At 29.9% G+C, this 142,782-nt stretch overlaps 9 protein-coding genes and 8 long non-coding RNA genes across 21 annotated transcripts; 10 read left to right on the plus strand and 7 right to left on the minus strand.

Moving 5' to 3' along the window:
- Positions 1-8,837: 8,837 nt before the first annotated feature.
- LOC135121486 (uncharacterized) lies at positions 8,838-21,922 on the minus strand. Its single transcript, XM_064045798.1, has 52 exons — positions 21,872-21,922; positions 21,618-21,753; positions 21,101-21,300; positions 20,932-21,015; positions 20,381-20,696; positions 20,233-20,323; positions 19,984-20,182; positions 19,766-19,933; positions 18,881-19,012; positions 18,557-18,823; positions 18,376-18,498; positions 18,136-18,321; positions 17,919-18,080; positions 17,674-17,855; positions 17,486-17,609; positions 17,307-17,426; positions 17,126-17,257; positions 16,955-17,074; positions 16,811-16,897; positions 16,630-16,758; positions 16,394-16,573; positions 16,257-16,326; positions 16,137-16,202; positions 15,774-15,844; positions 15,583-15,713; positions 15,399-15,525; positions 15,247-15,346; positions 15,113-15,188; positions 14,849-14,903; positions 14,660-14,784; positions 14,426-14,543; positions 14,272-14,367; positions 14,125-14,213; positions 13,965-14,055; positions 13,812-13,904; positions 13,661-13,759; positions 13,493-13,607; positions 13,166-13,440; positions 12,943-13,098; positions 12,775-12,870; positions 12,428-12,703; positions 12,174-12,310; positions 11,925-12,114; positions 11,696-11,863; positions 11,486-11,639; positions 11,177-11,427; positions 10,981-11,103; positions 10,615-10,886; positions 10,071-10,561; positions 9,735-9,856; positions 9,548-9,682; positions 8,838-9,229 (listed from the first exon to the last, which is right to left on the minus strand). The coding sequence occupies exons 1-52, from the start codon at positions 21,894-21,896 to the stop codon at positions 8,856-8,858; spliced, it is 7,905 nt and encodes a 2,634-aa protein (XP_063901868.1). The 5' UTR covers positions 21,897-21,922; the 3' UTR covers positions 8,838-8,855.
- A 1,164-nt stretch (positions 21,923-23,086) lies between these two features.
- On the plus strand, positions 23,087-23,547 carry LOC135121501 (uncharacterized). Its single transcript, XR_010279008.1, has 2 exons — positions 23,087-23,137; positions 23,365-23,547. It is a non-coding gene; the product is annotated as an uncharacterized LOC135121501 (long non-coding RNA).
- A 1,775-nt stretch (positions 23,548-25,322) lies between these two features.
- LOC135121496 (uncharacterized) lies at positions 25,323-29,392 on the plus strand. 3 transcript variants are annotated; one of them, XR_010279002.1, is made up of 6 exons: positions 25,323-25,621; positions 25,673-25,986; positions 26,045-26,099; positions 26,996-27,114; positions 28,877-29,012; positions 29,201-29,392. It is a non-coding gene; the product is annotated as an uncharacterized LOC135121496 (long non-coding RNA). The 3 variants fall into 3 exon arrangements; XR_010279000.1 differs by having other exon boundaries at positions 25,323-25,986; XR_010279001.1 differs by having other exon boundaries at positions 25,323-25,817; positions 26,027-26,099.
- A 4,441-nt stretch (positions 29,393-33,833) lies between these two features.
- Positions 33,834-40,593, minus strand: LOC135121487 (uncharacterized). Its single transcript, XM_064045799.1, has 26 exons — positions 40,256-40,593; positions 40,085-40,203; positions 39,927-40,021; positions 39,778-39,877; positions 39,428-39,724; positions 39,332-39,372; positions 39,003-39,266; positions 38,799-38,941; positions 38,456-38,622; positions 38,281-38,399; positions 38,099-38,232; positions 37,823-38,049; positions 37,461-37,770; positions 37,157-37,294; positions 36,859-37,014; positions 36,456-36,766; positions 36,317-36,372; positions 35,819-36,046; positions 35,700-35,766; positions 35,485-35,639; positions 35,326-35,430; positions 34,880-34,963; positions 34,485-34,578; positions 34,122-34,224; positions 34,000-34,056; positions 33,834-33,952 (listed from the first exon to the last, which is right to left on the minus strand). The coding sequence occupies exons 1-26, from the start codon at positions 40,545-40,547 to the stop codon at positions 33,864-33,866; spliced, it is 3,951 nt and encodes a 1,316-aa protein (XP_063901869.1). The 5' UTR covers positions 40,548-40,593; the 3' UTR covers positions 33,834-33,863.
- Positions 40,594-44,342: 3,749 nt separating this feature from the next.
- LOC135121493 (glucose-induced degradation protein 8 homolog) lies at positions 44,343-47,229 on the plus strand. The gene is made up of 10 exons (XM_064045806.1): positions 44,343-44,391; positions 44,445-44,493; positions 44,582-44,681; positions 44,763-44,809; positions 44,859-44,928; positions 46,211-46,272; positions 46,372-46,445; positions 46,497-46,579; positions 46,647-46,708; positions 47,067-47,229. The coding sequence occupies exons 1-10, from the start codon at positions 44,345-44,347 to the stop codon at positions 47,148-47,150; spliced, it is 678 nt and encodes a 225-aa protein (XP_063901876.1). The 5' UTR covers positions 44,343-44,344; the 3' UTR covers positions 47,151-47,229.
- On the minus strand, positions 47,172-54,953 carry LOC135121488 (uncharacterized). Its single transcript, XM_064045800.1, has 15 exons — positions 54,887-54,953; positions 54,711-54,839; positions 54,456-54,649; positions 53,700-53,787; positions 52,594-52,654; positions 52,108-52,194; positions 50,747-50,813; positions 50,440-50,501; positions 48,929-49,065; positions 48,765-48,875; positions 48,669-48,710; positions 48,540-48,612; positions 48,397-48,472; positions 48,277-48,334; positions 47,172-47,283 (listed from the first exon to the last, which is right to left on the minus strand). Exons 1-15 carry the CDS (start codon positions 54,951-54,953, stop codon positions 47,213-47,215), a joined length of 1,323 nt encoding a protein of 440 aa, XP_063901870.1. The 3' UTR covers positions 47,172-47,212.
- Positions 54,954-55,107: 154 nt separating this feature from the next.
- LOC135121495 (uncharacterized) lies at positions 55,108-59,490 on the plus strand. Of its 2 annotated transcripts, XM_064045807.1 has the most exons (8): positions 55,108-55,754; positions 55,801-56,073; positions 56,682-56,765; positions 56,822-56,889; positions 56,944-57,014; positions 58,542-58,675; positions 59,156-59,313; positions 59,440-59,490. In XM_064045807.1, exons 2-7 carry the CDS (start codon positions 55,968-55,970, stop codon positions 59,305-59,307), a joined length of 615 nt encoding a protein of 204 aa, XP_063901877.1. In that variant the 5' UTR covers positions 55,108-55,754; positions 55,801-55,967; the 3' UTR covers positions 59,308-59,313; positions 59,440-59,490. The 2 variants fall into 2 exon arrangements, 1 of the variants encoding a protein (XP_063901877.1); XR_010278999.1 differs by lacking the exon at positions 59,440-59,490 and having other exon boundaries at positions 55,108-56,073; positions 56,957-57,014; positions 59,156-59,286.
- Positions 59,491-73,838: 14,348 nt separating this feature from the next.
- Positions 73,839-77,265, minus strand: LOC135121479 (uncharacterized). The gene is made up of 3 exons (XM_064045793.1): positions 77,143-77,265; positions 75,925-76,100; positions 73,839-74,017 (listed from the first exon to the last, which is right to left on the minus strand). Exons 1-3 carry the CDS (start codon positions 77,225-77,227, stop codon positions 73,841-73,843), a joined length of 438 nt encoding a protein of 145 aa, XP_063901863.1. The 5' UTR covers positions 77,228-77,265; the 3' UTR covers positions 73,839-73,840.
- Positions 77,266-77,985: 720 nt separating this feature from the next.
- Positions 77,986-78,532, plus strand: LOC135121472 (uncharacterized). The gene is made up of 4 exons (XR_010278990.1): positions 77,986-78,063; positions 78,115-78,252; positions 78,320-78,366; positions 78,419-78,532. It is a non-coding gene; the product is annotated as an uncharacterized LOC135121472 (long non-coding RNA).
- Positions 78,533-81,755: 3,223 nt separating this feature from the next.
- LOC135121481 (uncharacterized) lies at positions 81,756-83,099 on the plus strand. Its single transcript, XR_010278996.1, has 6 exons — positions 81,756-81,879; positions 82,376-82,515; positions 82,583-82,635; positions 82,696-82,830; positions 82,885-82,952; positions 83,016-83,099. It is a non-coding gene; the product is annotated as an uncharacterized LOC135121481 (long non-coding RNA).
- Positions 83,100-83,101: 2 nt separating this feature from the next.
- LOC135121489 (uncharacterized) lies at positions 83,102-85,698 on the minus strand. Its single transcript, XM_064045802.1, has 12 exons — positions 85,594-85,698; positions 85,118-85,543; positions 84,816-84,942; positions 84,663-84,724; positions 84,541-84,595; positions 84,365-84,412; positions 84,096-84,194; positions 83,896-84,032; positions 83,765-83,846; positions 83,641-83,697; positions 83,291-83,574; positions 83,102-83,221 (listed from the first exon to the last, which is right to left on the minus strand). The coding sequence occupies exons 1-12, from the start codon at positions 85,636-85,638 to the stop codon at positions 83,102-83,104; spliced, it is 1,542 nt and encodes a 513-aa protein (XP_063901872.1). The 5' UTR covers positions 85,639-85,698.
- Positions 85,699-85,849: 151 nt separating this feature from the next.
- Positions 85,850-87,165, plus strand: LOC135121490 (very-long-chain 3-oxoacyl-CoA reductase-A-like). The gene is made up of 6 exons (XM_064045803.1): positions 85,850-85,988; positions 86,053-86,262; positions 86,322-86,468; positions 86,553-86,684; positions 86,753-86,887; positions 86,966-87,165. Exons 1-6 carry the CDS (start codon positions 85,850-85,852, stop codon positions 87,127-87,129), a joined length of 927 nt encoding a protein of 308 aa, XP_063901873.1. The 3' UTR covers positions 87,130-87,165.
- A 5,518-nt stretch (positions 87,166-92,683) lies between these two features.
- On the plus strand, positions 92,684-96,582 carry LOC135121474 (DNA replication licensing factor MCM6-like). The gene is made up of 19 exons (XM_064045782.1): positions 92,684-92,905; positions 92,965-93,077; positions 93,159-93,335; positions 93,424-93,546; positions 93,604-93,686; positions 93,741-93,855; positions 93,922-94,052; positions 94,102-94,748; positions 94,808-94,915; positions 94,970-95,050; positions 95,107-95,310; positions 95,367-95,430; positions 95,486-95,586; positions 95,646-95,744; positions 95,801-95,867; positions 95,922-96,054; positions 96,113-96,251; positions 96,313-96,480; positions 96,531-96,582. Exons 2-18 carry the CDS (start codon positions 92,980-92,982, stop codon positions 96,439-96,441), a joined length of 2,499 nt encoding a protein of 832 aa, XP_063901852.1. The 5' UTR covers positions 92,684-92,905; positions 92,965-92,979; the 3' UTR covers positions 96,442-96,480; positions 96,531-96,582.
- On the minus strand, positions 96,567-97,669 carry LOC135121475 (uncharacterized). The gene is made up of 4 exons (XR_010278992.1): positions 97,631-97,669; positions 97,382-97,562; positions 97,102-97,328; positions 96,567-96,648 (listed from the first exon to the last, which is right to left on the minus strand). It is a non-coding gene; the product is annotated as an uncharacterized LOC135121475 (long non-coding RNA).
- Positions 97,670-128,734: 31,065 nt separating this feature from the next.
- LOC135121494 (uncharacterized) lies at positions 128,735-129,245 on the plus strand. The gene is made up of 3 exons (XR_010278998.1): positions 128,735-128,783; positions 128,879-129,011; positions 129,066-129,245. It is a non-coding gene; the product is annotated as an uncharacterized LOC135121494 (long non-coding RNA).
- Positions 129,246-137,624: 8,379 nt separating this feature from the next.
- Positions 137,625-138,310, minus strand: LOC135121470 (uncharacterized). The gene is made up of 3 exons (XR_010278987.1): positions 137,871-138,310; positions 137,738-137,800; positions 137,625-137,685 (listed from the first exon to the last, which is right to left on the minus strand). It is a non-coding gene; the product is annotated as an uncharacterized LOC135121470 (long non-coding RNA).
- Positions 138,311-138,761: 451 nt separating this feature from the next.
- Positions 138,762-139,771, plus strand: LOC135121502 (uncharacterized). 2 transcript variants are annotated; one of them, XR_010279010.1, is made up of 4 exons: positions 138,762-138,852; positions 139,024-139,173; positions 139,432-139,588; positions 139,684-139,771. It is a non-coding gene; the product is annotated as an uncharacterized LOC135121502 (long non-coding RNA). The 2 variants fall into 2 exon arrangements; XR_010279009.1 differs by having other exon boundaries at positions 139,701-139,761.
- Positions 139,772-142,782: the final 3,011 nt, after the last annotated feature.

The following is a 142,782-nucleotide window of genomic DNA, read 5'->3' on the forward strand; positions in this document are numbered from 1 at the left end:
GTTATAATTGAGCGTAATGATAAATTCCACGGTAGTAAGTTTCGCGGTAGGTATCAGCCCATGAAGAATCCGAATAGTACCTTATGCTAAAGGGTTGCCGTTATTATCTCCTTATTTATATATTAGGGGGTATTCCTTTGTATTGCGCAGGTAGATAAGTACATGTCGAGCTGATTTGGGATGTGATACGTCGTAATTATGTGGAAATCTGCCTAATTGCTAAGCTTAAAAAGATATATCCGGACTGGTGTAATCTGCTATGTATCGTATGCTCCCAATAAGGCTAGCATATTCTTTGTGCAGTTTGTTGATAGAGATTCCAGTGTAATGGAATTTTGCAGGGTTGTCTTTAATTCCTTATCAGCTTTGACTCCGTAGGTTTGGCAAAAATTTTAAGATTAAGTCTTCTTGATTGGTAGAGATACTTCCATTTTTTGATCAATTCAACGCCTGTTATCCTTTCAATGCAATTAGTAGTTACTACTTCATAGTCTTTTCTTAGCTTATTCATGATATGTCTTTCGTTGCCAATGATATAACAGTCATCCACAAAAATTCCCAAAATTGTGTCCCTTTTCAGAGTAGAAAACACAGTTGTCTATAAGAGACTGTTTGTGTCATATTTAATAAGTTTGAGATTATATGGTGGTAAAATAGTCTTGCTGACTCTTTAAGCCCGTAAATTGCAACATTTACCCGTACCACGCAGTTTTCTTTCTTTGTATAATTTTCGTTGAGCAGACTTCTTTGTTGCGGATCCAAGTTTTCTCTTATTAGCTGAATGCCTTGGGTAACTTGAATGTATATAGGTTGGTTACTCCAGTTTCACGTGGAGGAAGGCAGTGGTAATATCAGCTGTGTGTACACCTAAGTTTTTTAGTTGGGTCAAAGTTTTTAAGGTTCGGAGAGTATTCTTGTCGAGAACAGGAAAATAAGTCTCGTAATAGTCCATGCCCTTTCTTGCATTTATTTCCTCGCATTAAGTCTTCTTTTATATCTCTTGCCTGTTTTATGTGTAATTTCCATGTAATTGATAGTATGTTGGCGCCTTCGGGTAGTTCACACTGCCTTATAATTGTAAACCCTCCTGTTTAATAATTGAATTAAGTTCAGAAATGGCCGCCTGTTTGTAGACTTCTGGGCCAGGCTCCTTCATGGCTTCACTGTATGTTAACAGAGAGGTAGTTTCTACTACCATCTCGAGTTCATCATCACCTTTGATAGGTTCTTCGACTCTAATTCGTTTCTTGCCTCTTGAACTCCAATTAGGTTAACATATTCGATAGGGAATGTTTGATTTTCTTGTTTGTGAAGGTTCATGTTGGAGTCTTGTATGTTTTGATTTTTTTTGTTGAGTGCGCTGGTGAGTAATTCTGCTTTAGTTCTCTTTGTGAGTGTCTAAGTCCTCGTTGTGACTTATATCTTCGATAGCTAATAACTGCTCTTCTTGCTTAGGTCGTATATTGTTTTGTGGACTGTATTAACTGGAAGTATTTTTGGTGTTTTCTTGTTCAATGACAGTTGGCTTTTCGTACTTTAAGTTGTTTGCCTTAGTTGATGTTGCAAGGTCTAAATTAGTGTTATTTCTGTGTACTTGTTTAATGTCATGTTTTAAGTGTACTTGGTTTGTCTGGATATCAACCGTTTTCGAGTTTGTTATTATAGATTTTCTTTATTTGTAAGTCCATGGCGATGGTATAAACTTTCTGGATGCTTAGGCTTTTAGTTCTCGTTTCGCTCTTATCCTTTTAGGTGTCCTGCGATAAAGTAGTGAAGTGGTTGACTAGTGGTAGTTTGCTCTTGATTTTTGAGAATGGGTTAAAAAGGTTGTCTGCTGCGACTGATGCCTTAAATATGCCGTATATTCTTTTCTTCCGCCTCATCATTTTTGCACTTTATTTGGGGTCATAGTATCTGTTGTTTGATTTATGTTCTTTTTTTATGCTTTTCTCGTTGTTTTCCGCCTCATAGCTGCCTTCTTTTTCGTGTTTTGTTTGCTGCATTACTGGTCGTATAATAGGGTCGATAACGATGGGGCAGGCTGATTTAATTAATAAACACATGCGCCATTGTGTTTCTAGTTTTGGTTCCTGTTTTTTCAGTAGTATCGTCTTTGCTGTATTTTAGGGGATATGTTCAAAGCTTACTAGGTTACTTGATTTAATGACCTTTGCCGTCTTTAGGTTAAGGATCCTATATTCTCTGCTGTGCTATAGTACAAATTCATAAAGGGGAATAGTACTCGGTACAATGAGAATAAATAAAATCCCAAGGCGCCGAACTGGAGCAAATGTATCCTGAGAATCTCTAATTTTCCTGACGTCGAAGAGCAAACATGTTATTAGGAATTCAAAACATACTTTAGTCGTTATACATTAATATATTTCCAGTATAAAAACTGACCACACTTTAGCACTTCTGAGTTGGCTAATTTTCCAGCAGCCTGCAAAGTACAGGAACCAATAAGAGCACTTATTTCTAAATTATCGTAGGTCCAACATACCTACAGTTTTCATTATAATTTTTTCGTCTTAAAACACCTCCTCTATTAGTATAAAACGCAAAAACAGTAATTTTTGAGTCAACAATTAGCGATTTAACCATCCAATCTAGTCATAAAATTCCGCGCGGCTCCTCGTGTTCTAGGGATTGAAAATATAATAGATCTCTGGGGAATACGAGAGTGAGAGGGTGCTTCTTTTGACTGCAGATGTCCGCTTTTTTCCTATGAAGAGTAAAGTACCGAAAGAAATTAAAGGTGGACCATCCACGGTTTCCTCATCAGAAGTAAATGTTTTGTTATTAGATTCAGAATGCACAGGGACATACTCTTCGTAATCAGATGTAGATATTTCATTTTCAAGGTCAGAATGCTCGAAAACAATCATTGTAACCCCTATGAACCCCGTTATAATCGTAATCATAATTTTTCTTCTTCTTTTAACCAGTCTCGCAAAACTTGACTTACATAGAATAACGTCGAGAATAAAAAATAAGTATAAAATCTCAAACCTTTTCAAAATCAGGATCTATTGGACTCACTGACCTTCCTATGCGTTTGAGAGACCAAAGGTCATCAATTGAGGATTTCTATCCATTTAAACATTAAAAAAGTTAACAGTATAGAGTAAAACTTACTAAATTTTTTTTTAAGTTCAAACTTATTTTTCCGCCGACACTAACATGGGGCCAAAAGCATTAACGGCTAATTACATTGAGCGACCAATAAAACTGTTATTGTGGAACAAAACCACAACATTAAAGTCTATAGATGGCAGTTTAATGCGAAAAAAAATACGTGGCAATCTTAAAAAGCGCCTGGGGTTTCGCGTAACTTCGGTTTAGGGGTAAGTGTACAAGGCTTCACAACTGATGTAGAATGAGTATATTACAGTTTCCATGTTACTGGCGACTTACGATATTGAGAATATGTTAGTTGGCTTTTTAAGTGGTCTATTCAACGAATTCTACAACGTCATTTATGTCATACACTTAGAAATAGGGCGTTGGTAAGGCCATCTTTAATAAAGTTTTTATAATGACTTATAAGATTGACTATTAAAGTAAGGATGCTTGCCGCCGGCATAAGACACAGAAAGAGAGAAAAATAATGAGATAAGGACATGTCCTAGAAATTTGCCAAGTATGTGAATATTGTTAAAGGTAAAGCCGTGAACTTTCATGCCCAAGATCATATAAATCTCTTGTTATATTCTTATGGAATTGCATAAAAAAATATACGTATTATTACTTTCATTCTTTAAAAAATTCTTTTTCTAATAAAAAAATTAAATAAGTAGTAGCGAATCTAGTTTAAAACACCGATTGACGTTGATAGGGTGCAAGCCTCAACTTACCTAATGACCATACGCTCTTTTAAAAACTTTACTTTCTGGCGGAAATCGATTCTGATTGCCAATGAATAACTTAAAACTGGCAAACATAAAGAAGACCAAGGTAAACATATCACGACGCACACTTCCGCAAAATGGCATTGGAACCACCATAACGCGACAAAGATGTGAACACTCAGTATAATTAATACTCACTAAAGTTAGCAACTTTACTGGTTATGTACATGCGGTTTTTTGAACTTCGGCCTCGTACCTTGAGCATGTTTTAGAGCGTTTCCTAAAAACATGCACAAAAATTTTACGGCCAAAATTAAAAACATCTTGGACTTAATTGAGAGTTCTGAACCTCTAACGCAGGAAGCCATATTTTTCTATTAATTAAATAAATTATGGATTTTACACACTGCACAACCTTCTCACTAAATTTAAATGATGATTACATAACGATTTTCATTACTAAAATTGAATATTAACTCAAAATTACCTAATTTTTTATTAATTTAACATTATCCTCTTATGTATATATACCATTTAGGTATTTAACTTTGTCATATAAATACGAGCTGCTCCTCTAAAATTACCGCCGGCCAACTTCCCAACTGTTAAAGGAACAGAAGTAGAATGCAAGCTCAATAACTTAAATACCTATTAAGAGTTAAGAAAAGATATCATATCCTAGTCAACCATTAAAGTTTTATGTTACAAAGGCGAGTTCTAGAAAAAAAAACCATTGTAGGAACTACCTATACTTTGGTTAAGAAAATACATAAAGTGCCGATTAAAATGAAAATGATGTATAGATACTATTGAATACAAATAATAGTAGTAAGTTAGCAAGAATAATTAAAACAACACTCAGATTAGTAGTAGTATAAAAGTCACATTTGCTAATGAAAGGTCTTTAAAAAGTTTATCTACATCAACGGCAACCACCTTAACACGGGCCCCCGGAAGCCTACAAAAATATAATTTGAACTCAAAGAGTCTGGATAGCATGATCGAATCTCTTCATCCATACAAACTTAGCACGACTCCTCAAGGAAAGAGTTCAATTTTTCTTATGTCTAAAAAAAACCTAAGTCTACTTTGTAAACTTGCACAAAATATTAATGCTGAGCTTTTGAGATTTAAAGACAGAAATAAATAGGTTTAATTAGTCTTATCAAACTAAACGATAACTGCATCAATACAAGTAAAAAGGAATCGATGTAGGGTTAAGCTTACATTTTATTTTTTAATACACGAGTCGATTGCTCTCTCCAAGTTTTAAAGGTAACAGAGGCCTTGCGTTCTGTCGTAACTGATGTTTGCGGTTTCTGATACCAATATTCGTTTTTTCTTTAAACTTTACTTGGTAAGTAAGTTGTAGGGATACAAAATGAGATAAAAAACTAAAATAAAATGTTAAAATCTTTTATTTGGATTTAAACTCGTTTCATATAAAATTTATCCTCTGTATGTTCTCATAAGACTACCGAAAAACAAATGCTCAAGATGTTTGTAACATCTGTTTTAATTTAAAAGTATACACGTCAAACATCTTTCTGCGAGGCTCCGCAAGCAGTTTTTGTGTGTGCGTCTAGTCTTATGTAAGGGTAGCGTATAGTAGTTGATTTAGGTATCTAGCGAGCAACGTAATTAATAGTTAATAAATAATTATTAACTTTTGCTACCGCTACCTTTCAGTGGGCACTATAGTACGCGAGAAGAGTAACATATCTTATCCAACACATCCGAAAAAGAAACAAAATAACTGGAGGTAGTAGCTGTCACTAACAATCAATAAAGAACAGTTGCTGTTAAATGTCCTTCTACTTCTTTGGCCTCATTAGGCCTTTATTAAGATTATTCTTGGAAACAAATGTAACACTGTTAGTTAAAAATCCCTCGCCAGCAGCATAGATAGCTTTGTAAAGCTTTCTTTTTTTTTAATGAATTAAAACTGTTCTCTACACTCTTTCCGTAATTTTTATATTATTATTCTACAAATGAAATATAATCATTTTATTACTAATGTAGTACCAACCTAAGCGCATTGGGAGATTACGTTAATTGTTCTACGTAACAATAAAAACCATGTGGTGTGACCTGCTTCGCCAAAAGAAGAAAACAACACTACCATTGCTTCGATTACGGGATAGCGCACTTCAACCAAATTTTAGAGGACAAAAATATAGCGAAATTGACGTAAAGCAAACCAATTTAAAATAGTACAGTATGTTTAAAAAACGTTCATTTTTTTAAGCAAAAATAATGTGTTATAAATTGTCTTCAACTAGTTTTTTTAAGAAAAACTAGAGGATTTCAATCATTCAATACTAATCATATTGCCTTCAGAGCTTTTATATTCACCATTATTTAGCGAGTCCAGCAAAGTTATACATAAGTAAATTTAAAGAAGTTACTGAAATTTAGGTTTATGGATCTTTTACGGAAACTTTATTACAAGTATTTTTTCCCGTTCTTATTAGAGTTTCAAATTTATTTAAATTTGTTATTAATTTAATTGATTTTATGTTTATCTTTTTATTAGCGATCAAATTACTTTTAAAAAGTAAATTTTGACCTCCTCTTAGCTTTAAATCTTACGCCCTTGAGGTTTAAAACTTAGCACAACTCCTTTGAACCTAATTTCAACGTGTCAAAGTTTGGCTAGAACCGACTTTAACCCTGCTGGTGTTACTAATAAAATAAATTAGTTTTATTAGTGCTTCTTTGGCTAAAAGTTGTTTTAAACCAAATTCGGAGCCCAAAGCGTATTACCGAATTAAAAAAAAAAATCTCCGCATTTTCTCCAACTTCAGCTAGTAAAATTCCTAACCTAAACCTTGAAAGGCCAACGAATTAAAGTAAATGTTTCCATTCAGAGGGGTGGGTATTTTTAAGAACGCAATAGGAATGGATCTTGAGGGGCACCTTGAACTACAACACACATGCTCTTGCTCATAAGGGAGCCCCATTACTATAGTATCCGCAATATCTCAGAAAATCAAGCTTCAACCTTGTAGCTCTATAAAAGAGGGGATAAAAAACTTTTAAGGTAGATAGATTTTATTAAAGTAAAAAAAGAAAGGCTGTTAAGAAGGGGAGCTTCTAGTTCCAAAACACAAGTTTGAAAGAAGAATACAGGCCACCTGTCGAGTTTTAATAAAATTTGTTAAAAAACTATAAAACACGAAAGATCATAACTTTGAGCTCTTCAGAAGACACTGTAAAGTAGTTAGTTAGTAGTGCCACCTTTTTACCTACTTTTAACTCTTTGCAATTTTGTTCAAACGACTGCAAGAAGGCAGCAATTAAATTTGCAATCACAATAAGTGTAGTCTCAATTTAAGTTAAATAAGTTAAATCCTTTTTATTGACAAATTTTTATATATTTACTTACAGATAACTGCCCCAATATAATATATAAAGAGACTCGAGTAATCTACTCCTTAAATATTAAAAATATAAAGTACTATAGTAGTTTAATGGAAAGCACTACGCGAAGTGGGGCAAAAACGTATAACACTACAAAATATTGCCAGAGTAGAAGACCAAAAATCAGTTCGCTTTTCATAAAAAGTCTCCAGCGTTTAGTAACGTTTCAAAGAAGTCTCCCTCCTCTACATTTTACGCGCCTGCTGATATTGTTTAGGTAATCCTAGAGTTAGCAATCTTTTTTAAGACGGTCTTCCTTCAGCGAACCCTATTTAGTTTCGTTTGATCACTTTGCTCTCTTGTTTTGGAAAGATTTATAAATTTGTTGTACTAAGTTAGCTAGCAAGATTTGTATGAATCGACTGATGGATATATTGATTCGAAAACCTATAGGTTAATTAACCTTGCGGAAGTAAAATCTTCGCGTTGAGTACTAGCACTGCCCTTAGAAGTGATCCTTTGTGTTTTGCCTATAGAGATCTGGTTGAACTAACACATTCACTATTAAATCGTTAACAAAATCAGCTAAGTCATGCAGGAAACTATTGTTTAGTAGCAAATAGGTGCTACCGAAAGCGTTTACAAGAAGCCCTCATTATGAGTAATGCTTACCTAGTACTACTGCTCCATTCCTGGGCTGCTAGTGGCAGTTGGATTCTGTCTGGCTGCCTCTGGTGCTTAACTGCACTGTTAGATAAGTGCTGTTATTATATAGCCCTAGGTACTAGACTATATATACTATGCGAGCAGCCCCTATGAAAGTAACAAGCCTGTACGCTATTAAAAATATTAATAAGTGCCGGGTAAACGTGGTTTCTGTATAGATCTTTGGGTGAAATAAAATTTTTATAATAGTTGCAAGCTCAATATTTATTGTGTAGAAGACTTAAAAAAGGTATTTTTGTTTACACTATTTATAAAAATCTAAAGGTTAAGAGGTCAAATATAGATATCCAATTTAACTTTTTTCTCGGTATAAAAGAGCTCGCTGGTTATGTAGGACATATTGTAGTATTAACGGGTAGAAGGGGAAGGAAAACCATGGATAAGTATATATTATATACTAGCCTCCTAAATTATCTTCAATGTGACTTTTGTTATAGGAATCACGTCCGTTTTCAATTTATAATCAGCTCTCTGTAATTTCATTAATTTTTATAAGCTAAAGATCTTTCTCAACTATTTTTTTACAATTTTATTTTTTAAGTAGCATTTCACTACAATTAGGGTCCTTGTCAAAATTTTAGTCCAGAAAAACCAGGCTAGTGTTTTTTCTTACTTGGAGCCTACAATTTACTTTTTACTTTATAGCTACTTATATTAAAACCGTGGGCTCCTGTTTATCTCTTCAGTTAAGCAAATTATTTTAGTCGAAATTATTAAAATCAGTTTGAAAAATTAGTGACTAGGTTAGCTTTATAACCTCTGCAGTATGCTCCCGTAAAATCTATAATTTTACGTTTAAATTTAAATTAGCTTAAATATATGTTTTTTGCTCTCCACAAATAATAAATAATGCTTTATTAACTTTCCTTCATATAAGGCTAAGTCTAAAACAAATATCCTTCTTTTATAAATTAGTTATTTTATGGGAACATTGCAATCCGAACTTATTTTAGTTAATTTTTTAGAAGCTTGCTTAGTATTGGTGTTTAAAAAATTAAGTACGTAGTTTGTTCGCTCATATAATTCTTCTGAATTTTGCAAAGTTAAACTTTTACAACTTAAAATTTCGGACAAATTCTGCGATAGATTGTCAACTGTGGTCCTAGCTTCCTCTAAGCTAAATTCAAAGTTGCCTTCTTTTAAAGTTGATATTAAATTTTGAAACTTCTTTATCAAACTCTCCATTTTTTTTATAACACGGCAAACCGTCTGGATATATTCTTTAACCCCTTCAGTTTTTCTGCTGATAATTTTTTTCTCCTTTAGTAACTCGCACTCAGTTCTCCTTCCTGTAAAAAATTAAATTTTCTTTGAGCATAATTCCAAGAAAAATAAAAGTTTATGGCCACGATAAGTTACTAAACGCCTTTTGGCTTTGAAAAATGGTAAGTCTATAGCTTTAAATACTTAAAGCTCTTGCTTTTTACTTTGTAAATCATGGAGGACAGAGTTACCTAAAAGTTATTTCACTGCAGCTTAAGTACTAACCAATGCGTAAGTTAAAGGAATTTATTTCGCCGTAATAGCATATATCATTTTACAGTTTAACGTTTAAATTTTAGTAAATAATAGATTGGTTATTTAAACTTATAATAAAAGTTTAGTACTTGAAAGCTGCAGCCGAGAAAGTTGGGTCATTCGATATTTCGCTGCGTAATACTTGACTTTTAGAAAGAGAACAGTGAAAACCATATTTTCTATAGTTTTAACTGTATTTAACTTAGTAACTTCCTCCATAGACTCTAAAAATATAAAATTAATCAATAACTGTGACGCTGCAAAGTACATACTAACTATTCACAAAGCTTTCACTAAAATTCTTAAGATATTCTTTCTTGAGCGTCAACGCAGGATATTCTCCCATTTCAATATAATAATAGGCCTTTCTAAAACTTTTTTCTTCTGTCATGGGTCTTCTGTTGATGTTAATAGTTATTAAAGTATCGCCCGCAGTCTTCAGATATGAAAAAAATTTATCCTCTATTGTTTCTATATTTAAGTCCTCTAAAATATATAAAAATGAACGGTCTTCTTTAAATTCACTTTGAAAAATTTCACTATATGTTGCAAATCTTTTTATATGAAATTCAGTTAAATGAAAAAAAAAATTCAAAGTTAGAGTTTTCTTACCTGAGTTTTTGCAACCATTTATCAGCAAAATATTTGTTACTGTTAACTTCCTTTATGTTAATTAAAATACAAATATACAAATTTATCATCTTTTTAATTACTGACGACACATTTTTTTTGTTTGTCTTATCACTAAAAAGACTTGTCATTCTTACCCAACGCTGAACTTTAGCTTCTCCATTAGTATATGGCAAGCTTAGTCTTTCCAAAGAGAGACAAAGAAGCTCGAGAACTTTTATTAAATGTTCACCTAAAATAGGCTCCAATTTTTCTTGCTTTTTTAAATTAAAGGCAACGTTTCCTCTTTCTATGTCATAACGCATCACGCTTGCCTTCCATTCGTATGAATTTCTATACCCGGTGTACGCATAGACACTTTCGATGTTCCCTGCGTCGTTTTTATAATCAAGTTCTTGTGTTTTATAAACAACAGCATTTACTTTAGACATAAATCTTATCACATCCGTGAACCGTTTATTTTTACGGCAAATCTTGAAATTATTATTTAGAACGTATTAATGAAGTAAAAATATAAGAATCCTACCCAATCTGAAGCCAGAGAATAAGTTAACAGTAAATTACGAACGCGTGTGTATTGAATGAGTAAGAAAACGCAATGTTTCTCCAAAAGCTTAATAAAAATGTGTGGTGAAACAAACTTCGTAGAGTGGTTGTCAACTCGAGTAAGCGTCATTAATAGTAAATTTTTAAGTACGTAAAAACTCTCCTGGTAATGATAATTTAAGCGGTCTAGAGGAAAGCTCCGCCTCACTAAAAATATTTCACGTATCTTAAACATTAGCTCCTCCGTTTTATCTATAAACAAATTGAAAACAGTTAATTTATATTAGTGTTTATATATATGGTTGCTGTAAAAAATGATAAGAATGTAAGTAAGCTGTGAAAGTACAAATGTTTCTTAGCCTGTCCCCTATTATAAACAACTGTTTCCTTAGAAATGTTTCATCGAACAACTCGGCTTGAAGCAGCCATGTGAGGAGAGTGTTTTCGTTAAAGTTGGATTTACTTAGATCTATAATTATAAAGTAACGTTGTCAGTCAGCCTCTCATTAACCACAATAACTAATATATATAAGAAACATTACAGTTGGTAATATAATATTCAAGTGGTGCCCGCATCTTTTCGTTTTGCCTTAATTCTACTACAAGGGCGGCGTTATCAAGACCCGAGGGGAAAAATCTTGGAAACAAAAAATTTTTAAGTTCAAGACAGTATTTTTTTTTCATGCCTTCCAGTTCACAGAGCTTCTCTTTTGAAATTAAAGGTTCTACTTTCATTAATTCCTCAAATAAGATTTGGAGCATGTCAGTAAGTTCGTGGAAACTATATTTTTGGCTTTATTAAGAGGATAGAGAAATTTTTTTGCAAGTTTTTTTTTTCAAATAAAAATTACCATTCTTTATTATCTTCCAGATTATTGTTTATGCATTCAATTACTTTATAGGAAACATCGAGGCTTAACTGCCTTAATAACCCCTCGGCCACCTCACAAAAGGTGTAATAATCAAAATATTTGATGAGACCAGAGGACAGTTTATCGCATGTCCCTAAAGGGTACAGAATTTTTAATATATGCTAACGATAGTTAGCTATATTTACCAACCCACAGAGTTTACTTTCTGGAATTGTTTTGACAAGGATGAGTCCATATCAGCAGAGATGGTAATGCAGGTGGAGATTACAGAATTCGATAATTGCATTCCAAAGTATTCTACTACATCCCTAAAAATTTCCAGGTTTCTGTTATCCAATGCCTGTGCCGACCGTTTTTCTTAAGTGACATAGGACGTCATGAAGAGAGGGAATATATGAAAAGCGACATAGAAGCTTACTTGGAACACAGCTTTGAATAAACTTCGATATGACCATCTGTAACTCGGTGTTATAACAGCTTAATTTCTTCCAGTTGTCACGACAACAATTAATAGCGTGCTGGGCTACATAAAGCTTTAAATACCAGGCACCAACTTCATTTTTAACCTCCTTGTATATATCATCGAGAAGACTTTGTTCTATATGTAACTAAAAATGTTAATATAGAATAACTAATCTTTATATGACACGGTATTTTCTAGAGATACCAAGGAATTATAAAACTTTAACTCTTTTAGTAAACATTGGCACTGGAAGTTTTTCTCCACTTTGACAGTTCTATTGGCTTTCTCTAAAGTCTCTATAGTATTACCATCGAACCTAATCACTTTGTTTTCCGCAATAACTATTATTATATAAAGAAGGCGATATAAGAAAGCTTATAAATTAACGGTAAGAATTACGTTTCCCAAGAAGTATTTTTAGTAAACCAAATTTTAAGTGTCTAGTTATTACAGCATACAAGGGCAAATTTGGCTCCTAAGTAGTCTGACGTGGCAACTCAGTGCCTCTTGATAGTTGTTTGCTTTAAGGTAGCATGCGGCTGCCTCTTCATAGGCAAACAACTTCAAGTAGGTCTCGGCCGACTCGGAATCATTGTCATTTTCTTTCTCTAATAGCAGTAATTCTTTAGGATAAGATTTTGATAGAAACTTTTTCATTTGCTCCAAATTTGGGAACAGACGAACAAAATACATCATAGAATCTTTATTATTTCTGTTCCGGTGATACACCGCCCCTGATTCAGATTGTAGTAGAAATGTAGATAATACCGCGGCAAAATTTGGTGTAGAAAGTCTTAAACACAACCTTTTTGAATACTTTCATTTTTAGCTTCTATGAGTTTAGTACAATAGAGGCTTTTATCTTTATTTTTTTGGATTGCTTCTTCAAGGAAAGTAACACCTTGATTGTAGCAATGTTATGTTATTATGCCTTATAAAGTTAGATACGTTATGTGTATTACAAAGTGGTTACCAAACTCAAACGAGGCTCCCTTTACTAAGCACTGTATTGCGCGTTGCACTTCTTCAGCTTTTATGTACAACTCGAAAGCGGAGTTAAAGTTTTTCATATGTTCGAGGCATTCGGCGGCCTCAGCCCATTTTTGACATACCTCATAGAAATTCGCAGCTAGCATTATAAGACGTGACAGGATATCGTACGAAGCTTAAAGGTAGGTACTGCAAACTCGCACAACCTTTCTGGTAACATCGGCCTTTTGAATAACACCTGGCTGCATCTTCATAATATTTGTTTTTTAAAGAAGAAAACAAGGAACCCGCGTCCATATAACACTTCTTCTCTTCATAGAGACTTAAATCTGACGTATCTGCTCTGAACTCTAAGCTCATGGCATTACAACGTGTAGCTAACTCCTTATTATTTGCCTTCGTAAAACAAATAAATGCGTTAGAGAACTGCTTTTTCTCTAAGAACAATTCTCCTTTTTTGGTCCATGTCTCGTTTGACGAACTTGTGTTAAGTAAAATGGAATATATTATTTACGACTTCAAAGATGTAATACCTTTTTATAAATAAAGACACAATATTGCTACTAAATCTTTGCGTACTTACGAGCTTTTCATGTTGTAAAAGCGCTATCATGGGCTGTCTAGCCTCCTCTCTTTCTTCAAAAATTACTAATTACAAATAAAATATTACCTGCCACCAACTTAAAAAGTTGCCCGATAACCTAATTTTTCTTTAGCGCGGGTAACCAGAACATAGAACATGGATAGTTCTCTAAACAATGAGGCGTGGCTATCCATATAGAACTTTGGAGGTCTCACTCCTAGAAAAAACAGAGGTAACGGCATTCAGTTACTATAAACTAAGTAACACACCGAGATCTCTAAAGTTATAAATCTGTCGCCATAATCCTTTTTCTTGGCAACTGGATAAAAAGTTGTAGACAAGACAATCATCAAATTCTAAGCCTGTATGTGTTATATATATTTCAATGCTTATGAACTACTACGAAAGGTGCCGGTTTGTACCTTTAGCCTCGCTTACGGTTAATACTAAAACCTCCTCATTACTTATGGCTCTTACCTTTTCTTTCATGGCCTCATCTCTTACCAAGATTGCCTGTTAGTTATACATTGTCGTTTTGGACGTCTGATAGGCTATTAGTGCACCAACTTGAGTATGTAAAACCTGTTCTGAGCCAAAGCTCACTAAAGATTCTTTACTAAAAAGTTCCTCAAGGATATCAGTTTTGTCCAGTAAAAAAACAGGCTGGGGACCTCATTTAGTAAAAAGTTTATTTTAAAACTTACGAAATAGCATCAATAATAATTATACCGCAACGCTCAAAATTTTCTTTTTCTTTGTCTCCAATAAAGTTTGGAAAAAACCGTACCATCATATCTATTAATATTGAAGAAACATTTCCGATACCTTTTATTAATAAAAAATCCTTAGGGGCCTTTTTAGACATATTTTTGAAAGTGTTTACCTCTATGCGTGCGAAAGTTTTGCAGAAGGGACAGTTGTTCAAAGTTTTTCTTGAACCCGAATTCATTATAAAATAAATCTTTGAGCTTCTCGAAACGGAATGAGCACCCGTGACAAACCTATATATAAAATAATTATAATACAAATTTGTATTTAACTAGAAGTGAAGTTCTCAAAGTTTTTACAAGAAAATAAGTAATACAAAATTTACAATTAGAACATTTATAAGGTATACAGTTTGAGCGGTGTCCCCAGCAAATATAAATTGAGTTGAGTTAGTTGAAATATAGCGTAATAGATAGAGCTGTGCGGGGCTTAAATCCTGCACCTCATCGACGTATATGAAATCCACTTGTCGGCCTTATTAAAGATACGAGCGCTGCGTAACTAAATTTAACCCAAATCCAGGTGAACCAAGAGCAACCTTTATAAATGCCACTTTCAACTTCCCTTTTTACTGCTTTGTATATAATAAAAACCTAACATAATATTTTATAATAAAAAGTACTGCTATTCTAAAGAATAATATCGGTTAAATATTGTTTAAAGGTTATGAGCAATCCTTCTTCCTATTAAAAACTTATGTTAGTTCACTGCAACATGTACTGAACTTTAATATTATGATGAACTATCTCCACACACCAAATTTGCATGTATGGATACGAAATATATACGTATACGCGTTTACTCTGTCGGCTGTGTCTTCAAAATTTTTAGTATTTTTCCAAAACTGATACTTTCTAAACTCCTTGTATATACACAACCTCCAGTGTTCATTTTAAGTCATTAAAACAATTATAATACCAAAACATTAACTGTAACCTTTTAGAAACATCGAATATAGAAGAACGTTGATTAGCAATTTTGAGGTAATCCTCTACTTTTATATAGCCATTGTCTGACATGATAGATTGCACGCTCCCTGTTGCATGATTGGGTTGTATCAGCAATACAGCGAAATGTAGTTAACGAACCTTTAATGAAGGCCATTATTTCTGTGTATAGCAACGCACATGAAATGTTCAAAGATGTATCCACACGAGGGAAAAAGCCAAATTGAAATATATTGTAGTCAACTTTAACTAAAGGATTCTTCGGAAACTTGAACATTATAATTTATATATCTCTTTTTCTCTATTATTAGTGAAAGAAACTTACAGGAAAAGAAAGGCTTTGATTAATTAAATTTAGAAAATTGTCGTAAGTTGTTATAACTGGGAAAGCGTCGTCTTCACAGCTAATGAAATCACGCAATTCCAATTTACTTTCAGATGGATTAGGTAACTGGACTATTTAAATTAGTCAAATAGATAATTGGTAATATAAGTTCTATTTAGAGTCTTGGAAACTTTGTTCAATATTCATCATAGTTTTCAGTAGCGCTGAGTATTCTTCTTTAACGGACTTACATAACATAGGGCTAAGATAAGTACAATTAGCTACACGAATAACATTTAAAAAGAGTTTGTTTATAAAAGTTTCGTTACCTAGAGATTTACAGTTAACCAAATATATATTTACAAAAGGAAAAAGGAATATTTTAAAAGAAGGAAAGTATAACATAGTATAACTAGAAATAATAACACAGTTTTAATAAAATAATTTATATCTGGGTACTACTACACTTAATGAAGTAAGTATAATAATAGCTTTCTTAAAATAAAAGTATATTTATTTTACCAACTTAATGTAGTAGTGATTGTTAAACTTACTTTACTGTTATTAAAAGCTGATGGCCCTTTTTTTCTTCAAACTTATCTTCGTACTCGTTAAGTTTGCTTTAGTTGAAGAGACTTTTATAGTTATATACTGTACATAAACAAAGTTAAAACCTCAATACTGTTTGGCTCCAGATCTCGTAATATAGCAACCGATAGAGCATGGCAGTAGTTTTTCCTGTACCTATAAGGTTATTCGAATATTGATAAAATCCAATTTACTTAATAAATTTAATTATGTTATAGCAAACCGCTTCTTCCCATTATCAGTAAATTATGTTTACATTCCACAATTTTTTTTTCGTCATTGCTAAGGGAAAGAGGAAGAGCTTGGGACGCAAAACCTTTGTGGTCCCTCCATAAAAAGTTGACAAGCTTGTCGTCTAGGTCGTACAACTTGGGCAAGAGAACTTCTGTTCCCTCGAGCATCACTTATACGTAAGATTAGAAAGTTGAGTCTGTACGCCATCTTTTCAACATCGGTTACCATTTTCTTCTTTCTTTTTAAACCAAACAAAACTCTCATCTTTTGCCCATTCCAATGGACAAGTCATGCCACCTGCATCATCTCTTTCTTTACATCTCTTAATATACTCATCAGTATAAAGCAATAAATCTATAAAAAAAAGAACAAATCTATATTCGTAAAAGTAATATAATTAAAGTACTATTTTCAACGTTTTTTATTGCTCTTTCAAAATCATTGTTTTCTACCAGGTCCCAGGTAATTAATATTTGTTTACAACGGCTGGAACCTGCAAGCAAACATCACTATTAATATAGTACAGCTATTTGTTTAGTAAGCAAAACACCTCGATGCACATCAACAGTTATTATTAGAAAAGCGTTTAGGATTTTAGAGATAACGAATACCCCTTCAAACATCAAACCTATCCGTTCTGTCATTTTTAAGGGATGGCGCGGCCATTTTCCTTAATAGATAGAAATAAACTGTGAAGCCTAAAATTTATATAAACAACAACCTTGAGAAAATCTTATTAATTGTCCTAATAAAAACTTTAAACTTTTTTTTATGTGAATTTTTTCGATTTTTTTTTTAAAAACATGAGAAAATTTTACTTCCCATATTTTCCCCATTGACAATTTTTCTATATCTAATAGCAAAGTTTTACAACGTACCCATGAAAAGGAATCTAATTAAACCTTCAACTTTCTTTGTCTCTATCAATTCGTTGATCAACAATTTCTCCAAAGACACTTCATCTCCTTTATTGTAGATAGCTCCATGTTCTAATACGTACCCTAAAAAACTTTTCCAAAGTTCTATAGGCATTAGTGTATAAGATAGAAAGAACTTTAAACTAATGAAAGTTAAGTTTCACCATTATTCGAGAGAGTTCTCTGATTACACACAACTACCATCATATATTTACTTCTTGTTATAGCCACATTGAGCCTTCGGGCGTCATCTAGAAAGCCTATTGATCCACTGGTGTTAGAACGAACCTTTTCATTAAGTAGCAGGTAAAGTTCGGCCTAGAAACCTACGAGTATTAGATAATCAACTTACTGTACTGAGAATCACAAGGTCAAACTCCTGGCCTTGAAACCCGTCTACTGTGCTAACTTGGACTAATGGATAAGCATTGGACACGCTTGGAGAGATGCACCTCTTAACATTATCTAGGTCTAGCATCCGCTTAACCTGCTCTTTGTAAGGCGAAATCACACCAATCGATTGTAGGTCGCGTCCTTCTCATTGAAATTGAAATTAATGTTATATAAATCTAATTCTTTCGCAGAAAAATATTTTACTCTCTCGCTTAAACTTGGATATTAGTTCCCTAATTATAAGTTCTTCGCCTTCATTATAATAACCACGTTCAGTTTTTTTTTCATGATTACTTAGTGGAACATCATAAATAGTTAGTACATCTGATATTTTACAATACATCCCCGACTGAACGTTGTCTCCATCTGTTTTGTGACCTTCATATTATAAAGAAACGCATGTTACCTTTATAAATCTTACTTATGAGTAACCCCTCATAAAACGTTTTGGCTGGCCACATGCTTATTAGTGGATGCATTCGATATTGTACATCCAATAGTAGGTAAGGATATTCGAGCTTAAGTAACCTCTGAAACAGACTGTTATTGTATCCTAATTTAAGTAGCCTCCGTGATAAGACGACAGGTGGAAGTTGCTTTTCATCACCTATTGTTTATAGCTTCGTTATTAAACTAATCCATATTTATTTTAAAGACGGACCTACTAAAACAAGACATTTTAATTTGTTAAAGGCAAACACTAAAGCCATATCTGCTTCTTGTACTTGACTCGCTTCGTCAATAATAGCTATAGTAAACACCTGGCTCTTGAAACTCTTGCGTCCTTAATTTTGACCCACGGCTATATTATTAATAATCAAGTTAATATATTACAAGTCTACCTGCCACGGCAAGAGTTAAAAAAACAATATTTGCCTCGTTTAGCACTTCATTACTAGTAACAAAGCCTTTTTTAACTTCAATTTTTCGCAAAATGTTATTCAACAAAAGAAGCTGATTTCCGTAAAAAATTTTTTTTTTTGAAAAGTCAAGTTTTATAGTAGTAAAAAATTCTATTGTTTTCTCTATATAGTCAATTGACACATCTTTATTTTTAAAAGTAGACGTAAAAGAGTGTTGAGGCAGTTCGTTGAAAATAGTTTGCAGCGCTTGAAAAGCAACGGTCAATTCGATGTAGAATTAAAAGAAGTATTATAAGGATTAACCTTCTATTAAAGTCACGAAAAATACTCTAAGACAGCTCTCCCAGTATGTTTTAAAAGAATCAAAGCTCTTTGAGTTAAAAGTTCTTATCAGAAAACTTAAAGCTAAAGGCGGTATGTTTGCCGTACTATCACCTGTAACACAAATTTTAATACTTAGTTATATGATGCTACACCAAAAAAACATGCTTAAAAGTATTTATTTAACGCGCAACAATTAAAATAACTATTTTACTTAAGCCATTCACTTCCACAGTTTTGGGAAACGCCCAATTATTAAAAAAAAAAAAAAAAAGTTATACAACCTCAAAGGGGTACTTCTAAATTCTATAAAATAAAGCAGGAACATGCCCGTAAATATTTTTGGTACCTGTTAAACCTTACATCTTATAGTCACTAAGCATCTTGAGAGTATAATTTTCAAAAAAATAACACAAAGTTAAAAGATTTCTAATTTTTTGCAGTAAGTCTCATAGTTCTCTCGTAATTTTACTTAATAATTAATTTAGAATATAATACTAGATAAAGACCTTTTTAAAAACATTAAAAAAAAAATAGTTTTTATAATGCTCTTCTTGTAGGATGAAATTAACTCTAGCACCCAATACCGGCTCCTTCCCTCAAAAAATTTGAAAGGAGAATTCCAGTTTACCATTTACCTCTACCCCCTGCCAATTATTGGTATAACACCTTTTGCAATACTATAACCGCTACCGGCGTTGACCTAAACTTACTTTCGATACCACCATGTGTTATATTTTACTCAGCTAGGGAAGAGGAATATAGTGAAATACGTGTTTAATATATACGAGGTATTAAAAGTCAAAATTACAGGGGCTAATAATAAACAATAACAATAACTATAAGTCACCTCAGGTGAATACTAACCTTGGATATCATCATCACTATTCTCACTTAAATCTTTTAATAAGTAGTAAATTTTCTTTAACCTTTCTCTGTTTACAACTTCCGGGCCTAACTCAACTGCCTCCCTAATATTTAGTAATGCCTTATTTAATCGTTCAAGTCTTTCCTTAATGTACACACGTTCAATCCCTAAAATAACATTAAAAATTTGTGTCATTCTGAAATAATTATTATACTACAAGGCATAGTGTCAAGTCTTTTTTCGTTTCCAACTATTAAAATATTTGATATCCGAAACCAACGCTCAGAGCAGTCGTCGAAAGTCAACAAAGTTTTCTTAACCAGCTCAGTTACGGCATACAAACTTGGTGCCGCGACTAAAATCCTTTCCGACTTTAAGTATAATAAACACTTCAGCAATGTAGAAATGGTAGCCGTCTAAACAACATGCTCGCTAGATTAGAGTATTTAATAGTAGCTAAGCGTACTTTTCCTGTCCCCGGAGGTCCTTTGACAAGTTGTACTTGTAATTTATTAGCTTTACCTTGTACCAACTCCAATACATTCAGTATCAAATTCCTAATTTGTAATTTAAATTTTTTATTAGTGTATAAATCCAAAAAAATAATGCTTTACCTTTGAGAAGGATTTAGGTGGTTATAATATGGTATACAATCTGTTGTCCGAATGTCAGTTAAGTCCTTTGCAGTATGGTAAATTCTTTCTCCTTTAAGCAATGCATTTATAAATTTTAAAGGCATGGCGCTTTCCATGGACCGAAAAATTCTTAATGACACCATAATAGAGATTTCGAAATATATAAACTTTAAAAATGTATTTTCTAAAGGATTAAAATTTTTGTAAATATCTGGGTCAACGGTTATTGAAGTTAATATATTTTCTTGTTCTTCAAAAATTTCATTTATGTAACCAAAAATATGATCTGGTCTTCCTATTAAATTTTATTGCAAGGTTAATCAGCTTGTTTTAAAATTAAGTTAGAAAAAAAGGTTTGTCACGGTAATAAAAAGAACAAGAATTTGGCGGTATTTAACTTTGCAAGACCAATAATTATTAAATATTAGCCCTTACGGTAGACTGAGTCTCTGGTTTTAACCTTAAACCCATCTAGTCGCTTTAAACATCACTAACGAAACTGTAAGTAAACTATTGTAAATTTATCGTACCAGAATCACAAGAAAGGTCTTTGTTATCTATTTTTTTAATGACCACTATACTGTTTTTTAGTAGCTCAAACCGAAGAGTGGGATCTGTTTAATTGAAAATTGTGAGAGTGCAGTTTTGATAGCCTCAGAAAAATTAATTTAAAAAAAAATAAAAAAATCTGATGAGTACCTTTCCTATTGATTGATACTGATATTGTCGACTTATTAGCTACTTTCTTTTTTTCACGCTGAAAGTTGTTGGTAATTAAAGAATAGCACATCTCCTCTTTATAGTTCCAACACATGCTTAATTGCGTTCTCAACTCTTCAAAAAGGTACAGGCGCAATAATTCCTTCCAACTTCTGTAGGACTCAAATCGAAGTGGAAAGCTTCGTAAAAAGTGTAAAATATAGTTAACAAAAAAAAATCATGACATTAATTAAATGCTAGGAGCCCTAACCCTTAACCCTAACCCTATCCATGAGTCAGACACCAAACATTATTGCTATAATAATTAAGTCAGATTTAAATTAATCTTTGAGGCTCTTTAGACTTCCCTCCCCCCTTCTGCTTTTTTGCTCTCTTATAATGCAGTGATTACATAATATGCAAGTTTTTATATAATAAAGCAAAAGTGAAGACGGAAGCATGTTAACCTTGGCCCTTTGGCTTCTTACTTTTATTAAATAGTACAAAATGGAAGTACCTTTTCAAGTCTTTCAAAAAATAGTCCTGGTTTAAAACTTTACATAGGTTTAGCGTCAAAATATAGGCTTTTAAGTGCTTCGCCCAAGACAAAAATTCTGATGATTGCTTTCCTTGTATACTTAATGATTTTAAATCTAATAAAAAACATCGGAAATAATTAAGTAAAATCAACATTTCAAGTAGTATATTATAGGAAGATTGGACTTTATAAACGTGAAAGAGTTGATCTGTTGAATGACAAAAAAATAGTACCGGTAGACGACTCGAAACTCGACATCCCTTAACAGATTAAGCCAAAGCCACTAACAGCGAAGGGTAAAGAAGGTTGCAACCTTTTATAACACCATTAAATTTAAGATTCGGTAAATTTTCTTTTTAGATGTAAGATATTACACCATTCTTTACAAAATTTATTGGTAGATAATAAAATGCTAAATTGTTTTGTGTAATACAATGTCTTCTCCTTTACTTTATTCGTTTGTTGCAGACCTAAAGATGTAACACAGTTAGTTGAAGAATATTGAATCTAGGGATTTAATCTTTAAAATCTACGGTATAACCAGTTAAAAGTGTTTAAATAAAAATTGGTATTTTAGTCTTTTTAATTTAAAGTTATTTGTTAGATTTTTTTTAAAAATATGTTTTAAGGCTAAAACGTTTTACAATTATTTAACGTTTGCTCTTAAAAACACTAAGTAGTTAAAGGGCAAGTAGAATTTGTAAACTGTTTTCACAAAACATAGTTAGATACTTAAATCAATTTTTTTCTAACTTTCTGATAATATGGCGACTTAACAAGCTATATTACAGTGCACTAATGATTTAAAGGGTATTATTAGTATACAAGTATTTTATAATTAGCCCCATATATTATAGTTTTTTTTATTGGTATATACTGCTCGGAGCCTAAAAAGTAATTTCAATATTTACGCTACTCTATTTAACAGTATAGTAACCAATAATAAACGAATGGCTCGCTAAGGTACTGAAATATTAACGAAGTTTCTTAAGTAAACTTTTTAAGCTTATACATAAAAGCCTTGAACCCAATTAAATTACTAGTATGCCTAAAGCAAATTTTCTATTATTTTATAAAATAAAGTATTAGACAATGTTTACATATGTATAGCCGTCATTGCAATAACAAACTCTGAAAACTAGTTGCTGTCTTTTGTAGCCGTTTATGAACTTATTGGTCTAAAAAAGCGTTAAGCTGTCTTCAGTCCACTTTAAAGTATTTATGATTGGCTAGAAGCAACATACTATCCCCTTAAAAAAATCCTTTAAATTGGTTAAATATTATCCCTCTCCCACAACGTTAAAATTTAACATAGTATATATTGCTAGAACTCTTATGTTAATATGAAGGTTAAAAAATATATATACAATTAAAGCTTTTGAAAAATAGAATGAAAAAAAATAGTTAAGTGAGAAGATTTAGGACTAGTAACTTTGTTTATTAGCAATTAGCAATTATAAATACACTTTTTGCACAGAACTTTGAGCTAGTATTACAATGTAAGTCAATCAATATATATCTCTTCCTGTTCTTCCTTACTTCAACAGTATTGGTATAGATACTATAGCTAAAATATATGCACGCTTTATTAAAGTCTTATATTTATTTTGTTACCTCACTGCCGTTTCAATTTCTTTTTTAATTTAGTACCGAATATACTTAAGTTCGCTTGATTTCTGAGTGTTTAATTTACTTGTGTTGAACAAACTTTTTTAAAAAAAAAAAGCATTTGATTATGTACTTAACGTGAGAAATAAGCCCATGAGAACACAAAACACTATTTGGTTTGATAAAAAGGATGGCAGGTACACATTACTTTCTTCTCTTCGTTTTGTTTGTGTATCATAGGTGGTACGAGTTATGCTCCTCAGGAAACTCAAAAATTATTAAATAAATTGTTACTGAGTTATACCTCATTGGTTATATTTAATATAACATTTTTGAAAACAAAAAGCTTGTGAAATCGATAATTAAAAAAATGTTATTTTAAAAATAATTTTTGGGACAACTATTAAGTTCAATGCGTTTAATATAAGATCAAGGTTTCTTTGTTTTACGTTTAATATTTTTCCCAAGGGATTTTATTATGCCTAAGTTAATTTTTTGTGTTTTTATGGTGCTCATTTTTATTAGTATAGCTTTTAGGTTAAACAAATTTAAAATAAAAAAAAGAGTAGTAAGAGCTTATTTAAAAAAAAAAAAAGTCCTACAGATATATATATAAAACAAACAGAAGATTATACTTACACAGTTAGTAGATAACCTACCTTTGATTTAGTTAACCACTGAAGCCGACAAGTTCTTTATAGACTGGCAGCTCTTATTCAATAAGATTGATATTTGAATCTTTGCCTTTATGTATGCCACTGATGCGATTTCATCCATACGGAAAAACTATTAGACAGTTACTAATGGAGTATTATTAAACTTATTCAACAGTAAAAAAAAAGCAAGTATCCCGAATTACTACTAACGCCGGCAGAAACAGGAAGGAATCAACTGGGGTTCAAACAAACTGAGCGGCGTGCCCTCTCCTTCGTCTCTCTTCACACCACTGCCACTATCCACTTTTAAGTAGCCCACAGTAGGATCCTACTAATTTACAAGTTTTATATGTGGGTCGTTGTCCTTTTTAAAAACATTTTTTAATGCCTAGTTTTCTAAAAACAGCCTCTGTGCGGTTTTTTTAAAAATCTCTACTTGTGTTGATCTTAGACCTCGGTCGCGTAGTGTAATATATACTAACGTCTACACCTTTGTAGTAGAAGGAGGAAAGAAGGAAAAACAGGTTTACTGAATTGCTTTCCGCCTACACCCGTATAACAAAAGTGATGTAGAAGACGCGGTATACAAGATTCGTGCTCTAATCTTGAAAACCAATAAATTTTGAGACCTGGTTTTTATTAGCTGTCATTGGCTATAATTGTCACGAGATGCGCCCAAATACCTCCAGACATACTGCATCTTATAACTATGCTCTAGTAATACGTGGTTTTAAAATTGACTATAATGAAGTATTTACATTCTCCTAATGGCAAGTTTTACTTTTAACAATCAATTGGACAAAGATGTTAGATGCATGAAAAAATTAAATTTAGCTCTTACTAGATTTTGTCTTCTTAATGTTGTATTTTTGAATAGTAAACGAAAAGACACTTCAAATAAAGCTGGAGAATAAATTCTAATGTAATCAGTACCAACTAATTATTAATGACCTCTTGCTCTTAGTCTCGCCTTATACTGATTGTTAATTTTCTTTCTGTGAAGTATCCTAGTTGTAAATAAAATTTTTCTATTTAGAGGAACTTGGTCAGTAGCAGTACTCTAAAATCCTTTTTCTTGTATAGTGAAGTAAGTTCAGCCATGGCGGCGCCCGTATATTGTGCTTTTTTTTCTAAATTTTTTGCTTCATTTAAAGTAGATAGGTTATTGCCAAGTTATCCTCTTAGTCTTCTTAATATTATCTATGTCCTCATCAAAAGTAGCCCTAAAATTTTTTTTATTAGCGTCAGAAAAACGTTTACAAAATAACTTGAGCTAATGCTGCTCAATAAGTAATCAGAAATCATCGTCTTTTCAACCGTGACTATGGTACCCTCCTGTGCAATATAAAGGTCGAGAGTTTGGCATTAGTTTGGAGAGCCCTACATGATGCCTGCAATATGCCTCCCCGGATCGAAAGCTTTCCTCTAAAAACTGGTGAAATGCGTCGGTTTTCTAGAGCCTTTGGGCAGGTTTTATCTTACTAGTAATCATGTAGTCAAGCAAGATTACTGTCAACATTCCTTGGACTTGTTCCTTTGGGTATCTGGGCTAGCAGATAAACTTTAGTGGCTAAAAAAATTATAAAGTAACACACACAGAGCTCACACTCTTTAACTTTTATTCGAAAGCCCCTAGTTGAGTATTAGCAACTCCTTTCAAAGCGAACTATTCTTATACGACGCCTAGGGAGATCATGGGAAACCGTTGGTGAAATTTCGGTGCATACATGCTTAGTTATGTTGGGCACTACTGTTCATCCGAGTGAGTAGTTACGGACGAAAGCCATGACAGAAAGAACTTCATAATGAGCGATGAAAGTTAGCATCCTTGTTAGATTCAGAACGACTGATAATACTGCAAAATTTAATTGGTACTGATGCTTTGCTATTCGGGGCGCCTTGATCGATGCAATGAGTAAGTGTAGTGTCTAAAGAGTGCTAGCTACTTGTACTATATATATAATCGGCGCTTTGAGGTTCAGACTTTCAGGTGTCGTCTAGAGTAGTTACGATATTTACAGCATTAGGGCGGGGCTTCTTTCTAGATCAATTGTTTTTAGAATGGACTTAATTTTCGGCTTTAGGTATAATTTTTTTTGGTTAAATTTGACTTATTGATAATAGAAAGAAATTCATTTGAAGCTGTGATTGTATAAGAGTTTTATGACGAGAAAAAAAAGGATCTGAAAGGGTTATGGTATTGTCTTTATTTGTTTTAAGATCTATGCTTTTTCTTGTAGGAAATATGATGGACATCTTTAAAGTTGGGTTTAGAGGAGAGGTTTTATGTTTTGTGTTTCTGCGAATGTGATTTCTTTTATTTTTGCTATTATCTACTAATATTCAAATACCCTTTAAATTTTTTTGGCCTAGTCTCAAAATCATAAACATTACTAATATATGTTGGTAATGGGTAAGAGTATGATATACTAACAAGATAAGTGGTTTTTTTTTATTCAATACTGTAAGTTCAGAGTCAATTGTTTTTGTATGGAAATGTGGCTCATAACAGATGCTATTTCTCGACCGAATTATTTTCTTAGTACTATAGTTTAAAATGCTATATTTCTAATCAGTTAAATCTGTGGGTTAAGATAGTAGGATTCCCTCCGTTGCTCTATCTTTGAGATTTCGTTTTTGGGCTCGGAATTATACAAATAAACTTTGCAACCCAGGTACCTATATCTCTGAAGTCAGTAATTTAAGATCATATAACTCTGTAAGTTTAAGAGTATTATTGTTTTTAAAATGTTGTAATATTGAAAATTGAATCCCTGAATACTTCACTCTTATATTTGAAAGGTAAACTTGATTGCTTTAAGAGGCATTAGGTTATATTGCTGAAGTCTGTATCCTACGTTCACTTAGCATATAATACAATGTATTCTTAAGAACGGTTATAAATAGGCTTCCTTCACATTTTAAATCACTTTTTAGTATGTCACTTACGTATTCACTACCTGTAGCAGTTCTTATTTCCCCGTTTATGCAAACAGTGAAAGTTGTATTATTTAGTTTCCTGTTTTTAATATACTCGTTGTGGTATTTTAGCCAGTTCAATAACTTATATTTTATATCTTCTTTTGCCTTTAGAGAATTAGGCAACCACACGTTTACCCTTTCCATTAGTACCAATGACTATGTATTGAAAACCATTAGAATCTATACCTATTAAAAGGTATCAACGTAGAGTATAGACCAGATTTACCAAGGTGATTTGTTTGACTTATTTAACTGACTTTCTCTCTTTTCATTTTACATTTTGTGCATAATTTACAGTTATCAGTAGTTTAAGATTTTACGAATGATATTTTTGAATTTAAAACTTATGTGTCCATATATGTAATGTTCTTCAGGTATTTGGTTATTCTCTTCGAAATGCAATACTGTTCTATTATATGACTTAACTTGTGTTTAGCTACATATTCTGTTTCTATAAAAGCCATGGGCAACGAGTGTCTTATTCTTTTTAAAATTACTAATTACTCTCCAAATTTGGTGGTATATCCGTGTTTGTCTAATTTTTCCCGTTGTAATTAAGTTGTATCTGAAACTTCGGTTAAATTGACTTACCTTTATGGCCAGCTTGAGGAGAGTTTGTATTCTCGTTTATCACATATGATATCAAATTTTCTTCTTTTATATTACTAATAAGTAATTTTTTAATCTTAATAAACTGTGGATGGGCTGCGGAGTCGATAACTAAATTGTAACCTTGTTCTTCTATGGTACATACCTTTTCGATATGACCAAATTTATTACAAAAGGTGCCTTTGCTATTATTATAAGAGCAGTGTTTCCTTTCATAATTTTCCCATGCCCATGTAGGTGTAACAAATATTTTTTTAAAACTGCGCTGTTTTATTCAAAGGTTTGCAAAATTTTAACTTTGTTGTAAACAATATAGTATTATGGATTTCTCACCTATATGTTTTCTTGCTTCTAATTGTAGGAAAAAAAAAATTAAGAACGTAGTTGTAATTTGAGGGTTCATAGTTAATGAAAAGTTGCTCCAAGAATTGTTCCCGAACTTATATATATGAGCAATAGTTTGGTAAATAGGTATTATTTTATATATGTGGGATGTTAAATCGGGGATAGTACACTGCTCTTGTATTTGCAAACCAAGGAATTAAGTCTGTTGGAAGATTGTTGTAAAGATTCGTTTCTTTTTAAAGTTGTGAGCAATTCATGCACAAACAACATTAAAGTAGTTAAAGATTTCCGTTCAAAAACATTTTTTTTATATATTCTGTTGCTTCTTCTGGGTGCAATATATCCTGATGTAAACTGTTCATTACTATTTGTACCCCAAAAGCTGTTTTAACAAATTTTCATGGGATTGAAGCTCGAGTTTTCTTGTAAACCTTAGCGAGTTAAGGAAGTTATAATATCAATAATTTATTGTCGCAATTGAGTAGGTTTCTATAAAAGTTGAGAATGCCAGCAGTATATGGCGTGGTGTGTTTAAAAATTTGAAGTTAGCATTATTGTTATGTAACAACGAAGCTAATAGTTCGCGCTTATAACGTATTAGAATTAAAGAGAAAATATAGAAATATAAGACCAAATATAAAAACATGTATATATAAAATAAAGAATCAATAACAAAGAAATAATTCAAAAACAAAACAAAGAGACAGATAAATTTGATTAACCTATGCACTCCTTTATTTTTTTAAGTTTAAAGTATCATTAAATTATCTAAAATAAATCACTGTTACTTAGATACCAAGTAAATACTTTATAATAAAATGCATTAAATTTTTGAGGTTCAAAATCTTGTTATGGAATGCGCGTTGAGCTCTTACCTTTTTTTGTTGTTGTTAGTGTTAGTCAGGTGGCAGACGTTGTGCTTTTCAGGCGGCTCGTCAAATATATTATTACACCTCTATAATTTTAACTAATTTTATATTATATTTCTTAATATTATAATATATCATATACATTACTCATTTGACTACAATACATTAGTTCTCTAAGTCTTTAAGATTAACAGCTGAAGAAAATATGAAGTTTTATCGGTCTAAGTTGCGTATGTAGTTTATTTGTGACTAATCCTGACTAAGGGCTCGAGTATCCGAAGTCGCAGATTCGGTTCAAGCGACAGGTAAAGTCATTTACTAATGAATATACATGTAAAATAAGCCCCACGCTCCGCCCTTGCGTTTGAAGTAAATTCAGTGTTAAGCGTTATACAAGTTGCTGCCTTTTCTTAGCATTTTAGTCAATTACTATATTAATTTTTTATATATTTTTGTTAAGTTTTTATAATATGAAAGTGAACTAATTCACTAGGGATTTTCAGCGAAGAGTGGTATAAAACGCCATATAGAATAAAAAACAAGTCTGGTATCGGTGAGGCCATAACCTTGAATTCTTTCTTGCCGTGGGTTTACTTTTAAAAATTTTTCACTTTGATATTTACCTTTCCTAGAACATTTTTATTTTTGTAGAATGCTTGAAATTGAACTAGACTTTCAATTTGTTTTTTTTAGCATTTTTATTAGGTTTTAGTATGGATGTGGGCTTATAAGGTAGCTATAAGTCTGAAGGATATGTCTAAATGTGTTTTTATTGAAATCTATATACTGCAGTACTTGTTATATAAACGTATATACCATTAGTTCTCATAAAATTTCCTATAAAATTTGGACAAGCTATAAATAACCTATACGCAGCTTTATAGTAAGTGTAAAAAGAATTGAGCGTGTGATATCGACTAGTAAATAATTAGGTTTTCTCTATTGGAAGGGCAATAATCCTTAAGAACGAACTTTTATTTGTCGCTTTTAAGTATATAGAAGATTCTTTCTAAACTATATTTATCGAATTTTGGGTTAATATCCATGATATATAGTTTTTACTTATTTGATGTTGGAAGTTATCACTATAATGTTTAATGAGTATAATGCTTGTAAATTTTTGAAATGGTATATCATATGACAATAAGAGGATATTAAACGCAGTAAGTAATAGCTAAACAACTAAATACTAAATAAGAAAGGCAGAGGACTGATAAAACTCTTAAAAAAAAAAGTAGCATCCTATTGGTCAAACTAACAAAATTTCAAACTTTCCTTAGCAAGGCTTGCTGCAGAGAAAACGTATTATATAAGCAAAGTTATAATAGCCGCTCCGTTCTATTTTATAATTTTATAAGCTGTAAAGGTTTCTAACCCATTTTTTTGAGTTTAGTGAGTCATCTTCTTTCTTCCACTATTTTGGCGGAATAGAGAAAGTTTTTCTTTGCGACTTTAGCTACTATTCTGCAGAAGCAAAATTTTCGGCTTTTCAGTTCCCTATACCCCTTAGAAGACGACTTGACTTTTGCCACATATCCATTTTTTTTTCTGTTCGTTTCATTTCTGGCCTAGGTTTCAGTACCCTACAACCTAAAAAAATAGTACTCTTTTCTTATTATTAATAATTTGACCCAACGCCCAATAAGAACGAGCTAAAACTGCCAACTTAGATTATACTGCTTAATTCTTATTCAGTTTCTGCAAGTCTCTCATCACTTTATATAAACTTATGCATATATATATGGTAGAGGTCAACAAACAGTCAAAGCGCTTAGGACTCGTAGGTAAGTTCTTAAACTCACCTATGGTTTATATTCCTACTAACACGTTCTAAAGAAATAGTAGTTGCATAATCGTACAAAGAGAAGTAGTTTTGAGATCGTCGTAGCACGTCTCATTTCCCAGGAAGTAGGGCTCTCCGGTTATTAGTCGCGGAAGATAGTTTCGTTGAGTCTTCAGGAGTATTGGTTTTTATGTCCAAGCAACATATGCGTTGACCATAATAAGCTGCACGCACGCTTAATAAAGCACTGCCACCTAATCGAAATGTTTTTAAATGACTTAAATGTTAAATTCAAGCTAATTCTTAAAACTGGAGTTATAACCGCAAACTAAAACCCTCTTTGAAAGACATCCTAAAATGTATAAGAAACTTCGCTGAATAGCACACTGTCGAGCAGCAAGTAAGTACGTCCTGAAACTACCGAGGCAAGAAAAATTTATGAGTGATGATCCTAATGCTATTGCTCCATTCTAAACTGGTAGTATGGTATCCTATAAATTATAACACGAAACCACGCTAGTGTCAGAAGCTTCATTATGTAGTAGTAGGAAAGTATTGCTATGGATAAAGCTGTTGCAAATAGTGTTAGTACCTAGTGTATATTTATATGGCGCGGCTCCCGTACCTGCTGACCCCATTAGATAAATCTGGTGCTTTTTTGATTAACAGATTGATAGTTTTTAAAACTAGGATATCATAAGAAATACACATATAATATAGCAAAATCGAAGGACTAAAACTAAATTATGAATTTTATTGACAGTTTTAGCTCTCCGAAGAACTTTGCCACTCCAAACTAAAAGCGAGTGAGGACAATACAAAAAAAATCTGGCCAACGCGTGTGAACTCATAATTCTTAAAATTCACGGTCGAGTAACCTTCACATTTCATACACCCTAAAATAGTGTATCATATTAATCCTATACAAAAAAATAGTTAAGCCTCATTAGCTGGAGTTACTAAAACGATGCTACTTGAACAGCGGTTCCGTGCACTATATTTAATTTCTTCGGGTAATTTCGAGAAACCTGAGCCTATCATTCTGAATTTTCTGTCAATGAGGTTGTCCGAATTTTAAACTTAAATTTTAGTTTCCTTTAGTGTTAAAGCACAAGAAATGTGTTTATGCTAGCGCTTTGTTATATGCTACCAAATAATTGATTAAAGTTTGTTACAGAACCTATGTCACATTGAAGCTCTTTCATTAACCCCAGAAACTGAGCTATAGCGACAAAAAATAATTTTATTGCGATGTTTCGGCGGCTAATGTTCACGACATTAGAACGAAAATGGGCTATATTATAATTCTTAACCACCTCTTTACCTTATCGTTATCTTCAGAACAACTGTTGATTCTGTAAAGTAAGATTACGTTCTAGTAAGTAAAGCTCTTTTCAACACACTTGCAGTATTAACGAACTTCTTCCTTAATATCAAAATTATACTGGTACTGAAACTGTATAAAGTATTTTAATAGTCCTTTTTACAATTAATGTATAAAGGCATAATATTATTATCTCATTTTTCTAAATACGAATTACAAAGAAAAATAAATGTACGGCTGGGCCTAGCTAAACGTTTTAGTGAGCTAAGGAACCCTAAAAGAACCTAGTTCAATTACCTAATTATAACTTAGTTTTCACCTGCTACGATGAGTTCTCAAACGTTATTAACTATAACACTTGCTTCTAAAATTGTAGATAAATGCCAATTTTAATGCTGCGAATTCTCTGACCCCTTATGGGTTTTCGTATATAAGCTTTTAATTTAAATGCCAATTAAGTAGGTTTTATTAAATGGACGCCTGATTGGTTGCTCTAATCTTTTCTGTGCTTGTAGAAGGCGAGTAATGAAATAGGTTCCATGATTTTTTAAATTTTGTAGTATTAATTTTTTGCAGAAATTATATTCTCTCAAATAACTGCTACCCTAATCTTTTGTGCGAATTTATTTCAAACTGAAAAGTAGTGACTGCTTAGGACGGGCAAGAACTTTATAATAAAATATAAAATTCCTCGTTACTGGTAAAGAGCACTCTATGTCCCTCAATAATGACCTAATGAAATCACTATTCAGGTAGTTACCATCGTTAACAAACCTGTAAATATAAAAAGGAAAGCACTTGTAGTGATTTCGATGCTACGCTGAGATAGGCGCTATATATACCTGTACGCCAACATTTGAAGACTTAAACGAGCAACGTCATAGAATACCTAATAGTATGCGTTTCTAATAAAATAAGGTAAGCTTTAGCTCTCCTTTATTATGATCCTGTTAATGCAATTGTATAAGTAGCTTAATTTAATCAGTTGACTATCGAATCACGTTGTGTCTTTAACTTTATGGTCAACAAGCATACCTTTCTGGAAAATTCCTGAAAACGAGTTCTTCCCTAGTAAAGAGCAACCATAAATCGCTATCGGGCCCACAGTAAAACTAAGCTGTATCCAGGTAGTCACTAATCGAGCAGCGGGGTGTGGGCAATATTCGCTTGAGCGTTATTTAGAGGTGTTTCAGTTATTATCGGAATTAGCGCCCTCATGATGCTGGTAAGAAACGCGCCATGGTCAATGCTTTCTTGTACTACATAAGTTTACGAAGACAACTCTACCCCACAATGGAGCTCTTTTCAACGTCGATAGATGACTAATGGTTGCCGTGCTATGAACACATGGTCTATGGGTTTCGGTCGACCCAGAAGGGTCTTGGGTTTGGTATAATCAGTTCAAAAGAACTGCTTTTAAATTTTGTAAAACCCAGAGCTAGCAATAGTAACCTTTGAATGATGTCACAATGCCTTAGATTTGTGCAAAGCCCCATATCAACGCTAGTATTTTTAAGCAATGGCCCTACATTAAACTGTCAATGATGGCCCTTCGTTTCTTAAGCCGCTGTTGACAGAGGAGAGGTTATTAACCGCCATTAGTCTAAGTGCTTTTATAATAGTTATCTATCGGACTTCTGGAAAATAATATAATACGACAGTGCCACTTTTTTAGTACATATTATATAAGCATATGATTGCCTATGATAATATATAAAGAACACACATTTATTTAATGATAATAAAGTGATAAACTCAAATTTTATTTATAAAAACCTCAAAAAAGAAAAAGTAAAAGGTCTTATGTAAATAAACGTACTGCTTTGCCACTTTCATAATTATAACTATAAAGTTAGTTGTAAAGAAAGTTGTTATTATTATCAGTATCGTTGCTTAATATAACCAACTTAGCTATAACCAGTAGTTATATTATGTATTATAATTGATTGTAAATTTGTTAATAACATGAATTATATTTTAAATTATAAAATTTGTTATTAAAATAAATTATTAGTGTCTTATATTTCAAGTGCTGCTTCTGAATAAACTTTATGTGTTAACATGTAAAAGAATTCCTAGTGAACTGGCTTCATTTTCCACACGCTTCTTAACTTCCTCGGAATTAACTGCACAATATTCTTACACAAACAAGTTAGTTATAAAGAGAAAGAAGGAGAGGGTATACCTTCAAACTCGTAATACTCCTTCCATAAGGAAAAGGAGAGAGGAAACATTCTCAGACCTGTAGTAATGAAGACTTTTAATACCTTTATTACTTTCCAGAAAATCCATGCTATTATAGACAACCTAATAAGTATATATTTCGCGCGCTTTCCACGAGACCAGCTCGCATAAAAAGTGAGGAAAGAATTTGAAATATCGGAAGGCTGGGGTGAGACGTGCTTTTCAACTTTTAGTGGTAATAAGAATAATTGTAAAAAAAATAAAAAACAATGATTATAATATTACACATGATTGGCTAAAAGAATGACTTTAATAATAAACTTTTTGTTATGAAATAAAATTTATAAGTAAATAATAACGAGCCAATCTGTTAATAATAATTTATCATGAGCATTCTATTAAGCAAGGAGAGTCTATAAAGAAATGACATTTAAATTTTAAATTTCGTCGCTATTAGTAATAATAATAAAGTTCCAACAATAATACAAACTCCTCCAGAATATCTCTACACGACTTTTCATTGTTGTTAATTAAGTAATAGTAGCCAGCAAGAACGCGAAATGCACTGCAAAGAGGAAATCTAATAACATTTAAAAAATAAAAAAAAATGTATATAAACGTGTGAAAAAAAAGTTTAAACTTTATAATTAAATATGGAAAAACAAATAATAGTTTGAATATTAAATAAGATCATTATAAAAATGGAAAGTACCCTATATTCTTATAAGTACAATAACCAATCGTAAAAAGGTTGAATGAAAGATAAATATATATAGCGCCAAAAAATTGAATTTTCTGCTTAAGCACTTAAACACAACATTCTTATCTACTTCCCCAACAATTTCTTTAAACATCAAAAAAAAAAAAATGACGGCTCATACTTTGAAAAAACTCCTTCAAAAATAGATAACCAATAGAATTCGGGTAGGGAAGCTAGCAAAACATCGACCACTTCGACATGAAAACTATTAATAAAAATTTTATAAATACAATATACTTAGTTAGAACATGAAGATAGTGAAAAGGTTTAACCAATAAAACATGCAAAAGATTATTTTGTTGGATGAACATTTTTTATAAACTTTCATTAAAATATTTGGATGCTTATATTTCAAATTATGGGTATAAAGCAGTATGAAAATCCCTCTTCATTATCACAATATAAAGCCGACAGTACTATTTGTTCATATTAACGTTCAAACTCCTCAAGCTAACAAATAACCAAACAACGCATAGTAAAGTTGGTATTTCACCGCATTTAGAATTCTACATTAACAAAAAGTGACGAATAAGTCACGCTTAACGTCCATATTTTTAGTGAACTCACCCGTAGTCCACTCTTTCTTCAATGCAAGTAATTCGGGGAAGTTCTTTACATATTAGGTTCAGTAATTCTGTTGTAATTTTATGAAGACCAACTTCTGTAAGACAACTGCAGCAAAGTAAAAAAAGACAAGCAAGCAAGAACGCCGCCTAATAACTAAACCGATTGGCCAGCTTAATCACATCGTCAAGAGCGGCATGTGGGTCGTTAGTGGTACGGAGCACATCACATGCATATTCCAAGTACGAAAGCAAAATTACACTTTTAAAGTTCACTTCATCATTAAAATTGAGAGCAGAAACAGCCGCCTCAAAAGTCTTCATAGCAAAATAAAAAAATAAAAAAAATAAAAAATGTGAAGTTAACTATACGAAAACCTCAAGGATGGAAGCGCTGCTTCTTTTAGTTAAGCGAAGAAACAGAATATAGCAGAGCCACATATAACTGAGTATATAAAAAATAAAAAGTAATTGAGTTGATGATAATAATTGTTTACACATTCGTTCGACAGACAGAAGTATCCAGCCAAACAGCAAACGAGTAAGTCGGTTCCATATGACAATCCTCGACGTTTAAAAGTTGTCCAAATATCGAGTTTATGAAAGTGCAACGCTCTTCACTCCCTCCCTTGAAATCATTTGAGGGCATGCCATCGACGAATAAATGGGCGGCCTTATAAATTTCTTCCAATGCAAAGGTAAACTGCGCTTTACAAAAGAAGTGCCTTGATATAAGTTAGTATTATGACGATGAGTATAAGCCTTGAATGGATAATTTATTATTAGACATTAATAAGATAAAAAAAAAGATTATAGTTCGAGTCTTAACATGAAGTGTTTAACATCTTCCGCCACGCTATAATATTATAATAGAAAAACTAAAACATATTATCGTAGTTCGATACTAGAATCAATTATTGCTCCCAACGATTAGTAAGAGTAAGAGGGACACGTCTATGTGCTAATGTGCGGAAGAAACAATAAAAAAGGTTTACTTTGCCAAGCTACAATAAATGCGTAGTTTTAGTTCCCAAGCAGTAACGCATGAATTCTAAAATAACAAAAGGAATTACAAAATTATTAATAAAAGCAATAAAAAAAAAGTTTTAACAAAGCAAACAAATAAATATACACCAAAATAAAAAGGCTCATTTTTAGCAGCTCCTGACCAGTCATGAACGTTTTTGACAGCTCAAAAAGATAAATCCAAGCCAATGAATTCACGGGAAATGCGGGTTCCCCAAGATTCAGGGTTGGGGGTGTTTTTAATGAAGTCGACGAGGTATGTATATCAGCTTCCCAAAAATACCCCAAAACGGGGTTCTTCAGAACTTTTATTTGAAATTCGATATACAAAAAGTTCAAGACAGAAAAGTATTGGTTAAGATTTTCTGTAGGTTTAATGCACGCATATGATTGGCAAATACGGAAACAGTCCTGAAAGGCTGTAAAAAGAAAAAACATACAAAGTGTTAATAAATACTAGAAGTGCATAAATAAGCAATTGTGGCAGTGAAATAATAAATTCGAGTTGAACCGGTCTTAACGGTGGCTGGAAGGTCACTGTCTTTCATTAAATGAGCTGATGAACGAAATTCAAAGGCGCCAAACATGTTCCAGTTATATAATGAACATCGCTCATTTTCTAAATATTCAGGGATCCACAGAGCTCCGCGAGAGCGAGGCCTCTCCTCTACCAATAACCGGATTTTACATAGTTATAAAAAAAACAAAACCCCAACATCTGGGTCAACAAAATCTTTAAAAACAATAAAAGCTTTCGTAAAAGATTAATGAAATCCATTAAAAATAAGTAGATAACTAAACAACGGAACCCAAAAGGTAAACTGCCTCAATAACGTTATCAAAGGACAATGCATGAATATAATAGAGCCAAAGCAGCATATAATCCTCCAATAGCAATGCGCCAAAGTGGGTACCCGCGTGTGTCATGACGAATACGAAATCGACGCCTAAAAATTATTGAAAGTTTCTTAATGAAAATTAAATGTTATAATTTTACTGTTTAAATTGATGCCAATAAGCTTAAATGGTACAAAATAAATTTTATGTGCAATATAATAAATCGCTCGATTTTCTTTTGGGTAAAAAACGTCACTAAAAAAAAAATTAACCCACCACCAAACGTTCCCTCGCCTTCAAGAGCACCGGAATCATTATTAAGACTCTCATAAGCACACGAGGGCGGGCCGTACATACGTATAAAGGTGCGGAAAAGGACGAGCCCTTCGTGTCTCCTGCCACTCATTAAAAACGTGTGAACGGCCATTAATAGAAAATTTAGGAGATTTTTTGAGCTTAAGGGATAACGATTATTTAGTGAAAATTCCGTAAAACTCGGAAGAATGCGGTTCAACAATTCAAGTTTGTTTTGAAATTTTTTCTGCGAATGTAAAAACTTCATCCAAAGCAAGGCAGAAGTTGGTATCTGTAATATGATAAGGATAATAATAATAATAAAATAATCAATCAAAATAAACTTGTTCGAGTGCAAGTTCAAACTTTTCCTCCAATTCCTTTTCATAATCTACTAAAACCTTTTTCTCTCCGCAAATAATATCGTGTTTTTGGTCATCAATAAAACTTCGTGACTTTCTTTTGAGCTTTTCTGAATAATAGACTTGACAATATTGAATGTACAACTTCCACAACTCCTCGCTTTTCTTGTTAAATTCAAGAGCTCGAGATACAATATGCAGCGCGTGTTCTATTACTCAATAATTGTAATCGTAATAATAAGAATACAGAATACATACGTAAACGTTCAGTAAAAAATCTTTCATGCTTTCCATAATAATGCTGTGCATATTCCTTCCACAGGTTAACATTATAAGGTTCCTTCTTAACCAATTCTTCGTAATCCATTGGTTCCGAGAAAGAGGAATAATATCTTTAATGAAATAATAGTAATAGTAATAGTAGTTATAACAGCAATAACCTCAGTGACGCTGGTTGTTGGGGAACAAAATTGATAAATTCATTACTGTCTGTGACTACTAAAGTCGCTCTTGATCGAGCGGCAGGTGAAAACGGAGCCTCCTTGAAGGGTTTGCTTTTCTTTATATTAATATTTGACACATTGCCTAACGATGATGCAAGAGCCAATAAATCACCTTAAAAGTAAACTCACGAGGACTCCTACGCACAAATTGGCCAATGGGATTCCTCTTATCGCGTGTGTTCAGTTCATAAACAATCAACAACGCGATTTCATTGGCTGTAATAGCAGCATATTGGCTTTGAAGTTTGATTGCTTTTTCTTTGAGTTGCTTCTCATTAACTAAAGAGTTTCCATTGGCCAATGAATGTAAAACAATATAACTACAACTTGCATTTACAGAATAATATATTTAGTAGAACTATTTACTGTTTTCGTTATTTTATAAGCTATAATTATTCCTATTCTGCATCACAAACTAAAATATAAACTTTCATAAAGAAAAACAGAAGCTTTACGCTGCGGAGTATCATAAGACAAAAGGTCTTGGAACAATTCATGATTGCTCATTTTCATATCACTAATATGCGTATATACACAGTTGGCATCATTGCAGGCGCCAATAAGATCATGTTCGCAAAGTACAGAATCTGGCGACAGCCTTTAAAAGATGGGGAAAAGTGTACTATTTAAAAAGTAAGTCAATATTATAAAGAAACAACCTGTTACTAAATGTGAGAGATGAGAGCGAAAACTTGGACTTGGTTCGATAATAAGGGGAGAACCTATAGCTCCGGAACCATACAAGGGGCGTCCAGTAGCTCTGATAGCCTCTACGAGTGGAGGAAGGCTGCACAACAACGCGACCACTGGTCGTTAAAGGAAAGCTCTCTTGGGCAAGTGGTCCGTTGACTGGCCCGTGCTTCATAATTGAAAGTGCGCGCTGAGGTAGAAGAGACAAGAATGGGCTGAAAGGGTCCTCCATGCTGCCCGAAATATTAAGTTTATACAACGTATACTAAACATTGCGAGTTAAAAAGGCTTAAAGCACTTTTTCAGGAGGGCGCTTGTGGTAGCACAGTGCTCTGCTTTCTAAAGTTTGTTATGAGTAATGTATAGAAATGATAATATCGCTGAGTAATACAACCGTCTCATGCACTCCAATACCAGAAGTTCTTTCGATGACTACCGACTGACTGCCAGCTTCGCCGCCTTCCAATGGGACTCGCGCCGGGCCCCCTGAGGCCCCCTCAGTAGATCCCTGCCTCTGTTCTTGGGCGTGTTGTGCTCTGCGGCGTACAGCATTTTCAAGAAGAGACCGCTCAGCTTCGTATTCCTTACAGTACTGAAATTTCAAGTGTGTCTGCAGAGCAAATGATTTTTTTGCTTCATCAGCTTCTTCTTTTTGTTTATTATAAAGTTTCGTTGCACTGGCAAGCGCCGTCTATGAATTAATAATTTATAGATTTATAAATATTAAAAAATATATAATATTGCCTCGTAAATAGAAAGTTCTTTACGAAGCTCTTTTAACTTGGTGTGCTTCTCCAAGCACAGGGCAGCAGCTTCTTTCTTCTTTTTAAGTAAATCTTTTAACCTGATTGCGATATTAATAATATAGTATACTTTTATATAAACAATAAAACTTCTTCTTTGTGGAAGCTACAACGTTAACTTGTGTTTCGCATATAATTTTTAGCTTTTCAGTTTTCTTTTTTAATATATCGATCAATGTATCCTGCTGTTTATATTTATAGTGCAATGTATTATATAAAAGTTTTCGTAGAAGCACAGATTATAATACCACAGAAGGCTCAAAATTATCTCTATTTGTGACGGCATTCACACGCACTATATTTTTGGTGTTCTCCTTTTCTTTTATTAAAGCATTCATTTGACTGATATGGTCGGTAATGGAGTATTCTAGATGAAAATTAAAAAATAACACCAACAACGCGTAATTAAACAAGTTTACGGGATGAGACAAGGACGCCCTCATCGCTACTGGAGTCGGTCTCGTCCAGAGTGATGATAACAGGAGATATTTGGCTGAGATTGCGCCGCTTGTAGTCGCTTTCTGGTGGTTCGACTACTTTATCCTCCGCCAAAACGGATGAAACGGCAGAAGTGGCGAGGAGACAATCTACGGTGTCCACGTTCAAGTCCCAGGACTTGATTCGCTTGGCAGGATGACGATGACTTTCTTTAGTCGTGAGTGGCTGCTCAGTGAGTCTATCTTGCTCTGTTATGACGGCATCATTTTTCATAAAGGTATCGTGGACAGCAGTTTTGGTACTGGAAACTCTTTCAACAGGCTCTAAACTGTCGTTGGAGGGATTTTTTACACCAATCGTGCGGGTGAAACGGCTACTCTGGTTTACACTCACGTGGCGAGAAGCCAACGGTGGAAGGGCGGTCGTGCAGCCTGAATAGCTTGAAAGCGAATCAGCTTTATGAACTGAATGTTTTTGCCTGTCGTTAAAGGAAGAAGGTCGTAGTATCTGGCTCGTAGAACTCGTTCGTGGCAAGGGAGGCTCAATTTTATTAACCAAGGGATGCTCCGCGTAGAGAGGTCGCTTGCGAAAGTAACAGAAAGGTCTCTTATTCTGCATTCCAAAAAACTTGTTTGTAAAATCGCCATATGAAGCTAAATTTTGGTGCTTGCTACCCTGTTTCGTAGTTTCATAATTTAAAAAATTGTAGTGCTTGATGCTGCTTCCGGGGTGTCTATGCCTAGAGAACTTACTGGTCGTTTCACTGTCGCTCTTTTGTAAATAAGTTGTCTGTTTTGGTTTAATATAAGTGGTAGGAAGGTGCTCCTCAAAAGGGACTGAACTTCTAGAAAATTGTCTATACTCAGCATTCTGGTTGGAGAGACTATTCGTAAGCTCATGACCAACAGGTTTAAAGAAAGGCAACACTTTTGTTTTATCATACTTGTCAACTGGAATTTTTACCTTCGGCTTAGAGAAGGAATCCGGCAGCTTAAAATAAGTAGACTCTACTCAAAAATTGATTAAATAGAACTAAAATTAATTATTTTTATAAATAAAAAAAAACTAGTTGGCGGTGAAATTCCAGCGTTGCTTTCAACTTTAGTCTTTTGAAACTCTATATTGCTATATTTTTTAGTTGAAGGCTTAACATATTTCATAGACTTTGTCAATTTCAACAAGTCATCAAAACCAGGGCCTGCATAATTAGTTATTTAAAGCATAGGTAATAAAGTAAACTATAAGACCTAATAGTACTACCTTTATAGAGGTTATTCTTATCAACTGTAACCCATATATTCTCATGTTTTTTAACTGTTAATTTCCTCTTTTCTAAAAGTTTCTTTACACGATAAGAGGATGTTTTTCCCTTAGAAACAACTCCCAAAGATGATGTTTTTAGTTTTTTTATGTTCCCATCAAAATCTTCATCTTCTATTTCACCTTCTTCTATATCTGAAGATGCTTTAAAGGGGACTATTTCACCCTCTTCGACTTCTTCAAGAATTGGTAAAGAAACACTATTTATATCTTTCTTACCAAAAGAAAGTTTATCGTTGTTTAAAATTTGATTCATAATGATAAGTTAATAATAAGGAGTAATATAAAAATTAAAAAACAATAAAATACATATTATAATTCATAAAGCTTATATAATATATAAATGTATATCTCCAACACTCAACCACTCGTGTTAACTTGGACAGGAGGCTTGCTGCCAAACGCTCACAGCAAAACGGTATGAAATTGTGTCCCCTGCCTTTAGTGTTACAGTCACCCCTAATTGGCTAGTTAAAATCTAGTAACGTTTTTATAGAAATCGGTTAATAATTCTACCCAAACTAGAGCAATGCTTTGTTAAGGCGAAAAGACAGGGCGAATAATAAGTATCTTACTACTCGGCCATTAAATAATTTGTAATCGTACTTAATGAGCAACATTTTTTTAAAAGATTATATAGCAGAGTACAAAAGAAATTTTATAGGAATTTGCTGTTATTAATATAGAACATTTTAATTTCCTCTATCCTCAAAAAGTAAAAAGCATAATTCACCAAACTTCTCATAGGAAAAATATAAATTACTACTTTATGGTTATCTATGTACCATTAGCAACACGTCCTAAAACTCCTTTTTAGTTTTCTCTTAAAACAAAATTTTCATGAAACCGGAGTTACCCCATGTGCAATATAAACAAACTTTTCTTATTAATCTTATTGTATTGTTGGGAGTTTATTGAACCTTAATAAATGACTTCCGGACTTATTAAGATGGGCATCCACTCTTTGATATGGTGGGAAATGTTCCCCTAGCTAAGAATCTTGTAAACACATTAATTATATAAAAAGATGAAGAGGGCACTGTACAAGCTTTACTTTATCACAAAAGATAATTAATATTTTCTTAATTTTTTAAACATACAAATCTATAATTTACAAAGTCTCACGCTAAACAAACAGAAATTTTTTTCTCCTTGGTAGCAACCCTCTTTTATCACATATTTAATAACACTTTACAATTTTAAATACTTAAATAATTATATAAAAAGCTCTGATAAGAGTGGACTGCTCTTATAGCTTTTTGAAAATAAAATCTAGGTACACTAAAGATCTGTATACATTTCTTATTAACTTCAGTTTATTTACATACAGTGTCCACTTTTAAAAGCATCCTAGTGCTATCTTAGATTTTGTGGTTTGCGAATAACTTGGCTTTAACATTTTTCCTCTTATACTCAGAATTGCTAATATGGTTATAAGTAATTCCAACAGGGGAAACTTTAAGTTAGCACGACCTGTTCCTTCGTATTTCTACTTAGTCCTTACTGCACAGTTTTATACCAATAGAACTGTCTGGTGAGCAGTAGATGCACGTTATTTGTGACCACGCTTTAAAAAGGCTGCAGACCCAATAATATTAAATCTTTACTAACTTCCCCTGGAAGAAAGGCCATTTATTCTTAACAATAGTCACCTAGCTTCAATTTGCAAACAAGGTATGAAGTCGTTGAGATTCTTAACCTATATATTTTGTCGCTTGCAAATGTCTTGCATTGCCAGTCTTAACGCACAAATGCAGGTAGAGAAGTTACAAATGCGTAGACAAGAGTTGTGCCACGGCTGCTGCGGGTATACAGAACCATAAATAAATATTCATAAATTAAAAATTAAAGTCGAATGCAAAACACGAACAAAAATTTTAATTAAAATAATTATCAAAACAAAGAAACTCATTGGCCAAGATCTCAAAGTTCATTGGTCGACAGTATCTGAAATTTCAGTATACAGAGGTGTAACTAAATAATAAAATGACCTCTTTAGTAGTTCTTCTTTATTTAATTTTATTAAATATAATTTCTATTTATTACACTAACTAATTTGCTACAAGACAACGAGAACGAAGAAATTTTTAGATTAGAAAAAATTAAGTTTTTAATTCGAAAAGAAGGATGGGAAAGTTTAATTATTCGTAGAAAATAATAATGATACCATACCTTAGTTTTTTAATGGATATTGGTTTTTTTAAGCTGATTTTTTTTTTTGAGTTAATAATTAAATTTTATCAGTGAATTTAAATAGAAGATTTAATTAATTTAAAAACTTTTTTACAAAAAAAAAGTCCTGGTACATTTTCTCTAGTTTATCAAGTATAGTCAAGTATTTATTGAAACAACTAACGAGGTCCTCTCCTCCACCCCGAACTGTAAGTGACCTCTTAACAGGTTTTTGTTTGGCATTTAAAAATTAAACTTATTGTGCTATTGCCAATTATATAACCTAATTAATAAAGTTCCTTTACTATTTCAAAAAATTTACTTTATTTATCTAATTTCTAATATTTTTTTTTCTACAGTTATCATTGAGTATAAGTGTGAGTAAATAGTTAATTATTTAGAAAAACAATAATCTAACGTGCAACTTATTACAATTCTATGTTTTAGTAAATAATTTAAATTTTCGTATCATTGAAGATGACTCAAGGGAAAAAAATGTTTTCAAAGGTCTTTATTTATAATAATAAAAATAAGCAAAATATTTATTTTTTGTATAGGAAAGTCACAAGACTATTTCCATGGAAGATTGGAATGATCTTTTAAAGGCTTCGAATGTTAAGAAAAAGTTAACTGTCCTCGTTACATTTTTTTTAAATTTTATTCAGCTATCTAAAGTAGGGATTTGAATCTTTTAGTTTTAAATTATCTGGTTACCGAAGGTTATAAGGTTTTAACTTCTAAATATGTGCTCGAACCGAATTTAATTTACACTCATCTTTATTTATATATTATAATAATGTTAATAAAATTAATAGGATTCTGCCGTAAACTTTATGCAAGAAGCTGGAATACCTAGTAAAAATGACATCGCTTTTATAGAAAGGCGCAAGCAAATACGAAATTCCATACAGAATGGTTCTTTTACATTTGTTTTACTTAGCGTTTTCTATTACATTCAAAATATCCAATTTTTTTTTGTCTACTTTTCGTTATCAGGCGATGTAAAAACTGCTGTTGAAATTTTAAATGATCTGGATCCTGAAGTACTTCTTTAAAAAAGATTTTTTTCGTCTTTTTTATTTTTTTCTTTAGATTCTCGATACCGATCCCCAATTATTTTTTCTTTTACAACAACAAAAACTCATTGAGTTAATCAGAGATGGTATGTGGATTTTATTGTCCTTTAAATCTGTAAGAAGACCTATAAAATACAATTTTTTTTAATTGAACGCAAAATTTTTATTTATAATTTTTTTAAATTTATACTGTTACCGTTATTACGTTGTGTTTTATATAAATATTTAAACTAATTTTCTAATTAATGGTATTTAGCCTTCTGAATTTTTAAATTAACTTTATCCAAGTCTTTTAACTTAATTTATTTATAACCATCTTTAAGTTATTCCAAAATTTATAAATAAATTAAGAATTTAGAGAATTTCAATTTAAAATTATAGAAAAAATTAAGTTTCAACTATAATTTATTATTTAATTTTTTAAAATGAAAGCACTGTTTACTGGTAGAGGTATTTAAAAATTGGTTGTTCGTAGTTTGAAACTTGCCAAAGATTAAAATTTCAATCTTCTACAAGTAACCATGAGTTGACTTGAAAATCTTATAATAAAAACTACTAATACTTAGCATATTAGTATAAGAATTGAATTTATATACCTATTAAACATTCATTTGTCTTAGCACATTAATTAAAAAAAATCTATAATCAAGTTAGGGTGATTATTAAAAGTTATAGTTATTTTATCAGCATCCTACTTGATATTTCACATTTTTTGAAAAAATAATAAGCTTTAATCTGAAAATCACAAGCATCTTGCAAATAATAATATAAGCAAATTTTATTGTAATATTTCGAATTAGATTCAAGTTATTATTTGGTTTGTAAACTAAAAAAATAAAATAGGAAGAACTTTATGATAAAATTTTTTTATAATAACTCAAACTTTTTTAACTTTTTTTCTTACTGTGCTTGTTTAAACTCAATAATTGCTTTTCGCCATTTCCGCTGAAAAGAGCCCAGATTGTCAATCTCTTCCTATAAAAGTTCAAGTTAAAAAATTCGAATTAGTTTTAAAGTTACTGTAAATTTAATATTATTTATCAATGTAATAATGCTACAATTTTTTTTAATATACTATAGTAAATGTACTTAAAAAAAAGGTTAATTTACCAATATTTTGAAGATCTAAATATATATTAAGTTAATTAATTCTTTTTTATATACTATTTTCTCTTTTACTTATTGGTATATAAAAATATTTTCAAGCGTTATAATAAAATTTATAGTTAATAAAGATATTGTTAATAATATTTTTGTTATATTAATAAAACTGCTAAGATTTTATAATTTTAGTATTAATTATATAAATAATATTAAAAATACGAGTAAATATAGAGAATAGTATAGCATATACTTATTATATATTAGACAACGTTTTGGAGGCTCTCAGATTTGCTTCGGAAGAGCTTGACAAAAGCGGCGCTGAGAACGTTTGCTTTATTATTAATTTTATTGGTTCATTTATTTCATTCCTCATTAGCGTTTTACGTTTTAATTTCAGGTTTTTGAAAGTTAATTTAATTTTTTAGGAAGCATTCTTAGAAGAACTCGAGAAAACCATGTCCTTATTGGCTTTTAAAAATAACAAATTGTCTCCAGTTGGGTATTTTATCTTTATTATTATTATAGAGTTATAATTTATTGTAATTATCAGATATCTATTGGACATGAGCCAGCGCCAAAAAATTGCTAGTCAACTAAATTCTGCGATACTTGCGAGCCAAGCACAAGAAAAAAGTACACTAATTATTGCTTTATTTAAATATTTTACACTATAGAAATCCACTGCTTCATATTTTAAAAGACCCGAAACTGCCACTTTTAATTAAGATGCTGTTTTGGTCTCAAGAGCAACTCTCCGAAAAAGTTCTGATAAAATTCTATCTTAATATTGTTTTCTTGATTGGTAGAGTTGAGCACTAACTTATTTACTTTTATACCAATTAACTGGAAATTTTTAAATTGTTTGCGTACAGCAACCGTTATAATTCGTATTAACTGTTTATAAATCTCTTTATTTTTAATATGTAGCTTGCTGATATTTTTCGTTAATTATATAATTACCTTATTGGCTTATAAAAAATTTGTTGTATTTTTCTATTTATCCCAACTTTTATTGGTTACTTATAACTCCGTGATTTGTGGATTAATCATACTATTTATCAATTTATTATAACTTATTAATATTTTTTCTATATTTTTTATAATTATTTTGATGGTCTAGATTTCCTTTCCGGTCATTAAAAATATTTACTCTGCCGATTTACACGAATCAAAAGAAAACAGCGACGGCGAGTCTCCATTATAATTTAAGTTATAAAGTTTAGCATTTTCCCACTTTATTAAAGAAAAAACACACTAACACGTGCATCAGCGAAACGTTGGCAGAGCAACTTCATTCCATTGGTCAGTCCACCGACGCTTTTGAAACTCCAACGCTCCTATAAAAGAGACAATAAAGTTTACCTTTTCTCTACTGAACTTTCTCATATACTAATTATTTATATTTTTATATATATATTTGTATAAATTTTTGTTCCTACTATTTTTTATAATATGGTTTTTTGAGTTTACAGTTAATATTAATATAATCAAACCATAATATTAAGAAAGTAAAAAAATTAACAAAAATGCGGTATAAAAAGAGACTTAATATCATAAAAATATTAAAAAGTTTGCTAATAGAAAGCTTTTATTAACTATTTAATAAAAAAAGGAACTTCTTGTATCATAATATGAAATAAGTCATATATGGTTATACAGCACGTGCACATTTAAAGATCGAAGACACGTGGTTTTTTGTCAAAAATAATGAACGCTCAACATTTTTGTAACAAAATTAAAAATATTTATTCTTCAGGAAAGCATTAATATTACGAAGAAGTCGGAAAAAAAAATTATATATAAATTTTACTTAAAAATGAAGGTTTTTTTGTAAAAAAATAAAGTTTTGTATTAAACTAATAATATAGAAAAATTTCATAAGTGCCTTTTTTATATACATGTTATATAAGCTTATAAGTTTCTTTATTATATATATAAAATTACTTATTTTATTTAGTTTAAAACTTTATATTACAATTATTTTATAATAAGAAAACGCACAATAAAAATAAAAAGTTATACTTTTTTCAAACTAAAAATATAAAATAAAAATTAAATTTTTATATTAATAATATGAAGAACAATTTATAATTATATAAAAAACTTATACTTTATAAATAATCTTATAAATATAAAGAACATTAATACGTATAGCTTCTCTCTTGTTACTTAAAAAAGTTTAATAAAATAATATAAATATCTTCATATAGTAATATGTAAAAGTATAATTATATTTAAAATATTAAAAATTTCTGGTAAAACTCTATAAGCACATGACCACACTTATAACTTTTTACTAATTGGTTGAATAAAGCATATAGAAGTGTTGCCTTTTCGAAGCGCTTCGAGTAGAGAAGATCCATTATTATCAGTGCAATAAAATAAGTTCTAAAAGTAAAAAATGGTATTACTACTACTACTACTAATACTAATAATAATAATAATAATGCCTGCAACTGCAAAGAAAGCTCGCGAGCATCTTTAAATATCAAACCGTTTACACCGTGAATAATTAACTCGTCGATACTGAAAAGAAAAAATTAAGCATCAAGCTATTAAAAAAATATTAATAAAAATTCTTGAAAAGAAGAACCAACGATAAGAAACGGCGCACACTGGGATACCGCTGCCCAGCATGTCCACTGCCTTCATTGGTAGATCTATACCTGTACGACAAGATTAACAAGGGTTTAACCAATAAAAAGTTAGGGTGATAGCAGACCAGAAGACGAAAGGTGGAGACAAACGCCGAGATCCGCAGCAGCTTCGTTAAAAAATCGATGCAAAAACCCATCATTAAAAGTGTCACAAGAGCTACCAAGAAAGCGAGGGTAATCCTCAATGGCCAACCAGACAGTGTGGATAGATACGTGGTCCAAAGGAGAGCGTCTGACAAGAGCTTCAAAGTGACTCCGCATTGGCCCTTTTCCTAGAAGAAAATAATTGACGAATAACTATTTGGCGTAAAAGAACATAACAAACCAGAAATTATGCATAAAATGGCGGGCAAATGCGGTGATTGGCTTTGGCGGGCCAAACTATAAAGTTTCAGAGCGTCATATAAAATAGTGAAATCCTCGTCTTCTGTCCACGAGGTGCTGCTGACTATAAACTTTACTCTATAAACCGACTAATAAAATTTTAATATTTGAGGAGATAAATATTGATCCGTTATTAAAAAAAATTGTATTAACGAAACTATTATTTGCTGGAGCAAGAATGATGGATAACTAATTGAAAAAATTAAAGTAAATCATACTGATTTTAAAAATTGTTGCTAAATGCTAAGCAGCGATTGGCTTAAAAGGAAAAACAGGACACGTGCAGGCGACATCAGAAATAATTTGTTGAGTCACTTTTTGTACGCTTAAATGGTGGTATATAATTTTTGGTAACTGTTGCACGTGTTTTAAACTCGAAATATAATGAAAAACTGTGGCTCGAATGCTGCAATTTATCGCTTCTAAAGGGGAACCCCGTGTGCAATGGCAATATTTACTCCAGAAAAAAACATTTGGAAAATGCGGAAAAAATTGACTGGAAAAAGGAATTACAGTTAGTCGAACCACCTGCGCAAGGGCCTATAAGGTTTTATCTTCTAAAAACAATAAGCACACATTATCTTGCTTACGCACGGAGGCTACATGTGCTTTTTTATCAATGGCTGGCTCATAAATAGATAACAACAAAGCAATCAAGAAAGCACATCTTAAGCATATTAAATAAACGTATTAACTATACTCGATGGACTACCTAAGTCACTTGAATTTTTTTTAGCTAAACCACGCCTGAAGCTTCAACGAGTCAACAAGAAATGAGAACCAACATTTGAGTACTTCCTTAAAATTTTTTTAACGACTAGATAAAATTTTTGGAAGTCTGTCAAGGCGAAACAGGGAGACTTCTCCATAAAAAAAGAGAAAAGCACAATCTCTATTTCCCTAAACAAGTTGGCAACAAATAATCATAAACAGGATAAAAATTAGCCATGCAGGGGTGACAGGATTCATTAAAAAAAAATGATTACTACAACCGCTTGATAAATAATGTTTTCAAAATAATAACGAAACTTTGAAGAAAACAATGCATTATAAAAATTATTAGCAGTTCAATTAGGGAAGGTTATAATAATAACAAAATACTTATAAGTAAAGTAAAAAGGATCCAATACTATATAGTAATGAATATAAAAATACAAAAAAGAGATTCATGAAGTTTGGAACAATAATATTTTATACTATAAATAAAAGTAAAAAGAAAAAATTAATGAAAATATTTTTAACATAAAATATATAGTTAAAATGTTATTGCGAATTTAACAATTTGAAAATAAAAACAATTAGACAAACGCAGTAATAATAAACGAAAATGAGAAGCTCTTAAGCACAATAAAAAATTTGCAGCCTCGCCAGGTAAATTGGGTTTTCAACGGTTAGTTGAATTTTATTATTACTAGTACTATATTATAATGCATTATAAAAAAAAATTCTTACGAATGACACTTGTTGGGCGAAGGAAACGCATTAAAATAGTTGTTATTGAAATCTTTAAAAAACTAGAAGAAAAGGGAATAAATACAAACGCATCATTAATAAAAGTTTTCATTATTACGTACATATAAAATATTTATAAAACTATTTATAAAACTATTATATAAAAGTGAGCAGGAAAAAATAATTAGTGAGTTGCATGATAAGAGATCTTATCCTATAAAGTCTTTAACGCTCTTATTAGTCTACAATCACTATATTATGTTTTATAAGTGCTACATGTATTATTGTGAAACTAATAGTAGCCCACCTGAATTTTTTCCTCCTCGCTCAAACTTTTAAAGATTGCTGGAGGCCGATCGTACAGTTTTCGAGCTCTTTTATACATTTATAAAAAATAAATAAATATATATAAATAAATTCATAGTAACAACGCAAATAGTAAAATGCAAAAGTATAGAAGATTTATAAAAAAAACAATAAAATAAATAATAAAAATGTGTATATTGATTCTACAAAAAAAAAAGATGTCCTACAAAAGGCGTGACATGTTTCTAATGTTTCCGCTATTATTATTAGAAAATCGCAATATCCCAGCGCATTAAAAGTTCGCAACAGCCAATGATAAATTAATTAATGGGGTTCCCACGTGTGTACGGCTATACTATAACATCCTTTCACTTAAAAACAGGAAACCAAGTACAATTATTCAGTGTAAAGCAGTTACTGCAACATGTTAAATAGTATCCCCACTTGTACTTTACAATGTTTTGCACAAGTCATTAGCGGGTGTCAAATTGTTTAAGTATTTCCGACCTGTTCTTTGTGATGATCGGCGCAGGACCCACCGAAATTCACAACTAGGCCGACCGCCTTAATTCAAGAACTTTAAGGAATTTTCTTTAAAACCTAAATCGCTTTCTCTCCCAATGAAATTATAACGGGCACGACAGTGGAGTTTAATAAATAAAAAGATGCTCTGCGCGAAGTCACCAATAAAAAAAAACATGTGAAAGAAATTATAGAGACTTCTAATTGGTTCTACAAATGATAGATTTTGTACAAGGATTTTTATTTGGTTACAAACGAAGTGATCTGTTAAAACACCGCAGTCAATGGACAACGAGAGAGAATGGAAGCTCGTGAAATAATTAACGAAAGAAAGGACAATAACACGTTTTTAAAGGTTATCAGCACGTGTTGAGCAGCGTTAATGAGACCACGTGTGTCAAAATGGAAATAAACAACTTATGCTCTTGTCCATGATCGTTATAGCGATGGTCACATGGAACGGGAAAATTTTTTTTTGAATAAAGATAGAAGGCTTTGCGAGTAAGTATTTGATAAAAATAACATTTTTATAAATAAAAATAATAAAACAAAACGTTAAAGTCCATTTTTTAAAAGTAACTTTTCAGTAAAAGAAAATAATTAATAAGATAATGGATCAATGAGATTCAATTAAACATAATGAGTAAAAAATATATTGATTAAAAAGTAATACAGTACTATAGTTACTAAATACAAAAGAGATAACGAAGTAATAATAATAGAATGTGTTTATTTATAACTTTTACAAGCAAAAATAAATAGAAACTATAATAAAATAAACATGAAAGAGAAATCAAGAAAATAGTAAATATAATTAATAAAATATTAATATCCATTAACTTTATATTGCAAGCACTCAACGCCTTTTTCATTTCTTCCGTTACGCAAAAGTTATCATCAGCAAACTTTCCGAGAAAAATTTCGTAACTATCATATTAATTATTATTAAGATGAATAACTTTTCTAGTAAAAGGTCCTTATCAATATTAAAAAAAAAGTCAAGATAAAAGCTGCACTGCACTACAAGTAAAGCTTAAAGGCACACACTTTCGTAATAATTTATAAAAAGAATATAAGCAAAAATAAAAAATAATAAAGCCAATATTAATAATAATAAGTATGTAAAAATAAGAATAACTGTATATATTTAATTATATATAAACTTTAAGGAAGTAAAAGTATAATATTGAATATATATAAAAAAGGAATTTATATAAATATAATAATAATAAATAAATATAAAAATTAATATAAAGAAAAATTAAAAAAGTGATTAAATATTAAAACAGAAAAGTTAAAAAAAGTAAAGAAGAATAACAAAAGTACTGTTTATAAAGTTTCACGAAAAAAGAAGTTTTTCCAAGTTTGAGGGCTAAAATAGTATAACCTGGAAAGTTTATATATGTGCATACGTTATTATTAAGTTTATAAAGTCAAAGTAAAAGTTGTAAAATATCAAAAAATAAACAAAATATATTATTACAATATATAAGGAAAAGCCAACAGTAAGTATTAAAAAATATAAAAAATAAATTAAAAAAATAATTAGTTTTCCACTGATAAAAAGTTTTATAAAAGTTAAATAACAATAATAAATTTATATTTATTTGTTAATATATATTTTTATATTACAATAATATTTATTATTAAAGTATTTGATAAGTCGTTACTAGGTGTTTTCAGTTCTAAAAAAATTTATACAATGTTATAATAATTAAGCCCTTGATAAAATGATCAATAAGCATTGGTAGTTTAGAGCAGTTCAAGCGTGCGGAATGGTCAGAACATACCGCCCAAGCACAGCCGACTCGAGCAGAAATCCTCGAGGGCAGTTAGGGTTAGTGAGTTTTTAGGCTTTAAAGTTTTATTAACTTTTTGCTTCAGATTTACTTTTTTACTTTAGTAAATTTTGAAAAAACCTTTTCAGGCAAATACGCTAAATTTAATAAACTATTTAGTTATAAATATTTTGTTAAATTATTATAACTTTTAAAGTGTTAATAAATTATATTTATATCTATGAAACTTTTGAAGAAAATTTAAAAATTTCCCGCAAATGATTAATAAAAAAGTTATACTCACGGCGTTTAGAGCACGTGAGAAAATATTAATAACTTTCAGAAAAAGACGTAGTTGACATTTATTAGACATAGATTATAAGAAGCTGCTGCAAATAGTCAATAGCAGAAACCAGAGTTCAAGCTAAAATTTAGAAAATTAAAAAAAAGATTTAAAAACAAAAACAGTGTAATCGTCACTCGTTGTTTTTCTAACAAATTTGTATATGATTTATAAAAGTGGAAGAGCTCATATAATAACGAATAATTTTTTAAAAGAATTCCTTTTCAACGAAAAATAAATGCTAACTTATATTTATATAAAATATTACTAAAAAACTACTACCATATATAAAATAAAACATAGAAAAAAACCGAAGTTGTGCCAGTCTATAATCAACTTCGCACCTCGAAGTTTACTAAAAAAAAGAGCAACTAACATAAGTGGAACTGCCGGAGGATTCTAAGTAAAAAGTTAAATTGAATTAATATTTACAGAAAAGGAATAAATTATAATTTAAAATTAAATCATATAAAATCAAAAGTATTTAAATAATAATATTGCGGTGAGCGATTATTATATATATTTATTACCTTTAAACGTTGTAATAATTAAATACTCAATATGATATATTTACTGAATAATCAGTTTTATTTATAAAAAACCAAAAGAAAAATTATCTACGCAATTCTTTGAAAGATTAGAATAAATTAAATAGTTCATACGTCGAATTGGTAACCTAATAAAACTAGAAAAATCAGTGTTTCTAAATTTTATTAAACTAAACGTTAAAAGAACACTGTTAAAAAAAATAACTTGAAAAAAATTTATTTTATATGGATTAATTAACATTTGGAGCTAAAAGAAATACCATTCGTAAACTAAATTATCAATATGAGGAAGTAATTAAAGTTTATTAACAAATATAGAGTTAAAAGATAACAAGAAAGCGACTAATAGAAGGTTATTGATTATAAAAAGTGCAGTCACAATGAAATAGTGTAAGGGCCCACAAACTTGTAACGTTAGAAGCAAGTTATAAAGATATATTAAAAGTTTTAAAAGTTACCTGTACGCCATTTAATTATGTATAAACTAAAATAAAAAATTAGCTTGCATTAAAAAGTTACTTGTATAAGTATGTGCTGTGGGGCTGGTAGAATTATAAAAGACATAACAAGATTAAGTAGCAAAGAAATTGTCTTAAAAGGAAGATAAAGAAGATAAAAGGCTCTTTTTGGGAAGTGTAGAGGTGTACTAGGTTTTTTAAGATAATGAACTGATAGGTTCGGGTGCTCCAAAACTTCTTTCATTATACAGCTGTCTTCAAAGATATAATTAAATAAAGCTGAGAGGAAAATTATTCTTTTAAGAAAAGTAATAACCATCATAACCGAGTAAATAAACTTTGTAATTATTTTGAACAAGAGATAACGCGTGATAAATAATTCTAGGGCTATGGCCTAAATCGCCAAGCACGGCAACGAAGACCAAATTAGATCGTTTTTCAATTCCTTTAATAAATATTAACTTAAAAAAAGTAAACATAGAAGTTGATTACCATGAAAAATAGCATAATACAAGATGACGATGACCACCGAAATGAGAATAACGACTTCCACTAGCATTATCAATGCTCATACTACAAAGTCGGTAGTAAGCAGCCAATCCTGATTATGTAGCACTAAAGACTCTTCCACGCGATTAGAGCGGCCCTAAACTTAAATTTGTTATCTGGGTTGTCAACAGCGGGTTTTATTTTTGGCGTTCTATAGTACAATGGAAGTACTGGAGCAAAGATCTTGAAAAGAATTTAAGAAGCTTAATATTCTATTTACTAATACTAAGATCTAGATTTAGAGCTGATTATATCAAAGATAAAGCAAACTACATTTATTCACTGTGCAAAGGAATATGTAGCAATTTAATTAGTAAAACAATGATCTTTACATATCTTGGACGAGATAAAAGGGGTGTTACAGCCGAAACTTAAAATGCAGTGAAAGGTGAGTATGCTTAAGTTATATAAAAAAAACTTTAATGAGACTCCCAAGTCTTACAAAATCTTGAGGAACTCTAAAATTCAGTGAATAAATACTCAATTTTATATAATTTGGAAACAGAAGCCTGATTTCAGATTTCCCACTATGTTTAGAAAAAAGGTTGTCCGATTCACAAACTTCATGCTTTTGATAACTTGCAAACCGAGGCAGCACTTTAATCTTGCGACGACTTTACGAGGTGTGGGGTGTGTATCAGATGATTGTTTGGCAAGGAGTGTTTATAAGATGCTTAAAGTTTTATTTAGGGTGAGACATGGTTACAAAAAAAATTTGAAACTACGTGAGGTTGGAGACTAACTTAGGGCTAAAGAAAATAGAAATGTAAGACTCGCCATAATCGATAACCTAGTGCTAGCTATACGGATGGTAAAATAAATTACACAACCACGCTATTTTCTAATGGGACTAAAAGAAAGGTAGTATGCAGTAAATAATTGTTTACTTGAGGGGAGTAGTTGCAAAAACTGGAGAAAACTTATCAAGTAAAGATATAATATATTTTTAATAGCATAACGCTACTTTAGGAAAGGCAAACGCGGAGGTTGATATCTGTTAAACACTTGATAAAAGTTATACTGGATGAACTGCAGTTCCTGTTGCTTTCCTGCGTTAACAACCGATGTAGAAGTTCATTCTTTAGAAGAAGCCTCTTCTCCCGAAAACTTGATTTCCTTACCTTTAAAAAGTACGTGAGTATAAACCCTAACCTTGTTATATCCGTGTGCCCTAAGTGTTATCTCGATATATGGTGTAAACTATCTTTTTTTTTATTGCAGTCCTTTTACCCCTTTAAAATTCCAAAGAATAAATATTTTATTAATATCTCAGCTTAAAATATTGTAAAATAATTTTTTAAACCAAGAGTAATTTTTTTTAGTTAAACAATAACTTTTAAATGCCTCTTATTAGGTAATGTTAATGACACGAACATGGAAATTTTTATAAATTTAAATATACTAATCCTAAAAAGTTTTTTAGAAAGTAATTTAGGAAAACTATATGTTTTTAATAACCCATTTACAGAAATTGCACTCAACGTGTGTAAGTATGAAAATTCTTTTATAATTAAAATAATATTTATTAGCCTCAAAGCCATTTTAAAGCACAGTTTATAAATATTTACTAAAAATAAAACAATAATTTCTTTTTTTTTTCAAAAAAAAACTTATGTTTACTATATTGAATATTTTCGGTTGTACTTTTTGCTTAACTATTTACAACTCGATTTTAGGTTTTATTCTTTAATTATTTTTTAAATAATCCTTAAGAGCGTTATTATCCTAAACTCTGCAGAATCAAGGGACTATCGCTCTTTTGTGTTTATTGAACACGTCGACTTTGGACTTCTGCTACTTTTAGCTCATAAACGTAATAAAGGTGGGTGATTATTTTTTTACAATTTTCCTGTTAAATTTATAATTATATATGAACAGGCTCGCATTATCAACTGCCAGGAGGCCACATCGATACCCTTGAAATTCAACATTTTGGCTTAAAAAGGGTTTTCATTAAAAATTATAATTCAATTTTTTTTCAAAGTTATAATATTTTTAAGGCTGCCTTAATAGCTGCCATTAGAGAAGTTTACGAAGAAACCGGGCTTAGTTTTTCCAGCTCTCCAAAACGGTTTCTTATATAATAACTTTTAGTGTTTAATTTTTTTTTATTTTTCATATTATATAAAATTATTTTTTTTATAGATATATTTTTTAACACTAAAATTTTTTTTTGAAAACCCGCCTTTAGTTTTTGGAAAATATCCAATTTAAAATATTATTTCAACGTAAATATTTTTTACATAAAATATTAACTTTATCAATTATATATAATATAATATTATACATTATAAATTTAGTAGAAGTAATTTTAGTAATTTACTTCGTAAAACTTTACATTTTTTATTTTATTGATTTTTAATTTCGTGATTTCTAATTACACTATTTTTTGAGGACAAAATAAATTATTAATTCAAATTCTAATGGTAAAATTTCTAAAAAAAAATTGAAAAAAAAATTACTTTACGTGCGCATTGCCTTAATAAGTTTGTAATTTTTTAACGTTCTAGAGATTATAATAATAAAGAAGATAAAATAAAAAGTGAATTAACGCGAGTTGTTTGAATTCTTGGGTGAATTTTATTCTCATTGTACTAAGAAATAGTTATAAATAATAAATAAATTAGTATTAACTTAGTTAAATTTTTATTAAAATAATCATTCTATTTATAATTTGATTAAGCTAATAAAGTAGCTGTTTGAAATTTTAGTACAAAGCAATTTGGCCAATCTTATTTGAAAACTAATTTTTTAAGTTATTCAAATTTAACTTAAAGGAAATCGAGAAAACTCTCAATAATAAAATTTATGTGTTAAAATAAGTTTAATCTTAAAGATTAAACGTTTCTAAATTGTAATTATTGTAAGCGATTGTGTAGCTCTCTAAATTAAAGGAGTAAACGGATTTTTATAGTAAACTTCTATAAATTTCCTTTTTGTGTAATTTGAAATATTGAAAAGCAATTCAGCAAGTTTAGCTGATTAGGATATATTAATTATATAATATAATTCTTTTTTAAATTTTAAGTATTTTAGCAAATTAGGTAAGTTTTATTATGCCTTTATAATTTTTTTTGTAAAAATAATTAATTTCTAAATTGCAAGCGATTGAGCATGTTTGACCGTAAAAATTAATTTTTAAACTTTCAGAATAATTAGATTGAAAAATCTCCTCCAACTTTTTGTAGAACTTCACTTTATGAATTCTAAAATAATTACAATTCAGAGCTGTTAAGCGGCCTAAAACAATTATATTTTCCTTAGTGTTTTAAATTTAGTAAAAAATTTTGTAAATTATTAAAGATTCAAAGGTGAATGTAATAACTTTATCAGATTTTCAGAGATTAATATATTTTTTAAATGAAATTTAGCTTAGAATGTGTGTTTAGTATGTTTATTTTTTTAATAATATTTATAAAGAAATAAGATTCTATAAGAAATATTCTTCCTAGTTAAATTTAAATAATTATAATCGAAAACATTTCTAATAGCTTCATCTCTACAAATTAAACTTTTAAATTTTTTTTTATTGCAAAACGTCATCCTTAAATTTTTTAATATTTTTAACCTGGTATAAAAGAATATTTTAAAAATTCAGATTAATATTTATGGCGTTTCCTGGAAGCCCGGATGGTTCTTTAAAGGGCCGCTTTTACTTCCGTGTGTCCATCAGCGACAGCGATTCTGTAAATAGCAGCACTTCACCTGCCTCGTGCATAAAAAGTGCTTCTGGTATATTTTTTTTTAAAAAATTTATTTATATAGTGCAATTTCTTGAGAGTGCAAGTTATTAAAAAAAAATTGATTTTGCATTCTTTTTTTTAATAGTAGTTTTATTAAAGAAAATCCTTTTAGTTGAAAAGTAAAAGTATCTCGATAATGCTCACGTTACCATTGAAAACTTGTGATAAAATATAGTGAAATTTTCCAAGTAGAAATATTTATTTTATTTTAAACAAGTATTATAACGGAAGATATTAATTTGAGGAATTAAACGCACTGCTGATGCTTTTATACTATTAATAATAAAAGAGTTCTTTATTTTTATTTTTCGAGATTTATTAAAGTTAAGAGTAAATGCAGTGCAACATTCTCGTATTCATAATTATATAAAAGTATTTTACTTTCAAATTTAATTAACAAAGTACAGTGAAATGAGTTGATCATAGTAGTACAATTTTTTAATATGTTTTATAATCCACTACTGTACAGGAGAGAATTTCTATTTGCGCCTCTCCGACGAGCACGTGGGATTTAAATTTGAAAAAGATTATAGAGTTGCAACCAACGACATCAGAAAGCATTCTGGCGGTAAAAATTCGCAGGCATTGTGTGTTTATTATGGCAAGCTGAGAATGTCCTGATTGAAAGTAGATTTTTTTTTACTATAATAAAAATAAGTTTTCTTTCATTTTTAAAGTTTAATGAACTAACCATGAATTTTTACTAATAAGAGAATGTAAATAATTTCTACAATTAACTTTAAATATTTTTAGGCCAGAATACTTTTTAAAATTTTAAGTTGATGAAAAAAATTTGTAAAGCTAACTAAAATTTGATTAGAAACACTTGTAATAATTAATAAAGTTGTTTAAATAAAATAAAATTCAGTATCCCTTTTTTAAAAGGTTCAATGAACAACTTATATGCCTCAGCCATAAAACTGCAGTTTTATAATTTTTTTCAAGGAACGCCATGAAAAATTTTTGAAAATGAAATTTATTAAGCTTATCGTTTATGTAATATTTTTTTGTCTATAATTAAACTGTGCTTTCAAGCTTTTAATAAATTAGTTAATAATAATATGTTCTATGAAAACTTCAAATCCGCCCTTTTAGCATTGAACTACGACTCCTTATCTCTACGTGTGTAGTTCATTCTTTATTATTTAAATGCGCAATGTTTAAAGCACTTAGAATTTAATTTTAAAATTTGAACTAATTTGTATTAACTCAGTATTGCACAATTTGATGTTTTGTAACGAATTCGCTTAAAACTACTCTAAATTACTTCTTTTACAGAAATTATCCAGAGAAAATTATAAACAAACTTTGTAACGCTTATCACTACACTGAGTGCACTTTATTTTCTTACTAATAGTAAAAACGAATCAGATCCTTTACAACAAATGTACGGGTAATGAGCTTCAAACCACTTAGCAGAGTAAGCAACCATATCTGAAGGAAAAAAGCCGTCGGAAAGTTTCAATACATGTTAGGTTTCAATAAATTATAAGGCCCTTGCATTCCATGAATAAATACTTTATAAAAACTAATTAAGAATTAAAATATAACATCATCGTACTTTTGAGGCATAGTAATCATCTATTTGATAGCGCCAGATCTCCTGGGGTACAAAATTTTAAGGTAAGGAAAACTTAACCGTTAACGTGTTCACTTTAATAATGAGCCACGTTACCACATTGAAAAAACTAAAACAGCTAGTCAGTAAAAAAGTAATACAGTAATTTGATTCGGTTCACCAAAAATAATAATATTTATAAATGAGCAGTTAAAAAATCAATTTATTACAAAGGAAATTCTAAATAAGACGCAGAAGGCGTGTTTGAAGGCCATAAAAATGTTTTCTCCACTCAACAAAATGAAGTTACTTTAGTGACCGTTTTAAAAACTTACACTTAGTACTGATTAGTTCGGCCCTGTTTTACAAAATACTTAAGTTTTAACTCTAACCAAGTTGCGAGGTTTTATAGGTAAAATTAGATATTAGACCGCTCAGGTTATGCATTAGTTTGAACTTATATTATGAAGCTTTTAAAATAGTTTGAAGCTCGTAATCAAGCACCACCAGGAAACAAATTTGTCAACAGTAATTTTAGCCTTCGTAACGCGTAATTCATATACCACTCTTGGGCGAAAAACTGAGATTTAGTAACAAAAAAATTAGCGGGGCTACATTTCCTTTCTTTCATATTTTTATAAGGCTGTACCCATCTATATACACCGGCTGTTGTATATTTTTTTTATTTTGTTTACTGACATACTACAATCGATATGTATAGCATATCTTTTCTGCTTAATCCTTATATTCCTCTTAAAATGTAAGAGGTAAAGAAGGCTCCAGTTCTCTTCGAAGAGTCGTCATCTTCAATGTTTGCGCACCAAATCATGGACAAGTTAAAAGAAGAAAGAAGTACACAAGCTACAACCAAACTAGGGAATGCAATCCCGCGCGAGATTGGGCTATACGGAACCACAGGATTCTAAGTCGATCCCGCGGACTCGCCCATATTTACTCGTTTTGTTAGATTTCGTTACAGCCTGTAACTGACAGGAATAAAAAATTAACTTCTATTTTTCTAATTTGAAGGTTCTCTTTATATTATGATACCTACAAGAGGGAAAATTTGGAAAGAAAAATTTTAGCTGAAGAGATCCTATCCTACTTAGAGATTTTCCACCCCTTATAAGGTAGCAACATTTCAGAAACCCCAAGAAAAATTTTAAAAATTATTAATGAAAAGATAAAATGAAAAAAATTTGAAGTTGAATAGATTTTTTTTTCAGTGCTCATTTTAATGACTTCGGTGATAGAATTTCAAAAAATTATGTCTAAGGGTATCCTCATTCGTACGACCCACCTTACTTTCACACAAGTGTCCTGCCGTTGAAAACTCTCGTTCTGCCTTAATGCTTGACGGTGGAATTGAAAGAAGGTATTGGTACAACAGCTCAATTTTATAACTCCGGAACATTCCTTTGCACTTTGTAGTTTTTTTCGTACTTTTTAAGAAAAAATTCCAGAGGATGCCGGGCCCGAAACCACATACTCATATTTTTAACTCCAAATTTAATTTTTAGTCGAATGTCAAATAATTTAAAGATAAATCAAATAAACTAACTCAAAATAAAAATGAAAATAAAAACACGAGACAAGAGAGAGAAGCAAAACGAGATTAATTTTACTGAGCTCCACGAAAAAATTATACTAGTATTGCGCCTGACCCAGGAAACAAAATTCATCATCACTACAGGGATTATATGGTAACAACTATCGTTTTATGGTAGTTATTATCTAACATCGAAAATTAACAAGTGTGAGTTTATTTCACATAATAGGCTATTATTTAACAAGTGACAAGCAATACTGAACAAAACATGTAGGTGTTATGAGTCATAAAGCACACGTCATAAGGAAAAAAAAACATTTAAAATCACAAATGAAAGGATCCTAAATTGTTTTTAGAGGAGTTCTGCAAAAATTGATTAACTAAATAGTAAAAAAAAAGTTAAGATAATAACTATTTTTTTTTCCGCAAAGCGCGGAATCACGATTGCATCCCCTGAACAAACAAAAAAATTATGATATATTACAACGTTTCCACAGTGGGATTGGTGTTTAAGTAACATTTATATATGTATATGTATATACTGTAGCTAAAATGTAATATAAACCATTATAAGGAATCCAGCGATTGTTTGACAGGGTTTTTACACAATCTAAAATATCTTTAGATATAAACCTTTCTTCCAGGTTATCATACTTAACAAAATTAAATTCATGGCCAATCGTTGATGTTTTTATAAAATTTATTTGTAAACTTTTAAATTTTATACGGGTTAAATAAAAGTTCCTAATAGCTCTTAGGAACAAAAAGTAATTTTTATTTAGAAATATTTCGCTTAAGATCATGTTACAATTATAAGCTCTTCAGTTCTATATAAGTAGTATGCGTCTTTGAAAGAAGCTTTTGGTAAATAGCTATAATACAGAAAATAGTAAAAAAATAAGGAAATTTACCCACAACTAAGTCAAAACTGGGCAAGGTCGTGAACAGTAGCAAAAACCAAAATTTTTGAATGAAAGCGGAACTTAAAATTAACCACAATAGGAGAACCAAGCGAAAAGCGCCCTAATCTTAAAAAAAATAATAGAAACAAACTCTTGTTTTCAAACAGTAAATTTTAGATAATTGAAGTGTAGCAACTAAAATTACTTTGGAAAAGCTTGGGAGCGCGAATTAATACAGCAATTAGTAAAGTTGTTTTATATTTTGCATCTGATGTAGAGTATACCTTTATAAGTACGGAGTTTTCACGCATAGACTTATCAATAGATCAAAAGCTAGCAATACTGGAAATTTATCTTTAAATAATTACCAAAAATGTATTCCCCACGCTGTTAAACTAATTCAAGGAACGCTTTAAAAGGCGAGCAAGCTATAATTTTGTAAGATAATAGAGGCTTACAAATGATCAAAACTTCCTACATAATGGCCTCTGTCGGTCTAAGGCATAAGTGACATGATTGTTGGAAGAAAAAACGAATGGCCTTTATAAATAACGTACTTGCTACAATAATAGCTGTTTAGTTCGATTAGGGCGTCAACACTTGTTTAATATTTTCAAAAAATTTATATTGCGGTGAGTAACCACGCAAAAGCATAAGAAGTCTGCGGTTACATAAAAATGGGAAAGAGGATTATAATTTTGGACCAATAACAGAAGTAAAAGAGGCTAATTATATTAATACAGCAAAAAAAAAACTTCGATTTGCTATAATTTAAATGAGCAAACAATGGAAGCCATTATTAAAAATATATCTAGTTTTTACTACTAAGGTAAAAAAGTAATTAAATAAAACTTTGTCATCACCATTATTTTGGCCACTTTTTTCGCTTGCTTTATTTACATACTAAACAATACCAAATGTTAGTTACGAAGAAGCCGTAAGACGCTTTAGCTTAATTAAGCATTGCAATGGAATCTAAATATGTTTTAAAGATTCCTCGGTTTAAAAACTTTACAAATTGCTATGTTGCACTTTTTAGATTACAAGACCGTGAAAGGTAATTAACTAATGCCATTTGATCTAAAAATATATAATTATTGCACCAGCCGGGCCATATATATGTACATATACACTTAGTAAAATATTTATGGGTTTTTATCCCGTTTCTCGCTTTTCTGCCTTGCAATTTTCTGCAGTTCTTAGTAAAATTGATTAAAACTCAAACCAAAAACTTAATTAGTGATCTAAAGGGTTACTAATAACACGAAGCATTATTTTTGTTGAAACAAATTAAGAGCCCAATGAGCTACCGATTAAGCTTAAGTCAAGACAAGTTAATAAGAAAATGATTCACAGTAGATGAAAAATTAAGATATTTGAGAACCTTCCCGATTGGACAAATCGAAGCTTATTTTAACAGAAAAGGTGCAATCGAGGCTCTGTTCAATTCCAACCTAAAGAATAAAAGAAAGAAAGCAATAGTATGGGATGTGTTAATAAGTAACCTTGACAAAAGTTCATCTTAAACATTAGAACGGTCTATGATCAAAGATTACGAAAGGGAGCCAAAAAAGCTATTATGGGATGCCATAGAAGCAAATTTAAACATAAAAACTCCCTCCACAAAGATTCGTTGGAATGCGAACTACTGGATCTTAGAATAAAACCAAATGAAACAATATTTTCTCTACAAGACTGTCTGAGTACCCCCATTAGGAAGATTGAACATGTATGCTACTAACAGTATGATGAATCAAATATTGACAGACTTGTTAGCGCACTTTCAAATAATTCTATGTGGAGTTTGTGTAAAAGTAACACAAATATGCAGAAAAATATGTTTGGAAGTACTTAGATTATAATTCAGTAGTCGTTTAGCGTAAGCATAGGAATTAACTAACGCAATGGACGATATTAACCTTAATGAGAAAGAAGAAATATTAAAAGCCCAGAGAACTAACATTAATAAATTGTTTAACTTGCGAAAAACAAACTATTTAAAAGAAAACTGTAAATTTATAAAAGACAAAGGTAGAGATTGCTTTAGTTGTGGAAGAAACAGTTATAGCTAAAAAAACTGCTTTTATTTCGATAAAGAATGTTATTAATGCGGTAAAGTAGTACACATCGGAAAGCAATGCAAACCCATAAACCGTATAGGCCATTTAAATAATACCAGTTGGGCGGCAACCTTAAAGAGCAAAGGTTCTAATTTCACCGAGCAATTGTTAATTGTATTAAGACAACACGGCCCTTCCCATGGTGAGTATATCTTGCCACTTGGCGAACGATCCTCATCTTATCAAAAATATAAAACTCACAAGTGAACCTGTCCCGGGGTGGTCCGGGTGCAACAAAGCTGTGGGAGAGGGCTCCTTACACAGTGGAAAAGTTTTACTTATACCTAACTTAAAAACCAGTATTATAAGCGTTGGCAAAATATCTGATAACAATAATGTCATTGTTTTTGAAGACAAACAAGCGATGATTATTAAAAGGGTCGTCAGTCTTGATCAATTACTAGTAAGCTATTGCCACTCGAATGCAAGACGGAATGTATTACTTGAACTGTGGGAGAATGGCAATGGTAAAGTCTAAATCTGAATGTCACGAAAATACTAGGATATATTGGCATAGGCAGATTACAGCTTTGAAGAATAATTATATCGAGTGTCCAAATCCAAGTGACACCATCCGATGTGATGCCTGCCCTGAAGCTAACATGAGTAAAGAAAAAGTAAATTGAAGGATAAACCAAGATTATTCTCATTTAGGTATTTGTAATCAATTAGATATGAACCTTCATGGCCTCTATCCCCAATCCTTTGGTAGCGCAGTGTGGGCACTGACAACATTTTGCAGAAGAACGCGCTTTGCAAGACATTAAAAGCTATGTCCATTCTCTCATAGATAATTTTGGATGATGTCTTGGGTATTTTTTACGAAGTAAAAAAAAATACATACAAATAATGGCACCGAGAATGGAAAGATATGTGCTGTATAAGAAGTATTTGCCCAACGTATACTGCACGCGCTATGCCATCTCATAATTTAATTGCGGAAAAACTTAACAGTCTGCTAAGAAACATGACTAAGGCAATGCTACCTTGGTCGATACTATCATACGGCTTTTGGGCTGAATGCATGAATCATGCGACGCTACTTTTGGATTAAACTTTAGAGGTGTGGGGGGAAAAAGTGTTTTATAACGTTAAACCTGATTTAACAAACTTAGGAGATTTGTGGCTATCTTTACTTTCATGATCTTGAAAAAGGGAAACCTGCCAGTAATGACTCCAAAGAAATTTTATTAGGTCCGGTTATAAATGTATCCGTGACCTTCTTTAAAATTTTTAACCTTAAAACCAGAAGATTTATCGAGAATAAAAGTTTTCATGAAGTTCGAGGAGCATTATAAAACACTCCAGCGGTGAAAAGCACGTCTTTGACGGAAATTATTACCGTCGAGGATGCCGAAAATGACCTAAAAAAGTTTCCTGAAGATTACTTGAGAAGAGGAACGCCGGTGGAAAAATATGGCATTGACTCTGACCATGATTGAACCAAAGTCCATAAGAACCAACTTTATGAAGATGAATTTAACGGGATAATTTCCGTTGAGTCCAACTCTGACGTCGAGTCTAGGTAACTGCAGTGACAACAGTGGGGCTAAGTTTTCAAAAATCAATGAGAGCAAGTCCAATTTAATCGCAATGGAAACCGAAAATGGTATAGTGGTTCAATTACAGAAGAGGAAAAGGTACAAAGTTATATCGATGATGGAAATTGTAAACTACGTGCGGGACAACCAAAGTCGACCTCTTGTCATGACCATTAATGACGAAGGAACTTTATTGCTAAAGATGCTTACGAAGCACTGAAAAATAAAAAAATGTTCCAGGGCTATGAAAGAAGAATTCTTTTTTCTAAAGAGAAAACACTTGTGGCCTACTCCTAATTGAAAAAGACACAGCACTTAAGGACACTACATGGTCATTTAGACTAAAAGGAGATGGTTCCTTTAAGTCAAGGGTTTGCTTTGGAGGCTTCACGCAAATTTATGGATCGGAATATCACGCATGCTCGAGTCCTGTCGTTTTGAGAGAAACCACAAGATTGTTATTGTTATGGCGCACCACCTGAAGTTGCATCAACTGCAGTTTGACTTCAACAACGCATACCTCAACGCATCTATCGACTTTAAATTATTGCTTAAAATTCACATTAACTTCCATCTAGTCCATAGTGGTAATATCGAAGGTCAGTGCTTATCCCTTAATAGAGCATTCCAAGGAGGACAATTGCTGTACGAGCCATTAACGAAAATTCAAAGTTGGGTTCCAGAGATCAGCACTGGAGCCTTGCGTCCTATACATTAACAACTACTACTTCAAGTCCTATGCGCTTCTTTACGTAGATGACCTACACATACCTACTCGCGATGTCAATAAGTCAAGGGGCATGATCAAAAACCCATTGGTTTTGAGTATAAAGAGGTCACATCTAATTCCATTGTGGGTCTTACTATTAAAAGGGAAGGATGATGTTTTTTCAAGGTGTGATATTTAAAATTTTGAAGGGGTTTGGGCTTGCAGATGTTAAGCCTGCCCTTTACCCAATGAGCAGCTCATCCCTTCAAAGGCTTACGACTATTTCTTAAAGCTGTCCTAATAACAAAATCGTAGGGACACATCAGTATTTAGTCAATGGGACCAGGCCTGATATAGCTGTTGGGGTATTTAAACCTTTACTGACCTGTATCTAAACCTTTAAACCCTTTAAAAAATTAATTGTAGACAAATGTACATATATAGAGAGAGATGTACAGATGTGACTAAAATAAAAAAAGCACAAAAAATTAGCACAACTGCCGGTTTATTTTTTGTGTACCTTCATTATATACTAACAACTAAGCAATGAAATAATAAATAACAACCATAAAATTGCCTAAAAATGTTATTTGCGTTAAAACTTATGAACTGGGATCTTTTTCTCAACAATAGATACTTCCGTGGATAAGTGTGTCCAACATTTAACTGCTCACCACGAAAGTCACTAGTTCGCAGTCAAACACATTCTAAGTTACCTAAGCGGGACCAGAACCTTGAAATTAGTAGCCAGAAGATACAAAAATTAAAAGTTTTTTATATTCAGATGCAAGCTATGCTTCTGAGCATGATATTAGAGGTTGTACTGGAATACTCATGTATAAATAATTGCCCCATAGTTTGGGAATCGAAACGGCAGAGTGTGATAGCCCTGTCCTCTGCAGAGGCCGAGTATGTCGCCTTAGTATTATGCTTACGATACGTTAAATGGATGCAAAACTTATTAATAGATTTAATCTGTCCCTTGGAAAAATTTATAGCAAACTTGGATAATCAGTCAGCAGTGCGCGTAGCCATGAGTGCAACGGTAGCAAGGTCTCTAGACACATCAATCTTAAATATATCATTAAGTTTACGGAAGTATTAGATGATGGCACTAAGGAAATACATTATTCTAAAACTGAAGATATGGTAGCAGATATATTCACAGAAGTTCTTTGTGGGCAAAAAACTTTTTATTAATTATTTCGGAACGCGATGACGGGGAACCAGCAATGATTCCTCTATAATTAGTTTTTGAGTCTTGAAACTCTAGTAAATTGCTATGATGCGTTTTTTAGATTAAAAAATCACTGAAAGTTAATTAATTAATGCCTTTTGACCTAAAAAAATGTATGGTTATTGCACTAGCGGTCATATATATATATATATATATATACACTTAGTAAAATATTTACGGGATTTTTCTCCTATTTCGCGCTTCTCTACCTTGCAGTTGTTCATTTTTTTAGCCTGCAGGGCTTAGTAATTGATTAAAACTCAAACCAAAACCAAACAAACAAAATAAACTCAATTAGTGATCTAAAGAGTTACTAATAATAGGAAGCATTATTTGTTGAAACAAAATATATACGAAGTACACTGTAAGGGTAAAACTTCTGGCTCAAATTAGATATAGCCGCCAACAGCACGTAATTAAAGAATGAGTTGTGAGATAACGATTTTTATATCATCAAAAGGTAACGAGCCCACATAATTAACACTACAAAGTATTTATGCAACTGTACGTATAGTAAAATTTTAAATTTAAAACATAAACTTAACTCGCCAAAAGAGATATATAAAATTATGATAATTAGTATGACTTAGAAAATAAACAGTTTACAGTGCGCGAGATAAAGTTTTTGCATATTAAAAAACAAAATGGAGGCTTACTATATTTGTAAATAACAACATAACTGAATCAATAGTCTAACCTTTTGCAGAGTTTTGATAATACTTCTAGCGACTGTTTTATCATAAATATTTATAAAGTTATTTCAGTATATAAATATATAAAATTTATATGTATACTTCAAACGTTTATTAGTTATTTTGTATATATATATGTAATTTTATTTACAACGCACTACTAGGGCGCTTGACTCACGCACGCCAATTGGTAAATTTAAAAATTTGTATCTTCTAGTCGACTGGAGGACTGATGGTTGGGTTTAAAAAAGCACAATCAGTAGCGGACCTAGGTGCATATTATCTAAGTAAAAAAAGTAATTGATAGGCATGCAACATCTAACGTCAATCATTAAAGAAACTAGAGGAAAATTGCCACTCAGGTTTTTAATAAAATCTAATAATAATTAGTATTTTTTCTTTAGATTTTATATTCTTTTACACGTTATTCAAACGTACTAATATTTTGTTATATAATATAAAAATTTATTAATCTTATGCATATAATAAATTTACTGTTCTTTTTTTTATTATAGTTTATAAATTCAAAATTACTGTTGATGTCCCATTATAATAAACTTTCCGGTAACTTGTCTGAAACCTTTAAATTTGTTGAATTATGGAATAATATGACTACAGAAATGGCTAAAAATTTACCATTAAATGTCAAACAAGTGAAGAGTGTTTTATCCGCAACAGAAAAGGGTTACAGTATTAAAAAAAAGGTTTATTGTGCCTCCGGAAAAGTCATAACGGATTGGATTGTAGAATTTTTATCTAAGCTAGATGAGTCCAAAACTATTAAACGTGAAAATGTTTCAAAGTTAGGCCAGTTGTTACTATCTAAAAGCGTGATGAAAGTATCTACTATAAGTAGTGAATATGAGTTTCCGACTTTCGTTGACTCTAAAGACATTTATTATGAATTTGTTGGAAACTATAGCAATATTGCCATGGAAAGTTTAAATACCAGAAAAGTTAAAAGAGAGTCTAAATTATCTATCGTAAGGTCTAAATCCATAACTAATTTTTTAAGTTCTCGTAGTGAAGATGAGGTATCTTTAAGTCCAGAGGAAGTTGTTCCTGATCCCCTTCTATTGAGTGATTTTGAACTACACTCGAATAATTTATTACATATACCAAACTGTGAACAGACTACAGAAAGCTTTTTAGAAGAATTGGAGGCGGAAGAATCACGGAAGAGAAAAAATTCTTTTCCTAAAAAACTAGTTAGAACTTTTTCAAGGAAAAAAAGGTAAAGTAGAAAATCGGTCCACAACTTTACCTCGTTATTTGTTGTAACTTTCGGCGACTGACTTTATAAGCCAATTTGTGTATAGCGATCATCCTTTTTTAAAAAAATTAGAGTTATCAGCTTTTAATTAAATGGTTTTGATTCCTTTTTTTGTTTATTTTTATTATTTTATCCTCAAACCAAGTTGTTCTCAACAGTGGTACCAGTATTTCTAGTGTGAGGTAGTTTGCGAACTATTTATAGATTGCGTTAAGTTTATAAAAGAATTTTGTTCTGGTCAAAATTGAATTTATTCCAAAACTTAAAGTGCGGACCCCTTTATTTTAATAATAACTATTATACCAAAAATTATTAAAAGAATATTTACAAAAAAATGTCCGGAAAGGCCCTTCTAATAAAAGTTTTAAAATGTTTGGCCCATTAACAGAGAAAATACCTCTCTGACGTAAAACCTCTTAGCAAATCTGTTTGCCAAGAAGTTTTTATATTTCTAACATTCCTCAGCGCTCTAGAGGTTCATATTTATTACAAATCTTTTGGAGGGCCTTATAAAGCCGATTTCCTCATGAGTTGGTCTTCTGCGTATGTCTTACGTCTACTAATCCTTCAGGCTGTATAGACGTAAGCTTTTATTAGAATGCTCCGCGCTTACGGTTGAAGACTAAGCGTACTAAGGAGCACATAAATACAATGTGTACCAGCATTACATAACTTTAGTTTATCTTACCATAACTATTTCACAGTAAGTTTACAAGCCCATGTATATAAAAGTTTTATTTACAAAAACACAGCTAAAGATATCGTTAGAGTATATACTTCGTCCTGGATAAACACAAACGGTGAGAACATCAGGTTGGATACGCAACCAAAGACCTAAAATGAAAGTCGCACTGGCGAGAATCGAACCCCCACAGCCCTTGAGTGTGAGCTACGGCTACAATACCGGTACGATGACAACGGAACTATTTCCCTCGGCCTTTGATAGTTGCATATTTAAACCTTGCCCTCAAATTCTAGTAGTGGATCAAGCGCCCGGCCTCTATTGCTGCCTGGCCAAAAATACCAGCGTGTCAAAATCCTCACATCACTGGAGCCGTATCATTTTGGTTATCTTCATAAATAACTTTTTCATTTTGTACCAAAACTTGGCCCACGTCGAACATTGGCTTACAGTTACAGGCACAATTAAGGATTTCTTTCATTAAATTCAGCAGCATATTTCGCTTTCAACAGATCTATTACTGTTTTTGTCAATTGACTGGTTATTTTTAGTCAGTTTTGGTGGATAAAATGTTAATATATGAAAGGTGGCCCCCTAATCGAGACTAACCCGGGAAAAGTTCTTTTTTTTTTTTTTGCAAAATTTTTAACTATCGAGTCTACCTCCTCTGGTTTATTTGTGCATTTCTTTGCTTTGAGATCAAATCTTTAAGCAGTTGTACCTCTTATAACCCCTTTTTCGTTCTGGACCTTGACGCCTACGCTGCGTAGCGCGACGTACTTGAATTTAAAATTTTGTTTACTGGTGACTTCCCAAGCTGTCGCTAATTTAATAACTTAAAGGTCAACGTCTTTCTTAATAGTTTCCAATAGGTAAAACGTTCTGTTTAAAAGCGGATGACTTGCTACAAATAATGAAGGCTTGCAGATGAGATTAGTATATCTGTTATTAAAATTTTTATAGTCTTAGTCCTTAATATTCTCAAATTTTCCAGCGCCGAAGATAAATTTTCAGTAACGCCCTCATACTTACTATATCACGCGGTCCCTATTCCATAAGTTTACATCGAAAGAATATACGTAATTTTGATCTCACGAACAACAGAGGGAGCGCCAACTATCCTCCGTCACTTTAGCTTTATTTTAGCGTGAGTCGTGATAGGTGAATTTGAACTTTTTAGGCGTGATATCTCGCTGAATGTTGACAATAATACTTTCTCTAGGGTTCTAATCTTTTTTTATATAATTCTACCTTTTGTTGAGTACCCAATGCTGTATTCGATGGAAAATTTTTGAGATAATTACTCACGTTGTATTATTATATGTTTCCCTTAATTTCTTCACGGAGGGTTAGCAGGTCCTTAATAAACAACTTTCATACGATCCTCTATTAGTGCTAGAGCTTCTCTTGCAATGTATTAATATAGTTTCTTATTGAAAACATACTAGTCTAGATATCAGCTAAAAAGAAAGATTAGGCTTGCATTAATTTTTTAATAACTTATGAAATTTTTTTTTATTTTTGTAGTTTGTTATGCCTACCCTCTTACGTAATATCAATTAATAATTAATAATTAATATAAGATATTAATCAGAAAATTTGTTGGAGGTTGGACAGCAGTTTACACGATTGCTTACCCTGAGGACCAACCTAAAAAGGCCATCCTGCGCTTACTTACAGCATCTTATTTACTTTCAAATGTGAAGTGCTACTATTTGGTTGCAATGCATCAATAATTGATACCTGCTCATCTTTGCTAAATGTAAATTTTGTAGGGTATACGGCTATAAGACTCTTGTGAGGATAGGGCAATACGAGCATTCTTAAGAGTTTGCATTCCTTTCGCAAACTGGGGTTTCAAAGTGCTACAAAACCCATATTTAAGTATGCATTACTTACAGAATAGTATAAAAATTTTTTTTTTTAAAAATTAAATATTACAAAAATTTATTTCATAATACAAGGAGTGCTTCTTCTCAACAGAAGACCTCTGGTTAAAAACCTATATTATTCTCATATTATTGGTCACACCCATTATTTAAAAAAAAAAAGTTAACGGGAGAGGCTCTCATTATTAAGTAATAAAAAATTTATATGAGGAATACAGAAGAATATTTTTATTAGTTATTAAATAAAAAAATAGAAGAAAGTGTTTATTTCACGCTAATGAAATGAACTGTCTGATTATGCACTTGAACACACGCATCGGGTAGTAGTATTCACTAAGGCGAAGTTTTTAATTGTGAAGTCTGTTTCCCTTTTTAACGATCTAGAAACTTAAAGTCAGTTTTAATGGACTGATGAGGGAATCTTCCGCCACAAATCCAGTTATATATGACGATAGAATTTATTGTTTGCAACATTGAAAGTTATCTCGTTAGTATAAGAATTGGGAGCCACGGCTTACTTATAATATTTAGAACAGTAGTATTACTCAGAACTTTACTAAATACTAGCAAAATCCACACTGTAATTTAAGCTCCAACTTAGGCGCGGCGTGCTCAGAGAACATTGACTTTACATAGAATATTAGAGTCATTTAGTGAAGAGCCTAACACCAAAGCTAACGACCAAGTGGTCATAGTACTATTCCAATCTCATTCAATTCCTATGGCTTCCGGATGCAGTTAGGCCCCCGTTAAAGGCTAGTCGTATGCTAGCAACTTACAATACAATGAATATATTAACAGTGGACGCAATAAGTAATTTTTTCTATTGTTTAATGTTCCAAAGAAATAAAAAAAATGTTAATAAAAACTTAACAAAAAGCCCTTTTAATTAATTAATATGTTTGAAAAAATGTGAAAAATAAAAAAAATGAAAATCTCAGACTTTATTAACAAAACATAAACTTCCATTTAGAAAAAATATATAAATTTATATTCTGGTAACTAAATGGGCTTAATTTTAAAATGAAGCGAAATCAAAGAGATGACGAAACACTTCAGATCTTGAACAAGATAATAAAAAGCGCGCAGGCCTTCGGGGTCCTGGCTTTCCTCGCAATCCGCTGCCGAGCCAATCTTCGCAGTGGAAAACGAGATGTGCTCATTTTCTAAGACAACTTCCTATAATAGTAAAAACATCGAAAGTAAAAAAAAATTATAAAAAAAAAAATTGAATGCTAATCTTTATATAAAATGTCTTCAAATAAACACGCGTTACAATAATGTAAATATATTGTAAGCAAGATAAGTACATAATAAATACCGTAAGACAAAAAATTATATTATACTATTATTGTTAATTTATTTGTTAGAAATATAATAATAATTTAATAACTATAAAATTAATACTAAACGGAAATGTTAAGACGACCAATTAATATTAAATTTTAAAAAAAAATTGTAATATAATAAAAACTTTTAAGTTGTACAGCAGGCAAGCTTTACTAAGTCTCCCCCGGTATCAAACAAGTGACAGTCACGCGCATTAGGACAGGCAAGTCCTTTACGCAGATTAATTGTTTTTTACTTATTACTAATTTTCCTTTTTATTTTTCTTCTCATTACAAAATGGCCAAAGCATTAAAGGAACAAAACAAAATTAAGTTTTTTCAATAAAATAGTAAACCGAAAAATTTATTATATAAGTAAGCAAATCATAAAAAGCATAAATCTAATTTAAATCAAGTTATTTTCAAATCTCAGAATAAAAATAAAATAATACACAAATATGATAATAAATACTTTCATGCAAACCAAAAAAAATTAAAATGGCGTAAACAAAAAAAAACCAAAAAAGATAAATTTCAAATAAAAAATAATGAAGCCAAAGAAAACTTTAAATTTTTATAAATAAAATTAAAAATACCGTTATAACATAAATTTACAATAAAACAGGCCAAACTATGAAAGCTGCAATTAATTAGGTAGTTAACAATCGTAACGCGCAAGTTTAATAATTATTACCAAAAAATTATAGCCAAAAAAAAATTCAGAAGTTAGTAAAATTCAATATTAAATATAACTTTTACCAAATAAAAGAAGTGTTAATAAAAAGCAAAAATTACTAAAACCGAAAATATGAGTGAGGTGCACTAAAATAATAATATTAATAAATATAATGATTTCAGAAGCCAAAAAACTATCCTGTTTAGCCTAAATCGTTCCAAAATAAATTATTTCTGCCAAATATTAATGTTAAAAGTTAGTATTTACTAAGTGTTAAATATAAAGTAAAATTATTTATATCAAAAAATATGAAAAAGGTGCACTATAAAAAATTATGATAAGGCTTCACATAATTTATTATAAATAATAGTCGGCCATTTTAGTACAAATATTAAAATTTTTTTTTTATTTTATAAAATTAATTCATTAGAGCTCTTGCAATAAATATTAACCAATCATCTTACAAATAATTGCTGATAATAAATGCGAATAAAAAGTTCAAAAGTCAGAAATATTTTTTACTTTTCCTTTTAAATAAAAAAATTAAGCAAAATATACATTATACGTGTGTTATTCTTAATATATAAAACGTAAAATTATAATATTTAATAAACTTTCAATAAGCAAGTTTTCTATTACTGATCAAAACAAATAAAAATTTAAAAAGAATAAAACAATCTAAAAAAAATTTATTTTTAAGTTTAAATGGTACTTTTATTAAAAGTTTTTATAATAAACTGATAGGGATTGCAGTAGTTAATATTATTAAATTATCTATTCTTTACTAAATACTATCTTTTATTATTAATTTTCTAATGATAATTTTGTAATTTTCAACAGTAATAATAATAATTAATTAATACTGGTATCAACAATATACCCCCTCTAAAATAATACTACTTCATTTACTTTCTAATAAACTTTCTTAGAAGTAAACTGTTTTCTATTTATATTTTTACTTTTAAATATAATTTTTATATCTGCATTGATATATATACTTTACTTTAATAATAATAATAATAATAATAATAATAATAATAATAATAATAATAATAATAATAATAATAATAATAAAAGCTAACGAGTTCTTGGCGGCCCACTGCGTTGGGGAGGGGCCACTGCTTATCGTCCTCCTGCATAATGTCGCTCTCGACTATAATCCTCCGCAACTCGCCGAGGACCGCTGTGCTCACGTACACTTCTTTGCGAATCATCGTATCGTTTTTGTAGTTGGAATTATTAGCGTAGCGAAGTTTTCCTAAATAATAATAATAGTTAAGAATAAAATATTTTAGGTAAAAAAAAATTAACTGGTAATAAGAAAAAATTAAAAAATATATAATAATAATAATAAAGTTACCTTATAAGAAATATAAAAATATAATAAAGAATAATAAGAATAATTATAAAACATAATAATAACTAAAAAAAATATATGACGTCAGCATCGGTATATATATATATCTAAAAATTATAGAAGATTCTTTTTGTAAAAATATAAAATAAGTAATATATAAAATATAAAAAAAATTAAAAAAAAACTATTTTGTATTATAAACCTTACTATTATATTATTTATATTTTTTCATCTTATTATATAATTAGATTATACAAAAAAGAATAAAAGATAATAAATGTAATAACTATTAAAAAAATTTTAGACGTAAGAGAGATAATCATATATAAATTACATAATAAGCGAAAATATTTATAGACAAGGATAAGTAAATATATTAAAGAAAATAAAACTAGAATTATATTAAAATCAGTTAAAATCTATAATAAAAAAATTTTAATATATAATAAAATTTATCTACTCTCAATAAATAATAAGTTATAATTAAAAAAATTAACAATTATAATAATCTTAATTGTAAAAAAAAGTTAAAAACAAGTAGGGATAAAGACCATAAAAATTAATTTAAATGATAAAATTTGTTAAATAAATAAAAACACACTTAACATCCTTAGCAGTGAAATAAAAGCTAAATAAAAATTCCAAACAAAAATAAAAAAGTAAGTAAATATAACTACTTATAATAACATTACCATTTTTATAATAAACTTAAATATTTAGGCTTCAAGTAATTAGAATATATAAAAAAAAACTAATCGGTTAATTAATTAATCCCTTAACTAAAAATAATAAACAAAACAGTGGCATATATAATTATTTATAATACCCATAATAAATTATGCATTAAATAAAATAGTAATAAAGAATTAAAAAAATATAATTATTATATAATAACATGTATATAAACAACATACATTTAATAAAACTAAATATATAAACAAACCGTCCGGCCTAAACTCAAATTCCAAAAATTCATGACCAAACTTTCCTTTATGACCGACGTAAAATCTTAAATAGAAATCTTCCATCACTGTCTAAAACTAGGGAAAAGCACAACAATACTCCAAACGAGCAGAGTTCAGTAGTGAAAGGTAAAATGCACTCACTATTGGCGAAATTAGTAGTGTATCGCCACGTGGTGCACCGACAAGCAATTCTCGCTGGTATTTTTTTTCTTTCTGTTTTTCCTATAACTTTTATATATGTATAACTGAAAGGGAAACCGTTATTACAATAAACATAGTGGTTACGAAGCTTTGGTTATTAGTTTTTTAGTTTTAAAGTGAGTAAGAATTGATTCTTTTTAGTTAATTTTTATATGAACTTTTAATTTTAATCGTTATTTTTATTATTTTTATTTTTAAGGTAATTTTTACTCTTATATTTTTATCATATTAAAGTTTTTTTATTTTTTAATGTTAATTATAGGGGTTTGATTTTCTGTTTTATTTTTTAATTTTACATATATTAAGTTCTATATATTTTTATTAAAAATAAATATTAGTATTAAGTTTTAATTCACCAGCAAAGACTTCAATTTTTAATATATAGCAAATTATAATAAAAATATAGCCTTAGTTTTTAATTTCTATGAGTTATTATTTTTTCTAATATTTTTAAAATATTTTTTTAATAATTTATTTTTACTTTTTATAATTTTTATATAACAATAGGAATTTTCACACTGAAAATTGCAATGACGCTTAAACTCATTAGCTTCATAATAACACAAAAACAGGTGTATACCTATATTGCTTTTATAGTTTTGTTTTACAAAAAGTTTATTAGTTTTCAGGTCTTTTAAGATTTTCGCGAGATCTTCACAGAAGGAAAGGCTTTTCTTTAGGGACTCGACTTTCTTCCGGTTTTAAAATTTAATAATCTTTCAAATAATTTTTATTTATTTATATTTTAGGGAAACTTAATTCCATAGTTTCCTCTCCCACCGAACATCTTCCAACTACTCTCAATTCCTCATCCCTTTCTGCTTCTTTATTGAGTCAAGATGCTTTAGCTATACGAAGAGAAGTGGAATTTCTTAATGTTTTTATTGGTTTTTATAGTGCTTTGCTATTATTCCTGAAATTTTCTTATTCTTGTGTAATTTTTTTATTTATAAGGATTTGAACAAGCTAACCGTTATTCTATTAATTCTATCTCGGGTCAAGTATTTCTTTTTTAATTTCTTTTTTTTCAGCATTTATTATTTTATATATAAGGCTGTTGGATTTATGGCTGAAGAAAACAAAATTTCGTCTATTTTTTTGAGGAATGTACTCCGAAGAAGGCGATCAATCAAAGTTTCTGTGTTGGATTCCACTGGAAACGTCATTTTAAAAGTTTAGAATGCTTTTAATTATAATTTTATTTTTTAAATTTTTTTAAATTTTTATAATAGATCCATCGGTTCTCTATTTTTTCCTCCGTTTTAATTTTTTTAAATGATTTTTGATTTTTTCTGCATTTCATTGATCGCTAGTCCGCTATATTTGCTTAATTCTCGGATTATTGTGTACGACCACAACGATAATTACATTGGGGAAGCCGTTCAAGAGTGGCATCTTTGGAGACGCCGTTATAATCTCTTTGTGAAGTATCGATTCGTAGATTTTAATATAAATTTTAATTATTATAGGAAAATTTAAAAGTTTTTTCTATTTTTTTTGAGGTTTATTTCATGTGTATTTAATTTTTTTATAATAATAATAAATTTTTGCTTTAAAAATATTTTTCGAAAAGTTTATTTTTAATTTATTATAATTGAGTTAAATTTATTTAAATATGAACTGTAAAACTCTTTTGGAATTTATTAATAAAAGATGATTTGTAATACTTTTTTCGTTTAATTTATTAAAAGAAGAAATTGATATATTTATTATTATTAATATAAAAAAATACAGTTTTTATTTTTTATATGAAAATATAATATATATTCCGTCGCTTTTTTATAATTTATTTTAAAGAAATTTTTTTTTTCAGAATTTTTTAATTATCTTTTATCATTTTTAAAGTAATAATTTACTAAATATATTTTATTCTTTTTTAAAAATTTTAATTTTCTTATTATTAACTTATATACTTTTTTTTATTGTTCAATAAATTTAGTAGAAATTTAATTTTTTAATTATAAAATTTTATTTAATATTTATTTTAAGCTGATTAATAAATATTTAATTATAAATTTCTAATTAATTTATACAACTTTAATGTATTATAACTTAAATATTATATTCTAATTGGAATTACATAAAACTTTTCGAATTTATTATTTTTTCTATAATTTTATCTAATTTTTTTTGCTGTTTTTTATAATAATTTTATAGTTTATATAATTCTGATTTACTTGAAAAACACTGCAGAACTAAACCTCCATAAAAACTTTTAGATTTTAGTTTTAGTACTTATTAAGTCTATAATAATATCATTTAGTGAAATACTTTGTTTAATTTCTTTTTAAAAACTTTATTTTGTAAACTGAAATTTAATTTCATATTTTTTTTCTGGAGATTATTATTAATAAATAAATAAGAATTATTTCGTAAGGATTATTTTTGTTTATGAAAGATTTTATATATATAAATAGTTAAAAAGAATTATTCTGGATTTGATTTAATTGTTATGAAAACGTTTTACTTAGAAAGTCTACAATATCTTTATTTTTAATAATCTATGCCTCTTGTTAGTAATAAAAATATAATACTTTTATATTATACCTTTTTTTTTAGTTAAAAAAATTTAGCGAAAAGTTTATAAAACAACTTTATACCTGAATAAAATTTATGAATACTTTATAAACTTTATTTATTAATAAAACTCATTTTTGTTCAGCAATAAAAATTTAAAAATTAAATTTCCAGGAATTTACTTTTAAATTTGCTTAAATTTATTTAACATTATTTTTAAACTTTACTTTTCTATAATTTTTTTTGCTATAATTTTTTATAATAAATTTTATTAAGTCATCGCTTTTTTCTATATTTAAAAAATAATTAATTTTATTAACTTTTTAATTTTGTTTTGCTTTTTCTTTTTGTATATTATATCAAGCATTCATGTCATTATTTACATTTATTTATAAAATTTATATTTAAAAAAATTTGAAGCTAACTTTTTACGTATAAAAATTTTTTAATTTTTTTTTTAATATTCTTTAAATAAAATGTATAAATGCTGTCGTAAAAGCAATAAATTTACACTAGTTGTTCGGTGTTTTTCGGGAATATTTTTTTAAAATTTTTATAAAAACTCTTTTTCTAAATTTTTTTTCGTTTTAATACGAGAGAACCGTAAATATTTATTATGTTTTAATTTTAAAAGTTATGGAAGTTATTATAAGAAAAAAGACAAATAAGGTTATTGAACCCCTTAATGTTTTCATATATAGGAAATGTAAATGGTTTTTCGATATATTAATTTTATTATTATTTCGTTTTATAATAAAAATTATTATAAGAGATAATAATCTTCTTGAATTTTTTTTCGTTTTAATAGAAAAATATAAATCTTTTCATGATATTGAAAATTTTATTATTATATCGTTTAACTTTAAAAAGTCATAAGAAAACTATTTTAAGAATTTTATTTTGTTTTTATTTTAATATAAAAGAAATGATAAATGATTTTGCTTATATTAATAATTATTATTTTTTTTTACTAAAAAAGTTGTGAAAAAAGAAAATTTAATTTGTTTACAAAATAAATTTTGTGAATATTTTTTATTGGCAGTTTATAATTTATCTGTATAAATATATTTTTCCTTATTATTTTCTGTTTAATGTTATTTTATTGCTCTGTTATTATTATATATTTAAAAATATTATGAATTTATGGTTTGTAAAAGATATTTAATGATATTTTTTTTGTAATATTCAATAAAGATCAAGAATAAGAATAACATATACTTTTCGTTATACTTACAAACACCATAAATGTTTATATAAAGTTATTTATGAATACTCAAGAAATTATATAGAACATACCTTTTGTATATATTACAACAGCAATACTTTCAGTATGTTATTAATAAGATTTATTTTCTACACTTTAGCATTTTTATAGTTAAAATTATTTTTGAAGAACAGTTCGTGAATAATTGCCGTTCCTGCCAATATATTTGATCATACTTTTATTATTTATTTATTGTCGTATGCAGCAAATATTTAGTACGTTCCTTTTATTATTTCATTATTTTGAATCCCATTAAAGCGCGACAGCTACTTGCCCGTCGGTTTTCTTATAAATAATAGAAATAATAATGGTGGATTTTTTAATTAACATTTTAGTTTGTTTGAATTTCGAATCGCCGTGAATGTTTTTTGTTACTGTCTTGTGTTAATTGATTTGAGTATATTATTATTTTAAAAATTTTATAAATAATTTTTTTTAACCAAATTTTTTTAGTTAGTAAAAATATATTAAAATTGGTTTTTTATATAGGAAAAGAATACTATTTTTATTACTATTTCATATTATTTTGTGTTTTGATATCTTGGAAATTAAAATGTTATATAACCACTCCACAATGTTCATTATTTTTTTTTATTTATTAAGAAAATCGAACGCCATTTGCCAATTCGCTAAAATTGATGCGGGCTTTCTCTCGTGGGACTTTCTGGCTACTGACGAGGAGGGTTGCCCCCTTGCGGCCGTGAATAAAAACTTTTCCAACTTTGCGCAGGAGGTCTCGTGGAATTTCTTTAACCATATTTTTTTTTTATTTTTTGACTTATAATACATTTATAGTTTAAGAAATATTTATCATACTTACCTTCGTTTGTATATTCATAAGTTAAAACTTTTTAATTTTACATGAAAATATTTATTAAAGCTTTGTATGCTTATATAAATAGTTACAAAAAGTGTTGTATATCTATAAAGAGAATAAGTTTTACATTATTAACATTTAAGTGTTTATAAGAAAAATATAATCATTCTAATAACTGAGGGAGTTATACTTTTTAAGAATATGATTTTATTTTTAGATATGCAGATGCCAACACTTTTCCTATAACTTATATAGTAAGCTAAAAGGATTTTTTGTTTCTATATAAATTTTATATTTACAGTGCCACTTACGAAAACATTATTTGTATATTATTTGTGTTTTCTTTTTATATATATATTTATTCAAACATTCGCATCTATTGTTTATATAAGCATAATTTTCTGTGTACTAGATCTTTACCGACGCCAACAATTACGCCATCCATTTTAATATTCCGGGAAACTCCAATCGGTTTTCGACTTTGGACGAACGCTCAATTCTATTGGCTGCTGCCATATCGATCGATACTGACTACTTCACTCGATCGAGCCGGTTTGTGCTTTTTTATTTGCACCAGTGGCGTGCTTTCATTCACTATTATTTTTTCCTTGTTTGGAAGGTTATTGCCTCTCCCGCTACCTTATTACGGCGGTGCAGCTGCTGAAAGTGGAGGTACCCTTTGTTTTTAGCTCGATTGACCACGTGGGTTCAGCGCCTATCATAACTTATTAGTGGCTGGAGCTGGAGTCGCCAGCGTGGGTCCGAAGCCGCTGCTGCCGCTGCTGCTGGTGGGCTTGGGGCTGCTGCAATGGGCAGGCGGCAGACGGGGGATCCTGGTACCTCCTTAGATGACGTAGATGGCGGAGAGTAAGTAGTAGGCTCCCTGCCACATGGCCGCGCATGACTTTTATTGCATAATAGGACCTATCAAAGAGAAGCAGAGCCTGATGAAAGCGTCAATGGAGGAGACGAGGCTTTTGCAGATGAAAGTAGCGCGCTCACTCTTATTTGATTGGCAACGTCTAAGTCCTCTTTTCATTGGTTTTCAACAGGTTCATGGTTTGATGACGTTATGGACGCCGTTAAAGATTACACCGAAGACCAATAAAATAAATAAAAAGTCATGGGGTACGCCGAATCACGAGTTGAGAGCTTTATTTTCCACGAACCCAAAGTTCAGGTCATCCGGAATTTCTTCGATATCCGAAACGCAAAGTTCTGAGTGGCTAAATCTTCCGGGCGTTCTCAGCTTCTCCGCCTTTGTGCCGCGTCCCAAGATCGGACCATTAGAAAACAAAAATACTATAATGCTTCACATAAGAAAAACCTCAAGTCTGGCAGAGCGCCGGACGGGGGACATGAGGACAGGAAGCTCATTGGCCCTCCTATTAAAGCAGCCGGTAAGCAAGGAGGAGGGGTCCAACTTTGAGGGCTTTAACGGGGTAATCGCTGCCAGTCTGGTGACCGAACCGAGCTTCTCAGTCACTGTAGGCTCGATGTTTTCGGCGTTGAGCACTCGGCGCGGCTCGGGCGTGTTAAGAGAAGCGGCGCTGGGACGGCTCACAGTGAGTTTGATAGTAAATTCTTTTTCAAGTTGCGTTTTTTCACTGGCTGCTTGAGTTTTTGGATCGAAAAGATTATTTTAGTTATTTAATGAAAAAACTATCTAAGACTTGCCTTCTTCGTTTTGTATAGGCTTTAAATTTTCTGTGACTTTTTTGTAATTTAAGTCAACTTTGGTAATTTTTTTTGGACTTTTAATAAAAAGTGTAACTTTAAAGTAAAATTTATATAACAAGACCTCTTTGATTTGGGGAGTTGATGGTGTATTCCTTTTCTTTGAAATCTTTTAACATATTGTAATTCCCCTCAATAATGTCGATCTAATTTTCCAGCTCAATTTTCTATTCAAGAAAGAAAGTTGATGCTCACCTGCAATCGTATTATTCGCCATAAATCCCCGAGATCTTCCAAATTTGTCCCACGTTTGCATAACTCGTTGAAATTTTTTAAACGCTCTTTGAGAATACACGTGGTTTGCTGCAAGGTACTGTGCAGCAATTCAGTAACTTTTATAAAAAATAATCTCAACATTTTAATAAAAGTATTCTTTTAATATAATTTCAACTCGCCTTCAGAAGGAAGTTGTAATTCCAAAAAAGAAGAGTAGTGATTGAATAATTTTTCTAATTTTTCTCTGCAAATGTTACAACTTAGAACATAATCCTCCGCTTTGGAAAATGAAGATAAGTATTAAAAAAATAAAATCTTGATTATTAAAAATATTATTTTACATAAAAAACTTCACGCAATGGCCATATTACTATGCTAAAATTTGATTCACCCATTTTTATTATAAAAGTCTACAAAATTTTTTGTAAATATATTATTAACATAATACCACTTTTCGCAGCAGTTTCATTTTTCTCTTTGATATCGGGCAGAATGCCTTCAATTAAAAACTTATTTTATTTAAATTTTAAACTATACTTAATAAGTAAATAAAAAAATTTTATTTACAAAAATATATATTATTTTTAACTTTTTGGTTACAGTTTTCTTACAAGTTATCATTACCTTCATCTAGTTTAGAGTTACTTTTTTTGAGCGTTTTTTTAACTTTAGGTTGAACCTGCTCAAGATAAAATCTTTTGTTAGTATATAAAAATTATAACAAAAAGAATTTTAAAGGAAATTACAGTCTTTGAAGTCTCAGAAATTAAACTGCAGTTGCTAGATTTTTTAGAGGCTTGGAAATTTCCTATTAAATCGTTAAACGATAGTTTGAAAAAAAAAAAAGGAATCTTCTTTTTATTAATTAAACAAATTTATAAACTTTATAGTTAGATTACTTTCAGCACCGTTTTTACTTACAGAGCCATGTTCCTTGTTGTATTTTTCAACCAATTCTTCTTGCTGTTTTTTCAACATTTTCTCTCTTATGTGAGGATCCACAAATTTTTCTTTTAGACCTATAAACTAAATTTAATTAACTATTATTTAGTATTTCTAACGGTTGTAATTTTTTTATAAAAGCTTTAGTTATTTTGAAAATGAGGTGCTTTCACTTAAGAATAACATTAAACTAACTTGTTAGTTTAATATGTTAATAATTAAATAGTTAAAAGTTACAACTAAGGAAAAACACTGTTACTTTGGGAGGAGAAATATGGGCTTTTACTAAAAACGGTGGCGTTTTGTTTTTTTTTAATTTCTCTTGTTTGGCCTTCTTATTTTCCAAATATTCTAAAAGCAGCTCTTTTCTACTTTTTTTTTCATTCAGTTTCTCTGTAGAAACAAGGCAATTTGAAGACGATGATTGCAAGTGACTATTTTCTTTTGATTCTTTTGTTGCAACGAGTTTGGATTTTACGGGCCTTTCGGGATTAAGTAGTGTGTGGCAACTTACTTTGTTTTTATTTTCTTTATTATCCTCCTTTTCGGTTTGAAAAGTGAAAAAAGGTTGCTCCTTATGAAGTAAATTTTCACGAGGTAATGAAGGCTCACTGAAATGTTCAAATAGTGTTACATTTTTGCTGCTCTTTTCGATTCCAGTTGAGTCATTATTGAAATCTCCCTGCTACGTTAATTTCAAACGAATTTTAAGTCAAGTAAACGTATAATGTTTACCTTATCACCTAATCTAGTCTCTGTATCAATGTCCCAAGTACTCATAGAAGAGAAAAATGAACTAAGTAAAAAAAGAAATGCGCCAGAAAATTAGACGTACAAGTTTCTAATATAGTTGCTTCCTCCCCCTCCCATTAAAAAAGGTTTACTTGTTCTTTAGCCCCTGAGTTTTTAGCGGCGGAGGTAAAAGTAAAACGAGCTTCATAGAATATAAACCCTTTCACGAATATATATAATAAACGCAATCCTCTTAAGAATGCCTCAAATTAGTTTGCTAAACTTTTTGATAGCTGTATTAATCGCTCTTACTTTTGGTCTCGCCAAGTTAATATATGTTTATTTTCTAAGAAATCCTTTAGATCTTACGAAGTTTGGAAAATGGGCCGTGGTAACAGGTAATAATACGAATATTTATCATTTCTGTCCTCGGATTACTAGGAACACTACCCTACATTGTAGGCTCAACTGATGGAATTGGAGCAGCTTATGCAACTGAACTAGCTCTTCGTGGTTTTAATCTCGTTCTTATAAGCCGTTCTCCGTCGAAGCTTAAGTACAGCTCTGAGTTTTTCAGATCCAGGTTTAAAGTTGACACCAAAATATTAGTCATTGATTTTAAAATAAAAAGCTTTGAAGAGATGAAAAAGGAAGTTTCTGAAGCCATAAAAGGTGTGGATTTTCTACACCGCTTACTCTTTTTAAATTTCACTACTTTTTTCAAACTTTAGATCTGGATGTTGGGATTTTAATTAATAATGCTGGTGTGGGCTATGATTATCCTGAATATTTTCACGAGTTACCTGAAGGGAAAGTTGAAGAATTAATAAAAGTCAACATTAACTCAGTGGCCTCCCTTACTTCTGCTGTGCTTCCTGGTCTTTTTATGATTTCATATTATTCCTCTTCTGTTTTTTATAAATAAATTAAACTTGTATTATAAATTTTTTATTTTTTAATAGGGATGCTCCAGCGCAAAAGAGGGGCTATTGTTAATATTTCCTCAAGCTCAGGATTTTTTCCGAACGGGTTGCTGACTGTTTATTCGGCTACAAAATCTTTTGTGGATTTCTTCTCTCGAGGATTAGCTCAAGGTTTATTTTTTTTTACTTTTTCTTATTTCTAAATTTCTTAAAAAAAACTTTTTTAATTTTACGGTAAGAGTATGATACGAGTGGCATTCATATTCAGTGTGTCTTACCCCTCTATGTAACAACGAAACTTAGCAAGTTGAGGCATCCTTCCTTCTTTGTACCAACTCCAGCTACTTTTGCTAAGCAAGCCGTTCGCTTAATAGGTAGGTTTTTTTGTACTTCCAAGCCCACTAAATAAGAATTGTTAATTTAATATTTTTTTTAATAAAAATTCATAAAAGGCTTTGAAAAAAGAATCACCGGTTGCTTTTCTCACTCACTTCAAATTGCTTTGACCAACTTTGTTCCATCCTGCCTGCTTCATAAGTACCTGTTCAGGCTACACTCTTCAGTTCGTCGAGCAGCGTTAAGAAAAAAAGCTCTTCAGAGGAAAAGTCAGCCATAGAAATTAATCCTTTTTATTGCACACTATTAAAATTTACAGTAAACTTTCGTAGACTTGAAGGCCTCCACTAGATTAAATAACATGTATTATTATTAGTTCTAGTTTAACTTATAAATAAGTTTATTATTGCCGATCTAACTCTTTATTAAATTTCTTGTAGCTTACTTTTGACAGTAACAAAAGACTATTAACTAAAAAAACGGTAAATATTGCCAAGGTTGCCACTGTTTTTTTAGCCGGCGAAGAATACTTTTTTACCCTAAATCTTATTAATTAGACTATAAATGTAATTGCAAGTTAGCTAAAAGCAGTAAATATAGTCTTACTTTTTTAGTAATAGACGGAAACTGCACAAAGTTTTATAGGAGATTACTTAAATACTCTAATTTTAAGGGGGCCTAAAAGCTGAGCGAACTTATTAAGAAAACTGGAGTTACTAAAAGTTAGTAAACGAAAATCGATAAATGCTTTCCAACAAAAAAAATGCAAAGACCTACGAAAAATGTATAAACAGTTATCGCCCCGTAAAATTCGTGCTTACAGCTCCCTCCATGTACGAAGTTGTGAAGAAAGAGAAGGTCTCTTTGTTATGCCGACTTAAAATTTAACTAAAACGTAACCGGTGTATGTACTTCCACTCTTTATTTTATTAAAGCCTTTGTAAGCTATTAAAGGAAAAGCTCGAAGAATATGTTCAACACCTCGCCTAAAAAGCCCCGAGATTAACCCACAGATGCCTCCTTTTAAACTGAATCCATACCAATTTCAGATATTACCAACGTTCGTCTATTTAATATCGAAACAGCGAAATTATAGTGATGTGACCATTGTTATTTGCAAAATAATGAAATAAAACGGATTTTTTGTGTTGATTAAGCATTGTTTTCTGATAGAAAAAAATACCGCCCGAGCTCAGCAGTGGCTTGAAGGTGTGTTATGAGGAAACTACTCCATCAAAAACGAGTAGTCGGAGGTTCGCTGACTTTAAACGTGGGCTGTACGGGCACAAACGATGCTGATAACTCTGGACGTCCAATCAAGGCAGTTACTCTAGAATGCATCGAAAAAATCCAAAAAATTGTCGTTGATCTTAAAGTGTAGTTGTTTGGGTTAGCTGACATCGCAGATATTAATGGAACGCGTAAGCTATATTTTGCACAAACATTTGGGCATGAGAAAACTCTGTTCAAAAGGGTTACCGCTTTTGCTCACAATAGACTAAAAAAGTGTTGATGATTCGGAAAGCTGTTTGGAGCTATTTATGCGATACAAAAAGGATTTTATTATGCTAAACCTAAATTATTACGCTCCAGAGTTCAATCGGAAGTCAGCTGAGCGGAAAGCAAGGGGTGGAGGCCACGCAAAGCGGTCACAGACGTAACATTTTTGCCTTTAAGGTTGTAACAAAAGTTGTATACGTAATTTACCGACCGTAGATGTGGTAATCACCGTAGCTCAGTGATTAGAGCATTGTTGCGCAATCTCGAGATCACGGTTCGATTCCATCGGTACTTACGTTTTTCTTGTCTGGAGGTTTGTGTACGAGTTCCTTACTAACAAAAATTCTGATAGGTTGCAGCCTACACATTTCGGAATGCGCATGTTATAATAGTCATCGACTGTTATAGTTAATTATAATAAATAACGTGGTACATAAACCGTGTGTTTGTTTGTTAGGATACTGATTTATGCTTGTCCTACATTTTATATTTCTTTCTGAAGGATATATACCCTTTTACTACGCCAAGGAACATATATGCGATTTTTCCTGACTGAGAGCTGGAGTATTTGGATTTATTAACTCGATCGAGGGCCGGTAGAAGTCATTAATGAATAAACAATAAACTGATCGCTCCTCCACCTTTACTCCGTCATCGACTTACCTTGAGAAGGAAATGTCATGGATAGCGAATATTATAACACTATTGGTTCGATTGAAGGAGGTAATAACAAAAAAACGGCCCTTAATGGCGAAAAAAAGTGCTCTATTAGCAAGAGAAATGCACCGTGTTAAAAGTCGATGGTTTGATTCCAAAAATTACATGAACTAAAGTTAGGTTTTACGCCGCCCACCGTGCTTTCCAGGTCTCCTCCCCCCCCCCTCCCCTCACCTTCCGCGATTATTATCTCTTTGTAAACCTTAAATATTGCTCCAGGAAAAGAGATTTGGGTCAAACGATGAAATCATCTAAACAGAGACCTATTTTGAAGACAAAGACAAATCGTTCTATAAATAAGATGTAAAACTGCTGGGAAAGCGTTGAACTGATTGTATCATTCCGGAAGAAGAGTATGTTGAATTACAAGATGTGGAATCTTGCCAAAAAAAACTTTTGTTTAATTAGTTAGTCCCAGGACTTTTCAGGCGACGAGTTATATATACATTACAATTAAATGATAGCAAGACCCAATGATCTTGAATATATAGATTTTTATTACCTGATATACTACAACTAGGCCCTATGTAAAAGAGGGTTTAATATACTGACTGCCTAGAAGGACTGGAAAAGTGGGATTATAAGAGCCCGGACTCCCGCCCCTTCTGCCTGGGGTGGTGGGAAAACCGCTAAAAACCACCACCGGGAGAGGCAGTCTTAGGCACAGGAACTTAAGTCACCTGGAGATATTGGCCAGGCCCTTCCCGACTTGAGCCCCTCACCCAGAAGGTGACCTTAGTTAAACAATATTAGTAGCCTTCACATATATGACAGCAAAAACAATTATTATTTTACTGAAAAGGAAGTACTTAAAGCTTGGGCGCAACTGTACCTTTTTTAGATAAGGATTCCTATCAAACGAAAAATTCTAGTTGTGAACCAAATTTTGCGAAAACGCAAGAATACACTATACTTAGTACGAAAAATTACTGCTTATGCGTCATTTACCTTCTTTTTGCTCTTTTCATTTAAAGTAGTAATATTTTAATTTAGTTAATAAAAAAACTATTGTTTAAAAGGATATGCTTGCAAAGGTGTAAACGTACTGCAGATATATAAACCTGTTTTTATTTACTTATGACTTCTTTATCGTATATGCTCTACTGTTACACACATAATAATGCGCAATTTAAGGGATGGAATTAGCTAACTAAAAGTTATCTTCGAACTTTGATGTCTGCTAAGTTGAGCATTGAAATTTTAATAAATAGAAGTGCTTTTAACTTTTGTATTGTTGTTTTATTTAGACGCAAATGATTTATTCTATTACTTGCTAAAGTGGTATCAATACAACCGGCGACATGAGTAAACTAAATTAAATTTTACATACGTTTTAGTAAATTAAATAACTTAAAATATTTATTTTTCGTTTTGACATACTACAGTCTTTTTATCTGAATATTCCATATCCCCTCGTCGCGAAGGAGGTTAGGAAGGTATCATCCTTAATAAGTTAATTTACTTATAAAGCCATGTATAACTTACAATTTTCTTCTCTCTTTCCTTTTTCTTTACTACATATATTTAATCGGGCTGAAGAGGAATTGTAAAACTGTTACAATTATACCTAGAAAATTATAGGTTGTTTACAATATAAAATATGTACATGGATGTAGTTAAATACACAAGATAATAAATTGTTCTTCGTTAGCAATAAAAATTTTTAGGCCGTCTTTTTAATGCAAAAGTGGTTCGGCACTTTACGAAGATTTATGTTAATATGCAAAGCACAGCAGTAAGACCATGCCACAAACCATGTTATAAGCAGCCTAATTATGGTTTTGTATATAAGGAGTTTATTTTTATGAATTGATTGGGTTTTTAATATATAAGAAAATTTTAGGCATAAGTCGCATTTTTAATTTTTTTAATCAAAATACTCGGCATGAGGCTTCCTGTAAATCCTAGGGCTATCAGTGACGCCTAGGTATTTAATTTGATTGCTTTAGGTTACTAGGGTTTGCAACAAGGTCAAAAGTATCGCCTAGTACAATACCTAAGGGTATTATTAGCGTATACTGTCTAGTAAGAAATTGTTAGTAAAGAGCCTTAAAAGAATTAAGAAGCGAAAAAATCTTCCTCTACCCTTTTAATATATATATACCCATAAAATATGCTGACAACATATTTTAGATTTTTAAATAATTTCTTCCTATTATGTTCTATCAAAGGCTTTTTGTATATTTAAAAAAACAATATTTGTTTATTTATTATATTTAGAGGCCTTTTAATTTTCTCCACAATTCTTACAAATCTATTAAATTGTTGCAGCATTGCAATCTGGAAACTTATAATCTGTAATTTTGCTCACACAAAAAAAAGTAAACTAACGCATCAATAACCTTTAGCGTGGCTGTTAAATCAATTAGTATAGTTACAACCCTGATTGTTTTTCATCTTGTGAGGATAAGAAGACCCGACAACATGCATAACTTGTTCTGTATCACAAGCGATTATGAAGGTGGTGGACTGTAGGGGCAAATATCTGCAACAATATTAAGCTTTTTCTAAAATGGAATGTTAGGATTTGACACCTTAATGATTTCCTGCCCCCTTAAGGCGGGCGTCCACTTTTAGCGTGGAGACAAAAATCTAACATGGCATAAATAATTGTTTCCTTATATTAAAAAAGGGATTTGTTAGACATCTTTATACGAAGTTTATAAATAAATTTTTATTATCATTTTCCATGGCTAATTAGGGTAATAGAGATAGTAGTCTTCGTGTTATGAAAAGCATTAGCTTACATGTGGCCACATTAATTATATTTCTAAGCTAAATCATCAGGAGACGCTCGCTTTTTTAATTTGATTTTTTTTAAGTTCTCTACTTTGCGATATCGCAGCGTGCAACAACTTTTTAGCACCTCGTAAATAATGTCATCCAGTTGGGTTTCTTATACAGATGTAGTGCAGACACTATTACAGCGAAAACATCGACTGCATATACTGAGCACTAAGATATTTATAAAGGGCAAAAATCTAACTCATCGCTTGAACCATTACAACACCGTTTTTAAATGGCAGTGAAGAAGTAGGAGAACGGTTTTAAATGCTTGGCAAACTCACTTTATTTAATTTTTCATTATTATTATTGGTTTGTGAAGAAGCTCGGGAAATCTCAGAGCGCAGACTGCTTGATATCGCAAAAAAGTTATAATTAAGGCTTAGACCGTATTCAATTTCGGCAGGCCATCTTATAATTAACTTTTTACTTATGTTATAAGGGTATAACAAAATTGTTATTGTGCGTTTAAAGCGCACCTTCTAAGCATTTAAACAAAAAAAGGGGCTGTAAAACGCTACCCTTATGAAGGGGAATTATAGACGATGAGGCCACCATAACGCCCCGATGTCCTCCATATATAAGAAGTTAATCGGGAGAGCTGCTTTACTTCCTTCAAAAGAATACAATGGTGGGCCTTCGTGTTTTAAGGTCCTGTTAAAAAAATATGGATTACACGGTTAATAAAAACAACATACCGATGCAAAAAATTAGGGGCGGGGAGGGAGGGAGGCTGTTCTTATTAGACAGGCCTTTACCACTCCACTCTAAGTGTGCATGGAAATTCCTTCACGAGCGTAAACGTCCTTAAAGCTCTGGTGGTGTGTTTACTTCGTTGATGGTATCAAAACCAAACCTTTTTAAACTCTGGACTCTTTTATAGTTGTAGGACGACTGTTAACACCGTGGAATTCTGGTGTACTATTTCAATTCTTGTGTAACTTTAGTTTTTCACTATCAATATTCCGCCAAACCTTTACATCTCTCGACAGTAAACTTGTAATACAAGTTTAAAGGCCGTACAGACTCGGCTGCTGTATAATTATAAATTTTAAGTAACGATTTTGTAGCAATATTAATATAATTATGACGTTTTTAACTTTGTAATTTATAGTTATTTTCATAGAGAATGCAAACAGAAATTAATAATCCCCCTAATACTTTAAATATTGTTACTGATCCCCTTGGGGTGAAGGCACAAGAAGAATTTTTAGATTTTCTACAAAAGTACTTTTAACCCCGAACTATCTTTTAATCCTTCCTTAACTACTAAACACTACTAACTATTTAAATTATTTATCACACAAGCGCTACTAATTCTGAAGAGATGAACTTCCCTAATCAAAATAATTCTCCTGTGTATATTTATCGTGAACAACTTACTCTGTTAAAAAAGAGCGACAGAACAACTTTTATTGTAGAGCTTGGGAAGCTTCGAGCTTATAATCGTTCCCTTTACGACCTCATCCAAAGCGAATATTTTAGGTTCTATTTTACAGCGAATATTTAAGTTCTCAATGTGGTTTTTTGCGCAATTATTAATTTGAAGAAGTAATTAGAGTTTGCACGTTAGGCTGCTTCCTTTTATCCACGCAGCCGCTACAGAATTTGGTAACCAGCGCGGCGAAGAAATTATAGTTACGGAAGAAAGGCATTATTGGGTCAGCTTTTATGATTTAGATCAAGAAGTTTTAAAGTTGGTGTTTTATTTTTTTTGAAGTCTTTCCTCGAACTCTCATACATGTTTATAAAGATTGCGCGAGTTAAACACCAATATTATCGGAAAGCTTGTGGCTATCAGAGGAACAGTTATACGGACCTCGGAAATCAGGCCAGGTGGCTATACACTGCCTAATTTTTTTATTTATTTGTTTGAAAGATTTCAATTAGAGCTTCTTTCGGGTCACTTTACTTGCCAGGTCTGCAACGCAAACATTCCATCCGTAACTCAACAGTTCCGGTACACCAGACCCGTTATTTGCCCGAATCCGATCTGCTCTAATAGGTTTATTATTATTATTACTATAACTTATTTTATTATTTTTACTGAAATTTTCCTATACAAATTTAGAACAGATTTTCAGCTCTCTGTAGAAAAGTCGAGGTTTGTAGATTGGCAGCGTGTAAGGATCCAGGAGCTTTCCAGTGAAATTCCCTCGGGGAGTATGCCGCGCAGTACGGAAGTTATTTTTCGCCATGAAGGTCATTTATTTCTTTTTTGTCTTTCCTGTTGTATTTTCTGTTCCCGAAGGCGTGGACCAAGCAAAGGCAGGGGATAAAGTCACCTTGACAGGCACGCTCATTGTTGTCCCTGACGTCCGGCAGATGAGCAGAGGCCAAGGAGCGGGCCTGACAAAGGATGGGTTGGGGATCGAGGGCATCACAGGCTTGAAAATTTTAGGATTGCGAGACTTAACGTACAAGTTGTGCTTCCTTGCCTGCACGACCCAAAACCAGGGATGCGAGGATGGACGTCGAGATATTCGCTCGAAAGAGACGAGGGATATGACAGTGCGGCAGTTCTCGCCAGAAGAGCGCGAGAGAATCGTGGAGATGTCCTACGACGAACGCATCTACCATCACATGACCCTTAGCGTTTGTCCCACTATCTATGGCCATGAGATTATCAAGCGAGGCATCCTCTTGATGCTGCTTGGCGGCGTTCATAAGCAAACCCTCGAGCACACCAAAATTCGCGGGGACATAAATATCTGTATCGTCGGCGATCCCAGTACAGCCAAGTCGCAGTTTCTTAAGTATGTGGCGGACTTTCTGCCGCGGGCGGTGTACACTTCCGGGAAGGCCTCCTCTGCCGCCGGGCTGACAGCGTCCGTCAAAAGGGACGATGACACCAATGAGTTTTGTATCGAGGCGGGCGCGTTAATGCTGGCCGACAACGTGGGTTTACCAGTCATCTGTAGAAAGAGATCAAGCGGGTTAATCATTATTTTTTTTAGGGTATCTGCTGCATAGACGAGTTTGATAAGATGGACATTAAAGACCAGGTGGCCATCCACGAGGCCATGGAGCAGCAAACTATATCAATAGCAAAAGCCGGCATCAAGGTAACCGCTGCCTTCAAGCTCCCTCAGTCCCACCCGAAAGTAATTACTGTGCAGGCCACGCTTAATGCTGCTACTTCTATTCTAGCTGCCTGTAACCCTATTGGAGGACGCTACGACCATTCCAAGACCCTGCGGGCAATTATTTGTCTAGTAACTTGTGGTGCCTTCCCACTACTGGTTTATGTAAAAAGGGCAACGTTCTATTGAGTAGCGCCATCATGTCGAGGTTTGATCTGTTTTTCGTGGTGACGGACCAGTGCAGCGATGTGGCGGACTCTAATATTGCTAATCACATTGTTGCCTATCACCAGTTGAAGCCCGACGCCATACAATTTCCATATACAATGCGTGAAATGCAAAACTACATCAAGTATGCACGAACTATTGATCCGGTGGTAAGTGCTGCTGTGCACTTTTTTAGACTCTTGCTTAATCCAACTCGATATTATAGCTTACTAGTGAGGCAAAAGCGCTTCTCCCAGAAATATTTGTCAAACTTAGAGAAAAATGCAATAGTACGTGCTTTATTAGTAAGTACGCCAGCTAGTCTTTAAAGTCTTCTCATAATAGGCGGCTTTCCTGGTGAAAAAAGTTTCCCAATAACCGTAAGGCAATTAGAAAGTTTAATACGTCTCTCTGAAGCTCTCGCTCGACTTCACTTGGACGAAAATGTATCATCCAATCGTTGTAATTTTTAAATGAAGCGCCGTGTACTTGACTCCGTCCTTAGATCAGACCAGCGTACGTGGAAAACGCTTATCGGTTAATAGACGAATCAGTTCTCACAGTTGAAAGAGGAAGTGTTGATCTGCGCCTCCAGAACTCTTCGGTCTGCAGTGGTCTTCCTTCCCCTCCTTACTGCCGTTCATTGTGGTACAACCACAGGAATATACAGACTTGTACCACAAAGGCCAGCGAAGAAACAGACCTACCGACCTACTTAGCGGGGAAGGTTAAATAACTCTAGCCACGTTCGAAACTTTTAATACTAGCTTGTGTCCTGCAGAAGAGAATGGAGGCGGCAACCAGCCGGAAAGCTTCACCATATCATACGAGAAGTACAAGTCCGTTTTAGCCACCCTCATGCATGGACTGCGTCAAAAGCAAGACCGCGGATTGGCTATGGCAGATGAACTAAAGTAAGTCATTGTCTTTCTCTATCAGCACTTAACTCCAAAGCTGTTGTTATATTCACAGTCAAGAGTTCCACGGCGTGCCCAAAAGCGAGCTGCTCTCGTGGTACATGAACGAGATGGTCAACGAGGGACTGGAGAGGAGCGACGTCGACCACGCGCTCCGGATAGCCGATATGATCCTTCATAGGCTGATTCACAAGGTAATGTCCCAGCAGGGCGTTGAGGGTAAAGGGCGTCTCACTAACAGCATCCCACGTGAAGGAAAATATCATTATCGAGACTGAAGGCTACCGCGCTGAAGACGTGGCGGCGGGCTCGGCGGATGGCGCAACAGACCCGGAAGGAGAGCGCCCCACTTATCTCTGGGTCCACCCTAACTATGTCCAGTAAAAACCACTATAATCCGCCACTTAAATGGGGCAACATATGGTTATATTAAAACAGATAGACAACTTAAATTTATTAAAGTAAATCAATAGTTTTCGTGCTCGGCCTCTACCACATCATTTAGAGTGCGTGCCTCTTCAAGAAAGCGTAGATCGCCGGAAAAAGCTTCAAAATTTTTATTGAACATTTTAACAGTTAAAAATTTTTGATCTAAATTAAGAATTAAAAGAGTAAAATTTAAAGACAAAAACAAATAACAGTCAAGTAATAAAATTTTTAAAACCTTTAACTTAAAATACAATACACAAACAAAGCTCTACCAATATTTTAAGTAATTCCCGGTACAATTTAAACCATTTTATAATAGATATAGAGTCTCTACTGAGCACAATTTTTAGTAACTGCTTTGAGACTAACCTTACAATATATTAGAAGTTCTGTGAGCCCAAAAAAAAAAAATTAATTTAAAGTTATTTTTCCCCTATGTAAAAAAAAAACCTACACGTTTATAGAGGCCTTATATAAATAATAGTGCAAGTGGTTAATTTATTGAATGCTAAGTTAAGGTGAAGAAGAACAGTTTTAATATACAATAAATTATTATTTAAGAAAATCTAGTAGAGTAGATTAACTCAAAAGTAACAAAAACTAATTTTATAAAACCTGTTAAGAAATTAAGAATGACTGTATCTAGCTCCGAAAGAGTCATGGACTCCGAAGGCTGCAAACTGTAAGAGCTGTCAAACTCGTGTACGCATAATAATTTTAATGGTAATATTAAATCTTTAGGTAAATAAAAAAGAAGTCTATAAGGATCAGGAACGTGCTTTAACAATAGCAAATATTCAGGAGAAAATGGTCTTAAAGGAATCCCGTTAGGTCCCTTATAGCTGAAAAATGCAATTGAATTAGAAAAAAGTAAAAAAATAAAAAACCTTTTAACTTTTTTCCTGGACAAAGAGTCTTATTATTGTCATCTAGCTTAACGTTAAAAGCTGAATTACCCTCCTTAACACTCTGCTGTTTTGTTCTCAAATGGATGTCATAACTCTGAAGACAGAACAACGGCAACGGCAACTTATTATATTTCCCCCTCAATTTTTTTTTTAAGTGCCTAAGCATTCCTTTTTAAATTAGCGCATACAAAAAAAGAATTATACTAAAGAATAGAAAGTCTGCAATCTAATGATACGAGTGACAGATTCAAGGCGGAACAGCTAGCAAATTCCTCCAATCCCCTCATGGTAAACCTTCTCTTAGACCACTTTTTATATTAGATGCTACTTCATACTTTTTTTCAACTTAGTTTTTTAGATTTTTGGAAATTATTACGGTATTCTTTACTAATATTATATATTGAAATCGCAAACAATGGGCTCACGCCTAGGACGTTAGTAATTTGTCATAATAAATATTTAGTAGTCTTATAGTTATTGTAAGCCACTCTGCATTTTAACAGTGCATGCTTTTGATAAAGACTTTAATTTTAACTCACCCCTTTTAGCACTCTTCTAACTGACGGCGATGTGTGGTTATAAAGTAATCTTTGACAACTTTATCGTCCAGAAAACGAAAATAATTACACTTCGACAAACTAATACCTTATTAAATGTTATTCTTTTTATGAGATTGCCATTTAAACACTCAGTTTTTCACCCCTTCCAATATAACCTTTAGGAAGGTGAAGGCCCAAACAAATTACCCTCCACTCCTCCTGCTTCTAGTCATTTACATAATATAAAAGCTAAATGCCCTAGAGGTTTTAGAATTTTCTCAAGGGATATTCCTTACTAAAACGTTGACCTATTTCAAACTCATTAGCGTCTTTGTCTTCTAAGTCTTAAGGTGTAACTATTGTAACACTTAAAAATACCTTCGACATGTGGCCTAGGCATTCAATTTTTGACCGTCCTGGGTCCGTCCTTGCATCTAAATCTGTCTTTGTTACATTTTTATTTTTATGTACATATGTTTTTATTAAGGCTGCCCATTTATAAAATTTTCTTTCTTCATAATACTAAATTTTGTCTATCCTATTAACAAGTTAAGACTTTATTTACTTTCATTGTTCACGTTAAAATTCACCTATTTTACAACCTGACTCTCGTTCTATGGGTTTTTAAAAAAATTTGCAGTACACATATAATTATTTAATAAACATTGGTCATTTCCTTCTCAGTGTTATCAATTCTTTTTCCTTTCACAGTTTCAGCACCACTTTTAAAAACCTAAAATTGCTTTTAAGATCAGTTTGGACTATAATTTTTTTTTGACTTGTTTATAGTTCACTACCTTGTTGATGAGCCAAGCTAAAATAAGGCATCTTTATTTGTTAGATTATACTACCTTCGAGCTTCTATAAATTTGTACTTTTGAGCGCTATACTCTCCATACAGTCCTCATATCTTTGAAATAAGATACCTTTCCATCATACGTCGCTGGCACCTATTCATTGTTTACGTATTCCTGGTAAAGTTCTAACCTAATAACATAACTATGTTCTATGATCTTCCTATTCACGACTCCACAAGATTACATATTTCTTTGACAGCAAAAAGAGCTCTTTGAGGGTTGCGGTTACTTTTTTATTACTCAAAAGTCCGTAAAAAGCCAGATAGATTATCTTTGGACTTGTTTTACACATTTTAGAAGCACCATAGTTTTATACCTCTCCACGAGTTATACAGTGCGTGTAAGCAATCTTAAAATCCCGTGGCTACTAAGCAGTCATTTACTTAACATAAGTATTCTGCAAACCAACTATTGCGATATTCTTGCTCTGATGTTCGAATGACGTATCCATTAGCCGAGGGCAACGCTGTTTCACTGCCCTCCCCCTACTGTTAAACATAGTGAACGCGAAATACATCACTAAGTGCACTTCTATTTCTCTCCGGTAGTCCTTCGCGTTATCAGGAGTATTAAACACTAAATTGTTTCTCAGTGTCATATTAATAAGACGCTTAACCGGCGCCCTGTACCTTCGCTCATGCTTATTTCAGGCTTTTCTTGACATCAATGCTTGGGCTTTTTTTACTGGCGCTTTCGACCATTACTTGCATATGGTTTTAATTCCAGTAATCTTCTCGCGTTTGCCCATATCATAGACGATAAAGTCTGTGATAATCCCAACAATATTCAGTCTACAACAAAACACAAAAGCTTAACAAAAACTGATTTTTTTGCAAGATAATACCTCTATTTTGTAAACATTTTTACATAAACAAGCCCTCAGTTATATTTCAACTCAGAGGGGCATTAAAAGATCAACTAGAGGAAAAGAAAACATTTTTGTTTAAGGCAAGAGAGAAGTAATTGGAAGCTTACAGGAACCCGTCTATAAACATTCATAAACTACAACTCTATACTATTAAAACGATATTATAAATGCTTTTGGAAGTTTTTTTCTGAAGGAGTAAAGTGATGAATACAATAGTTTTTATTATAACTCACTTCTAAATGAAAAACCAGGTTTAAATGTTTAGAGCAAAACTGTGCCTTACGTCTAAAAAGGTATCTTACAGGGGAAAAGAGGTACTTCATGAAATAGAAAAGAAATCTCCCAAAACAATTTCGGTAAAACATTAAGTTTTAAGCTTTAATGGAAGGGCCTCACTTTTGCAAGACTAATCTTCTCTACTGCATAAGCAAGAGCTATTTCACAAGTTTATTTGAAGCCTAGAGGAGGCTGTAGCAGCGGAGGATGAATCCTATGGTATTAGGTTCTGCTCTGTTCTTTTTTTAAACATTTGGGTAAAAAAGTTAAGTTCTTTACCTCGCCTATATAACAAGAAACATTCCAAAAAAAAAAAGGAATTTTTTTAAACTAATTATATTATAAACAAAAATTTGATTACTCTCCAATACTTTTTTTTTAGTATAAATTCCACAAAGCTCTTACCCTTCTCTAGAAACTAGAGCTCTAAACCAATCACTTCAAACTAGAAATGCAACAGACCCTGGTGGTATCTCTAGTAAGTTGCTTAAACACTTAACCAGCAGGGCTCCGCTTATATTAACCTAATTCATTCAATTTACTCAACTCGTATCCCGGAGCTTTGGAAAAACATATCTGTTCTTCTACAAAAAAAGCAAAACCTGGTAAAATCACTTAAGGCTACCGCCCAATTAGTCACTCATTCTAGGTAAACCTCTGGAAGCAGTAACACTGAATAGACTACAGAATCTTTGCTGTAGATAGTCATATATTTGTCAGACCGTCAATTTGGGTTTAGGCATAACTATGCAACAACTCAACAAATTTTGAGATTTTCGGAACACGCCTTAAAAGCTTTTATTGAAAGAAAGCCAACAGAGGCTGCATTCACGATATCGAGAAGGATAAGGCTTCCCAACGGCTTTATTTTTAAGATCATTAAATGTAGCTTTCCCAAAAACCTCACACTTATGATTAAATCCTTTCTGTATAAAAACTTTTTCTATTGGAGTCCTCAATAGTCTCTTCCTTCACCATCTCTTTTACCAACTACTTTTATGATGTCCCCACGTTTACTAATGTCTTTACGGCTTAATATGCGGCTGACACCGCTTTATACTAAAGTTCAAAATCAGCCCTCCCCACCCTTAGCAATAAGGCACTATCAGCTCTCTTCCTTAAAATACTTGAAAAGTGGTTTCACTCATGACAATTTACAACTGAAGTTACTAAAAAGTAAGGCCCTTTTTTTAAGAACGAGAAGAAGAGGGAAAAAGCCTCGTTAATCTTTTTATGTTACAAACAGAGATCCCCTGGAGCGATCACGTTAGATACCTCGGCGTAATAATTGACTTTGAACTATATTGGCCTGCCCATACCACCTACTTTATTAATAAAGCGAAGGCTTGGAAACACTCCTTACCCCTTTTATGTAATAAAGGTAAACCTAGCCTCAAAACAAACTGATGCCTTACTAATCTCTGGTTAGACCGATATTTACTTACACGTCATTTGCGCGGTCTATTCGGACGTCATCATTACTAATCGACTATAAATCCTACAGAACAACTTTCTTCATACGCTAACCGGAGCACCATGGATCGTTAGCATCCGCAACTTACACCACTACTTTACTGAGTTTTAAAAGACTGCGTTATTAAATCAGTAAACAGATGCTCACGGAATTCGGAGCGCAATCCAACCAATTTTTGTTCAAAACTGTAACTTATGATCCTACCCACTATTTAAAATATAAAGGCTCAAAAGTATTCTCAAGTAAACCTTTTATGCTAATAATAACAATGTTATTTAAAATACCAAATATTTTTGCTTTAATAATTATTATACTAATATTAATAGCATTTACAGTAATAATTATAGTAATAACCTTATTACAAAATAATAAGCGAATATTAACTTTCATAGCATTTGAAATGACAGTATATAACTCAGTTGCGGCTTCTACACCCCTCCTACCAATGCGGACAAAATACGGATTTAGCACTCTTAGGCCTCTTAAGTCCACTGTGGCATGTCACTTTACAAAAAAGAAAAATGCCTTCCTTCTTGGTGGAGGGGTTTATAGACGGGGAGGCCTGCCTTACCAGAGGGTGCTGGGCCGGTCTCCAGGGTGGCCCTCGGTCTCGTGCCTAAGGCTGCCTCTCCCGGTAGCGGTTTTTGCGGTTCCTCATATACTAGGCCAAATGAAGTGCGGACTCAATGTCTCACGCTTTTCCAGTCCTTCGGGATTAGGAGCGAACGATGATGGGCATTCGTGCCTCATTTCCTACGGAAGAGGGGAATTTCAGATAAAGCGACTTAATGTCCTTTACGAAGATTGGCAATAATATACAACTTCACTCCCTCACCCACCCAAAAATAAACGAAATAAATAAAAATAAAAATATGCCATCAAGCTTACTTCTATTATTTCTTGTTACATATTTTAATTATTTTTCTATTCTTCCATTATATATTTCATTTTTATTTTAAAATAATTATACAATAATTTTAATACGTTATAAGCTCAAATGCTCTTAAAAAATGAATCGAGGCACTGCAGTATGGAAGGGAATTCTTCTAATATCTCAACTAAGACAATGTCTCATAGATATGAAAATGGTAATGGTTAATGGTGTATATAACTTATTCTTTGATGACAAAAATTCTGGGGAAGCCGACATTCAATTTTTGGAAATAAAAAAAATCAGCGCTTGGGTATACAATTTTCTTAAACAATAAACATGGTTAATTAAATATGGTATACCTGAACTCGATGTGATGAAGCTGAAAGAGACCATTTTAAATATAAAAACGTATTGCCATGTTCTACCATTAAAAAAGCAGAAGAACCAATGAGACATTTCGCTAAATGTCAACAAAACGATAGCACTTATATATAACTCTCAAACTATGACAGCAGCTTTCCAGAGGATAGAGATTACAAGTGCACATTGAATGCCCTACTTCAAGCTGAAGGTAAATGCAAGAAAGACATCTTTGCATGGAAAGATAAACCAGCTTCACAAGCTAAAGTTCATTTTACAAGTAATAAAAACAGAAATAAAAAGATATAAAAATATGCATTAGATGCAGTAAAGAACATTTCTATAATATATATTCCACACATTAACGGACAATGCCCGTTATGCAATACGATGGGCATAGAGAGACTGCTTGCTTAAGGTAAAAAGATACTTCAAATAATCAAAAAGCTTCTATAATTATCACACAACTATAAATAACGATAATCATGATGAACTTGTGGCAGATACTGCTGCTTATGTAATAATACTGTAAAAAGAGAACAAATTATTACGCAAACAGTGAAAAAACGATTGGGCTCTTATTTTACTGGACTCAACTTTTTTTTCACAATGAAAAAGCTATATACAATGGAAAATTTATACACAAATTATCGGTAGGTGCCAGATTAGAAAGGATACACAAATATTTATATAAATAACAGAGTTCAAATTGAAAAGGATGACTAAATTTTATTCAATGGCAGAAAGCAAGATAATTTATATATAATACCTAATAAAAATTTTTATAGACGCCACAAGCTTTAGGTATAGAAGAAAGAAATTACACATTTACTAATACTACCCAGCAAACTACACCACCTATCGAGCATTGCATATTTAGACATGCCTCTCTACTTTGAGTAGCGATTGAATATATTTAAAGTATCTTTTTGCACTCCCTTAACTGAAACAAATAATTTCATTAAAGTAATAAAAATAAAAATAGATTTAAAAAAAAATAGAATATTAAACTTAGATCCTTGGCGAATCAGTTTAAATAAAGATTAGAACAAGCTGATTGTTTTTTTTATTTTTAAATTTAAAAGTTTTCATTTACGTGAGCGGGCTTCGCTGAACTTTGCTTTTTTAGCAGTGTGGTTTTCTTTTATACATTGTTATATAAATAATATTAAACCCTTTTTACTATAGATGTAAGCTTTACCTTTTGCGTATTATATAAAAAAGCTTTTCAAGTTAATAATGTGCCTGGTAGAAAAAGGCTTTAAATATAATTACTTTGTGCAAGAACTTTTTATAAGTTTAAGTTTTGTTTGAAAAAAGAGTTTTTTTAGAACATTATTTTCAAAAGTATCGCATATAAATGTTAATAATTAAGTACCCTTAATTATATTATTAATATACTTAAGTTAGCCATTTTTATATTAATGGTATTATATTACTAATTTGTGTTTAATGCCAGCACTGCAACCACAATAAGTGTTCGCAGAAGAGTTTAACCCAAGTTACCAAAGCTGCAGCAGAGAGTCCTCCCGGTTAGTGAAGATTTGATCTAGTTTATATAAGAGACTAGTTTTGCTTTTCTATTTAAATGGAGGTTTTTTACTTTAAAAAATATAGTAATAGCGTAAATATACTAACACTATTGGTGAAGGCAATATAAAATTGTTAGCTAAGGCTATTTACCTACTTAAAATCTATAATTTTTTGTAAAAAGTAAAAATTTAATCGATTTAAGGCTACAAAAAAACTGAAAAATCACATTATAATATTAGACCTTAACAAGTTTAACGAAAACAAATTTTACAACTCGCAACTTTTATTTTTATAGTTCAGAGTTAAACTTACAAAGTAATTAAGTAAAAATTGAAGCGTGGCTCCCTAAAATATTATTTTTGTTTAATAAAAATTTGAATCCGCTGATTTATTAGGCAATCAAAAATCATTTAAAGCAGCCCAGCATTCCAAGCTTTCACTGCTTTTTAACTAAGTTCTCCACGATTGCCTCACTCTCTAAAGATGAATACTTACAAAAAAGAATAAGACCATTTTATCAAATGAATTTACTAATGTCTTCTTTTACAAGAGAAAAATTGCCTTTAACAGAATAATAAGAAATTTTATTAGATTTATTTAATTTTTAAACAACAGAATCCTTAACTTTTTTTCAGAGTAATTTTTATATGCTTCAGTTTTACTCTCACAACATAAATTTCAACAGAAAATATTTAAATTCTTTGACACCCGCGTGGTTTCTATTATTCGCTTTGCTACATATACAGTTTTTGTTTAACGATGGAGGAGAAAAGTTTAAAATAAGATTTTCTTTTCCTTTTTCAAGCAGTATAATAGAATAAGAAAAAAATATATTTTTGAGTTTCAAAATCTTCAATTATTTTAATCTTATTTTCGTCGAGTTCATTAGGATATTGGAACTCTACATAATCCTTTAATTTTTTTTTAGACAACACGCACCTTGTCGAATCTATTAGATTGAACTAACGAAGTTAACTTTCTTTTGGTATTTTAGAATTACGATATAAATAAATTGTTAATTTTTCTGCTTTCTCTATAAGACCGTCCAAGCTTATTTGTCATATACTTATTATTATAAATATATAAAGTTTAGTAACTTTTATTATAGTTATTATAAATTTTATTTATATTTGTATAGTTCTTAAAATATTTAGTTAAAATTAAAGTTTACTTTTAATTATTGCGTGTGGAGGCTACACATGGAAGGCGTAACCTCAAAGTTCTGCTGCCCAACGATTAAAAATGTGCCAAACTGGTATTAAAATTTTTAATTAAAAAAAAAATCTATAAAAATTAAAGCGTTTTTGATTGTCTGGACTATAAATTTTAATGTTTATGACATACATTGAATTTAAAAGATATAAAGTGTATATATTAAAATACATTAACGATTTAATAAAAGCTTAATTCTTGATTAATAAAATTTTTATTAAAAAAACCAACTAACTTATAGAAAAAGGTCACTAATATTTGAAACAAAAATAATTTAATAATAAATTACAGAAATATATAAATTTCATATAGAAAACAGTAAATTTTTATATAAAAAGAGTACAAATATTAAATAAATTTGAGAAATTTTACTTTATCAATTTTATAATTTAGTAAATTTTATGTAAACATCAGTTTTTTTTTTAATTTATATAGTACAATTTATAAAGTATTAAGAAATTGATAAAATTTATTTCCAGAAACCTAAAATTGTATTAAAACCAGCCAATATATATATATATATAGAGTTAAAAATATAAAAAAATTAAACAATCAACAAAAATTTAATTTGAGAAAAAAAAATTACTTAAATCAGTAAATTTAAAAAAATGTGTAAAAAAAAATACGATTAGAATGAAACTGTTAAAATTAATTAAAAATATAATTCAAAACAAATTTGAGATCATAATTTTTCTGCAAATTTTAAATGGGAATACTACAATATAAAACCAAGAAATTCTCAATAATTTGAATTATGAATTTTTACTTTTATAAAATTCGCTGAAATTTACAAAACTTTTTATGAAAAGAGTAAATATAATAAGGAACAGTAAGAATTTATTTTTAATTAAAATATATAGTTACGAAACAATAAAAATATACGTTTAGAATTACAAAAATTTTATATAAACGAGAGTGATTTTTAAAAATATATATAATAAGAGTACATGTATAAAAAACATTGATTAAAATATAAATATATATAATAAATATTTATTTTTATAATAAATTACTTGTCAATAGCAGAATTGTATAAACTATACAAATCACAAAGATAATCTAATTCCAAAGAGGTTATATACTCTCTCTTCCTAAAAACGACCGACACTTCATAAAATAACATGGAAAAAGTACTATAAAGGAGTGCCTTCTAATCAAAACAAAAAATTTCCATATTACAGGAAACTTCAACAACTCGAGGTAATTTTGAATAAAAAAAAAGTATTCTTGATAAAAAAAATTTATAAGTTTAATTCCTCAACTGGAAACCACTCTTTATAGTACTTTTCTCGTGCTAAATTGCAAAAGATGTCTAACGTTTTTAGAAAAAAAATATATGACGTCCTCTCTCGTTACGATAAATTCAGTGAAATGAATCACCGACGAATTCTATAATTAATTTTGTTAATTTTTTTTACTCTACACTGGAAAACAAAGAAACAAGTTTTTTTCTTACTTGTGCCTCAATCTACTTGACTCTCTTCGTTTGTAGTTAATACCTTAAGTAGTTACGCTGAAAAAGTTGTGCAAAATTCCATAGTAAATCTTGATTTTACGATAACAAGTTAAAAATTAGTAACATTATAGTATTATCTGCACGTTTTTTCTTAAATTGCTGTAAAAACTTTAAAATATTTTATTTTTTTCAATAAAAACTCTTAACTTGAGCGACTTTTATGTAATAGAATCGTTATTTATGGTACTTATTAGGTGTATAAAGTTTATAGTTTACTATCGAAGAACTCATAATCTTTTATAGTGATTTCAAAGTTAATTGAAAATATGGTAACGACAACGGTTACAAAAAATTATTATATATTTTATATATTTATAAACGTACAAAATTTCTTAAAAAAATTTTTTTTCCCTACGATACTATTTATATTTACTTATTTTATTTCAATTTAAAAAAATAGCTTTTTTTTTGCGCAAACTTTTTGACTTTGTTAATGTTGTTATCAGGGTTTTATTACTTATTAGCAATTCTAAACTATTAAATAACTAGCAGTTTTACGTTTGCAAAAGACTTTTATAAACAGTTAAATTGACTTTTAGGTTATTTATAAAAAAGATAATAACAATTAGTACAGCTTATTTTTGAATATTTATTTCATATATGCGAAGAAATTCTCTCAGGTAGGACTTTTTTCTACCGTGTTTTAAATAAAATCGAAAAAAAAATTGGCTAATTTCCTTGCACAAATTTTTTGGCTTTGTAAATGTGTTGTTACACTAGCGTTTACGATCAATTTTACAGTTGCAGCTCGCATTTTTCTATGTAAAGTGAACTTTTTTAAACAGTTAAATAGACTTTAATGTTAATTAGAGAAAAGGGATAATCGGATAAAACTTATTGTTTAAAAATTTTATATATTTTATAAACACGAAGAAATTTTTTAATAACTTGATTTTTGAAAATTTTGGGTGCAGTAAAAAAGCAAACTTTTCAAGTAATTTAGTAACGGAACATCGACTACTTCTGTGCGCCTTCGCCTTATTGTTTTAGATTTACTTTTATTAAATTAAAAATAAAAAATGTTATTCTTTTTGGGCACAATCTTTTAACTTCATGCTTTTCTTTTTAAATAAATTTGCTTTCAAATAAATCTGTTACCGGGATTTAAAACTTGATATCATTTTTGAATATTCAAATAATACGAGCCATTTTACAAATGCAGCTGGTCTTTTCTTCTATTAAATTTTCTTAAGTCAATACTGCCTTGCTTATTACACTATATGCTTTGTTTTCTTTATCAGCTCAACTACACTGCATAGAAAAACGCCATCTATAGTAGTAATGTAGTATTTCGCTGGTGTTATCTGGTTGTGCAGAAATAATTTATTCTCTTCTTTTATAAAAGTTATTAGCAACAGAATTTATAAAGGAATGGGGATTTTTGAAATAAAAATAAAAATATTCAGGTTCTATAAAATTGAAAAAAGAATATGGGTATTTTTAACTAAAAATCTACAGTTTTGTTTGCTAGTATTCATAAAATTTATTAGTTGTTGTAGTTTAACTGCAAAAAATTCTTCTCGGAAGCTGGTTCAAACCTATCCAACGCCTTGTTTAAATTTATTCTCGTAATTAAACCATATATACTCTCTCGTATTATAGATATTTAAGAAAAAGAGTATGCACAGTTTTCAATTAAAAAAAAATACAATATTTGCTACTATCTAATAAATAAACTTTTTATTATTAAAACATAAAAAACCTAAATTTTTCAATTTTGTTTGCTACTATTCAATTATTACGAGTTTTTCTAAAATTATTTACCAGCGTTTCTATACCCTCTAAAATTTCCAATAAATAAAACCAGTCAAATACAAACTTTTTCTCTCAAAGTAGATTTCGAAGCTTTGGAAAATAAGATTATTGTAACCTGAACTGGGGATTTATTCGTATAAGTTTTTAAAAATAATATTATAAAAATCTATTTATAAAGTCAAAGTGAAAAAAATAAACAACTTGGACTGAAATATAATTTATTAACAAAATAAATTTAACAAATAGAGTTAAATAAAATTAGACTGAAATAAAAATAAATAACGGAATAAATTTAACAATAGAGTTAAAAACATTTTATTAAAACTTGCAAAGTGACTTTAATTTTTAATTTTTAAAAGGATTATGGTAGTATTTCTGTAAATCCAAAAAAGTTGAATAGTTAATATTACTTTTCAATTCAAATTAGAGGGCTGGGGGAAAATGAATAAGAAGGAAAAAGAATTTCTTGATTTTAAAAAATTTTGAAAAACAATTTCTACTGAATAATAAAGTCTATAATTTCTATATAAAATTAAATTAATATTTTAAATTTTTATAAAAAAATAATTAAAATTTTAAAAGAAAAGCCAAGTCCGAGTGGTAATAATAAAATAATAAAAAAACCCAAAAAAAAATTTTTTATATACATTAAAAAAATTGAAATATGACATTTTTAATAAATATATCAACAATAGTATAATTGTGCTTAAAGCTAAAAAATAAGAGTCAAGTCGAAATTTAATAATGAAAAAAAAAATTGAAAAAACTAGAATATTAATATAAAAAACGTAAGGGCCAAGGTTATCTTAAAGTATTTTTAGAGAAGAATTCAGCCTAAAAAAATGTTAATAACGGCTAAACTGTCTACTAACAGTTTTTTTTGAGTTATCCTTTCTAAGGACTAACTCGCCTTTCTTTGCTTTAATCAATGATGGATTATATAATTTATTTTGAAAAAACATAATAAAAAGCTTAATAATTTATATAAATTGTTTAATAAAAAGTTTATAAACGTATGAGGACAAAACGGGAAGAGTAATAATAAAATAAGCTATTTTTAAAAACAATATTAAGAATATTTATGATAAGTATTAATAAAAACTTAAAAGAATTTAAAATTTTGTACAAACCCCCCAATAAAAAAAGTTAACGGCCGTATGAGTTGTGCTTACCGCAAGCCACGAAGCACATGTCTGCTTTATAGCTTTTGTTCGACTCTTTTAAAGACTACGTCCTGTTTTTAAATTTAAACTTTTTTTTTTAGTTTAATTAAGTCCTTTTTTTTTTCTATATCTAAATTTAAATTTATAATTCTGTCAATGAAAATTTTTTCCTCGGCGGGTTCACATTTAACTCTTAGCCAATCTAATAAAGAAGTTGAGCATTTTCAATTTAATGTATTCATTTTTGTTGTTATTTGCGATAATTTTATATTTACGCTTTATAAGGTTAGATATTAATAAATAAAATAATAATAATAGAAATTTATATAAAGTAATTATATAATAATAAATATATGAAGATAAGAAATAATTATAATACTTAATTCAAAAATAGTAAGTTATTAACGTCTATTATTTTCAATATTAATCTCATTTTTGAAAATTTTCAACTCATAATTATTAAAATTTAACTAGATCTTTTTTTTAGGATGAAAAAGAATTTAAATCGCTTGTTAAAGATGAAGCTCGGAGACGTTGTGAAGCTGAAAATAAAGTTTTTGAATATCAATTAAAGATGTTAACAGGTTTAATAAAAAAGTAGTTATTTATCAAATTATCTTCTTTCTTAATAAATTTGAATTTATTTAATATTTGCTTTTTAAAAACTGTTAGAAATCTAAAATTTAGGGGTAGTTTTATTTAAATATTTTAAATAAAATTTATTCTTCTTTTATTTTATATTATCATTTAAATATTAATTAATGAACTTCCATGAGTTATTATGTTATATTGATTTCTAGTTATTTAAATAATTTTTGATTTATGAATTTTTAAAGTAACAGAAATTAACAATATTAAAAAAGTTTATTTTTTTCTTTACTTTATTTTTTAAGAATTATAATAATCTATTGTGATAGTTTCTGTTTCTTATGAATTATTGAGCGAGGCTGGTTGTTACTTTTCACGCAGCGATTTTGCTGATGTTGTTGAAGATCGTTATAATAACGAAATTTGTGGCTTTCCGATTTGCGCTAATAAACTTAATCTAAAGGCATTTTTTAATAATATTTACTAAATTTCAGTTTTTTTTAAAAAAATTTTTTTTTAGTTTGTTAAAAAAAAATATAAAATTCAAGGCGGCAAAATCTACGATTTTTCTGAAATGAAAAAGTATTGCTCGTATAATTGCTACATGGCTGCGGAGTATTTTAGCCGGCAGTTGCCAGTAGAAGAGCTTTGGGCGCGGCCTTTCTTGTAAAAATACTAGCCTTTCATTATTTTTTATAGTTTATTTATTATTATTATTTTTGGGAAATTATTTTAATTCCTAAATAATTATTGAGCTAAATTATTCACTATTTTAACTTTATTAAAAAAATTTTGATTTATTTACTGTATTACTTGTTCTTGTTCTTTTATTATCATTTTTTTGCGTAGTGTGTGTCATTATTTATTTTGCTACAAAGATTATACATTTTTTTATTTTATATATATTTTTTAATTTTTATTATGAAATTGAAAATGTTTGCTTTATCTATTGTATTATTGGTTATTATTATGGTTATCCCTTTTTAATTGGCTTATTTGTGTCATTATTTTTCTGTTTCTAAGGTTATTACAGTTTTATATTTAGTATAAATAATTATTATTAATTCGATATTTTTTTTTTTAGAAAAATTTAGAATGTCTGCTATATTTGCTGTATTATTGGTTGTTGTTGTTGCTATATTTTATACTCTTGGCTTATTGTTCCATTATATATTTAATTTTAAAGTTATAACAGTTTCAAATTTTTTGTAGTAAAATGAATTATTAATTTTAAATTAATATTATGAAATTAAATGTTTGCCCTGTAAACTGTATGATTGGTTGCTGTTATTGTTATAACTTTGTATGGTTGGCTTATTTGTGCCATTATTTTTTTTTGCTTTCGTTATTTCGGTGTCTGTCGCGGAGTATTTTTTACTAAATGGCGCCCGCAATGGGTAACAAAGCTTTATACGTCCCCGAAAGACTTTGGGCTCGGCTGCGCTTGAAGGGTTTTATACTCTTTTGGAGAATAAAAATTGCCCGTTGGGGCATCTTCCGGAAAAACACGCCATATGCTATAGCCACGAGGGGCGTGCGTGCACACTTCCAATTAATTTTTATAATCTTATGAATTTATAAAGTTCGCTTTATTTAATTTGTTATTAGTTGTTGTAGTTGTTTTACTTTTATTATTTTTTTAACTTTTGTTTTTTATTTCTTTTTTCATTTACTTATTGCATTAAATAATTTATTGGCTAATAAATTGTTTTATTGTGTTTAATTGGCTTATTAAATTATAATATATATTTTTTCAAATTTTCATAAGTTTATATAGCTTTATATTGGTTGTAATTTTTTTTTTAATTTTAGATTTATTATTTTTAATTCTTTTTATTTTTATTTTATTGCCTGTTTTATAATCGTTTTCTTGTTTGCTTTTTATAATTTACTCTTTATTGGTGACCTTATTATTATTTATTATTATGATATATATATTTACTTCTTATTGGTTGGTGATTTATATGACTTTTTGTCTCAATATTATTCAGGCAAAGAGAATTTCAGTTTTACTGTCAAAAAAATAAAGAATGTTTACATTTTTCTTCTGTAGTCGAGGATAATTGTATTACTACTTATTATTATTTTAACTGTTTATATATTTATATAAGCATTTTAAAATAATGCTTAATTTTTTGGGGGGATTCATTAAAGTTTGTAAAGAAATTTTGGTAGCAGAAACTAGTTTGGGTCAAATAAAACCTAATTGCTACACATTTCTATCTTTTCATGCTGAAACGTCACAACCTTATGCAGGATGATCAGTCAATCTATTTAAATGTTAACTAAATTTTATAAAGTTTTAATTTTAATGCTTTTCATGTTTCATTTTTATGTATTAATATAAATTTTTTTTATTGGCTTTTGTTTTTTTAAATTGCAGCAGAAAACCAATTTAGGTTAATATATTTTAAGTTTTTAATTTAAATGAAAGAGAGATTCATTAAATTTTATGCTTTCTTTATTTTTGCTGTTGGCGTTTGTTTTGTTTAATTGCAGCAGAAAACCTCTTTGGATCTATTTAATTAAATATCAATGCTTCAGTAAATATAATGAATTTTTTTTAAAATTTTGTTGTCGTTCGTTTTGTTGAGTTATTTGATAGCAGAATAGCAAGCAATAAATTTAATGTAAGGTTTATAAATTTAACGAAGTTATGGCATTTATCAATAAATATTTTGAATTTTTGATTTATTATAAAGTTTTTTTTATTAAATGTAAGTTGCATTTTTAACTGAAAAAATAAGTTTCTAGTTAATCAAAAAGGAGTTTTAAAAATTAAAAAACAAAAAAATACATAAACTAATATAAGCTGACCTATCAGAGCATAAAAGAGCTGGCTGTTCACCATTAAGAATTATGATTTATTTAATATATAAATTTAAGGAAAAGTTGTCATTATGAACTTTATATAATAAAAATTTTTATATTATAAAATTAATAAAAATAAGAATTCTAAATTTTTTTTAGTAGTCGACCAATCGGAGCTTGAAATTAAAGAAAGAAAAGTTACTAAGGAGAATAACCTTTTTGATTTGAAATCGTCAACTAATCATATTAATGGAAAAATGCATTGCTCCAATGGGATTTTTAAATCCCTAGAAAATGTACAGGAAAGTACTGATCATAAAAAAAATATCATCAACGGATTTTTTGAGGCAGAATTTAGAGATCAGCTCAAGAATATAATAGTAATTTTTTTTTACTTTTTATTATATAATATTGTTATAATATTTTATATTTTTTTACTTTTACTATTATAATTTTTATATGTATAACCAAATATTTTTTACCATTTACTATTATTATCATATCTTAATTTTATTATTTTTCAGTTTTACTATCTTTTTATATATTATTATTTATAAGTAGACTGAATATATTCTTTTTACTTTTTATTGTATTTTTATTTATTATTTTATTATTAGTTTAATAAAGATTTTTTACTTTTTTATTAATACTAAAAATTTGTTCTTTTTCTTTTTATATACTTAGATATATTTTTTACTTTTTATTTATTTTTTATAGTTTTCAAAGGTTATTGAGTACACAATTTTTTTAAGTAATAACTATATACATGCTTTATGTACTTATAATAATTATATAGAGTTGTTAACGTTTTTAGTTTTTAAAAAGGATTTATAATATTTACATGCCACCGAATCCAACGTTGTGTTTGTTCTTTTTCTCCTTATATTAATGGATTTATAAATGTAATATATACAAGAATTTTAAAATATAACTTTTTTTTTACTTTTTATTATTCTTTATATAATAAAAAATTTTACTTTTATATATTATAAAAAATGTTTGTTCTCTTTTTATATATTACTATTTTTTTTAACATAGTATATATCCTTTCCTTTTATTTATTAAAACTTTTATTTAAGAATTTATAAATATAATTATAACTTTTTATTATTTATTGTTGTCATTTATTATTTAATAATTTTTTTTTCCTTGTAGTTTCTATTATAAATATTTTTAATATATTAAAATAATAATTACTTTTTCCTATAAATATTTTTTATTTAATAAATTTTACTTTTCTTTATTATTATAAAATCTTATTCTTATTTTTAAATTTTATTTTTAATCAATAAATTTTTTTATAATTATTTATTTTTTTTCTTTAGTATTATTATTATATTTTTATTTTTTTATTCTTAAAGTCCTTTTATTTGAAATATTTAATATTATTTAAAAGTTTTTTTATGCTTTATTATTATTATAATTGTAATTATCTTATTTTCTTTGAAGAGTTTATTATTTTAGGTAATATTTTTCATTTTATTCTTTTCACATTTTTATATTTTCTTTAAAAGTTTTTATTCTTTATTATTATTATTATTATATTTTTTTACTTTTTAAAAAGTTTATGTAATGATTTTTGTTTTATTCTTTTCAAAAATTTTTTGTTTTATTACTATATATGATATTTTTTTTAAAACTATTATCAATATTTTTATTTTATTATTATATAGAAGTTTTTTATACATCATTATTATATTTTATATTTATTTTCTATAAAGATTTTTACTATATGAAATATTCTTTATTTTATTCTTTTAAAAAATTTTCTTGCTTTATTATTTTACTTGTTATTTTTCTTTATAATAATTATTATTTTATTTATATTTTATTCATCTTTGAAAACTTTTTTTTTATAATTTATTTTTTTGCTTCATTGTTTATTAAATATTTTTTTTACTTTTATAATTATTATTATATTTTATATTATTTTTAAAGTTTTTATTTTTTATTATTATTTTATTTATATTTTATTAATCTTCCAAAAGTTTTTGTTACTTATAATTAACTTTGCTAAAAATAATTTATTATTAACAATTGAAAGTTTTTTCTTTTATAATTTATTATTAATTATTATTCATTTAATAGCTTTTCTATTTATTATTTTCTTATAATTTATAATTTTTTTTACTTATAATTACTATGTTTCATTTCCTATACTTTAGTGTTATTATTATCATATAACAATTTATATAAATTTTTTTTTACTTATTTTTTAAAAAAATATTTTATTATTTTTTACTTATTACTATTATTTATATTCTTATTTACTAGTAATATTTTTATTATTTTTTTTACTTATTATTATTTTTTGCCGTATTATTTACATATAATCATTATTAATATGTTTATACCTTGAATTTTTTTCTTTATTATTTTTGTTTATTTCTTTTTTACGTTAATATTTTGTTTATAATTATTTTTAAAATTACTTTTACTTATTATTATTTATTGTTTTTTTAAATTTTTTTTCTTTACTATTATAATTATATTTTAATCGCTTTACTTATTTTATTGTTTATAATTATTTTTTATAATTTTTTTTACTTATTATTATTAATACTTATTTTTTTAATTTCTTTTTTTTTATATTTATACACAATTTCTTTTACTTATTATTATTATAAATATTATTTAAGTTTTTTCTTTATTATTATTATTTTATATATCATTTCATTTTTTATTATTATTATACTTTTTTTACTTTAAAAGTATTTTTATTATTTATTTTTTTTTAATATTACAAGTTTTTTTCTTTATTATTTTTTTATTATTTGATTTTATTTTTTTGGCAATTTATTACTTTATTATTTGGTTATTATTTTTCTTATATTTTTATTTATATAACTTTTTTTACTTATTAGAATTGTTATATAAATTTATATAGAATATTTTTTACTAATTATTTCCATAAAAGAACGAGAAGAACAAACTTCTTCAGCATAACAACTACTTTAGCATTTCTAATGTTTCTGTGAGTCTCGTTTCTTGTGAAACGCAAACTTTCTTGAAGCAGTTTTATAGGGAAAAGGAAAAAAGTTGGAAAAGTGAGAAAAAACTAAACAGAGAGGAACTTTCCCGGAAACAAATATTTTTGTCTAATATAAAAAATTAGTAATTATTATTTATTATATGAAAATTATAAACGTTTTTATATTATTTTATTATTATATAATAACATTTTTGCTTAGTATAGAAAAGATTATAGTTTTATACTTATATTTATTTATTATTATTATAACAAAAATTTTTATAAATATAAGAAAATTTATAGCTTTTTATTATGAAAATTATAAACTATATATTATAATAATAATACTAATATATGAAAAGTTTCAGATCTATATAAAAGTTAATAGTTTTATTATTCAATAATATTTTTATATAAAATATGAAAAACTTTTTATTTATTTTATTATTTATAATTAGTCTTTTCGAAGTTCTTACAGAATTGCAAGTTGAAGATTTTTCTATTGCGGGTGATGTTTTTCTCTTAATAGACACCTTCAACTTCTCCAGTTTATAATTATTATTATTTATTAACATATTTATATTTCAGTATCATTATTTATTATTTATAAATATATCTGTAGACTTGTTATTACTATTTATGATCTCTTATTATTTTTATATATTAATTATTATTATTTATTTATTAATATTTTCATATATTTTTTAGTTATTATTTTTTAATATATTTATATATTTATAACTATTATCATTACATGTTTATCATTGTTATTTGTGTATTATAATGATACTTATAATATAATATATTCTCTTATGAAAAGTTAATATTTATTTTATATTTTGTGGTTATTGAATATACTTTACTTGTATAAAAATGTTTTATTTTTATAAATTTTTTTTTTATATTTTGTATTTAAAATTATATATATACTCTTTTAAAAAAGAATTTATTTTTTTAAAAATATAGTAAAAGTTTTTTTATAATTTTTATACTTCTAATAAGTTTTTATTATTTCTTATAAATATAATAAAAGTTTTTATAGATTTTGTGTTTTTTAATTTTTTAATTACTTTTTTTGAAAAATTTTTTTTTCATAATATATTTGAAATTTCTATATATTTTATATTTTTGTAAAGGGAAAAATAGTATATTACTACTATAATAAATGTTATTACATATTTTATTATTATATATATAATTTTTTTTATTTTTCATATTAATACAATGGAAGTTATTGTATACTTTTTATTTTTGTAAAGAAAAAAATGGTTTTATTTATAAATATAATAAGTTTTTATAATATATATTAAAAGTTTATAAATATTTGTTAATACTTTTAATTTTTTCAAGGACACGTGGTTTTAAATCTCGACTCGAACGTTTGGGTTTCTCTTTGCCTTCTCTTTATTGTTGTGTAAACCTTATTATTGTTGTTATTATTATAAATTTTTTTTATTATATATTTTATAATGATATATATATGATTTATTGGTTTTTATATATTTTAAATACTTAAAATAAAAATTTCTTCTAGTGTAAATTTATTATTATTTCTCATATAATTTATTTTAATAGTATATTGATTCTAATTATTACTATTGTTCTTATTATAGAAATTTTAATACTATGATATAGATATAATATTATATACCGTATTGAGTTTTATTTTTTAATAAAACTAATAAAAATAATATTATCCAGCATAAAATTTTTTTCTTATATAAAATTTTATTTAGTAGTTACATTTATTATTATTATTCTTTACATAAATTATATGAATATTTTAATAGTAATTTAATATATCGTTCTTCCATCTTTAAATACTTATAAAATACTATTATTTACTAGTAAATCTTTTTATTATTTAATTATTTTTATTAAGTACTTAAAAAAAATTATAAATTGTTTTAATATTTATGATTTCAATTTTTTATTAATGTTAATATGAATTATGTTTTTTTTTTTGAATAAAAATCTTGGTATAACTATTATTATATTTAATTTAATAATATTATTTATAATAATTATATTTAAAATATTTAATAGTACACTTCTTATTTTTATTGTCTCTGTCTATTATTATTAAAATCCTTTTTATTATAGTTTTTAATAATATTATTTTTACCTTTTAGATCTTTTTTTAATATTAATACTATTATGATGTAAATTCTTATTTATTAATTTAATAAATAAATTTTTTAACTTTTATTAATAATATCATTATCATTATTACCGTGTAAATTTGTTATATATTTTTATTAAACTTTACTAAAATTATTTAGAATTACTACAAAATATAAATTATCTTTATAATTGTTATTATAATGTCAGTGTTTATTATTTTTCATTTTTTTTAAAATTATCAAAATTTTCTTAAAAGTTTTATTTATAGTGATATTACCGTTCAAAATTATTATTAAATCTTTTTAATATTTTTTTCTAATAATTTTTAGAATTCTGAGATAAATTTTTTTTATAAATGTTATTATAATAATTTATTATTGATATTAAAAATATTAAATGTTCTTTTTTTTATTATATTTGTATATTAATTCTTATTTATTAATAATATTATTAAGACTGTGTAAACTTATTATTATTATATTTATAAATAAATTTTATTAATAATTTTTGGATTAATACTGAAAATGAATTTTTTAAGTGCATATTATAATTTACCTCTAATATTAATAATATTATAATCTAAATTATTATTATATTTCCTTTTTATTTATTATTTATTACCAATTTTTTTTTATTTCTATTTAATAATGTTATACCGTTTAAAATTATAATTATTATTGTTATAATTTCTTTAATTTTTTTTAAATAGATGTTTATTATATTTATGCCTATTATTATTGAATTTTATAATTCTATTAATAATATTATCGTTAAAAATTATTATTGTTATAAAATTTTATATATATATTTTATTGATTCTAACAAATTAATAGTATTGTAGTGTAAATTATTATATTTATACTTATCTATTACTATTAATAAAAATTTTTAAGTATTATATTAATAATTATTTTCCATAATAATTTTAAATTTATTATTATATAAATATTCTTTTTTTTCTAAATTATAATTATAATATTTATTTTTATAATTTATAATACAATTAATTTTAAAAAATTTATAAATATTTTTTATTTATTTTTCTATATTTTGAAGGTTTTTTAAACAAATATTAATATTTACTTTTTTTAAGTATAATTTTTATTATTTCCTTTTCAAATTTAATACGAAATCAGAAATAAAATTAATTTTTTTATAAAAACTTTTAGGTTTGTTAACTTTTTTATAAGTTGACTGAAATAATTTTAATTAAATTTATAATTATTTTATTTTATATTTTCTTAGTTTCTTTTAAAATTTTTATTTTAAAATATAATAATTTTTTTATTAACTTATTATAAAAAATACAATAAAATTAATTAAATTTTTTATTTTTAATATACTTAATAAATTTATACGAAATTAGAGAAAAATAATTTTTTATAATAAATACTTTTAACTTTGTTAATATTTTGTTCTGTTAAAGTTATTTTTTTATTATTATTATTTTAGTAAATTTGCTTATTTTTTTATTTAACTTTTTAAATTATTATAATTTTTAATTATTTAAAATAATTTCATTTTATTTTTTGTTATATACTTTTAAGATATTATACGAATTTAAAAAATATAAAATTAATTTTAAAAATTAAGTTTATTAAATTTTTTAAATTTTTATAAATTTCTCATTTCTTATTTTTTAAACTAAAAATTATTATTATTTATAATTTTTAAAACTATTTTTTTATTTTTAGTTTATAAAAATATTTTTAAAATTAAATTTTATTTACAATTTTTAGATTAATTATTTAGCAAATTAATAAAAATTATTTATTATTACATACTTAAAGACTATCAAAAGCTGGGAACTCTCGCGCTTGTCAATTAATGAATTTTTTTAAAGGACATTCAAAATATGAAAAACTTCTGCTACAGTTAAAATTAACTTTTTGGTGATTTTCTTTACTTTTATTTTTATATAAAAAAAAATCATTTTTTCAAATTTTATTATTTTTATTTTTTTTTAAAAATAAGGTAATTCGTTTTTTGAAAAGTAATTTGCCTTTTAAATTTTTTTGTTTTTGAATTTAATTTTTTTTAAATTTTATAGAAGAACACAATTTATATTTTTTAAATTTTTTTAGAAAATTTTTATATTATTAAATCTAAATTATTGTTTTTATTATATTAATTTTAGAGTACATTTTTATAATTTAAATTTAATTATTCTTTCATTTTATTTGTAAATTTTTTGATAAACTTTAAATTTTTTATAAATTTCTTATTTAGTTTTATGTTTCGATCTTTTTCTATAATTTGTTTTATAATAATAATATTAACGAAACGGAAAGTAGAAATTTGAAAGTAAAAAGTTTTTACGAATTCTTTCTTTGGTAGCGGTATTTTATAATTTGATACCGATACTTCATCGTAACTAAACACGAAAAAAAAATATTTATATATATTAAAAATAAAACAAATTTTAAAAAATGAAAATCACATGTTAATATTTTAACTGTAAATATATATATATAAATAGTATAAGAAAAAGTGGTCATAATAGTTTATAAAATATATATAAATATTTAAATAGTAAATTTAGTAAATGGATTATATAAAGAGAAAGAAAAAAAATAATAATATTAAAAAACATTAAATATATTATATTAATGTTGAAATAGTTAATATATATAAAAAAATTGAAAAGCAAAAAAAGTAAAAATATTAATGTAAAATAAAAATATAATATATATAATGTAAATAAAAAATGTATATTAAAGTATAATAAAGAAAAAAAGTAATAATATTAATTTTAAAAAATAAAAAATATGTTTGCATAGTAAATATATATAAAAAGTTTAATAAAACGTATATAAAAACTATGCAACAATAGAAAAAAAATTAAAAAAATAATATTGGGATTTATAATTTTATTGTGCACATAAAATCTGCGAGCAAATTTTAAGTAAAAAGTTATTTTTTAATAAATTTAAAATTTACAAGTAAACTACCAATTTTATAATCAGTGTATAACTTTGAATTTATTATTTATTTTTTTTTATTTTAATTAGATTTTATATTTTTATTTATACGCTTTATTTTTTTGCTGCAAATTTATAGTAACTATCTATTTTAAAAGGCATTGGGAAGCCGTCTCTCAAACATACTTCGGCTTTACTTTTGAAGATGAAAATTAATTTTTTCAAATTAAATTTATAAATGTAGCAATAAAATTTCCCTTGGTTTTTTCATAGGCTACAAGATTTTCTTTTCATCGTGAATAATTTTAAAATCATTGTAATAATTATATATTATAAAATATTGCCAAATTAAAAATTGTAAAGATTTTACTTTTCCATTATAAAGTTTAAGAAAACTATATTTAATTAATATAAATCAATTTATAACATTTAAAATATAAGCAAAAAATGATTACTTAATAAAGAAAATTTTATAAGGTTAGCTCTTTACTATGAAATTAGATAGTTCAGTTTATATTAATTGGAAATAACCTCTTGTCTGTTTATTCTTACTTTATTCGAATTTCTATTTAAATTTATACCATAATCCTCCCAGAACTAACGTTGGCACTAAAATGTTTACAACTTCCAAGTTTTAAGAACTCAGAAAATTATTTATATTTGTCTGTTGTATAGGATGTCCGTTAATGGTGCTTTTTTTTTTATATAAAGTTGTGTTATCCTTGGTCCAATCGCTACCATAATAGAATCAGATGCTTTATTGAATTAAGATAATGTTTCCCGTCATTTGAGCTTAAACTCGAATTTTAGTCTAGTCGGTATAATGTGTGCTCTTTTCTTACAAAGTTAAGCTTTTTAGATATCTTCCGCAGAGAGTTACAAAAGAACGGGTCTTCTAATAGCGAAGACAAGAGTGAGATTAATAGCCAAGTTGAATACGAAACACAGGTGGAAGAAAATTTGTTTAGCGACCCATTAAAGAATTTCGTAGAGAATAGTGCTCAGCCTAAAAATTAAATATAAGTGGACTATATGTACACTGCCAAAACTGCTAAAAGGTATCTGTCTAGATACCCCGCGACAATCGCCTCGAATAATTCAAAGTGCATTACGACAACGTGAGGGGCCAATAATTATGACATACGCCTCTGCTTCCTGGGCCTATGACTCCACTGCAATGGCGTGGGCACTTCTAGTGCGACAGAACAATGGCTGCGGTGGATAACATCCCGTCGTGGTTTCTGGGAATTGAAGCTCTTCACCGGAACTTTTGCTGGATCCTTTAGACGTCGTCTTCCAACGTAATGCCAACGCCCTTTACAACAGGCTAGCCAGGCACTCTAATCGCCGCCCACGTGATGCGCGTAATTGATAGTTTTTGCTTGTTAATGTCAAGAAAATAGTGATTGTAACTATTTTGTACTAAGTTTTCGATCACTTCTGATTAAGAGCTCGAGGTTTCGAAGTTTTTTAACTCGATCGAGCGCCCTTGACCTGTCATGTATAAACAAATAAATAAAGTTAACCCCTACTCTTTGTTTCATGCTATTATGTTACCAGCACTTAGCCGCCGCAAGGCTAAGGGTCTTCATCTAACGTCATAGAGATCTTTTTTATCTTTTCTTTCAATTTTTGACTATATATATTATATTTGCTTATGAATCTTAATTATTTTTCTTTTTTGTATATAGATAATTTTTCCTATTTAACTTCCATATATTTTAATTTTTTTATTTTTTACCGCTAACTTAACCTTTTATCTAGCTGGTACTATATAGTATATTTATAATTCTGCAATGTCAACTCCTTTCAACCTTCAACATGGAGTGGATAAAATTCAATGGGATTCTTTACGATTAAGTCAAGGCTAATAGACATAAAGTTAGCATTAATTACTTAAGGGAACCATAATATATCCTTCCCTAAGGAAAATTTTTAAGAGCCTGAATTCATTTCTTCAGAAAAACTTAAAAAAGCGACTGTTGGAATACAAATCATAACTGAAGAGTTCTGAGCGACCGCTAAAAATGCATTTGGAAGCAAGTCGCTCGTAACATACATGAGCAAAATACTTTGGTCATGCAGGAATAAGAGAACAATTCGCCAATCGGTTGAACCACAGTTCAAGTCAAACAGAAGATCAGTGCACAATCTAAAGACTTTTACCTCAATTGGTGAAATTACGAACTTACCTACAATTATAGCCCTTACCCACAAGTTGGAGAAGAATTTAAATACGATGTTATATCACTAGAACATTATTAAAGTAGTATTGCAGAAACTTGGATTATTGTTATGCGCAAAAGGCCTTATTACAAGAAGAAAACAGGCATAAAGTTGAAAACAACTCGATTACCCTATCCCTAAAAACATCTTGTAATCATCAAACTTGCTGGGACCGAGCGCCATCCTGCAAGGCTGTCAAAACCAACATTTATCTCATTGTCCATACATTAAGCAAACATGCAAATTTCGTAAAGAAAATTGGCCACATTGAAGAGGTATGTCTTCATAAGAAATAAAGGCACAATTTAAGTTGTAACTCTCCGAAAAATACGAATTCAGGGAAAAAGATGGCTGTTGACACTGGGGCCTATACTCATTTTATCGAAGATAGAGAGTTACTGACTGGTATCCGATACGATCAACACATTATTAATACCATAAATAATAGCACTGAGGCCTACCGATACGACTTTCTGAAATTTTTAGATCGTGGTAAAGCTATTTATGACAAAAACCCCAAACATAGTCTGATCTCTGTAGGTTGATTGAATAAAAAAAGATATATCCGTTTTAAAAATAATAGAGTTTTTATTAAAAAGACAGACAAGGTAGAAAAGAGAATGGCTTAATTCTTATAAACGGTCATGGTTACAATAATACAGCAATGACCACAACGTTTGGTACCATGAAGACTAAGTCCATTTCTGGATGGGTATATTAACTGTTGTCACTTAAAAAGAATTTTTCCTGGTATATCATAGTTTAAAAATCAATACTGTGAAATTGCCAAAAATGTAAGATGAAGAAAAAAATGGTTAACAAATAATCAATCTATTTTAGGACAATTAATATATGTTGACACCTTATATTAAGGTAACCGTCATACGAGGGGTGTAATAGTCGCAAACGGACGCTAGGTCTAAACGAGTCACCATTATCTATGCGAAATAAAAAAGCTAATTATTCATTGGATTAAAAGACATCATAAAATTTACATAAAAAATTTAAAAAAAATAAATGGAACTACCACAGCTGCTGTAAATTGAGGAAATAAGAATCGACAAAGGCAGTGAATTCATTAATGATAAACTTGTTTATGAACTACAAAAATGCATGTGTTAAATTGCCAACAGTACCTAAAGACACTGAAATTCATGCTGAGTGAAAGAAGCATTCAAAAATGTGTGACATTTCTCGTTGCATACTAAAACAATCCAAATAACCAAAAGTTTTCTGAAGCGAAGCTTTACGTGACGCGGTCTACATATAAAACAAAGTTCCAAAAAAGAAAGAAAGAAAATCGCCTAATAAAAAAATTTTGATTTAGATCTAGCGAACTAAGTTACTATAAACCTCTAGGTTACATAATTATGTTCTATAATCCTGGATTTAAAAAAAATTCTCAAGATCGGGCTTTAGATGGCATCTTCTTTCCAAACAGAGAGATTCTACTAAGGATGAACATATTACACCTAATTTAAGAACGGGGAAAAAATCGTAAGATTTAGAGACAGTATGTTCTGAAGACATCTTTCCCTTTGATCTTGTTAAATACCCCATACAGTATCTCTTAAAGTATGATAAGATTTTTTTTCAAGGACAGCAAACAATACTGCTAGGGAAGATATAAAACCTCATATAGCAGTAACTTGCGATAAAAATATTTTAAGACATTAATGAACAGACAGTTTATTTTTACGACTTTAACAGCAACAACTTAAACAAAAGTAATACTAATTAACAACGATTATAGTAAAAGTCATAATAGTAATAATTACTAATAATCATAATAATAGCAATAATAAAAATATTGTTTACAGTAATAATTATAGTAATAGTGAGAATAACAATTTAAACGATAGACAATAGTATACCCATCCTAATGAAAAACGGACAAATAGCGGTATAATCAAAGGCAAAGAAAAAGCTCTGGCAAATAGCGACCAATAGATTTCTCAACCAAGTATATACTCTTGAAATAATAAACCTAAAGATCATCTACACATAAAAACAAAAAAATATAACCCTTATAAAATGGATACCATAAAAAGTAAAATACAAAGTTAACTTTTAAACAAACAACCCTGGAAAATATTAAATTGACGACACAAAATGTTGCAATCATGAAGATCGACTCAGTTCTAAAGAAGAAGTAGAGGGTACAACAAGTAAAAGAACTTCTGAGAATATTGACACTCGAACTGAAAAACAAAGAACAGAAATAAATTTTTGACACAAAACTTTCTATTAACGTACAATGAAGCCGTGCAATCGGAAAACAGAGGTAATTACAGAAAAGTAGCTAATAAAGAACTTGAATATTTGCTTTCTCATGATGGGTTGATATCGTTAATATAAACAGCTTAAAATGTGATAATATCATTACAACTATTTGGAGATTCCATGTTAACAATCAGTTCAGCTAGACTGACTGCTAGGGGCCATCAACAAGTGCAGGTATCGACTATTAAGAGGTTTCTTCACGTTATTTCCAAGTCATCATTTCGATTAGTTACTACCATGGCTAAAATTTTACAAAAACCTTTTCACACAGTTGATATAACTACAACCTTTTTACATACCAAATTACAAAGACCAGCCTATGTCCACATACCTTAAGGCCTATATATGATATTAAACAAAATAAATTGTCAGCAAAGAAACCCTCTTAAAGAACACTATAAAAAAAGAAATTGCGCATTCAGAATTAACGTTGCTTTGTATGGTTTAAAAGAGTCAGCTGGACTCTTTCACAAAGACTTAGCTTGCAGACTAAGAAAATATGGTTATTATCAGAATAAAACTGATAGTGCACTTCCTACTCCAACAATTTAGAAACAACTATAGGTATTTATGTATAGGTATTTATGTTGATGACTGCATAAAATGTTGGTGATCATGAAAAAAAAATCCGCTTTGAAAAAGGAGTATAATATAAAAGAATGCAGCAACATCAAAAGAATTCTGGGGATTAATATAATAGATAAAAAATATTTTTACTTAATAGATCAAACGTACAACATTAAACAACTTATTTCAAAATTTCCTATTGGCAAAATCTAATTGTAGCTACCTTTTCCCATCTGTACTAAAATTAAACCCACTATTAATGGAAGCAGTAACACTGAATATTATAGTCTAAGCGGATCTTTATGTAATGTTGCTTATAGTACTAGGCTTGATAACTCAGACCCGTCATCTATGCTGAGCCCATTCCACCTTTGCCACAATGAAGAACATATGAGATTGGCGCTTAGAATCCTTAGTTACTTACATCAAACAAGAAATCTTTCGCTTCATATGAGGGGTAATAACTATTCTGATGACAGTATCTTGGTTGAGTTCTATTTTGATTCTTCTTGGGCTCACTCCTACGACTATAAATCCACCATGAGTTATATTATTTTAGTTAAGGAATCTCCAGTGCAGTGGCCATCTATTATAGATAAAACAAAAATAAATAAATTTTCCTGTAAAGCCGAGTACATAGCTTTAAGCAAGGCTATATCAAATACATTTGCCCTAAAAAGTATACTCTTAGAAAAAAATTTTAAACTGTGGATTAAAAGTAAAATTTTATACTGATAACGAAGCAGTAAAAGATATAGTAAAATGTAATTCATCGAACAGGGTAAGACTTATTGACATAGCTTATCACTACATTAAGGATGAACTTCCAAAATAAAATACTTACATTAAATATATACCCTCAAGACTAAATCTGGCAGACATATTGACTAAGCCACTCTCACTTCAAAACATAATTTCTCGATAACTACTTTGTTGGAAACTAATATATGATATAGTGCTATAATAGACTAAAAGCTACCAAAATCTCAGTAATATGTAATAAGAATACTCCCTAACGTTTATAATTTTCCCCAAAATTTCATAAATTTTATGTATAAAAGAGAAACAAAACTAAATAAAGTCAACCCCTATTCTTCGTTTCTTGTTTCATTCCATTAAAGTGGATCAATAAAATATATAACAAAATGCTTTATTAAAGGTGGAACAGCGGTTCACACACTCACCCTGATAAACCGCAAAGGCTGTTCCTGACCCTTGGAAAAGGCTATTATAGTAATAAACAAATTTGCATTTTTCTAATCGAATTTTAACATTAAATTATTCGTAAGAAGAATCTAATTCATTAAGTGCCGTAAAATGGTCTAACTTCATGCTAGTGCTAACTGAGTAATTATCAAAATAGACGGGGGTATCTTCAGTTTTTCATTTGTGATGTCTAAATTCTTTAATATCCAAAGAAGGCGTCAACCAAAGGGAAGAGCTGTTCATTTAACTCTTTTTCCACCAGGGAGCGTTAAAGCAAAATATCTCCGGCAATCTTAGTGTATATCTCTTTTTAATAGAACCCTTTGGCATTATCCAGGATTGTGAAAATTTCATTTTTTTTTTTTATTACCAAGATTAATAATATTTCTCTAGGAAGTGTATTCCTTTCTATAATGCACTGTGCGTTAAATTTTTGGAGTGCATCGCGCATTCTCATATATTCTTCTTGTGAGTTCATGAAATCCTAATAAGTAGCCATTCTTATCTCAGGTTTACTACTACTACTACCGGCTTACGTTTCCATTCTCGATCGTTCATTGGTTCCAGCGGCCTATCTTTAATAAGCGTTTGCACTCGTACAGGCTTATAATTTTCTTTCATTTGGCTTGGGGTGATTCAAGTTTCATAACACTTCTTTCATTGTCCCAGCAAAGGATACAGCCTAAAGGCTAATCCTCGTATCATCTCTGCAGTAACTCCTTCACCTTTAAGTTTCATATGAACTTTAAAATTTTATTATTCCGTCACAGCACTCTTAATTCTTTTCACTACACGGAAGATCTGTAATCAATTTCGTCTGTTTGTTTACGAAACTATATTTCGTGTAATTTACTCTTATTCTCAGTTAATTGGTAATTAGAATATTCACTAGTTTATATCTAAATTTTTCCCTCTCATTACTAAGCTGATATTCATAGGTAGGGGGTAATCCACGATGTGAAAGTCTGTCTTTTTAGTCTTAAGTGTTTTATTTTCTTTTGTAAGATCTCGTATAATTTCTTTGGGTGATATTTTGTTTGTTTCTATGTCGTTGTATATGTCTTTAAATTTGTCAGATGTTGTTTTTTGGACTGTTACGCAAATGTCGGGAGTTACACGTCATTCTTGAAATATTTGTTTTTATTCGAAGGTTGTGTATTATTACTGGTTGCTGATTGTGCGTAATTATACTTAAATTATTATGTTTTAGAGTTATCATTTTCAAAAGTGTATGTAGAAAAAAATTGGTCATCTGGCTAACTATTGTAAATACAATAATTAATTTTTTAAACCGTGATCTATAGTTATAATATTTACAGAAACACAAGTCCCATTGTAAATAACGAAAATATTTAAATAGGATAAATAAGCTACGTGACGCTCAAAATATTGTGGTCAGACTATAGCGCGGAAGGGGATTTTCTTAGTGTCACTGAAAAAAAGCTATGGATGAATGAAATTAACAAAAAAAAATATTACAATACACCTATTTTGTAGGAAATCAATTTAAAACGCCTGGTTTACTCACTAAAGAAGTGGAATTATAGGGGGTTTCCTCTTAGTGGTATAGAAAACTTTGAGGAATAGAAGGAACAGTGCAAAACATTGGAAAACAATAAAAAAAATGGAAATCTAAATATTGATTCACCAGTTTGTAATATAAAAACTTAAAACAAAAGGAAATATCAACTAGCTATCACCTACCCAACCTTTAAGGAGCCAAAACGCAAACGACAAGAGTTACACATGCAAGTAGCCAAATACAAACTATTATCCATAACACAACATAAAGGTTTTACCATTATAGTAATTGAAAATATACCACAACAAGGATCTTAAGAACAACTTGAGGTTTACTGTAAAAGGGAATAATACCCATATCAAGCGTGCCTCACTGCTAAGGTATCAAAATTTTGTTTGTAGGGAAAATGCACACGTGACCACCTGACCAGAAAAATGCGAGTTGGCGCTGGCGGGAATCGAACCCGCCTTAAGATTGTGCGACATGCTCTAACCACTGAGCTTCGGTGACAACTCACATCGATATGTTACCTATACAACTTATGTTTTAGGGGATATTAACGAACTAAAGCTGTAGGTTATGAAGGGACTTACCTGTTCTATCAAAGGACTCTTTTCGCTGATGTCCATAGCAAACCTTAAATAACTACTGGCCACAATGGCGGTATTACTACTGTCTTTCTCAAACATAACTTATAAAACCAGGGTACGTGCTCATACCACGCGGGCTCTACCTAATAATCAAAAACTGTCTAGATTTTCAACAGAGCTCCCTATTATCTGCACATTACTCGAAACGTAAAAAATGTATACTACAACTCAACTTTGCCTCATATGGTCTCAAAGATTTAACTCGAAGGTTACAAAAATATGGATAGAAAGCAAGTTTTACTCCAATAACCAAAAGGAGCATTAGAACATACGTAAATGATTACATATAATAATAGAATACCACATACATAGGAAACCTACGGAGAGAAAACAATATCAGAGACGACTGCGACCTGGAAACATATTAGGTATTAATATACAACATTCATTTGAGATATTGATGATTAGAAAAAATAATTGAACTGCCCGAACAATTAATATAAGTAATAACATGAAACATAAACTTCCACACACTTCACAAATAAAATTATAGCCCTCTGAGGGACACAATGAAATTAATGCGGAAAACTATACTCTAGTCGGTTCTCTTACGAACATAGCGGGTTGTACAAGAACCGATATTGCATATGCTATTACATTCCTTGGAAGACGTGCATAACTGTGATGAAACGCATCTAATGAGGGCAAAACAAGTGATTAGATATCTCTAGGAAACAAAAAATACTAAACTAACCAATGAGCGTAACAAAAGTCGACGAGAAGAATATACTAGTAGGGTGTTATACTGATGCTTTATGGGCAGATAATTTCGACTTTCGCGTCACCATGGAAAACATAATACTAATAAACGAAAACGTTATACATTGAAAGTAAATACAAAAGTCATCCTGCGACGATATATTGAAAACCCTGACTAAACCACAATGACTGAACACCTTAGTGGGACTTATACACATTTACAAAAGTACAAATAATTATTTATTTTTAAATGCTCACGTGCCTTTATCTGGTTTCGGCAGTTTTAATTTGATACCAATACCCTCTCTCTAACTACACAGTTTTCTAAAAAATTAACTTTTTCCGTTCAACAATCCTTCTAGTATTTTTGTGTTTCAGTTTGTGTCTTAGTGACAGCTTATTTTTTTTTTAACAACTGTTAATATTTTTCAATAGGAACAAGCTTGGTTTAAGTTAACAGTCCAGATTGTTAGAAAGATCTCAACTTACACACTTGGTATATGACATAACATTAGTTTACGCCCGAATAATAGCCAAGGTCGCTATAGTGTCAGCTCTAGCCCAGGATGCCAGGACACATTCCGCTGCAGGCAGAGATTCGGCATCAAGAACGAAGATTTTCCTCTATGCTTTGACCATTAAGCTATTTAAAATTAGAAACTTGACATAAATTAATTTTTTATAGTTTACGTTAAATATTTCCGGTTCCTATAAGAATATTTAGGATAAATGTCAGTATTGGTGCACTAAGTGTAAATATTAGTCAAAAATTCAGTTATCTCAATAGTTTTTTTAACTTAAAGTATCTCATGCACTTTATTAAAAATTTCTTTATAAAAATTAAAAAAAAAGCGAAACAAAAGAATTATTTTAAACTATACTAAATCTTAAGCAATTATCATGAAACATTATAGCCTTCGTTTGTAGCATATTAATTTGAGCGCATACTCCAAAATGCAAAAGTCTACCTACATGGCTGCATTTCCGATTATGTTTTGACAACGTGAAGGGGAGACCTTAGGAAGACAAAGTTGGAAAAAATAATAGATCATCCAGGTAAATATGGTTGCAAACTATAGCAAAATAAACTTTTATCTTCTAAAAGAACCTTTACCCGCGCTTTTATAATATTTCTAAGTTTTAAACTTTCACCTAAAATGCTTTGTTATGTTAAACTAAAAAAACCGCAGAACGCCACAATGGTTAATTAATTAAATTTACATAATTACTTTATAGTGATAATATAATAAACACAGTTTAAACATTGAGGGTATTCTGCGGTTTTTTTAGTTTTACATGACAAAGCATTTAAGGTTAAGGTTTAAAACTTTACGATAAAAAATTAATTTATTCCAACATAGACTTAATAAAATGTTAAAGGTTCTCTGTTTATACACGATTTTAATTATTACAACTCGAGTAAATGATTTAATTGAAATTTGTATAAAAATAACCCCCAAAACTAGCATTCAACAAAACCTAAAAACATAATTCTTGGGAACTATTTTTATTTCAAAATTCAACGTTTTATAATAGACTACTTACTTAAATATACATATATATTTAACCCTGCTTTAAAGGGGCTTGAGAAAAAATTAAGTTCATTCGAAAAACAACTTACTCTAATTTTAATAATATTTATATTTTTTCTGCCAACAGATGTAAAATAATTATGATAGTGCCATAAAGATGGAAAATGAACTTAAACACTTTCTGATAATATCATGACTAAAAAAGATGCGTCCTACTTATCGGTCTGCTAGTTAAAAAAAAGTGAGCTTAAGGTTGCATTTGCTTCGCTGTGGGATCAGGTTATAGGCTCTTAAACAGATAATCAAAATGCCGGTGCTCAGCCTTTACCAACGCATTCACCCTATAGAATTATCTCATAAGTATAGCACGAAGTAATTCAATAAAAAGAGAGGATTTAAGAAGTTTAAGTAAACGTCGCACTTTAAGCAATTTATGGTGTCTACCGAAGAGTTAAAGAAACAGCAGTTACTTTATTTTGGACAATGCTAAAGGATTCTACCAGCCAGAGTCAGGTAAGCGAGTAGAAAATATCTTGCCTTTACTATGCCGAAACGAACACACAGTGCAATGGACGGTTCTATCGTTTGGGTTTAATGCGCTATTTGAACATCAAAAAGGAATGGGTATTAAAACCACAAAGCTTAAAGACACCTACGCATATGTCGTTGATGCCTAGTAGCGAAACAAAGTGAAAACACTCTATAGTTCATTTTGTAACTGGGTTGCTAGATGCGAACAGTATAAAGTCAAACTAAATTTGGAAAAGCGTAGGTTTATAAAGACTTTCGTGAAAAGACCAGGACAGGAATCTGTAAAAGAGTATCAAGAATGAGCGCAGAACAGTGCAGGCTAAGAATTTAAAGCAACCCACTAGTTAAAAAGAACTAAGTAGTCTTTTGCAATTGTTAAACTTAGGGAGAATGTATATCTTAAATAATGCATGACTACTGGTTCCCTTGAGGAGAACTTGTGAAAAACAACATTTAGCCTGGAAAAAATTCTATAAAGATTCTAGGGGCGAGGAATTTTGTGGAGCAAGTTGAGACCAATTAAAGCTTAACCTTAGAAGGAGATGCAAGTGATATTGGTATGAATGGTGTGTTACTACAGTGTTATAAGAGCAAGTTACATAATGTGGCGATCGTTAGTTCCAACTTTATAATGCACAAAGTAATTATAACACTACGGATCGGGAAGCAGTAGAAGTGGTGCAGTGTGTTAGTAAGTTAATGGACATGAATAAGATGAGCAGTAACAGCTAGTAGTTGAGTGGGGCCCTAAGGCGTTATTAGGATTATTTGTTAATGATAGTGATTTGAAGACGGCTTAAAAGGTGGAAATAAATACTTAATTCGTTTGCTTGGACATTACATTTTCTGCTAGGAAGTGATAATGCAATAGCCTATTTACTCTCTGGACTGGTAGGGTTTCACAAACAGAATGAAGTAAAAAAGTGCTCATGGCGCTAAGTGGGCAACGAGGCAGTGATATAGTCCATAAAAAGCAGTAGATATTTTTTATGTCGGAAAAAGGAACAAATATTTAAACTTTGTTAGACCTCGATACCTTAATAAATGTTTTCCTGCTCCCTGAAAGGTGGGCATCCAGTTTTTGGCGTAGTGGGAAATCTTACAGATTAAGGGTCTACCAAAATTTGTGTAAATGTATATAAAAAAGTATATTAAAGCAAGGATTGATTATTGACCAGTTTCTGCCTGTATGAGTACCTTTACAAAAGATAATAAGGTAAGTCAGATTAAATTTTTTGTTAAATATTTAATTCCTCTTGTGTTTTTATTGGTTATTTCCCAGGTTTCTGATTGGGTTCACCACAGATCATTTTTCCTGTGAAAATTTAGATTAGCGTTTTGTTTTCTTTGTTTTGTATTTTCGTGTTTATGTATGTGTTTTATGGTGGTGTACTTTATACCTAATGTATTATACAATATGTTTTTGTAATCTGTTTTATTTTTTTTATTTGTGTTTTGTGCTTTTCGAATAAAGTATTTTATATCTTGTGTTTAAATTATGTCTTAGGTGTTGTGTATACTGCGTTATTGTGTTAGAGCCCAATGCTCGGGTTCGAGTCTCGCCAACCCCAAGAAAAAATTGTTTTAATAGATATGGAGTTGAAAACTTTGTATTGAAATTGAAGTCGGGTAATAAGGTAAGCGGGTTGAGTTAGAACTTGATACGTTAATAGATGACTTTCTGCCCCCTTAAAGTGGGAGTCCACTTTTTGTCGTGGTGGGAACTAACAAAATTATGAAGGAAATGTTGCAAAAGTAGGGGAAATAATGAAAGACTTTAGAGAGTGTCAGAAATTTGCGAACAAGTCTAACTTGTAAAAAGGCTCATACATGTCATAGATAGACCAAGATTGCCAATTTACAGCTTATCAGTAGACGCAATGAAGTTACCAAAAACTAAGTTGGGCTATGAGAGTGGATTAGTTATCGTAAATTGATACCCTTAAGGGCTAAAAAGTTTGAAAAGGATTACTGCTTAATGAGGTGCTAAATCAATTGGAAGAACATGGTAGGATACAAATACCACTAGAGATTAAAGCAGTTAAGGACTTAAGAGTCATGGGAATGAGAAGCTTTTTTACTAAATATATACCGTTAATCCGCACCAAAGTGATGGAAATTAAAATCACCAATAATTATGTTGATCTAGGGGAAGATAACGAACCCAAATATATTATGGTAATTGAGAAAATCGGCGGAAAAAAGCTATTAAAACTAAACAGAATATTAAAGACTACAAGGTTAAGTGAAAGCGAATAAAAAAAATTTATGATAAAGTTGTGAGAAAGGAAATCGAAAAGAAAGAGCGCTAGAAAAGAAAGCCTTATTTTCGAAATCGATAGCAACGTCTGTAGAACTAACGAAAAGTTGGGTTTCTCTCGACCTTCATGCCACTCAAAATTTTCGCCCTTCTAAAGCCAACTACTTAAGGTTAAAAATAATCGCACTATAAGGGATATGTACTCCAATAGCATAAGACCTTCAGATAACTTGTTAGCTCCTCATAACGTGTTGACTTTTCCACATGCCGGTCTGTCAATTCTCTCCTTAGACTTTCGTTCGATCTTTCCGCAAAATTGCAGTTTTTCCTAACCTTACTATTACATTATACTTCTCGTCCCTTTCCATCATCTTGACTAGATGGCAATAATGTTTACATTCGTCTCTCCTACTCATCAAGCATTCATCAACAGAAACAAGCATATTACGCAAGTCCACTGTGATAATATCCATAGGCCTTTGATACTCAAAAGGTGTATTTACGTAACCCAATGGAAGTACTGTCCATAGAGCCTTTTTGCCGTTCGGGTGTAGTGATCGCAAAGTATTTTCTTGAGTCGCAATGTATAGCTCTTTAATGAAAACTTTTGGCACTACCCAAAGAAATAAAAATTTCATCATCTCTAGCCTACAGGTCGATAAAACGCTCTCTTCGGACACCATATCTTCTTATCAGTCATCGTTTATTCAAACCTTGAGAAGCAACACAAGTTCTCATATATTTTCAGGTTCACGTTCTAACTTTTACTTGTTAGCATATTTGTATTCAGACTTTTCAACTGCAACAAGGCCATGGATCCATTAATCACTAGAAAAAAAATTCAATTCCAGCATTACTCATACTCGAATACTACTCCTTTTTTAAAAATTTTTAATCTTTATTTTAAATGATACTGGAGAGACATCCCTTTTTACAGTTACTTTCACTGGATACCTCTTCCACCTTGACTTATATATCCTCATAGCTAAACTGCCTTATTGACTTTGTTACTTTCTTGCATACCAATCTCGTAAGTCCTGCACAGTAACCTTAACAGAAACATTGTCAGACTCGCGAACTATTTCACTCTCTTTCTTAGATAGACCTTCTCCATTCCTCTTCAACAAGATTCCCCATCCATTCTTTTAGGTTAACTAGTCGAAAACCTCGTTGCGGGAGATCCTTTTTGTCAAGCAGTTTAGTCTCACACCTCTTGAAAGTTTATGCTTCACTTAATAGACTTTTTATCTCTTAGTCAGGTTATCAAACTTAGTCGGCTCACTAATTTCTCTCAACTCACTCGTACCTTCTACCCTATGTATGTTTCGCTGTCTCACCCACTTATACTAACATAGCTTTCATCAGAGCCTATAACTAGCTCCATCTTTCAATTAAATTTATTAAGTTGACCACGAGAAGGCTATTACTTTCTCTACAGCTATCACCCTAACACTAAATCACTGAAATACCCTCTTTCAAAGCTCTGGTTCCTTTAGTATTGCACGAGTGTTTAGGATGAGACCCGTTACTAAAATAACGGCGTACCAATTGTTAAGTCCCTTTAACGGAATGCTCCGCTTGCCTGCTAGCCTTTCCATAATGTACTCCAAATATTTCATTAAGGAAGCCTACAGAGATTTCTTCAATACATCATAGATTTACCAAAACATGAACGGATCTTTAAAAACGTAACACTTCGACCCTTTTCAGGCGTGGCTCTAATAAACTCAAAACACTCCAACTCGATTTCATCGTGATAATATATATGCACTTTAAAAAATGCGCCTAGTAACTTATGAGTAAAATTATGTTTGTGTACTTACACTATTTATCGTTATTCAATACAGAAATTATATTATACTTTGTTAAAGAATGAAGCGGGTCACCTCACAACAACGCGCCAGAAAAAAAATTTATTAAACTGCGCTGCTGGTTTGCTTAGATATACGATACTATACCATTCGCTCGAACGAAATAAGAGGTCCACCAGCAACAACGCCATTGTCAGCCAAGACTTCCCACCGTGAGCTAATCTGCTTGAAGTGCGGGTCCCCGTTGCCAGCTTCGTGCCACGTACTATATACAAAAACTCTCATTTGGAGCCATAATAATATGGATTTTTTTTGACCCGTTCAAAATTTATTTAAAAAAAAATTGGTTTAAAGCTGTGGATGCCTCACTTATGGGCCTTTACAAGTTTTATAATCCACTTATTCATAGAGATAGAATCGTTTTATATTAGTAACAGTGTTTATTGAAAGTAAGGCGTATGAGTCGTTTATGTAAACACATCATCTCAATAGAAACTCTAAAGTTCTCAAAAGAGTTGCAAAATTAGTTTCGAATATTTTTTTATAGCTAAGATATATCCTTATTGATAACTTTATTAATAAAAATGCACAAATGCTCTAGTATAAATCTGAATACTTAATATTAATCACTTTTTATGCTAACAAACATTTAAAAATAACAATACTTTTTAAAGTTTAAGAACTTTTCTAAAAAGCCAATTATGTGTATGGTTCCCTCTTGAAGATCTAAATTGTATAAATTCTGTTGCATATTTTTGAAATTTATTAAGCTGGAGGTATAGGAAAGGATAAAACAGGTTTTCACAGCGTAAAAGGCAAACTTTTTTAAAATTAAGTCCAAAAGATTCTAGGTGGTGCATAACTGATATAATGGAATTTAAAATTTTTTTAAATGTATATAAACTATTTATTTAATGCTGACCACAAATGCCCAATTAACTAAAAAAAATCTCAAAAATTATTAATAAAGCTGCAATTCAAATAAATTTTTGCCATGAAACCACACTTTATTCTTTCAAAGTGGAAGTACTAAATAGATACAAGCTTTTCTCTGATCTAAAATAAGGATTTTCACAAAATATATTTTATATAATTCTTAACTATCATTCTCTGCACTTTCTAAAATCCTCTTTACCTTTTGACCTTTGGCTGCCATAAATCCCTACAAAAAAGAAAATGAACCCGATCAAGAAGAAATATATATAAAAAATAACCTCTATATTTTTTCCTTCTATATCTGAAAACCAACCCAGATTATCGGCAATAAGATGGTTACTCTAGAAAATGAAGGTTGGTAAAAAGAAAAGAGGGTTCAAATAATTCAAGTATGTTTAAAAAACTTTCTACCTTACATACTGGACAAGTTATAAACACAACTCCCTTTTCATACGATCTCTTGGAAAATTTTTTGTCCACTTTACTTTTGCAAATTCCACAAGTAAAGATTATACGCATTAACGGCTTGAATGAACCAACAATTTTTTTAGCTGGGTCATCAAAAAAAAGATTACTAGAATTATTACTTTCATTATTATTATTATCCTCGTTAATAACTTCATTACTTTCATTATAACCTTTCGTACAATCATTATCCTCAACGCAATCACCGCTATTACTATCTATTCGTTGAGTACTATAGAGCTGGGATCTTCCAAATTGAGAAATACATGAACGATTAAAAGAAGCAATATTTCTGGGCAGTAGCAGACTAAATATAACAGTCAATCGATGTAAACTCATTATTTTTTTTTTAAAAACTTCTAAAATCGATATTTTACGATATACTTTTTGGTCACGCCTAAAGTAACTGCCAAGGGAACGACCAACCCTATGCAGAACATGGGGTTGAGTTATCTAAATAAAGGAAATTCACTCTCAACTTTTATTGGTTTTGAAAAAAAGCTGGTGGTGGTCGATTCTGATACCTCCTTGTTGCTATATCAACTTTTATGCCTTTAGACTAAAGTTAATATTTTAATATTAAAAGAAGTTGATTTATTATATTTAATAGCGTATTGAATTGTTAGAAAGAAAGTATTATAATTTGAAAAACCCTTATTTTTGTAATGTCTTTACAAGTTGTTATTAATACAGTTCATACTAAAAATTAATACAGTTCATACTTCTCTTTTTCTCTACACAAAGAAAAAATATTTTTAACAACATATTACTTTATTTATTACAGTATATATTCTAACTTTTATTAGTTCTTTATTGATTATTAATTTCTCTAGTTAACAGGTGCCTAATTTCGTGATATGACCGAAAGTGCTGAGTACTAGTTTATCATAAATGGTTTAAAAAAAAAACCTTTTTTGTCTTGGAAATGGTACAAACTTTAAAATATTATTCCCGTGGGCTTTCTTTATTGTTATATTTTTAAATAATGTATAAACTTTTTATACTTGAACTTTGAGTGCAAAAAAAATTTTGCGTCCATATTTTTTCATTTTATAACTTTTAGAATAATACTTCACTTATATTTATCTTTATGCTATAGATAAGATTTGCTCTTATACAAAATCGTTCTGGAAAAACACGAATGGCTAAATGGCTTATTGCTTATACTGAAGACGAGAAAACCAAAGTTATAGAGGAAGTACACGCTTTAGTTACAATTCGAGAGTCGGGGTTTACTAATTTTATAGAGGTAACTTCTACTGTCATATATTTAAAAGTTCTTTTTATTTTACTTTTAATTTTTCATTAAAACATATATTGATTTATGAATACTATAATATTGCTAATTTTAAGGTTTGTGTCCTATTGCTTTTACTTAAACATTTGAATCATATATTTTTTTTAATTTTGTTAAATTTTTATTATTAAAAAATTCAAATTCATAAAGAATTGTTTATTGTGAATTTTAGTAACAAGGTAAATTTAATTTACTTTGCTTTTTTTTTAGTACCGCAATTTTAAGATTGTGTACAAAAAGTATGCTGGGCTGTATTTCTGCTTTTGCGTGGATGTCACCGACAGCAATTATACCTGTTTATACGCAATTCGAAATTTTGTGGAGGTTTTGGATCTCTATTTTAATAAAGTTTGCGAATTGGATTTGGGTAACAACTTCTTTGATTGAATTAAGTCTTTCGTAACTTTTTTAGTCTTGATTTCTAAAGAATTCCTTTTAATTTTAAATAACTTTTTATTAAAGTGTTTAATTTCTGGAAGGTTTATCTCATCTTCGACGAAATGTTTTTGGGAGGAGAGCTTGTAGAAATCGACATCGGACCTTTTGTTAGTCGCCTTAATCAAATTTTAAAGAACTAATAAAGTTTTATATTATTTTTGTCTGTGGGATGCTTTTGTTTTATTATTAGGTTTTTAGCAATATACATTTCTTTAGTAATGTTCCCCATGCGCTTTGCTACACTTGTATTGCACGTACTTTGTTTTAAAATAAGGTAAAGTTTAAGGCAGGAATAGAGGTTTTGCATTGTCTTTTTTTATCCCGTGCGCCTAATAGAATAGCACCATAAAAAAATTTGGTCACCAAAGTATATTTAAACTGTAGTAGTCCAAAAGACAGAAAAAAACTTAGAAAATAAGGAAACGCTTAAAAACGATTTATTAGTAAAATTAAAATATAATGTTTTCAATATTAGTCTTTAAAAAATTTAGAATATATTATAATGTTTATCATTCTAACTTTGCCCAGTAGATGAGTTTTTTTTAATTAAACTTTAGTTTTTTAAATGCTAACTTGACTGATTGGGTGGATTTTAAGTTTACCTATTTTCCTTGTTCCGAGTTAAGCCAAACCTTATTATCAGGAGTTATAGATCTTATAATATAAATTTCTGAAAGTACAGGCTTATCTCTTCAAGTAATCTAGTGGAGTTAAAAATTGGAGCTGATCTTTCTTAGTGTAGTTTAGAAACAAACAAAAAATCGCCAGTCTTTCACAAAAGCGATAGTCTCTAAATTTATTGTGTTTCAATCTACAATGGAGCTGGGGACTGCTACATATTTTATAAACTGATTGTTGACGGAACACGTTATATTTTAAGATAAGATTTTCACTATGTACCAGTGTAACCACGAGGTTTTATTACATCTGTTATAATCAGCTGCACTTGGTTTTAAAGGTCGTGGTTCTAAATATAATAAAGTTCTGTAAACAAAGGTGCTTTTTTCATAAAGTATCTTGTCCTGCTTTGCGGTTAAAAATTATTTTAAACACTGTTGCACTAATACTGGAAAGAAGGGCTTCAGTTTCAGTAAGGCTTCGTAAAAATCTGTATATCCAGTTATGTATGTCTTGCTATGCAATCAAGTATAGTAGAGTGAAAAAAAGTTACTGGCAACTCTATTCATAGCAAACGCTATAGCCAGCCTAGAAGTAAGAAGGCTAACTACCTGCAAGACTACAAAAAGTTATTGATATTAATATTATCAACGAAGAGCCAATATTTTTACAAGGCTTAACAGTAGTCTACATGAATTCGGTTAATTAGTCATTTATTTTTTTTGTAAAAAATAAAATTTTCTGCTAGTTTTGTGGGAGTACGAGCAGCGCGGCTGCGTCGCCTGTCTCCATCACGTGTGTGATGATTTATCTTGGGTCCTGAGTCGGGCAACAGTATATATATTCCTCATGTTCAATAAAACCTTATCTACCTCGTTTTCCTTCTTCCTCTTGTTCACGTGTTTTTCTTATATTTATATTATGACCGGTTGGTTAATGTATTGTTAAATTATTTAACAAGAGGTAATTAGGCAATAAAAATGACACTAAACGAACCATAAATAAGGTTTTTATAATGTTCGCGTTCCCTCCCAAACTGAATGGTTTTATATCTACATTACCTTCAGTTTAAATACCATCAGTTATTTAAATGTATTTGCCTATTTCCCCAGTTAGTAATAGTAAATTAGAAGCACACCATTTATATAAAATTCTTATATCGCCAGCATTGCCTCAAAACAAATATTTGGGAGACTTGATGTGGGCGAAAGTTGGCTCCTTATATCTGCCTATAACATCTAGCATCGACGTGACCATTGTGCGAACCAATAAAGGTAACAGCATTCTTTTAACTTAACTCGCTTACAACCAATTCTCTTTTTACCATATAGTAGAAAAGCAAATGCTCGAGCCTGACTCTCATTATGACGATTGAGCTCATAAATTTTTTCCGATACACGCCAATATTTTGTTCTGGATTTCGCTGCCATCGATGTAAAAGCAAATTCGAACACTAAGAATATGTAACCATTTCAATCTCCCATCATAGGGTTATAGTACACAAATTTGTGATATAGTTACACCCAGACATTACATACTTAGAAGTCTGAGCAATTTAATTAATTGAAGGTATTATAAGAAATTTCTATCAGAAAACGCGTCAAAGTAGGTTTAAAGCGCATTGCCGAAGACCGGATGACAGGCAGCTGTATAGTAACAAAAAGTACATTAAATCACATAGGCATTTGTAAATTACAGGTCATAGATGTTCTGCTCTCTTAAATGTGTCTCCATTTATTGGCATGTTAGGAAACTCACAACTTGAAAGATGCGAAGTGTCTCGAATATTTAAAACTCTATTATATTTAAGAACTTCCGAAATGATAACAAAATATGAATATACGATTAACTTTCGTTCCCTTTCCTTTGTTATAGTTTGTAAAAATCTAACATAAAAAATCTAAATGCATTCCATTTCTGGTCCGAATGTTTTACCCCATGAAAAATTAGTAATTTACTAAATTAGGGAGGAATAACGAACCACTAAATTTAAAATAATATTACTTAGCCTTTATCAAGGTAACAAAAGGATGGGTTAGGGATAGCTTCATAATTATTATTCAGCTCCCTAAAGTGGGGCAAACTTTTTAACCTGATAGGAAACCTAAAAGCTCTTTACTTTTCATACAAGGTGCTTGTTACAATGTTTCATAATGAAAATGAAAAGAGTAACTCGAATTTTAAACTATTGCCGAAATATATAAATTTTTTAACTGTAAGGAGGTTAAGTTTATTTTTATAGCCCAAAATTACCAAAAATTTGACCCAGGGAAAACGTCAATAAGGCTTAACACGATTATATCTATAAATAATTTAAACTATAATGGTATATACGTTGATAATTATTGTAACCAGCGCTCTAGTGGAGATAAAAATATGAACCTTAATGATGAGTTCTCCTGGATTGTTTATGGGTGATTTAACCGTTAGCGCGTAGCCCATTATTCGTTTTTTTTTAAGGGCTGTTTTGGTAAATCGGTAACAATAATCCTTATAATATATTAA

The sequence above is a fragment of the Zophobas morio genome, unplaced genomic scaffold (assembly GCF_036711695.1).
Source record: "Zophobas morio isolate AGI-343-1 ecotype UQ-CSIRO unplaced genomic scaffold, CSIRO_AGI_Zmor_V1 ptg000599l, whole genome shotgun sequence".
Classification (NCBI taxonomy): domain Eukaryota; kingdom Metazoa; phylum Arthropoda; class Insecta; order Coleoptera; family Tenebrionidae; genus Zophobas; species Zophobas morio.

What these genes read in the sequence shown, in the direction of transcription:
- LOC135121486 (XM_064045798.1), bottom strand. Translation starts at nt 21,896, where the DNA reads ATGTCGAGTTTCGAGTCGTCTACCG. An exon ending in ATCCAAGTTTAAGCGAGAGA is followed by an intron (nt 17,856 to 17,918) that starts GTAAAATATTTT and finishes TTCAATGAGAAG; the next exon opens with GACGCGACCTACAATCGATT. An exon ending in CTGGGGACACCGCTCAAACT is followed by an intron (nt 14,544 to 14,659) that starts GTATACCTTATA and finishes TTTTATATATAG; the next exon opens with GTTTGTCACGGGTGCTCATT.
- LOC135121479 (XM_064045793.1), bottom strand. Translation starts at nt 77,227, where the DNA reads ATGGAAGATTTCTATTTAAGATTTTACGTCGGTCATAAAGGAAAGTTT. An exon ending in ATTTGAGTTTAGGCCGGACG is followed by an intron (nt 76,101 to 77,142) that starts GTTTGTTTATAT and finishes ATTATTATTTAG; the next exon opens with GAAAACTTCGCTACGCTAAT. An exon ending in CAGTGGGCCGCCAAGAACTC is followed by an intron (nt 74,018 to 75,924) that starts GTTAGCTTTTAT and finishes TTACTATTATAG; the next exon opens with GAAGTTGTCTTAGAAAATGA.
- LOC135121493 (XM_064045806.1), top strand. Translation starts at nt 44,345, where the DNA reads ATGGAAGATTGGAATGATCTTTTAAAGGCTTCGAATGTTAAGAAAAA. An exon ending in GCTTCGAATGTTAAGAAAAA is followed by an intron (nt 44,392 to 44,444) that starts GTTAACTGTCCT and finishes TATCTAAAGTAG; the next exon opens with GGATTTGAATCTTTTAGTTT. An exon ending in ACAAAAGCGGCGCTGAGAAC is followed by an intron (nt 46,273 to 46,371) that starts GTTTGCTTTATT and finishes TTAATTTTTTAG; the next exon opens with GAAGCATTCTTAGAAGAACT.
- LOC135121495 (XM_064045807.1), top strand. Translation starts at nt 55,968, where the DNA reads ATGAACTGCAGTTCCTGTTGCTTTCCTGCGTTAACAACCGATGTAGAA. An exon ending in AGCTCATAAACGTAATAAAG is followed by an intron (nt 56,766 to 56,821) that starts GTGGGTGATTAT and finishes ATATATGAACAG; the next exon opens with GCTCGCATTATCAACTGCCA. An exon ending in AACATTTTGGCTTAAAAAGG is followed by an intron (nt 56,890 to 56,943) that starts GTTTTCATTAAA and finishes AATATTTTTAAG; the next exon opens with GCTGCCTTAATAGCTGCCAT.
- LOC135121487 (XM_064045799.1), bottom strand. Translation starts at nt 40,547, where the DNA reads ATGAAAAATGATGCCGTCATAACAGAGCAAGATAGACTCACTGAGCAG. An exon ending in GTAGCTTCCACAAAGAAGAA is followed by an intron (nt 39,878 to 39,926) that starts GTTTTATTGTTT and finishes TATCGCAATCAG; the next exon opens with GTTAAAAGATTTACTTAAAA. An exon ending in GTGATTAAGCTGGCCAATCG is followed by an intron (nt 35,431 to 35,484) that starts GTTTAGTTATTA and finishes ACTTTGCTGCAG; the next exon opens with TTGTCTTACAGAAGTTGGTC.
- LOC135121489 (XM_064045802.1), bottom strand. Translation starts at nt 85,638, where the DNA reads ATGAGTACTTGGGACATTGATACAGAGACTAGATTAGGTGATAAG. An exon ending in TAACTCTAAACTAGATGAAG is followed by an intron (nt 84,413 to 84,540) that starts GTAATGATAACT and finishes TTTTAATTGAAG; the next exon opens with GCATTCTGCCCGATATCAAA. An exon ending in ATTACAACTTCCTTCTGAAG is followed by an intron (nt 84,033 to 84,095) that starts GCGAGTTGAAAT and finishes TTTTTATAAAAG; the next exon opens with TTACTGAATTGCTGCACAGT.
- LOC135121474 (XM_064045782.1), top strand. Translation starts at nt 92,980, where the DNA reads ATGCAAACAGAAATTAATAATCCCCCTAATACTTTAAATATTGTTACT. An exon ending in CGTTAATGCTGGCCGACAAC is followed by an intron (nt 94,749 to 94,807) that starts GTGGGTTTACCA and finishes TATTTTTTTTAG; the next exon opens with GGTATCTGCTGCATAGACGA. An exon ending in TGCGCCTCCAGAACTCTTCG is followed by an intron (nt 95,745 to 95,800) that starts GTCTGCAGTGGT and finishes GTACAACCACAG; the next exon opens with GAATATACAGACTTGTACCA.
- LOC135121490 (XM_064045803.1), top strand. Translation starts at nt 85,850, where the DNA reads ATGCCTCAAATTAGTTTGCTAAACTTTTTGATAGCTGTATTAATCGCT. An exon ending in TACTTCTGCTGTGCTTCCTG is followed by an intron (nt 86,469 to 86,552) that starts GTCTTTTTATGA and finishes ATTTTTTAATAG; the next exon opens with GGATGCTCCAGCGCAAAAGA. An exon ending in GCAAGCCGTTCGCTTAATAG is followed by an intron (nt 86,888 to 86,965) that starts GTAGGTTTTTTT and finishes AATTCATAAAAG; the next exon opens with GCTTTGAAAAAAGAATCACC.
- LOC135121488 (XM_064045800.1), bottom strand. Translation starts at nt 54,953, where the DNA reads ATGCTAGTGGAAGTCGTTATTCTCATTTCGGTGGTCATCGTCATCTTG. An exon ending in CACAGCACATACTTATACAA is followed by an intron (nt 53,788 to 54,455) that starts GTAACTTTTTAA and finishes CTTTTTACTTAG; the next exon opens with AATCCTCCGGCAGTTCCACT. An exon ending in TATAGACTGGCACAACTTCG is followed by an intron (nt 52,655 to 53,699) that starts GTTTTTTTCTAT and finishes TAAACTTTCCAG; the next exon opens with GTTATACTATTTTAGCCCTC.